The following is a 104111-nucleotide window of genomic DNA, read 5'->3' as shown; positions in this document are numbered from 1 at the left end:
TGCCTGAGGCAAAGGATCCAGTGTGGACTGAGACTCCTCTGGCTCCGAGTCTGAGCCCCAGTCCCAGGCCATCACAATCCAGACAAGGGGTGGTTTGGGCAGGAATCTGGATAGATTTGGAGAGGAGATATCTTTGGCAGTGGGGGGGTCTCTGTTTCTCTCCGCAAAGCAGATTCCTGGATCCTCTTTGCTGCTAAATGAGCAGCTCTGCCTAGGAGACCCTTTCCCACTTACATCCAAAACACCCATTGTGCTGCCTTCAGGCAAAACAGGGAACTAGGAATTGTCCCTCAGTTCCCACTACTGAAGGGTTTGGGTTTCTTGGGGGGGGGATCTGGATTGGGGTCAAAGGTGGCGGTGAAAAGCAACATAGAATAAATCTTCAAACTTTTTTTTTTTTTAAGATTAAAACAAATTTTGTTTATTGTAAAAATAAACACAGCTTTGTAATAACCCTGGCACATTCTGTTTTTACAAAGAGAGAGATTTACATAAAAAATGAGAATCACCCCGCCCACCCAATCCTTCAATCACAATTATATACAAAATGTTCATTAAGCAAAGTTTGCCTACTCCATAGCAACAATTGGCATCATTAACAAAGCAATGAACGGTGCTGATTGTATACAACTTTGTCTCCTTCCCCAGCCCTGCCGTTTGAACATGAGAAATTTTATTCTTAGGGTTTTTTTAAATTACCCTCTCCCTCTCCCTGGAAGGCCCATTAAAGTGCTTATGTAATGAAAGTCGGTTCAGTTCATTAAAAACTGTAAAGTTGTCTTGTTCTTGTGTAAAACAGAGATCGGTGTTTCTCTCCCCCTTGTAATATATATATCTTTTTACGAATGCTGTTTGGGAAATTCAGCCTAGCTCAGCCACTAGGAGCTGTCCGCTACTCATGTGGTGCTGAAAATCAGAAGCTCACCTCTGCTAAAATACAGATTTCTCTGACAACTCAGAAGCTGGCCTTTGGACCTGAACTCCTCTGCAAATGAGCATGGAATTCTTGCCCACATCCCACCAGACCCTTTTGGTCCCCTCCCTTCACATTCTTCCACCCGGACACCTCCAAAAAATGAATCAACAGGACAAGCCACAATGCTTGTGTCCAGCCACGTCTCTCGTTACTTTCAACTCTCTGCTGCACGAAGGAACCTTAACCTGAGTTTCCCAGAGCCCTTTCCAGAAAGAAAAAACCTCCCCACAAGGTCACAGCAGGATTTGCACCCACACCCCCAGGGTTTTACAGCATCCCGAAAGAAAGTCCCACGGAGTAGAAGCCCAGGCCTTTGAGCTTCTCCTCCGCCCGGGCTTTCTGCTTCAAGTGGACTTTGCTGTGCCTCTTCTTCTCGTCGCTCCTGGCAAACCGGCGCCCGCAGTCATCGCAGGAGAAGGGCTTCTCCCCCGTGTGCGTCCGGATGTGCGTGGTCAGGTGGTCGCTGCGGCTGAAGTTCCGCAGGCAGATGCGGCACTGGAAGGGCTTGTGGCCGGTGTGGATGCGCAGGTGGCGGTTGAGCTCGTCCGACCGCGCGAAACAACGGATGCAGTTCTCCACCGGGCAGGCGAAGGCTTTTTCATGGGGTTTGGGGCAGAAGCATTTGGAGGAGCACTTCCCCCTGCGAGGCTTCTTCTTTGGCTCTGGGACGGCTCCGGGGGTCCGGCTGGGGGCTAGGGGGTTGACCAAGGAGCCGGAGGAATGGGCCAGGAAGTCCGTCATGGGAGTTGATGGTGGGGTGTGGCTGGTGTGCAGCCTCTGGTCATTGGTGCTTGCCAGGTTTGGCATGACCTCAGCCTGGGGCAAAGAAGACTCAAAGTCTTGGATGAGCTGGGGCGGCAAATTGGGGATCTTGGCCTCTACAAAGTCGCTGGGGATCTGTGTGAGAGTGGAGAACCTTTCCGGCAGGCAAGTGAAGTCCAGATTGTGTCCGAAGGAACCCGACTGTTCGGGGAGTCCGTTGAGCTCTGACTGGCAGCTGACGGACAACACATTCTCAGTTTTTGATGCCAGTTGGGGGAACATTGTCTGGCTGGCCTCTGTGGGGCGGAATGTCTCTGAAGGAGTGTATTCTGCTGGTAGGTAATTCTGAGATTGGCTGAGAGGGTCCCAGTGGGAACAAGGAGATTTGAACTTCTCCAGGGATGGGGAGATGGCGGACAGCTTGATGTCCTGTTTGCTGTCCAACAGTTTTTCGCTAAAGAGGCATTGGGAAGAGGCCCCCACGTCGGAGGAAGGTTGGGCTTGCTGGATGGTGTCAGGGCTGGAGAACGTGGAATAGCTTTGCTCGGCTAACGACGGCCGCACAGAAATGTTCAGCTCGGGCTGGCAGGTGGAATAGAGGTCCAAATGGTTCTGAATGGCCTCTGGGACACTGTAGGCGGCATCCGGCTGCCTCTGGTGGGCCTCTGAAGACGAGAAGGGAGAAAGACCAAGGATGCCTGACATCAGGTTGAAGAGGGACTCCTGGTCTTGGCATTGCTCTGTCTTGATGAAAAAGCTGCCCGTATAGCTGACCGGTGGGGAGGGCTGTCTGGAGACGAAGTAGTAATCTGTGGTTTCAGGGTTCATTGTGGCTCCCATAAAGTCACCTGGAAAACAGAAACATGGGGTTTTCGTTACACATAGAATCATAGAACACCAGAGCTCCACAAGAAAAGGCAACAGAGGTTTCTGGGAAGGTGCGATGGCTCCTTAGGATGGTGGCACACATAGCTTTGCAAGCAGACGGCCCCGGCTTTAATCCTTCAGCCAAAAGAGTCCTGGCATCATGGAACTGTTGGAAGGTTTCCCAGGGGTCATCTGGTCTAACCCCTTGCAATGCAGCTAAACAGGTGGCCATCGGGTGGCAGGTGATGGGATGAGCCCCTTCCCTGACTGTGACATTGAAGATCAGGCACCAAATCAAGGACCCAGACCTGACCTAGGTGGACCAATAGCCTGAGCTGGTAGAATGTAGCTCCCCATGGCCCTGTTTCGTGCCCCAGATGCAATAGGGGTGAGGCATGTCCTCCTGTGGGGTGCCTGCAATGAGGCACTCGCTTGTTCAAGGTGGATTTGCAGCCTAATCCAGCAATTTGAGGTGGGTTATGATGCCCACGCGCACCTGACTCATTTGACCATCACAACACTTCTAGGAGGTGAGTTGGGCTCAAGGCTTCATGGACCCAGGGCTAGATCCCAGAGTTGGTCTCCATGGGCCAGGTCTTAATGGCTCCAGAGCATGTGAAATAAAGAAGGAAGGAAGAGTTCCTGAGCATGTGCAGAGTCTAAGCAGCTTTAACCAAGCCTCACGGGCTTGGGATCTGGGGGGTAAAAGCCTCCACCAGTTGCATTTCAACCTTGACCCATCCTTTGAGCAATTAACCATTGGTTAGACTGGGAGATAGCAAGTGGGTTGCCCTAGCGAAGAGACACGAGATGGGCTTGAGTCCATCTAGCTCAGAACTGTCTGCACTGACTGGCAGCAGCAATCCAAAGCTTCAGGCAGGTGTCCTTTTCAGCCCTACCTGGACATGTTACCTGCATGAAAGGTAGAGGGTCTACCACGGAGATAAGGACTTTCCCCTCTTGGACCCAAGCACAATTTTCAATCCAGTGCAGTGCATTTGCCAGAAAAGGGAGATTCTAAATGGGAAGAATCCAAATTTGGAGCAGTAGGGTGGTGTCAGCCTTTGCACGGGCTTCCTCAGCCACCAGGCCAGCCAATCTCTCGACCACCATTCCCTATCTGCGAAATGGGAATAATAATGTCCTTCTGTTCTGCAATTGGTTGAGCTACCTAGCAGGGAACTTGAAGAACCACCTCCTTTGTAAGTTTGGGGTTAAACGGTTCAACCAGCACCTGTCAAGAATGCTTTGAGCACATATAGAATCTGGTGGGCACAAAGCAGGGGTTGGATTGGATGGCCTCGTGGGAGCCCTTCTGGTTCTATTCTATGTTTCTTTCGTATTAACCTCCCCCCCTCACACACTTCTAGCCACGCAATTCTAATGAATGCCATCACAGTCGATTTTCAAACCACATTCCCCTACTAGCCCCCCCCCCATCGTTTTAAACAATTAACGGACTCTTAAATTTACCCTAACCATTATAACACCATCATTTTAGAGAAGGGCATTTGCCCGGGCCGCTGTGCGCTCACAAATCTGACGCCGGTCACCTGCCCCCCCGGCTTGCTTTCACGTGAAATAATCAGGTTACAAAATGCAGAGCAGGTCCATCCACCGCCCCGCCACCCCCCCCCCGACTTCCGAAGCTGAGATGGAGAAGGCTTCTCTTCCTTACCTGGGAGAAAATCAGAGGCTCCCTCCCTCGGCTGCTCCGTCAAAAGTTGGGACTCCTGGTCCTGCCCGGAGACGGAAGCGTCACCTGCTTTCAGCTGACGCTTGTCATACAGAGGGTCCTGGTGCGAGAAATCCATGGTGTTCAACATGTCCAAATTGAAGAAAATGAGATGGGGGGAGGGAATGGGGGGGCAAGGATGAGAGGAAAGCAGGAGGTGTGGAAGGGTGGAGAGAGCCCCCTCCCTGGCTGCTCAGAGGCCCCACCAAGCCAGAGGTCGCTTCAGCTCCAGGTGGGGTGAGTAAAGGAATCCTCCGACAGGTGGAAAGACGCCGGGATGCTGGTCCTCTGTAGCAGAGAGAGGAGGATGCTCTGAATTCCTAGGGAGCTGGGGGCTGTATCTGTATCCCAGGCCTCACCTGGGCTGAGCTCGGCAGGTGCGTCTCTCTCTCCCCTCTTCGGTGTTTGTAAGCAAAGAGCCGAGGAGACGCAGCCTGGGTTTATATATCTGCCTCTGATCTTCCGCTCTTCCATTTCTGGAGTTCCCCGAGCGAGGCTGCTGTGACATAAATGCCCATATATGGACTCAGGATGCAGGCGAGGGAGACCCAATAAGGAAATCTCTCCCTGTGACGTTTTAGCATCTTTTTTGGCGCCTGGGCTCTCGCCACCTCACTCCGCGCGCTCTCCCCTCCCCGCTCTCTGCTTTCCGAACAACAACAGTTCATATCTAGATGGTTAAGAAAAGGGGGGGGGGAGAGAAAATAAAACAAAATTGGCCGTCAGGAAGTTGGAAGCCTCCAGAAATCCTGCAAAATCCTGGAGGAGGGTGCCTAATCACCAGAACCACCCGGCGCCTGGTCCTCTCTGGGCTGCTACTGCCAGGCAATGCTTTGGCACGGACACCAAGGGGCGCTGTTGCGCAGTGGGACCAGATGGAAGCGGGCTTCCCCCTAGTCGAGGCGGCAGCTGCCAGTCTGAGGGTGCCCCAGGAGGGGAGATTTCTAGGTCACTGGCACAGGAAGATCAAGGTGAAAGAAGGCCAGGATCTCAGTGTTGGCAGAGCTCCACTTTTGGATGGAGAGGGACGGAGTCAGCTGAACGTTACCTCCTCATTTATAGAGTTATAGAGTTGGAAGGGGAACCCCAAGGTCATCCAGTCCAACCCCCTGCCATGCAGGAAGCCCAGCTAAAGAAATCCCTGACAGATGGCCATCCAAACTCTGCTTTGAGAACTCCAGCAACGGAGAGCCCATCGCCTACTGTTCCACCGGAACAAAGCAGTCTTACTTAACTGCTATGTTTTGTTGGTAATAATCCATTGCATTGAGAAAGCTCAGCAGTGGACAGACCTGGACATTTGAACCTCCTGGGGTTGCTCCCCCGTTTCATGGCCAGCCCTCCCCACCCTTCCCCAGAAAAAGGGGATGAGAAGAAGCGATACGCTATCTGGGCACATACTACATACGGTGCAAGGAAGACCACTGGCTCCAAACTTTTGCCAAAAGGCTGCAGCAGCCATCCCCCCAGTCAATTCTGCAAACTTCCCGCACTTCTGTTAATACAATCCTTACTGGCATGAGCCCCAAGCAGAGAGCAGGTGCAAAATAATAGGTGAACAGTGGCAGGTGGTTCAAGAAAGTGACCCACGCCACATGTGCAGGGGGAGAGGAGAGGGGCTTCCAGAGACCAAGCTGATCTGGGGTGAAATCACAGGAGCCCAGGAAGTCATCTTATATAGAGCCTGATCACTGGTCCACCAAGGGCAATACAGCCAGCACCGACTGACAGCAACTCCCAGGGCTACAACCAGGCTTCAGATTCCCAGGCGTACCAGGAGACGTTGAGGATTGAACCTGGAGCCTTCAGGGTGTCAACAATATGGATGAAAGATAGGATCATAATCAGAGTCATTTAAAAGCATTCCTTAATGATAAATCTGCCTTTGCTTTAGGGAAAATGTGTGGAGTAGGGGTTTATTCCAGCCCAACATATTTTCAGTTCCAGGGTTCGCTCCACTGTCAAGGATTAAAAAGCATCTGAACATGTGCAGAGTGCATTCTTCTATTCATTGAATTGGTGCAACCACCTGAGTAGGGGGAAGACTAGGTGTAGTGTTTACTTGCATGCCCACCAAACAGACAGGGAGTTAACATCTTCCATGGGCACAATGTTATTTATTATATCAACACATATCAACTATGGAACTCCCTGCCACAGGAAGCAGTGGTGGCCACCAAGCTGGATGGCCTCAAAAGAGGATGGGACAAATCCATGGAGGATGAAGCTATGGAGGAAGCAATGCTTCTGAATGCCAGTTGCTGGAAACCACAGGAGGGGAGAGTCTTGTGTTCGAATCCAGCTGCAGATTTCCCATTAGGGCATCTTGCTGGCCACTGGGAGAACAGGATGCTGGACTAGAAGTGGGCCACTGGCCTGATCCAGCAGGCTCTTCTCATCTTGTTATGCTATCGGTTGCATTATTATATGCTCTCCCTGCATACACTTCTTGCACCTGCATGTGATGTGTGTTATGCTCAGAGAGCTGAGCATGTATGCTATTAGAGAGACATGTTATCCAGACACACAGGAATGCATATGATTAATATATATCACCATTCCGGTCCACAAAAATCTTCGGCTGTAATAAATTGGCTAGTCACAAGACTCTTGGCTGTTTCCGTATGGAAACAGGAGCAGACAAACACACACACACTTGTGCACTTTATAAACATGTGTACACATGATGTGCCATGTATATATTTTACACACACACACACAGCATTTCACCAAGGCAGGAATGTGCCTCTTTAATTTTATTGTTGGTGTGGATTTATCTTACCTATGGAAGGAAATGCAGATGACACAACTTTGATGGCAGAAAGTGAGGAGGAATTAAAGAACCTTTTAATGAGGGTGAAAGAGAAGAGCGCAAAATATGGTCTGAAGCTCAACATCAAAAAACCAAGATCATGGCCACTGGTCCCATCACCTCCTGGTAAATAGAAGGGGAAGAAATGGAGGCAGTAAGAGATTTTACTTTCTTGGGCTCCATGATCACTGCAGATGGTGACAGCAGTCACAAAATTAAAAGACACCTGCTTCTTGGGAGAAAAGCAATGACAAACCTAGACAGCAGAGATAAAAAGCAGAGATATCACCTTGCTGACAAAGGTCCATATAGTTAAAGCTATGGTTTTCCCAGTAGTGAGGTATGGAAGTGAGAGCTGGACCATAAAGAAGGCTGATAGCCAAAGAATGGATGCTTTTGAATTATGGTGCTGGAGGAGACACTTGAGAGTCCCACGGACTGCAAGAAGATCAGACCAATCCATTCTGAAGGAAATCAGCCCTGAGTGCTCACTGGAAGGACAGATTGTGAAGATGAGGCTACCTCATGAGAAGAGAAGACTCCCTGGAAAAGACCCTGATGTTGGGAAAGATGGAGAGCACAAGGAGAAGGGGACGACAGAGGACGAGATGGTGGGACCGTGTTCTGGAAGCTACCAGCATGAGTTTGACCAAACCGCGGGAGGCAGTGGAAGACAGGAGTGCCTGGTGTGCTCTGGTCCAGGGGGTCACGAAGAGTCGGACACGACTAAACAACTAAACAACACATGGAAGGAAAAAGATAGACAGGTTCTGTTTGTGCAAACACTCAGCACAGAGACATTTGTATCTGTTGGATGCAGAGACAAATTAGGCAGTCATCTTCTCATGTTTGTACATGCAACACCACAGGTGTGTCTGTGGAAATTGTGCAATGTATAGATCGAGTAAAGTTTGTGCAGTGTATATATGTCCCTTGAACAGACGTATGGTTTATTCGCAAATATATACACTGGTACCTCGGTTTAAGAACAGTCTGGTTGAAGAACGATTCGGTTTACAAACTCCGCAAAACCGGAAATAGTGTCTTGGTTTGAGAACTTTACTTTAGTCTAAGAGCAGGAAAAGAACAGGAAAAGACCCTGATGTTGGGAAAGATGGTGGAGCCCTGAGAAGAAGGGGCCCAACCTCTTTAATGCAGGAATTTGTGGCTCTCCATCACGGGGAACGAACCTGCAACCTTGGCATCTTCAGCTCCCCACTCTAACCAGCTGAGCTATTCTAAAATGATACAAGAGGGACTCGTTGTTAAACAGCTCTGGGAAATGTATTTCCTTGAGGTGAACAGGGGTCTCCTAAGCACTACAGTTCCCAGGATGCTTTGGGGGAAGCCGTGGCTGGGGAATGCGCTTTGAATGCAAGCTGCATTATGTGGCCTCAGCCGTTGCTATTCATCTCACTTCGAATTGTAGAAAAGGCCGGCAGAAAACCTTCTCTGCTCAGGTGAACAAAGCCCAGTTAAGAAAGGTGCAGCTTATCATCTGACTGTGGATCTGGGTCGTCAGGAAAAGGCATCAGGACCAGCCTTCCCAAACAGCCTGCGCAGGATGCAAAGCGAAGCGTGGAAGGCTGAGCTTAAGGCAGAAAAGCAACAGGGAAAAAGCAAGGGGGAGGGAGGGGGGCGCAGAGCAGGAAGCGAATCAAACCAACACCTTCTGTGCTTCTAGAAGACGCTGGAGCGACGAGAGCCGCACTCAGGGCAAAAATAGCATAAGGTGAATGAGCGCCTGGGGAGATGTAAAGCTGCCTTGACAGCTTCCCTTAACAGGGTAGCTGCTTTTTGCCAAAGTCATTAAAGGCTGCTCCGTTGTGTAACCGCAGCTAAAGATGCCTTGCCACGGCCGGATCCTGTCAAGTGCTGATGATCTGTGCCCCTCCAGACATCAGCCGTATACACCTCAGTTGAAGAACAGTCCGGTTTAAGAACAATTCAGTTTACAAACTCTGTCTGCCTTCCCAATGACACAAATTCCCTGCACCCTGAGAGTCAGCCTCTCGGGGTGTGTGTGTGTGTGTGTGTGTGACGGAGCCCAAGTCCAAGTGGGGAGAAGACTGAGAGGTGATATTGTGACATGCCACAGCGGGGTGAGGTTCCAGGAGTGCTTACCTAGGGTTTATGTTTCCTTTTGGACAATGAAGCTCAGTAGAGACCGTGGTGAATGAACCACATCTGCCCCTTACTTTCCTCTACACCAGGGGTGTCCAAACTTTTTTCAAAGAGGGCCAGATTTGATGAAGTGAAGGGCCGTGAGGGCCAACCAAAGTTGTTGACTTTTTTTATAGGATCGAAGTTGTTGAGCCTTTTTTTACAATTTTACCCGAAGGTTGTTGAGCTTTATTTAGGATTGAAGTTGTTTTTTTCTGGATTTTTACCACAGGAAATAAACTGCCACATGAGCTGGATTAAACCGACCAGCGGGCCAGATTAGGCCCCTGAAATGGACTTTGGACATGCCTGCTCTACAGCATGCGCAGAAACCCCCTTCTTGACTGTTGAACCCACTACAGTGGTACCTCTGGATGTGAACGGGATCCATTCTGGAGCCCCATTCGCATCCAGAAGCGAACGCAACCCGCGTCCACACATCTGCGCATGTGCAGGTCATGATTCGCCGCTTCTGTGCATGTGCATGACGTCATTTTGACCACATGCGCATGCGGCGAAACCCGAAAGTAATGCGCTCCATTACTTCCAGGTCGCCACAGCGCGCAACCCGAAAATACTTATCCTGAAGCTACTTCAATCCGAGGAATGACTGTACTAGTCTCGTCTGCTCAACCTGCCGGATTTACTTAACTGACCAATCACGTCGGTTCTGCCCCCCAAAATTCTTGCCCCCCCAACCAGGTCCTGCCGCCTCAACAAAAATCCTGGCTACACCCATGTGCTGAAGCCCATGTGCCTATCTTTGCATGCAGGAGAAGTCCCTAACTTACAGAGGGTTTGAAACCCACTGGCTACCCTCACCTGTTTAGCTTGTGGGCAAGATAGGGGTGCCACATTCAGCAGCCAGTCCTGGGGTTCCCCACTGCTTGAGTTTAGTCTACTCAGCTTGCAAAAAGACTGAAGGTCTCCTGTGTTATTTCCCATGTGCAAAGGCTCCTCTCTCCCACCACTCAGGGAAATGAAGGGGGCGGGGACTCAGCAATCTATGGGATGCTGCACACCGGTCCAAGCAACCTGGAAGCAAGCAATGCTGAGCTTCCTCAAGAGGATGAGGATGCTGCGATGGTGGTACCCAGGCCCACCTGCTCTCTTGGAAGCTCCTCCGCAAAATGCATCCAAGACCTTGCTGTGCCAGCGATTTCTGAAAGGGATCCCATCTCCTCCCGAAGGTTGTCAGCTGAGCACCTGCTGACTTGCCCACCTGTCTGCCCACCTGGCCAAGATACCTGCCAGGAAGGAGTTCCCCTTTCAAGTCAGGTTTTTTTTTAAAGAAACAGCAGAGAAAAATCAATGGTGGATCTCAATGTTAGTGTAGCTTTGTTGACTTCTGCAAGGCATAATAATATTCATTTCTGCTTAGGTGTGTTTTTCAAAATGTCAGGGACTTAGTTATGGTCCACGTAGACTTCGAAGGACAGCTTTAAATGTGTCATGTGGGTGAAACCAGAGAGAGAGAAGGTGGCCAAGCCCTCCTTCCTCACCCACCACTGTAGAAAGAGAAAAGGTTGCCTGCCCCGGCTTAGGGGATGACCCATAGCTCCAGGGTGGAGAACCGTGGTGAGAAAACATGGAATGTTCAATGGAAATAATCTTAGGAAGCCGAAGCCTTGAAGAACTTCTGCTAGTCAGCACAATCAATATGTTACGAAAAAGGAGCAATGCAGAAGCGAGCTCCAGGTGGCTGGAATGGTAAACAGGAAGCTGATGTTTTGGGACTGTACCGTGGGAACCAGGGACGGTCTATTCAGTGCACTGAGCACCGGATGTTAGCTCAGAGTGTCACATGACCCTGTACTGGAAGTACATGGGTGGAGTTATTCTCTCTCTGCAGTTGGGATGAGAGGGTACAGACATGATTTCTCTGTACTGCTGGAAAGACAGGAATAAAAGTATGTAAATATATTTCTGTCTGTCTCTCCCCCCCCCCCTGGTGATGGGAGGGGGAGGAATGGTGTGTTCTTCTTCACGTTGGGAAGAATCGCCGATTGGAGACCTCCCCTGGTCTTGCCGGGAGTCGCAGACAGGAGGTCAACAAGGATTCAAGCCGGGCACCTGGAGGGTGGCCAAATTCCTCTGAACTTCGCTGGCTCTGCTGGCTTGAATTCAACACAATACTAGTGGGCTGGTTGGACCAATGATCTGGCTTTCCATTTTACAGGGAGGGCTGGCTGGTGCCCATTGGCAGGCAGAACCAACACTCGGGTTTCCCCCAATGCTCTTCCCAGCTGAGTCCTACAATGACAACACTGGTGCGAAGGAGGAGGTGGCGGCAGCCAGTGCTACTCCTTGGACAGGTGGTCAGTAAGGCAGGTGGGTGGGAGCAGGCTGAAAACAGGCTGAGAAACCTGGGGGCTTCACGCCATTTGCCCCAAAGAACCAACCAGAGCATATTTATATGACGTGGATGAATAGGCTTAGGATTTTATATAAGTTAAGTGATGAATCAATACGTATAATTTCAAAAGGTAAAGATGGAAAGATGTTAAAGCTAAAGGTAAATTTTATAAGAACTGTGATCTGGAAAACCGTTAAATGGATATGCATGGAAATTCAATCAAGGGGAAGCGAGGAAGTCACTTAACAATGTTAATGAGTATAATTTCTAATAGGATTATGATTTGTGTTTGTTTGTCTTGTTTGTTTATAATTTTGTGAAAATTAATTTAAAAAAATGGGGGGAAAGGACCATTTCTTTATATAAAACAAAAGGCTTGGGTGACTTGGAATCTCCTCTCCCCTTCCCAGAAGCATCAATGCATCTAGTCAAGCATCCTGTGGCCAAATTCACAGTGGTTTTCATAAAGTCCCTCGTGATAGTCTTGTGGAGAAGCTGGTAAAATGTGGGATGGATGAGGTAGCTGTTAGATGGATTGGTAGCTGGTTGACTGACCGAACCCAAAGAGTGTTCATTAATGGTTGCTCGTCATTCTGGAAAAATGTGACAAGTGGGATGCCACAGGGTTCTGTCCTGGGCCTGTTGTTGTTCAACATCTTTATTAATGACTTGGATGAAGGAATTGAGGGGATGCTCATCCAATTTGCAGATGACACCAAACTGGGAGAGGTAGCTAATGCCACAGAAGATAGAATCAGGATTGATGATTGGAGAATTGGGCTCAAACTAACAAAATGAAGTTCTTTAGGGACAAAGGTCAGGTTCTACACAGGAATAACAGCTGCACAAATCTCAGATGAGGGCCACTTGGCTTGCCAGTAGCAACATGTGAAAAGGCTCTGGGCGTCTTAGTGGACCACAAGCTTTACATGAGTCAATGGAAACTCCAGCAGGTGCAGAATGCCGCGGTGAGACTCCTTACAGGGTTCTCGCCACGGGATCACATTCACCCGGTGCTATACCAGCTGCACTGGCTCCCGGTGGAGTACAGGAACAGGTTTAAGGTGCTGGTTTTAACCTGTAAAGCCCTATACAGCCTAGAACCCTCATACCCATGGGACCGCATCTCCTGGTATGTCCCACGGAGGACCTTACGGTCAACAAACAAAAACATTTTGGAGGTCCCAGGCCACAGGGAGGTTAGGCTGGCCTCAACCAGAGCCAGGGCTTTTTTGGCCATGGCCCTGATCTGGTGGAACACTCTGTCACAAGAGACTAGGGCCCTGCGGGACTTGACATCTTTCTGCAAGGCCTGCAAAACAGAGCTGTTCCACCAAGCCTTTGGCCAAGGCACAGTCTGACCCCCTCCTTTGGTAATCCTCACAGAACTCTAGCCCAATGGTTGCCATGAATTTGATTTTGAATTGATTTTAAAATGAATTGATTTTAGAATGCTGTGTTACTTTTATTGTTGTTAACCGCTCTGAGCCTGGCTTTGTTTGGGGAGGGCGGGATATAAATAAATTATTATTATTATTATTATTATTATTATTATTATTATTATTAACTGTGTGATAGAGCAGCAAAACAGCTAATGATCTTCTAGGCTGCATCAACAGAAGTATAGTGTCCAGGTCAAGGAAAGTAATAGTTCAGCTCTATTTTGCCTTGATTATACCAAACCTGAAATACTATGTCCTGTTCTGGGTGCCACAAATTAAGAAGGATTTTGAAGAGCTGTAACATGTGCACAGGAGGGTGACCGGGATAATCAAGGGCCTGGAGACCAAGCCTTATGAGGAAAAGTTGAGAGAGTTTGGTTCCTTCCAACTCTTCAGTTCTGTGAAACATGCCTGTGCAAAACCTGCAAGAAAGATCTGAGCACAAAACCTCCCATGGTTTCCAGCAACTGGTATTCAGAGGGCAAAAAAAAAAAAGTTAATGGAATTCTAGGCTGCATCAACAGAAATATATTGTCCAGGCCAAGAGAAGGAAGAGTACCACTCTATTTGCAGATGGTGACAGCAGTCACAAAATTAAAAGACGCCTGCTTCTTGGGAGAAAAGCAATGACAAACCTAGACAGCATCTTAAAAAGCAGAGACATCACCTTGCCAACAAAGGTCTGTATAGTTAAACCTGTGGTTTTCCCAGTAGTGATGTATGGAAGTGAGAGCTGGACCATAAAGAAGGCTGATTGCCGAAGAATGGATGCTTTTGAATTATGGTGCTGGAGGAGATTCTTGAGAGTCTCATGGACTGCAGGATCAAACTTATCCATTCTTAAGGAAATCAGCCCTGAGGGCTCACTGGAAGGACAGATCGTGAAGCTGAGGCTCCAAGACTTTGGCTACCTCATGAGAAGAGAAGACTCCCTGAAAAAGACCTTGAGGTTGGGAAAGATGGAGGGCACAAGGAGAAGGGGATGACAGAGGACGAGATGGTTGGACAGTGTTCTCAAAGCTACCAGCATGAGTTTGACCAAACTGCGGGAGGCAGTGGAAGACAGGAGTGCCCGGCGTGCTCTGGTCCATGGGGTCACGAAGAGTCGGACACGACTAAACGACTAAACAACAACAACATTTTGCCTTGGTTAGACCACACCTGGAGTGCCGTGTCCAGATCTGGGTGCCACGGTCTAAGAAAACGCCCTCTCAATTTATCACAACTTAGCAAAAACATGACGTACATTCTTCTGATTTTTCTCCTTGCATAACTCTGAGGGCTAGAAACTCACCCCTTCCATTTTAAAAACGAAGACTCAGATTCTTGGAATTCCTGCTTACTTAGGCTGCACCAGAGGCCAAATTCCATGGTCTGTGATGCAAAAAACAGGCACAGGGCCCTATACGTCCCCTGATGGATATTCATTCTTCTAGTTAAGGAAACCAGTTGGCAGACTGGAGTCTCTGACCCCAGAAATGAGACCCCCATCTCACTGCCCGCTTCACTGTCCCCAAGACGTAGGACTGCAAATTTGGCAACTGGTCCCCCTAAGAAGCTCCCATTTCGGAACTGCCCTGCCCGCCCTCAACTCACCAGGACATCCTGAGATTTTGTGGTTTGGATCTGAGGGCCGCTTTGCCCCCTTTCCTACAACTGTCCAACCGACTCCTCCTCTCCTTTCAGGACAACTTCTAGAATGTGCATCTTGCAGGTTCCTATGGCAACCGGCACGTGGCCAGCCGGGAGCATCCTGGCACACGTCCCATCGCAGCTTTTCCACATCCCCGGCACAATCGTGATTTTCAGGGGGGAAACAAACGAGAAGGCAGAAGTAAACAGAGAAATGCATGACAAGGCCTCCCTTCTGACTGTTCGACACTTTACACCCTCTGTGTAAACAGTTGTCTCCCGCTGCGGATTCAGACCAGTGTAGGGAACATCCAAAGCAGTTTGCCGCAGGGAGCCTTGGAGTCCCATGGATAAGTTTCCAGGAGGATTTGGGGTTTGAGGAGGGAAGGATTTGTAAAGCGCTTGAATTCTTCTCTGCCTCGGGTCAAAACCTGAGCCAGAGAAGAATTTCTGAACCCCCCCCCCCACCTATAAGCCCTCACTGTTCCCCAAAGGGAGGCAAACCTGGGATTTGTTTTTATAAAAGAAGCCCTTGCTTGCAACTCGGAGATGTTGGCAGAAGAGCCATGGTACCAGGTGAGACCACCTGGGACAGGGCAGGGAGACTTTTCCAGTCCCATGACCACAATCTCATCCAGATCATCTTCCAGAAACTGGATGTCTGTGGTGGGCAGGGCCAGAGGCAAACAGAGGTGTAGCAGTAAATTTAAAGTTTACCTTTGTGATGCAGGGTTTTTTTATTGATTGGTGATGCAATGATATAATAATAATAATAATAATAATAATAATAATAATAATAATAATACCCTGCCCATCTGGCTGGGTTGCTCCAGTTACTCTGGAGCTGTGCTGGACTGTAAACAGGCATGGGACACACAACAATCATGTTTGTTCCTTTTAAGGTGGAATGGAATATCCTAACACTCACTCCCTGAAAAAGCCAAACTGAAGAATTTGTCAAAAATGTATGATCTGCTGCTGAAATGGAATACACAAGATGAAATGGTAAAATCAAGTATGATTAAATGGGCTCAGGACATTGGTCATAACATTATGTTCGCTGATTGGGAAAAGTTGTGGACCACCGGGTTGAAGTTTACGGCGTGTAACGCCTTAAGAGAAAATATAATGAAAATGATTTATAGGTGGTACATAACCCCAGTCAAGCTTGCAAAGATCTACCATTTGCCTGATAATAAATGTTGGAAATGTAAAGAAAAGGAAGGTACATTCTTTCACCTCTGGTGGACGTGCCCGAAGATTAAGGCATTCTGGGAAATGATTTATAATGAACTGAAAAAGGTATTTAAATATACTTTCCCCAAGAAACCAGAGGCCTTTCTCTTGGGTATTGTCGGCCAGGGGGTGTTAAAGACAGATACAATTTTTTTTATGTATGCTACAACAGCAGCTAGAATACTTATTGCAAAGTACTGGAAGACACAGGATCTACCCACACTGGAAGAATGGCAGATGAAGGTGATGGACTACATGGGTTTGGCAGAAATGACGAGCAGAATCCGAGACCAGGGAAGAGAAGCGGCGGAAGAGGAATGGAAGAAGTTTAAGGATTACTTAAAGAAATACTATAAAATTAATGACAGTTAGAATGATGTTGGGTTTAAAATAAATGGTTACTATTAGTAATGGTTAAGACAAAGAGAATAAGGATGATTAACATAAATTTATAGTAAAATAAGGGAAGATTCGCTGAATAATTGTAAGAACTTGGAATACAGAAACGGGAAGCAAGAGGAAGTCGAGGAAGTAAGGTTTAAGAAATTAGGATATGAAATGGTACTTGTCTTTTGTTTTGTTAATGTTTGTTGTTTGTTTTTGTATGCTTTGTTTGTGTTAATATAAAAATTGTTTAATAAAAAAATATTATAAAAAAAGAAAAGAAAAAGCCAAACTGGCTCCCTCCTAGTTGTCCTTCTGTTGACAAGTGAATACAGGGGTACCTCGGGATGCGAACGGGATCCATTCCAGAGCCCCATTCGCACCCTGAATAGAACGTAAGACGCGAATGCGTGTGTGCAGGTCGCGTTTTGCCGCTTCCACACATGCACGTGATGTCATTTTGAGCATCTGCGTATGCGCGAGCAGCGAAACCCGGAAGTAACACGCTCCGTTACTTCCGGGTTGCCACGGAGCGCAACCCGAAAGCGCTCAACCTGAAGCACATTCAACCCAAGGTATGACTGTACTTTCTTGTTCCAACAGGCTTTTGAGAACTGATTGCTTTTTAATGAAAGGGCTGGTTCCATGCTGTTTTTATTGTAATGGTTTATTATTTGCATGGTTTTAACCAATGTGCATATAGATTTGATTCTATCAATGTTTAATCTTTAACGATCGGTTTCTCTATATTTTTAGTAGTTCCCATTTTTGTTCTTCTCCCGCATTCTTTGACAGCCCCAGGAAGAATTCCCAGGGGATTATTTCCCATGTCCTATAAGATGCTGGCCAGGGCTCATGGGAGTTGCAGTCTGAAACATCTGGTGGGCACCAGGTTGGCAAAGGTTTCAAACGTTCTGCAGTAACGGAATGTTCACAAACACTCCACCTTCTGTGCGGTGAAAGATCCAACAGGACTGCAGAAAATCTCCTCCCTACCGGACAGGAGGAAGTGCGTGGTCTTGGGAGGGAAGGAGGGAGGAAACAGACAGGGAGGGCAGGACTCTGGGTTGGGGAATTAAGGGGTCCAAAAATGTTTTTTTAAAAAACTCTGTAGGCAGGTGCCTGAATCCCAAGCACATTTTTGAGTGCAGGTGCCTGATTAATACATGTTTCACTGGAATGCTGCATCAACTGCATGAGCGGTTCGGGTGGTGCATGGTTGCCATGGCAATGCCCGGCAGTGGAAGATGACAGGTGGAACAAAATTTGGCAGTGTGCAGCCTCATCGCACAAGCTGAGCACTCCCCTTCGGAGTTTCAGCCCATGAGTCATGCTCTCCTTCGGGATCCTGCAAGGCTCATCTAGTAGCTTCCAGATTGATTGATTGATTGATTGATTGATTACTTATTTGGAGCATGTTTGACTCTGCTCTGCTGCCAAAACAGCTCCCGGAGTGCCTTGCATACATTCAGTTAAAACAAGACAGTCGCTGCCCGCAGGCTTAGGATCTAACCCTCCACAACACGAAGGTAAAAGGGACAGGGGAGGAAGAGGAAAAACTTGGGCACCAATTATTCTTATAATGATCAGCTGGCACAGATCAGGGGCAGGAGGTACCTGATGGCTCTGAGCTTTTGGCAAAGCTGATGGAGTGAGCCGTCTGTTTCTTATATCTCCCCATTGGAGTGGAAGGCCTTTTTCATTTTTTGAAAACAACACAATGCCTCTTTTGTACTTCTGTAGATCTTAAGGTTCCCTGAGGCAAGCTGATGATATCACCCTGCATCTCAGTGGTCCCATCTCGACTCCTTTTCTGATGGCACTTAGTGTTAGGTTGTGGGTGAACATATCAGACGACACAGCGATTCTTCAAACAGCCCTTGTTTATTCACAGGCCAGAACAGAACTGAAGGGTTCAGTCAGCCTGCTTATATAGAGCTCCAGTACAACGTAACTGTAACAATTTTCTAAAACTATCCAATCATTGAACGTCACTTTCGATCCCATATTTGCATAACTATCTACAGTATCCCCCTGCTAGCTCAGGGTGAGAACTTCAGTACATAACACTTAGCATAGGGTTACCAGACGTCTCCGTTTCCCAGGGACAGTCCCTGGATTTGCAAATAAGTCCCCGGACAAATTCCATCCCTGGAATGTCCCCGGATTTCATCTAATGTCCCCGGGAAACGCAGCAGCGGCAGTCTCAGCAGCCCGGAGCAGTTGGCTCTGGCTGGCTTCAGGAGCTGCTCAGAAGTCCCCATCTGATGGTGGTGCAGGGGCTCTCAGACGCAGCTTCCGGGCTGCCTCCACCTTCCCTGACCCCAGCAACCAAGCTGCGAAGGGAGGCTTCATGCTGCCTATCGGAGCAGCCTCACAACTCCTACTTGCCTGCAAGCAGGAGGGGGCAGGTTCTCTCAGCTGGGAAGGGAGGCTTCACGCTGCCTATCAGAGCTTGCGTGCAAACAGGAGGGGACAGGGATCTCTCGGTTAGGCAATGAAGGCCTACCTTCCCAGCTGAGGGATCCTCGCCCCCTACTGCTTGCACGCAAGTAGGAATGGGATTGGGGCTGCTCCGATAGGAAGGGAGGCATCACGCTGCCCAAGCCTCACCGCCACTGCTCTCGGCCCTCCTTCTCCGCCTTCCATGCCTGACCCACTGCACACCGCTTCTCCACCACCACTGAAAAATGAACAACTCAGGGGCTGCCCAGACTCATGGAGAAAGGAGACAGAAGCCTCGGAGGAAGGGGAAACGTGGCGGTTGAGGTCAAGGCGACGGCTGCCTCTCAGCCACCGCCATCACTGCAGCATCAACGTCCCGAACGTGTAGCATTTATTTATTTATTTATTTATTTATTTATTTATTTATTTATTTAAAGTGTCCCCAGATTCATTGAAAAAAACCTGGTAACTTTAACTTAGCACCCACATTTGGTATTAGCGGGACTGATGCTGAATCCCACAGGGGCCTGAGCATTCCTGGCATATTCTGTGGGTATAGCAGAGACATCACCTTGCCAACAAAGGCCCGTATAGTTAAAGCTATGGTTTTCCCAGCAGTGATGTATGGAAGAGCTGGACCATAAAGAAGGCTGATTGCCAAAGAATTGATGCTTTTGAATTATGGTGCTGGAGGAGACTCTTGAGAGTCCCATGGACTGCAAGAAGATCAAACTTATCCATTCTGAAGGAAATCAGCCCTGAGTGCTCACTGGAAGGACAGATCCTGAAGCTGAGGCTCCAATACTGTGGCCACCTCATGAGAAGAGAAGACTCCCTGGAAAAGACCCTGATGTTGGGAAAGATGGATGGCACACAGAGAAGGGGACGACAGAGGACGAGATGGTTGGACAGCGTTCTCGAAGCTACCAGCATGAGTTTGACCAAACTGCGGGAGGCAGTGGAAGACAGGAGTGCCTGGCATGCTCTGGTCCATGGGGTCACGAAGAGTTGGACATGACTAAACGACTAAACAACAACAACATCTTGCTGAAGTGGCTTGGGTGGTTCTCTTTCAACAGATGAGCACTATAAATCCCACCCATCTGACTGGGCAGCCCCAGTAAAAACTTCCCTGCCTTCAGATGTCTTCCAAAAGTTGTGTAGTTACTTATCTCCTGGGCTCATGGGTCGTATAACTTCATCCCCTCCAACATTTCTCCGATGAAAGTAGGGACATCCTAAGGCAGCCTTTCTCAACCTTTGGGTCCCCAAATGTTGTTGAACTACAACTCCCATCACCCCTGGCTAGCAAGGCCAGAGCTCAGGGATGATGGGAGTTGTAGTCCAACAACATCTGGGGACCCACAGGTTAAGAACTACTGTGACCTAAGGGAAAGTGGGACATTCCAGGATAAAATCAGAAACGAGGATGGCTTCTGTGAATTGGGAACTGTCCCTTGAAAATAGGGGCACTTGGAGGGACTGCCAATTCAAAGCAAGTTTCCTTGGAGGATAATAATAATAATAATAATAATAATAATAATAATAATAATAATAATTCGTACCCCGCCCATCTGGCTGGGTTTCCCCAGCCACTCTGGGCAGCTCCCAACAGAATATAAAAAACACGATAAAACATCAAAAATTAAAAACTTCCCTAAACAGGGCTGCCTTCAATATGTCTTCTAAAAGTCAGATAGTTGTTTATTTTCTTTACATCTGATGGGAGGGCGTTCCACAGAGTGGGTGCCACTACCGAGAAGGCCCTCTGCCTGGTTCCCTGCAACCTCACTTCTCGCAGTGAGGGAACCGCCAGAAGGCCCTCGGAGCTCGCCCTCAGTGTCCGGACTGAACGATGGGGGCAGAAATGCTCCTTCAGATATACTGGGCATAGGCCGATTTTCTTCCAATGCAGATTTCATGCAAAGATGTTTTCAAGAGCCCCCTGATCCGACAGGAAACAGAGCCAGCCCTCCTGATTCTTGACACAACAGAAGACTTATTCCCTTTTCTCTTTCGATAGCAGCTTTGTTTGTTTTTTAAAAGGGGGGGGGGGAGAGACTCTGGTGATGCTTAAAGCACACAAAAACATTTCCCTGGAAACAGGAGCTTGTGGCATAATGTGGCAGAAACAAATGTGATGGAGGAAGAGAAGGATGCATATTGTTCTTCCAGGTGATCATTAGGCAAGGCCTGGAACACAATTTGCATCAGCAAGTGTTCTGTCTTTCCCACCCTGGTCCTCCTTCCTCATTATTGGTTTCTCACCGCTTCTGCCACATTCATTCTTACAAGATGATGATTCATCTTTTTTCGGGAGCAGTGGGAAAATAATAAAAAAAACCACACATACACACCTGAAAAATTAAGCAGCTAAGACCTGTCATCTTGCTGGATCTGAAAATGCTGAAAATGTTGGCAGTTGTTTTTTGAAGAAGAAGAAGGTGGATGTGCTAAATGCATCACAAATAATAATAATTTAATAATAATAATTTATTATTTATACCCCGCCCATCTGGCTGGGTTTCCCCAGCCACTCTGGGCAGCTTCCAACAAAATATGGAAAATACAACAAAACATCAGACATTAAAAGCTTCCCTAAACAGGGCTGCCTTCAGATGTCTTCTAAAAGCCAGGTAGTTGTTTATTTCCTTGACATCTGATGGGAGGAAATGCTTTTAAATAAAACACGAGGGTCATCATTGGCTGAAGCCTGCCTGGTGGGCTTTGGCAGTGGTGTTTACACATGCTGTGAATATCTGCTGCTTTTACACTGTTTTCTGATCTGCCTGTTTCCTCTTCCCCTCTAGACTGTGTACTCCTCTCCCCACCACAGCCCATCATTATTAAGGAATATAGGATGGATGGGTTAATTATAAATGGCCAATTCATTCTGCAAACGTCTGGTGCTTCATGAGTACTCAATGCTCAGCCACCCACACCTTTCAGGAAAATAGTGATAGCCAAAAATATTTTGAAAAGAGAGGAAAAGATGTCCATTTCATAACAGGAACAAAACAGAACACAAGAGATGCAGCATTTAATTGCATGACTAATGTGGTTAATAGCCATTGGCCAATAGCCAAGAAAACAAATCTGTGCTTTAGCGATCTATTAATGGTAGCTGATTACCGAATAAACATAACTAACGGCTACAGATGAGTCGTTTCTACATAATATTGTTGAGATCAGATCCTTGACTTCCTATATCGGGCTTCATTCGCTTGTAAGCCACCTTGGCTACCCTAGCTGAAAGATATCCTGGAAATACCTTTAGCAAAGGAATAAAGAAAGAAAGAAATGCAGGGTTTTTTTTCCTGTTTATTCAGTCTTCATCCCCATTTGCTACTACAAAGCCCATTGGGAGGTGAGACTGTATCTGGCCTTTAGTAAGCGTTGGTTCCGATTTGTTTACAGGGTGGCAATATGATGGTGAGCACTGATCCTGATGTGCAGGCAGGGTGTTTATATGTCTTCCCGTTAGTCATAGAATAATTGTAGAGAAATGTTGGAAGGTATGATTATGCATCTTAAAAAGCATCTAGACAGCATCTTAAAAAGCAGAGACATCACCTTGCCGACAAAGGTCTGTATAGTTAAAGCTATGGTTTTCCCAGTAGTGATGTATGGAAGTGAGAGCTGGACCATAAAGAAGGCTGATCGTCGAAGAATTGATGCTTTTGAGTTATGGTGCTGGAGGAGACTCTGGAGAGTCCCATGGACTGCAAGAAGATCAAACCTATCAATTCTGAAGGAAATCAGCCCTGAGTGCTCACTGGAAGGACAGATCCTGAAGCTGAGGCTCCAAGACTTTGGCCATCTCATGAGAAGAGAAGACTCCCTGGAAGAGACCCTGATGTTGGGAAAGATGGAGGGCACAAGGAGAAGGGGATGACAGAGGATGAGATGGTTGGACAGTGTTCTCTAAGCTACCAGCATGAGTTTGACCAAACTGCGGGAGGCAGTGGAAGACAGGAGTGCCTGGCGTGCTCTGGTCCATGGGGTCACGAAGAGTCGGACACGACTAAACAACAACAACAATTATTGTTATTAATAGTGTTATTGAATGGGATGTCCCTATTTTCATTGGAGAAATGTTGGAGGGTATGTTTTACTGGATCATGTGGTGATGAATGGGGAAGTAAGATCATAGAACCATAGAATGGTAGAGTTGGAAGGGACCTTCAGTACCATCTAGTCCACCCCCTTGCAATGCAGGAATATGCCGTTGTCCCATAAAGGGATCAAACCTACAACCTTGGCAATATCCGCATCACACTCTAACCAACTGAGCTGGCTGCTGTTTCCCCCTGTTGTTGGATATTCTTTCATTTCATCAGTCTTTTGTTGTACAGCTTTTATGTTTTGGTTTTAACGGCTGGCTCAGTCTCTTTGGTTGATTGGTTTCATATTGTTGTTTTTTATAGAATTGCAATTTTACGGTTTTGTAAGTCACCCTGAGCTGCGCTTTTGCACTAGAAAGGTGGGGTCGAAATGTTTCAATGCACAATTTAAAAATCCGTGTTTTCCCAGTCTCCAAGAACTTCTACCATCTCTGCAGATGATTTAAAACAACAACAACAAAATCACAGGTGGGCAACTTGAATCAATTCCCTTTCCATAGGGGGGAAGCTTGTTAAGTTGTGGGCGAACATAGCAGACGACACAGCGATTTCTCCAAAGCTGCTCTTTATTTTGTAAGCTGGCAGAACTGAACAGCAAACAGCTCAGCCAGCCTGCTTTTATAGGCAACCGGCTATCAACATTGTAGCAACAACAACCCAGGGTTTCCCGCCTAAAATAACTGACGTGGACCTGAGTGAAAACTATCTACAGTATCCCCCTGCTGACCCAGGGTGAGAACTTCAGTACATAACACCCCTCCCCACCGAGATAAGGCGTTAGTTACAATCGTAATGGTTTCCTTATATACAGCACTATACGTAATGGTTCAATTAGGCACAAAAGCATATCGGTTACATTTCCCATACTTAGACCAACAGTGATACCTGTCCAACAACATAGTCCTTTAAATAAGTTGGGTGCTTGGAAACTCTGCCAGACCGCCGGGGACTGGTAGCCAAGTCCGGGGGGGCCACACAATTCTTGCTGAGGCTGTGGTGCGACCCTAGGTGGCGTTGAAACCAAATCCCCTGGATCCGCTGCTGTGGGTGGAGCCTCCGCAAGTGGAGTGGTCTGTGGTAAGTCTGGCAGACCCTCTGAAGCGGCTTGGTTCGGCTCCACGCTGGCAGTTTGCGAGGGAGGTGTAGGTGGAGCCTCGCCATCTGTAAGTGTCTCTTCTGGAGCCACAAGCGCAGTTGGGGGCACCACGGTAGTGTCCAAGTCCCCAACCCTGCGCCTAAGCTGGTCTATGTGCTGGCGCCACAAGCGCCCGTCTTCGAATGCCACCTGGTACGAGCGAGGTCCAGTGACTCCAACTACTGTGGCTGCCACCCAAGGAATGTCCCCCACATAGTTCCGGGCAAAGACCTGGTTTCCTGGAACAAATGACCGTGGCGTGTTGGCACAGCCTGGGGGTTCGGCCACGGCAAAGTCCGGGTGCAGCCGGTCGAGCGGTGACCTGAGGCGGCGGCCCATAAGCATTTCAGCAGGACTCCGCCCTGTGGCCGCATGAAGGGTGATGTGTTGCACGAACAAGTATTTGGCAACCCGCTCGTGCCAGTCTCCCTGGTCCAGGCGCGCCAGTGCCTCTTTTGCCGAGCACACCATTCTCTCCGCTTGCCCGTTGCTGGATGGATGAAAGGGTGCCATTAGGGCATGGCGGATGCCCAGTCCCAAAAGATACCGCTCAAAAGTGCCTGACGTGAACTGCGGTCCGTTGTCGGAGACAAGGACATCAGGACACCCATGCGTCGCAAACAGGCCTCGCAGCACCCGGATGACGGCCTCGGTAGTGGTGGAGGGCATCAGGGCCACCTCCAGCCATTTGGAATAGGCGTCCACCACTACAATAAAGGTCCGGCCATGAAAGGGGCCAGCCAGATCGATGTGCACCCTCGACCAGGGTGTCTTTGGCGTCTCCCAGGTGTGTCCCTTACCTGCCGGTGGTGCAGGCCTCGACTCTTGGCACGCTTGACAGGCGGACACCCAGGCAGTGATGGCATCGTCCATGTTGGGCCACCAGACGTAACACCGAGCCAACGCCTTCATTTTGACAATTCCTGGGTGGCCAACGTGCAGAGCCTCCAGGACGCACTGACGGAGTCCCTGGGGAATCACGACGCGGTCTCCCCACAGCAGACAGCCGCGATGAGCCAAGAGTTCATGTTGTCTGGTTGCGAAGGGCTGGAACTCCGATGCAAAAGGCCCTTGTGGCCACCCCCTCCACACCCAGTTGAGCACCCGACTGATGGTGCGATCCTGGGCAGATGCGGAGGCCACAGTGGCAGCCGATACAGGCGCTGCCGGAAGATGCTCAATCAAGAGGAGCGATGAAGCTGGAGCCGGGTCTTCCACAAATGCTGGAAGAGGGCAACGGCTGAGGGCGTCGGCATGGCCCATCGATTTCCCCGGGCGATGGACGAGCCGGTAGTGGTAGGCAGCCAGGAAAACAGTCCATCGCAGCATGCGTGGCGAGAAGACCGGTGGAGTTGCACGATCACCGGCGAGGAGGCCCAGGAGCGGCTTTTGGTCAGTGATGAGGTCAAAAGTCCTGCCATAGAGGTATTCATGGAACCTCTTCACTCCAGCCACAAGTGTCAGTGCCTCCATCGATGGATGGAACACCGTGCTCTAGCCAGAACAGTCAGCTCTGAATTGGTTCTGCTCAGTGATTTCGCTCAGTGATTCAGCTCTGCTCAGAGGTGGCTGCATCTGGCTGTGCTCTGATGTCCATCTATCCCACCTTCGTCGCCAGTGTTAAGTTGTGGGCGAACATAGCAGACGACACAGCGATTTCTCCAAAGCAGCACTTTATTTTGTAAGCTGGCAGAACTGAACAGCAAACAGCTCAGCCAGCCTGCTTTTATAGGCAGCCGGCTGTCAACATTGTAGCAACAACAACCCAGGGTTTCCCGCCTAAAATAACTGACGTGGACCTGAGTGAAAACTATCTACAGTATCCCCCTGCTGGCCCAGGGTGAGAACTTCAGTACATAACAAAGCTGAACAGGAATGTTGCCCATCACTAATCTGTACTCGACATTCTCTCAACACATCAGTTGGCGTGTTAATGCCGTGAGCTCATGCATCTTATGCTCAGGTTGTATATATGTGTAAATAAAGCTGTACCAGAGTCCTTCATTCCCAAGGAAACCGAACCTGGGCAAGTGGTTGGAACCCCTGGAGTCTCTCACTGCTCAGAGATTGGGGTGGTGACAGCTGTCACGAAATTAAAGGACGCCTGCCTCTTGGGAGAAAAGCAATGACAAACCTAGACAGCATCTTAAAAAGCAGAGACATCACCTTGCCGACAAAGGTCCATCTAGTTAAAGCCATGGTTTTCCCAGTAGTGATGTATAGAAGTGAGAGCTGGACCATAAAGAAGGCTGGTCGCCGAAGAATGGATGCTTTTGAATTATGGCGCTGGAGGAGACTCTTGAGAGTCCCATGGACTGCAAGAAGATCCAACCTATCCATTCTTAAGGAAATCAGCCCTGAGTGCTCACTGGAAGGGCAGATCCTGAAGCTGAGGCTCCAAGACTTTGGCCATCTCATGAGAAGAGAAGACTCCCTGGAAAAGACCCTGATGTTGGGAAAGATGGAGGGCACAAGGAGAAGGGGACGACAGAGGACGAGATGGTTGGACCAGCATGAGTTTGACCAAACTGCGGGAGGCAGTGGAAGACAGGAGTGCCTGGCGTGCTCTGGTCCATGGGGTCACGAAGAGTCGGACACGACTAAACAACAACAACATGGCAATATTTTAAGGGGAAAGGAGAGGCTAAGTTCCCAGATCAGAGAAATCCCCTTTCAACAAATGCACTCCTACAACATGATTTTTGCAGCCTGAACAGCTTCCGGTCTCTCCTTCTTTTCCCGCACCCCCAGTGTCAGAGCAGCCTTGTCTTCTTCATTAAATGCACAATTCTCTTTTTTATTTTTAAACTAGCCCACCCCACAGAGTACAACCTGTTCCACCCTGAGTGGCAAGCTTAAAGCAGCCGCTTTTGTAACAATGGACTAGCCAGCGGAGAGTTTAGCTGCTGCAAAATGCTGCCTTTTAAAAGACCAATTTTGTTTCCAGGGAGGGGAGGGGGCTGGTGGAGAGGCAGAATACGAGGCCCCAGCAGGAAAATCCATAAGTGGCGCTATGTGTTTTCCTCAAAGAACCTCCATCAAGCCCATTTGAATCAAATCCAGAAGCTCTTTGTAAGTGCATCATCAGCGCCGAATCCGAACAGATCACATTCTCCCCCTCCATCTTTCTGGAGCATTAGAGACGTTGTCATGTGGGAAGATTTAAAATAGGCTGTTGCCAACATCCTGCCGGGAGCAACCAAAGCTTGCATAACAGGCGAGTGGAGGAATTATATCAGCACTGGATGGAGGAAAGCCTTTCAGGTAGGAGCACTGCACCAGTGCCCAAATGCTTTCACGCTTGCATTGTCAATTCCAGCCGCTCCCCACCCTCCAAATCCCACAGGGTTCTCTGATATATTTCACATTTACAAAGCCGGACTGCAGCCTGCTCCGGATTTATTTATCTGATCTGCGGCTGTGTTCTCACACAGGCCTGTTTACCGGGCAGGCGCCTGCATTTCCGGTGATCTAAACTGAACTTTAAAAAAGTCTGAGCTTTTGGTTGTGAGTGACCCTCCCATATCTTAACATAAGAAGGTCTTCTATCTAGTTTTGCTATGATTTATCTATTTACTCCTTGCACGGTTTTCTCCCCCTTCCTCATTTAATCTCCAACGACAATCCTATGAGGTAGGTTAGACAGATGTCCAACGCTCTAGTCCAGGCATCCCCAAACTCGACCCTCCAGATGCTTTAGGACTACAACTCCCATCATCCCTAGCTAACAGGACCAGTGGTCAGGGATGATGGGAATTGTAGTCCCAAAACATCTGGAGGGCCGAGTTTGGGCGTGCCTGCTCTAGTCTAACCACTACATCACACTGCCTCCTTTCATGTATCACTACTCTATTTTATACTGCTTTGTGTTAAGGGTTTGAAGTGGAAAACAAATACAAAACCTTTATAAATTTCTAAGAAAAGACCAGAGTGCCTTCAGACTGAGGCTCTGCTGTAAACAACTGTTACTAACAGGGGTCCCCCCCCCCCAGTATTGGATTTCCACTGAAACAGTAAATCTGGTTTAAGGAGGTGGGGAAATAGAAGTTGTTTTTTTGAGGCAAATAAGATTGTGCGGAGGCTGTGAAAAACCTGTATGCGTGAGGGGCACCAACCCCACAAAAAACACCTGCCTGAAAGCACCTTTGCACAAACCATCAGCAATAAGCCTTCAATAAACATGGCTTAGTTTCTCCCAGAGGGAATTGTTGTGGCATCCATCTGTCTCAAGAGATGTTGGGGTGTGCTGCCCAATGGGCACAGTATTTCACACTGGCAAAGTTTGTTAAGTTGTGGGTGAACAATATCAGACGACACAGCGATTCTTCAAACAGCTCTTGTTTATTCACAGGCCAGGACAGAACTGGGCTGAAGGGTTCAGCCAACCTGCTTATATAGAGCTCCACTACAAAGCAACAGTAACAACTTTCTGTAACTATTCAATCAGTGAACGTCACTTTCAATTCCTTATTTGCATATGTGGACCTGAGTGAAAACTATCTACAGTATCCCCCTGCCGGTCGAGGGTGAGAACTTCAGTACATAACAAAGTTACCTACCAATTTTCCTCCTGGACCATTATGTTAGTGGCAGCGCAATAACAGTGGCGGCTGGACAATTAGGGCGAATGGGACCCACCTATATAGCTGTGTCAGGCGGCAAGGCACTTTGAAACCCCCGACTGTCGGGACTTCAAAGCACAGCACGGGGCTGTTTAAAAGCCCTTTTGCACACAGGGGAACTGACATGTGCAGCTCATACAGAATCAGTCTCAGCCCCCTGCCAATCAGGTGACAGACATCACTCCCCCTGCCATTGAAGTGACGTCAGCTGATTGGCTGGGGGGGTGGCATTTAAAAATTGGCCTCGGTCAAATTTGACCCCCTAGCAGGACGAGACTGGCCACAGGCCAAAGGTTAACTACCCCTGATTTGGGTGAATGAGACACCGGCTCACTAAACTGGTTAAAATGACCTAATTCAAAAACGCGTTTCCTGAATCAACGTATCTGAATGTGTGCTTTATGGCTCACTGCTCTTACATCCTATTATTTTCTCTGCCTGCTGCTGTTTATTTTTGCCCTATTGCTCTCGATTTTGCTGTTTAGCTATTATTTTTAATAGTGCTTTATTGTCTAATGACCTGAGGATCTAGTCTGGATGGAAGGTGCAGTATGAAAATATCTGTAGAAGGAGACACATTTATTTTTGTCACTGCGCTGCAGAGTCTTTGGAAATCCGCAACCACTGTGGCCGGAGAAAGGCTCTGACTTTCCGGATTTTAACGTCTTGTCTGCTTTGATTTTTTTTGTGGTTCAGCCTCAGTGCTGGGTAATGAGCTATTTTAATTATTCATGCCTTCGTTGAATTAATATACGCATTGCAATTGCATAGATGTTTTGGAAAAAACCATGCCTAAGCTATTTTCAGGGCAGACAAATGAATGCCACCAATTTGTTCTCGAGGAAAAACAAACAAACCCAGAGCTCCCTGCTGCTGGAAAATCAATGCAGCCAACTGGAAAATAATATAACAATAATCAAGTTGAGCATAAAAGGCAGGGTCTGGTTTTTCTTTCAGACATCCTACACCTGACCCTTCTTTTTAAAGGCAAGTGTATGCAATGGGAGCAAAGGCGGTCAAACACCATTGCTTGTCTTGCTTGTCAATCAGAGCAGGGTCTGTGCATTAATTTGCCAGAACACTGGGAGGCGAGAGCAGGTCTGCTTCCTTACTGAATTGCACCTACTTCGTTTTTGCTTGCATCTCTGCAGACGAAAGGGTTAGAGTGACATTTTTTAAAAAGCTGCTTAGTTCAGGTTGACCAGCGGATTTGGTTCAATTTATTTAACACTTAATCACAACTATGGATACAGAAACATGGCAAAGCTAGCAAAGGTTATCGCCAGTTACTTCTGTTGGGAATGGGTCACTGTTCTTACGCGTTGGTGAAGACTTGACATTTTTATCCCCAAAAAAGTTTTTGATTGAGTTTCCACTGAAATGAGGCTGCATTTTAATGTTTTAATGTAATTTATTCTTGTTTTTTAAGCTGTATTTCAATCAATTGTTTTTATATTTTGTGTTAGCCGCCCTGAGCCTGGTCTTGGCTGGGGAGGGCGGGGTATAAATAAAATTTATTATTTTTATTAGCCTGTTATGTACTGAGCTGAATCCTAGAACAATAGAATCCAGAATGCAGCAGTCCGATTGGTCCACATGAGCCACCCAATCCATCTCCAGGTGGAAGTGAATCCGAAACCTGATTGGCCTATAGTAGCAGCCCGGAATTAGCCAATCATGCGGGGGCCATTGTGTAAATAATGTATATATAGCTAGACGTTTGGGGGAAAGTTTCATTCATTGCTACTACGAGCTGAATAAAGAGCATGAAATTCACATTTGAGTTGCAGTACAGTGGTACCTCGGGTTACATATGCTTCAGGTTACATACGCTTCAGGTTACACACTCTTCTAACCCAGAAATAGTGCTTCAGGTTAAGAACTTTGCTTCAGGATGAGAACAGAAATCGGGCTCTGGCGATGTAGCAGCAGCAGGAGGCCCCATTAGCTAAAGTGGTGCTTCAGGTTCAGAACAGCTTCAGGTTAAGAACAGATCTCCGGAACGAATTAAGTACTTAATTGAGGTACCACTGTATATTTCATAGCCCAACCTCCTGCATTGCAAGAATCTCAGCTAAAGCATCCATGATGGACAGCCAGCCAACATCTGCTTGTTGTTTAGTCGTGTCCGACTCTTCGTGACCCCATGGACCAGAGCACGCCAGGCACTTCTGTCTTCCACTGCCTCCCGCAGTTTGGTCAAACTCATGCTGGTAGCTTCGAGAACACTGTTCAACCATTTCGTCCTCTGTCGTCCCCTTCTCCTTGTGCCCTCCATCTTTCCCAACATCAGGGTCTTTTCCAGGGCGTCTTCTCTTCTCATGAGGTGGCCAAAGTCTTGGAGCCTCAGCTTCATGATCTGTCCTTCCAGTGAGCACTCAGGGCTGATTTCCTTCAGAATGGAGAGGTTTGATCTTCTTGCAGTCCATGGGACTCTCAAGAGTCTCCTCCAGCACCAGAATTCAAAAGCATCAATTCTTCGGCGACCAGCCTCCTTTTTGGTCCAGCTCTCACTTCCATACATCACTGCTGGGAAAACCATGGCTTTAACTATACGGACCTTTGTTGGCAAGGTGATGTCTCTGCTTTTTAAGATGCTGTCTAGGTTTGTCATCGCCTTTCTCCCAAGAAGCAGGTGTCTTTTAATTTCGTGACTGCTCTCACCATCTGCAGTAATCGTGGAGCCCAAGAAAGTAAAATCTCTCACTGCCTCCATTTCTTCCCCTTCTATTTGCCAGGAGGTGATGGGACCAGTGGCCATGATCTTCCTTTTTTTGATGTTGAGCTTCAGACCATATTTGGCGCTCTCCTCTTTCACCCTCATTAAAAGGTTCTTTAATTCCTCCTCACTTTCTGCCATCAAAGTTGTGTCATCTGCATATCTGAGGTTGTTGATGTTTCTTCCGGCAATCTTAATTCCGGCTTGGGATTCATCCAGCCCAGCCTTTCGCATGATGAATTCTGCGTATAACTATTTAAAACATTAAAAAATATTTTTTTTTAATCCCTCCTGTCATATGGACTAGATGACCTCTGGGGCGCCCTTTCAAATCTAGGACTATTGAGAAATTCATGGAGGAGGAAAAAATGTTATCCAGGATTATGAACTGTGAGGGCTGAGTGGAGCCTCCATGTTCAGGGGCAGTCAGCCCAATAGTAGGGAATGTTGTCATCCGGGTCTTTCAGAATCTCTCGCCCCCCCCCCACTTTCCCGCCTGAGAGCGCGCACAGCCACGCAGCCGGAGTCTCCGCCCTCTTTCGCGAAGCCCGTCGCCCAATGGGAGCGAGGCACGCTCGGAGCCGTCCAGCCCATTGGCTCCTGGACCTAGGACGGACGTTCAGCCTTTGTGCCCGCCCCGTCGCTTGCGCGCGCACCTTCGCTTCTCTCCAACGGCTCCCTCCTTCGCTCGCGCCGGCGTCGGGCGGGAGGAAGCCCCGCCCCTCCCCCTCCCGCCCTCCTTAGAGCGAGTCCCTAACAACGAGCGAGCGGGAAGAGAGCGGCCCCGCGGGCGCATGCGCATGCGCGCTTCTCCTCGACTCGGGAGGCTCGCTAAGGAGCGGGAGGGAGAAAAGAGGGCGGGGGGCGCTGAAGGGGGCGGAGCTTTGAGCCAACCCCCCCCCTGTTGCCGTTACTAGCGCCCCCGACTCCCATCAACTCCCCACAGCCATGGAGGGGCCTGAGAAGGAGGAGGGCCAAGTTCCCGTGAGTATAAGGGGGTGGGGGGCCTTAATTGGGGGGGTTTAACTGGAGGGTTGGGGGCTTTAATTGGGGTGGGGGGTTTAATTGGAGGGGTGGGGTTTTAATTGGAGGGGTGGGGGCTTTAATTGGGGGTGAGGGGATTTAATTGGGGTGGGGGCTTTAATTGGGAGTGAGGGGCTTTAATTGGGGGTGGGGGAATTTAATTGGGGTGAGGGGATTTAATTGGGGGGTGAGGGGATTTAATGTGACTGGGGAAACCCAGCCAGATGGGCGGGGCACAATAATAATAATAATAATAATAATAATAATAATAATAATAATAAAAAATTATTATTTATGGGGGTGAGGGAGCTTTAATGGGAGTTTTAATTGGGGGTGGGGCTTTAATTAGCGGGTGAGGGGTTTCAGTTGGGGGGCTTCTTTTAAGGGCACTTCACTGCCCCCCATTCATAATACTGTGGGGGGGGTTGTGCTTGCATGTGTGGAAATGCATCAGAAAGGGAAATCCTATCCCTCCCCCCATATTCAAACAAAAAGTTATAAATGATGTGTGTGTGTCTGCGCGCAATTTGAACTTGCAGGACCCCCCCCCATGTGTTTCCCATGGTGCTAGTCCACAGTGTGGAGCAGGGAGCAGCTTGTCTGCCTGTCCGCCCCCCTCAAATCTCTACCTCTCTTGGTTTATATCAGAGCTTTCCGAACTTTTCATGTCGGTGACACACTTTTTAGACACGTGTCATTTCGCGACACAGTAATTCAGTTTTACTAGCAAACTGGAGGTTAAGCTAACTCCTTATGAGAGCATTTGCGTGACACACCTAACCGTTGCAGCTGACACACTAAGGTGTCGCGACACACAGTTTGGAAAGCTCTGATTTATAAGGATGGTACGTTTTATCTTGGGTTTATAACCTTTTATGCAAACTGTCTGATACCTACAATAAGTTGGCTGCTGTTTTGTTGCACAGGTTTGTGACTTTAGATATGGCACATTTCCTTCACCTGGCATCCAGTGTAGGAGTTCTCATTAATACAGTGCATTTGCATTCCCTTTGTTAGATTTGTTAAAAGTTAAGTTTGCTTTTAATAAGTCTTTCCGCTTGTAACATCCAGTCACACCAAAATTATCTTATATCAGTGATAAATTAATCTTGGGATTTGTATTTAATCATTAAGAGTAGGTTCTTGTAGCTCTATAGGAATGTTGTTTTGCGTGACGAGTTCCTGCCTCCCCCCCCCCAGTAGGAATAAAGAGACAGGGCACAATTATTTAAGGTTAATGGGCTAAAATTGGCCACAACTTTATTGGTTACAGGTAAGAGCAGTATTGGCTTAGGCATTGGTCCTATCAGACTATCCTGCTTCAGCCTGCTTGCTTGAAAACCGGGAAGGGTTAACACCAGCAGGGGGAGCCCTGCTGATGTACATCAACTAGGTACTCCCCCAGGGTCACCGATCGGGGGCGCGCTTTAGGCCCTGGCCTCCATAGGCTTTGGACGAGGAAACGCCCCCCGGAATCCTTTACTGGACTACCCTTCAATATTTGGGGGAGGTGATGGCGCTCCCCCCCCAACACATCTACATAACAATACCCCTACCGATGCCTAACCGCCAAAACCAAGGAGTTGTGATGATTTGCTATGAGGTAGGCGAAAAACCAAATGGCCAGTGCCAATTTGCCAAGTGGAAAAAATTCCTACCAGGCCCCCTAAACGGTAACCAACCGAAGTCCATAGCAAGGTCAGAAGGGAAACCTTAAAGGGTGGGGGGGGGAAAACCACAACGGCTGCGCGGACCAAAGAGGGAGATCCCTGGGCGGCGAGGCCTGAGGATTCTCCGGATCGCGTGGGGCTGGAAACCAGCCTCCGTGCGCGTGTTGGGGGCGTGAACCCACAACCCCACCTCCTCCTGATGTTGGAAGTGGCTTAACAGAACAGGGGCAGCCAAACTGAAGGCCCTGCTTAGCGTTGCTGCGCCGTGGGCTTCTGATATTTTAGGGACTTAAGGGAGAATCTGTCCTGCGGAATTTAGTGATCTACCATGTATGAATAATAAGTTGGTCTCTGAAGTAATGTAGTCCTGAGCTGCATAGGGCCTTATATCTTCTTGCCAAAATCTCATCCTTGGCCTTGCAGCAGATTGGCGGCAATGCAAGGAGTTATGCTGCCTTCAGGCATCCTTGGTTTTGATCTCTGCACCAACGGCAGCCTGTTGACCATCCTCAAGGGCAGCCCCACATACAGCCCATTGCAGTAATCCGAATTAGCATTGTTGCTTTCATAATTGAAGGAAAGACACTAGGAGTTTAGCAGGGGATGTGGGATTTGCAAGTAAACTGCTTACAGTGTGCTCGAGTGAAGTTTATTTTATTATTTACTATAATTGTTCTCCAGTGAAAATTCCCAGGGCATTTTATAATGGAGAGGAGAACAGAAATGTAGGAAGGGAATCACTTGCCCTTTTTCAAAAGCAAGGTATGCCAGCTGTGATCTTCTTTTGAGGTCTTGCTGAGCAGATACATTCCTTGTAAATAAATATGTACTATTTTTATTATGCCATGAATTTTTAGTCCTGCATATGGGCCTATCTGTTTTCAAAAAATAATATGAAAATTAGTTTTATTTTACCCTGTCCACATTTGGAAGTAACAGTTCTCCCTTCCTGCCCAGCAGGGAGCAAACCATGGAGCAGCTGGCTTAGAATTGTACCTGTAGCTTTTTAGAAACAAACAAACCACAAGTTGCTGGTTTGGGTGTAATGCTAAGTTGGCCACTCCTTGGTTTGTCCTTATGCTAGGAGGAAGGAGGTGTGAAGTATCATCTGGAACCATGGTGATGGTGTAAAGTTTTCAGATCTGTTTGCCACTGCTCTGTGGATGCCTGTGACTTTTATTTTTGGAAGTAAAAATATGTATTTGTCTAGGCTAGGAGGATCCTCTAAACCAGGGTTTCCCAAACTTGGGTCTCCAGCTGTTTTTGAACTAACTACAATTCCCACCATCTCCAACCACAGCTCCTGCCAGCTGGGGATCATGGGAGTTGTAGTCCAGGAACATCTGGAGACCCAAGTTTGGGAAACCCTGTTCTAAACCATGGAGAACCATCGTGAACTAGTATTATGGATGTGTGAGCTCTCTTGTGGCATACAGTACTTTTAGTGGCATTCTAGTGGGAGGGTAGAGTGGATGCAGCCTTTTGCCCCATGTGTTTGTGGGGTAGCTGTGGATGGTTGTCACCTAACTTACTCATGCTTGAGCGAAAACATTGCTTCTACAGGCATCCTGGTTTGAGCATGTTTGTTCTGAAGCAAGTCCCTACTGAAGTCCAATTAGGCATGTTTATGTTTGGGGTGTAAATTAGTATCTTCAGCTGTCGATGTTCGCAGCCGTTCTTGATTTTTTTTATTAAGCATAACATGTAATTATCAGAGCCTAAGAGAGGCTTGATATTCACTGCCAGTTTTCAAGCACAGAAAATCAATTTGGACTCTAGTGAACCTAGGAATGAGTGATACATCCTTCAACTTGAAATAATACAAATTCCTGCTATTTGTACCTGAGGTGGGTTACTTCCTACCTGTGAGCCAAATCAAGACCCTTTTAAATTGCATCTTTTGCAGTTAATTCGTAGTTTTAAACAATTAAATAGTGTGATTTATATTTGACCCAACCCGTCTCTACTCTCTAGGGTGTGTCATTAGTTTTGTACTTCTGAGAGAGACTAGAAGGAGTTAGCTGTGGAGCAAGGCAGGGCTTCACATGAAATTAAACTCAGGATGTGTCTGTCTTCCTTCTACTTGCCTCTGTCTAGATCCTGTTGAACAAGCAGGATTGACCTGTGAGTGTTGCTGAAATAGTATGCAAGCTTTAATGCTATATAGAAGCAGTGGCGTAGCGTGGGTTGTCAGCACCCGGGGCAAGGCAAGTAATTTGCACCCCCTAACCTGTGGATTTTAGCACCCGAGTGCGAGTGCGCCCCCCCCCAGATGTTGCGCCCGGTGCGGCCGGCCCCCCCTGCACCCCCCACGCTACGCCACTATATAGAAGACTTCACTGGGCTGAAATAATTTTTTTATTCTCAGCTAATAAAATTGTTGGCAAGACAAGCAGGAGCTATGCCCACCATTTTACCTGCTTGAAATGAGATTTTGGGGTATTTTTTCCTTTAAAATATAAAGCGCTATAGAAATGAAATTAATAAAGATAATGAATGCCAAGGTGCTTAAACGTTCCATTGTGTCATTTGGCGATTAGCTTATATATCTGTTTCTAACACTGTGTTCTGCTGTGCTGGTACAACCCTCCCTTCAACGGCAGACAATGCAAGTACTGAGTTCTGGGAAACCTGAATAATTCCTGGCATACTACACAACTCCTTTGGTTAAGCAGCTAGAGCGAATACTTTATTTTTCTTGGCAACAAGGTTTTGTGACCTGTCAAAATATCCCAGTCAGGAACTGATCAGTGGAGGTGCTCATCGCACAGCAAGTGTCCGTTGCTGACTGTTTCCACTCCAATTAGGAGTTAGCTAATTCTGAGGGGACAGGTGGATTTTGCCACCCCAGTGGCACACTTTTTGAATTATGCCACAGATGATAAACTCTGCTGGTTGTATAGCATTGGCTGCATTCAGACCTGTTGTTTATTGTAATGGGAGCAAGGCTAGACACGCTGCAGGAATTCAGAAGCTTTTGCTTCCAATTACAGTTAGCTGCAGTTTAGTGTTGTTTCAAACCCTCTGTAAGATTGTTGGTTCTTCTGAATCTCCATGCATGAAAGTTCGCAGGTAGCTGCTGTGTTAAAACCCGCTTTTGGTTGTGTATGATGTCACGTTTAGAGCATCAAAGCCATTTCCCCCTCTGAAATTTAGTTTTGGGCTGTTCTCTAGGGCTGGGCAATGTCTGGTTTCCAACATTGCAATACTGTATAACACCAGCTAAACCGCTATATCACAATGTCTGTAGTAAGGGTGGAACTGTGTAGAGGCATAGGGACGCAGGTGGCGCTGTGGTCTAAACCGCTTCTGGTGAACCGGAGCAGTGCACGGAAACGCCGTTTACCTTCCTGCCGGAGCGGTACCTATTTATCTACTAGCACTTTGACGTGCTTTCGAACTGCTAGGTTGGCAGGAGCAGGGACCGAGCAACAGGAGCTCACCCCGTCGCAGGGATTTGAACCACCGACCTTCTGATCGGCAAGTTCTAGGCTTTGTGGTTTAACCCACAGCGCCACCCGCTGTGGCAGTAAAGGGGGTAGCTTTATCTTAATGTAGAGGCATTGGCTGGCTTTGTGGTTTTCCCTGCATTGTGATTTTGGCATAACACACACACACACCCACACACCCACACCATGGTTCACGATATTGCCAGATCAAACATTATGAAACCAATATCGTGATATGCACTTCAAACCAGGTTTGGATGATATATTGCCCAGCCCTATTGTTCACTCCTTGCCTGCTAATCTGCAGTACGGGCTTACCCAAAGTCTTCAAAAAGAACAAGGGGAGCGAACAAGCCAACAGGCACCTCTTCTTTCCCTAGCATGCATGCTTCCTTCCTTTATTCATGGCGTGGAATTTTCTGAATGTTTGTGGCTGTAAAACTATTGAGAATTTCTCATCCTCCTCTTGGTTGTCTCCTGTACAGTATAACGATTTCTACTTTTAATACTGAGCTGTTACATGCAAAAGGTCCCAGGACTGGGAAGGCTTCTTTTCCGAAACCTTGATAGTTGGTGTCAAGAATACTGAGCTAGATGGACCACTGGCTTGATCTGTATGAGACAGCTTCCTAGGTTCCTTATTTATTTTCTCTCAGCTCTGTGTTTACTGCTTGAATGATCCATTTCTTTAGGGACAGCATTTCTCTAGGGACAACATACATGGGTCTTAACATTTATTCCAGTTTAGGTTGATGGTTTCATATCTTCACTGTTTACAGTAGACTCTAGCCTGGTTATCTGTTATTTGCCTAGCCTGAAATCATTGGTTGTTCTTTTAGTTTTCTTAAATACAGCAGGTACTTGAGAGTTTTTCCGCCTTGCACATTGATCGACACAGCTGTGATGAAATGAGCTTAGTTCATAGCTGTCAGTGTCTCCCCCCCAAAAAAAATATATATTTTAGTGAAGAGAACTAATTTTTGCACTTTCAAAATCTGACAAGGTTTTCTTCCCTTAGCTTAATTACATGCACATCCCTGGAGAGGGATTATTCCAGTTTCATTAATTTGAAGTTATAAGTCTATTTGTTCCTGTTTGTTTTTCTGGCTGCTACCAAAGTAAATATTTTTTTTAGAGTTTCTGCACCCAATGGTGTAACTTCTTGGATATTTGTATTCCTTCTACATCGCTCTTTCATTTCCTCATCCCTCCCCACTCTCTTTGGCAACTAGTCATATGAATGTATTGCTGCTGTCAGCTTCTTCCAGTTACTAATGTGGCAGTTTTTGAGGCTCTAGTTAATTAACTTTCTTTTGAGATATGAAATATTCCATTTGGTGTTCAATACTGGCATCCATTCCTTCAGACACCTCCAAAGAATTATTGTTAATACTTAATCCGTGTGCTTGCAGTGTGTAACCATACAGATTTGAATTATAATATCTTCATTCATGATGGTAGCATATGCCTTGCGTATATATCGCTCCCCAGGGTTTTACTGTAGCTCTGTTCTAAATGTATTTTAGAAGCGCTTCTAACTATCTTATGTGTGTAGAAGGCAATTAATAAGTGAATTCTAGTAATAAAAGCAGCTTGAATGAGTAGGAGGCTCTTTGGGATCAACCAGCAACGTTTGTGTATTTGGTTCGGCATGGAGGCTTCCCCTCAGTCTGTATCAGGATAAAACGTGATGTGATAATTTGTGAAAGTTGTCAGGGTGAGGCAGACAATCGAATCTCACAAAGGTCTCAGTCTTTATGACAGCAGTATAGCTGAGGCTTAGACAGGGCTTGGCTCCCCCCACCTGGCAGTTGGGGGGTGGGGGGAGGCCTTGCCGTGTTGGTGCTTGCTGGGTCTTCATTCCTGTGCTGAGATATTTGAAATATCTCACTGCTCTTGTGTGCCCCAGGCCCCCTTCATTCTCCTGACAAGGACGGTTACAGCTACGGTAAGTCCTGAATTCTCTATATATTGCTTGGCTCTGAAGTAAAGGCACCCCCCGCCCAAAATGCTGTGGATCCTGTTGGGTGAGTTAAATTCATGTACAGTGGTACCTCGGGATGTGAACAGGATCTGTTCCGGAGCCCCGTTTGCATCCTGAACAGAACGTAAGACGTTACAGCGCATCTGCGCGTGCGCGGGTTGCGTTTTGCCACTTCCGCGCATACACGTGACGTCATTTTGACTGTCTGCACATGTGTGAGCGGCGAAACTCGGAAGTAATGCGCTCCGTTACTTCCGGGTCGCCGCGCAGCGCAACCTGAAAGCGCTCAACCTGAAGCGTATTTATCCCGAGGTATGACTGTAAAGTACTCAGCATTAGATGCTGGCGAAGGAAAGCCTAGGCTCCTGTTTCGGAATTTAGAAGGATCTCCTCTTCTATCTGGTTGCCAGATCTCCTTTATAGGGTTTCCAGTTTGCATCAATCAGTTTGGCATACGTTGCTCAAGGATATGATGGGATGCTGGTGCAAAGAAGTAGGAGGCAAAGCAGGCTGTGTGAGGAGCAAATATTGTAAAGGACCCTTCCAATCACAATTAGCAGATCCTTTCATAGAAACTGGATGTCCCATTTTTTAAACAGGTAGCAGTCCTTTCCAAACTGTCTGTCATGGTCTCCGTCCCTCCTGTTTCACCATTGCTGTCGCCATTTCTTAAACTCTCTTCCTTTTTGCGGTGCTGCCATAGTATCAAAAGAACTCTTTGCCATCACAGCGTGGTTGTCTAGTAATAGCTGGTAGACCGACAGGTGCTAGTTTGCTTGGTTTCCATGGCAGGCCTACATTGGACCGCAGACCAGAGGTTCCCCACCCCTGTCTTTTAGTACGGACAGGTAGGTACGGAGGCAAGGAATCTTTCAGGTTCCCTGGTCCCAAAGGAAAAAAGGGCGTGAAGGATTGAAACCAGCAATCTGAATTTAGCCTAGAACCGAACAGGTGGAATAATAATAATAATAATAATAATAATAATAATAATAATAATAAATTATTATTTATACCCTGCCCATCTGGCTGGGTTTCCCCAGCCACTCTGGGCAGCTTATTTTAGTAATACAATAACCTGTTAAACATTAAAAGCTTCCTTAAACAGGGCTGCCTTCAGATGTCTTCTAAAAGTCTGGTAGTTATTTTTCTCTTTGACATCTGGTGGGAGGGCGTTCCACAGGGCAGGTGCCACTACCGAGAAGTCCCTCTGCCTGGTTCCCTGTAACTTGACTTCTCGCAGCGAGGGAACCGCCAGAAGACCCTCGGCGCTGGACCTCAGTGTCTGGGCAGAACGATGGAGCCAAGTGCATTCATAAAGCAGAGTTGTGGTACGATCACAATGTCCAGGCTCAGTTCAGAATACAGCTATTACATTTGGTCCTTCTCCCTACTAGGAAAAAACCAAAGAAATGTGGCCCCCTCCCTCGTGGATTTACTCTTCTTCTGTTTTTGTCTCCATCTGCCCCCTGTGGACACCTTTGAAGGCAATGTCTGCTTTACTCATCTTGTTTGATTATCATTCAGAACACCCACATAATTACCTCTGCTTAACATATCTAAAATCAATATCTTTTGCGTTTTACCCAGTACTAATTGCCTTCATTGTTCGTGCTTCATCACACACCACTTTTGATTTGCCCAGGAGTGATGTATGCATCCTATTCAGTTCCTTCAATAAACTGGAATTAAGGTGGGAAGGTGGAGTGAGGGCCTTGTCTAGTGCACAGGATATGTCAGACCATTAACGTTTTTTCTTTTCCTTTTTTACAACAACAACACCCTCACTCTTAAAATAAAAGCTTGCTGGCTTAATTACCAAACTACATCAGCTTGTAGGCACAAAGGTAAAGGGGAAATTGTAACATCTGATAACAAGTGTGAGGGGGGGGCAGAAAGAAAATGGGATGCAGGTGGAAGGGCTGAGTTGGGTAGATGGACAGAGAAAGAGATCCTGCCAATGTTTTTATCTGTTTAGAATTTATCTGTAAATATTCAATAAACCATTTCTATTCTTTTATAAAAAAAAGTTTGTTATCTTGATTTCTTATTCTTCTGGTAAGTTTTTCCATTTCTGCATAGTCCATAAGTTTTTGTATCTATTCTTGTCTCATTGGGACTACCAGTTATTTCCATTTTTAGGCAAGTAACATTCCTGCAGCTGTAGTTGCATGCATAAATAAATTTCTATACTGTTGATAAGCATTTTGTATAAATGTATTGGACTGATCCTAACCTTTCTGAGACATAAGGAGATTAAGAAGCCAGAGAGGAACTGGAACTTTTCACAAGGCAGCCTCTTCAATAATATGTTTGTTAAACATCCATTGTTTCTTCATGCCTGGAAAATGCATATTTTTATAATATGTGGATGAATAGAATCATAGAGTTGAAAGGGATCCAAGGGTCATCTAGTCCAACCCCCTGTAATGCTAAAGCATCCATGACAGATAGCCATGCAGTATGGTTTTACTGAGTTTTGGATACTGAGAGATGTTTTGGATGCTCCTGCGACTATTCAGATAATTGGATTTTGCTGTTTAACTCATTGTTCCAACGTAGTATTCAACTCTTGCCTCACTGACTTAAGCAAGCAATATAAAATATTGCTGAATATCCGTAAAACTTTAGAAACTAATTGGTCCTGCAGGACAAAATGGGACAAAATACCAGTTTCTCCAGCCATCATTATTAAAAAGATCTGTTTGTTTCAGCCTATTGCAACAACGCCACCACGTCAAGGTCCGAAAGAAGAGCTATTAAGCCAAAGCAGCAGTGGAACTCAGGTTTCATATGTCAGTGGCATCTCCTTGGGAGAAGCAATCAGACATAGATCTACTGCTAATCAGGTAACTTTGCAATCTTTTCCATGTTTTTTCCCATCCAGTTAGAATGTTCACACAGTAGTGCATGTTATCACCATATCCCTGTGAATGAATGAATGAATGAATGAATGAATGAATGAATGAAGAGCTATTAAGCCAAAGCAGCAGTGGAACTCAGGTTTCATATGTCAGTGGCATCTCCTTGGGAGAAGCAATCAGACATAGATCTACTGCTAATCAGGTAACTTTGCAATCTTTTCCATGTTTTTTCCCATCCAGTTAGAATGTTCACACAGTAGTGCATGTTATCACCATATCCCTGTGGAATAAGTTAGGCTGGGTGACAGTGAGTACCCCAAGGTCACCCAGTGTTCTTCATGGCTGAGGGATGGAGACACTGGCTCTCAAAACCAACCAAAAGGACTGGCAAAAAACAAAGGTCCTAACAGAACTCCAGACAGAGGCAGAGAACTGGGCCAAGTGAAGTAGGGAGTCCTCAAATCTTTTCTTTCATATACAGTATTTTGATGCATAAGCAATCAGATATTTTACCCGGATCGTTCTACCAGGACCCTGAGGTCCAGAGCTGAGGGCCTTCTGGCGGTTCTCTCACTGCGAGAAGCCAAGTTACAGGGAACCAGGCAGAGAGCCTTCTCGGTAGTGGCACCCGCCCTGTGGAATGCCCTCCCACCAGATGTCGAAGAGAACAACTACCAGACATTTAGAAGACATCTGAAGGCAGCCCTGTTTAGGGAAGCTTTTAATGTTTGATGCATTACTGTATTTTAATATTTTGTTGGAAGCCGCCCAGAGTGGCTGGGGTATAAATAATAATCATAATAATTAATAATAATAATAATAATAATTTATTAATGCATATGCACTCTAAAAAATGTTGTTGGAGAAAATAATAGGTTCTTTAAAGCTTGCCTTGAAGAATCGTTTATTTTTCTGTCCCCCCCTCCTGTATTTTACTTTCAGGAAATGAAAACATGGTACCAGCCTCATGTAGAAATAGACACAAGCAACCTGCCAGCAGCCTTGGGAAGAAGGCTTAGTCAGAGCAGTGGGACCCGTGACTTGACAGAGTTCCCAAGCATGGAGGAAGGCTCAATTACTGTCGCCGAAGACTCCAGAACGCAGCAAGCACCCAATGTGACACACACACGGCTGTTGGGTATGTTCTGTATACAGTACAGTGGTACCTTGGTTTACGAACTTAATCCATTCCGGAAGTCCGTTCTTAAACCAAGGCGTGCTTTCTCATAGCAGCAGGGGACTCAGTTTACAAATGGAACACACTCAACAGGAAGCGAAACATGTTCTGCTTCCAAGGCAAAGTTCACAAACCAAAACACCTACTTCCGGGTTTGCAGCGTTCTTCATCCAAGTTGTTCATAAACTAAGCTGTTCTTAACCCAAGATACCACTGTACTCTTAAATATTTTCTTTTATAATTATTTTCATAAGCAATGACCTTTTTTAAAGTATGTACATATATATTTGTAGCGAAGTCACGATTCAGAGGAATTTCCAGGTGTTGATCCTGGCCATCTCGAGTTCTCTTGTTTTATATTGAGAGTTCACAGTTTGGAGAAGACAACAAGGGACTGAATGCAGGTGCTTTTTACTGTGGTTTCTCTGCTGAAATTCCAGTCTGCTTAAGTAGCAAGCATTTTTTTTTCTGGTATAAAATATGGTTGTTGTTGTTTAGTCGTTTAGTCGTGTCCGCCTCTTCGTGACCCCCTGGACCAGAGCACGCCAGGCACTCCTGTCTTCCACTGCCTCCCGCAGTTTGGTCAAACTCATGTTGGTAGCTTCGAGAACACTGTCCAACCATCTCTTCCCCTTCTCCTTGTGCCCTCCATCTTTCCCAACATCAGGGTCATTTTGCTGGTTACTGCCACAGGTACCCTGTCATGCTCTGCCTTGTGCTCCAGTCACATCTCAAACGTCATCACCATTTTTGTGGATTTGATGGTGCTAACAGGGACAGTACTGATGACAGCAACTCCTGGAAGTTTTGAAAGCCAAGGGAAAAAAGTGAACAGTTAATGTCACCCTTTCCCTCAAAAGTGAGGGAATTGACATATTGACAATACAGTATTTAATTTCTTATCAGATGTAAGCTTCCTATGCTATGGTAAGAAAATGAAACATTATATATAATTTAGGTAGTAGACTGTACTGTTAGAGATATTTGTGACCTTTAAAAAGTCAGATCTGTTCATTCATTAAAATGTTGCTTACAGATATACCTATTGTTAAGAGATAGGACAGTTCCCTTAGGTTCTTTTAAAAACCCCCACAATAAATGTATGACTCACGTGTAATAAACACCAGCAATATCAGCTAGTTTGTTATTTTTTAGAAAAAGGCATAAAGTTCTTAAGGCTACCTTAGTTGGGCAGTTGAAAAAATGGGGGGGGGGTTTAAACAAAATACAAATCATCATTATAGTATAGTAAGGAAAGTTTTATTATCTGCACTAGGAAATAGTGTGTAGAACTTGGTATTTATCATGTAGAAACAGGATAAATTATTTTATTTAAAGAATTACACTTGGACAAGAACCAATAATGTCTTTACAAGACCTCAGGTGGCATGACTTTAAAAAGATGATGATGATAATAAATAATTTTATTATTTATACCCTGCCCATCTGGCTGGGTTTCCCCAGCCACTGGGTGGCTCATAGCATATATAAGGTAAAGGTAAAGGTAAAGGTACCCCTGCCCGTACGGGCCAGTCTTGACAGACTCTAGGGTTGTGCGCCCATCTCACTCAAGAGGCTGGGGGCCAGCGCTGTCCGGAGACACTTCTGGGTCACGTGGCCAGCGTGACATCGCTGCTCTGGCGAGCCAGTGCAGCACATGGAAACGCCGTTTACCTTCCCGCTAGTAAGCGATCCCTATTTATCTACTTGCACCCGGGGGTGCTTTCGAACTGCTAGGTTGGCAGGCGCTGGGACCGAACAACGGGAGCGCACCCCGCCGCGGGGATTCGAACCGCCGACCTTTTGATTGGCAAGCCCTAGGCACTGAGGCTTTTACCCACAGCGCCACCCGCGTCCATAGCATATATAAGCACATACTAAATCATTAAACCTTAAAAACCTTGTATGGTTGTTTATTTCCTTGACATCTGATGGGAGGGTGTTCCACAGGGAGGGCACCACTACTGAGAAGGCCCTCTGCCTGGTTCCCTGTAACCTCGCTTCTCGCAGTGAGGGAACCAGCAGAAGACCCTCGGAGGAGGACCTCAGTGTCTGGGCTGGACGATGGGGGTGGAGACGCTCCTTCAGGTATACAGGGCTGAGGCCGTTTAGGGCTTTAAAGGTCAGCACCAACACTTTGAATTGTGCTCAGAAACGCACTGGGAGCCAATGAAGACCCTTTAGGACCGGTGTTATATGGTTCTGGCTGTCACTCCCAGTTGCCAGTCTAGCTGCCGCATTCTGGATTCTATCAAGAATGCTCACTTGGTGACAAGATCATACATCTACCTCCAGATCTTTGAGCCAGCTGGGCAAAGCACATAATGCCATTCATTTCAGCTGTCACCACACTTCTTCCTTATTAGCATTTCAGCTGATCATTCTAGAAAAGGAAGGTGAGCAGGCAGGATCCACCCACATGCTCTCTGTGTGCATGACAAACAGGATTCAAATGGAGGAAATTAAATATATAGCATACCCAGTTAGACTGAATTTGCAAGTTCCTAAAACGGACTCTGGGCACTCTTTGTGACACTGGTCCATGTTAGTCAGATTGTTTACACCCCTATTCCTGTTCTTTTAGATGGCATCTCTTGAAATTTATCAGAACCCTCCCTTGCCAGTAACTCTCTTTCTCTTGTGTTCCTCCATTTTCTACTGTTGAAACATATGGTAAGGCCAAATAATTTCTAGAGATTGTTGTCCTGGCTCCTGTCCCAAGGGCAGCGACAGAGGGGCTTACTTGTGTATAAGATGGAAGCTTTATTTAAGGCTTACAGCTATTCAGGTCAGACTACAGGTACAGATTGCCAGAGGCACGAATATCAGGGGTCCAAGACTGGACGAAATCTGTGATGTTGTCTCAACAAATAGCCACGCCCCTCCTGCCAGTTTTTAAAAGCAAGATATGGTGCACTCACTTGTGAAATTCTCTTGCCACTTGGCTGGTGGGCTTGGTAGTGCATGTTTCTCCAGATGGGGGACACGGATCTGCTTCCAACAGCAGAGGTGGTGCCAAGCTCTTGGCGATGGGACGGAGCTCAACCCCTCATAGCCCCTCCTTCAGTTGTTCAACCTCCCCCTTCCCAGCCTCTTTAGGGGAAAAGGAGGCGAGGCCCCACCCTCTCCTTCAGGCCCCTCCCCACTGACAGCATGGTCTGTCCTTTCCCTCCTCTTCATCTGACAGCAAATTGCACCTTGAACCCATCAGGATTGTGGGGTTCATGACAATTCTTCCTCCCCCGAGGTATCAAGAGGATGAAGTTTGTCGTGTGCCAGTTTGAGCTTGTACTCTCTCTCTTTTTACCTTTTCAATCAGTATTAGTTAGCTAGGTTTTATTGGGCAATGGATGCTTCTCTCATCTTCAGGATCACACAGAATTTTTTTTAAAAAATACTAGTTAATTTGCAAAGCTAAGCAGGGTCTGGCATGGTTTCAGATTGGACGGTTGACTGCGTGTTGAGATTCCTTCCTCGCAGGGGGTTGGACTAGATGATCCTCCGGGTCCCTTCCAACTCTACAATTCTTCTATGGTTCTACAAGTGACTTCCAAAGTGTGCAAGTGAGAGACAGACTACAGGAACCAGGCAGTAACTGGCACCACCCAGTTACCTTCCTCTCCATGAGGGGAATGCAAGTGGTCTGAGAAAATTCTGTATTTGTGATTGGATCTAGACATGCCTCTGTTCGCATGTAAAGAGCTCCCAAATGCATTGTGGTGGGGTGGCTGATCTCCCCTCATTTCCAATAGCAGCCCCATATACTTTAGGGCTTGGACGCGGGTGGCGCTGTGGTCCAAACCACAGAGCCTAGGACTTGCTGATCAGAAGGTTGGCGGTTCGAATCCCCGCGACGGGGTGAGCTCCCGTTGCTCGGTCCCAGCTCCTGCCAACCTAGCAGTTCGAAAGCACGTCAAAGTGCAAGTAGATAAATAGGCACCACTCTGGCAGGAAGGTAAACGGCGTTTCCGTGTGCTGCTCTGGTTTCGCCAGAAGCGGCTTAGTTATGCTGGCCACATGACCCGGAAAAACTGTGGACAAGCGCCGGCTCCCTCGGCCAGTAAAGCGAGATGAGCGCCGCAACCCCAGAGTCATTTGTGACTGGACTTAACTGTCAGGGGTCCTTTACCTTTTTATACTTTAGGGGATGCTTGTCTGGAGGGTCCCTAGTCTTCAGGGGGGTTGTGAGTGTGTGGGCTACTACAGAACAGAAAGGAGCTACGAAGCCACTGAGCGTATAGGGAAGATGGCATATACTGCTTTGGATCGGGGCCCTGTTCCTTATGTAACACCGTGCCTCAACTCAGCCAGGGTGGGTACCGGCAGAATTAAAATAGATATAACAGCCCTTTAGAACTGTAAATGCTAAAAATGAACACATATGCAAAATATGATTATAATATGACTAAGGGTGTTATATTTGGATTACATAGTACACTTTCTTTGTAGCAGTCAGACATTTTAGAAATTTTAAAAAGACATTGAGAACGATATGCCACCTACACTCTGATCTCTCCCTGCTGCTTCATATTCTGACTGCTGGTGGCAGCTCCTGCTCCCAGTTTAGCTTCAGCATTTAGTCATTGGCAGGCTTGAATTTCCAATTGTGACTGCTGGATGGTTGGGTGAATATTGCTCACAGAGTCGGAATCTGATAATGGGTAGTTAAGCATTTCAGTTGATTTGAACTGGAACATGGGGCATAATTCTCTTGCTGTGCTTGCAGAACTGTGATTATTTGTTAGTTCTTCCCTGGAGTCTCTACCTGATCTTCCTCTGTCTGCTCTAGTGACTAGCATTGCTGGCATCTAAACATGCGCGTAGCAGAGTGACTGACTATATGTGCACCAATAGTTTATTTTGTTAATATCCCAAATAGCTCAGGGCAGCATATATGGGCTCGTATTGTTTTAGCTGGCAAGAGAAACTGGTGCGTAGAGAAACTATGCAGCTGGGAATTGCATAAAGATGCTTATGTTGGAGCGGCTTAAGATGGGCTTTGTTTGTTTTGCATTATCTAGCACCTTGAGACTTCCCATGTAAAAGGGATGAGTACTCCTTTCCCCCACCCACTTCACGTATATTGAACTGTTTCTCTTATTCAATGCAGCTACCTCAGCCAGGGAACCTATTTGTTGGTGTGTGAGGCATCAGTTTCCACAGCTTTATATAATTCCTCTTAATGACTCCTTTTCTTTAATGCATTTGCAGTTTGATCTCCTGTCAAAACCTGTGAATCTGATCTGCAGTGAAATTGGAGTGGGGTAGATTGGTTGGTAAGGGCGATGCTTTCCTGGGGATTATTCTTTCCCCAGGTTCCTTGATCTTATTGTCCCTGAGCCTTTATGGCTTGCTGGGTGTGAGTCATCGTAAGAATCTTTCTTCTTTTCTTTTCCTTTCCCTTTCCTTTGCTGCATATATATTTTCCCTTCAGTCCCGGCTTTAAAAGGGTCTTGGCCATTTAAAACATTTTGACTAAGAGAGGGGAAAATTGGATGCACAGCTCTAAAGGTTGCACCCTGAGGGTAGCGGTTGCCGTAATGGAGGAATGGAAGTGGCAGGATTGAGAGTGGGGTGCGGAGAGCATAGAGGGGCCCATGGTGTCAGTGGAAGTAGAAAAACTAGTGGTGTAGTCTATGAGCAGTGTTACTCACTCAAGAGGAGTAGGCAAATGCCAAATCAGATGACTGGAGTGATGGTGATTCTGCATATTTAGCAAACTAAAGGTAAAGGTACCCCTGCCCGTATGGGCCAGTCGTGTCCGACTCTGGGGTTGCGTGCTCATCTCGCTTAAGAGGCCGGGAGCCAGCGCTGTCCGAAGACACTTCCAGGTCACGTGGCCAGCGTGACGAAGCTGCTCCGGCGAGCCAGCACCAGCGCAGCGCACGGAAACGCCGTTACCTTCCCGCTATAAAGCGGTCCCTATTTATCTACTTGCACTTGGGGGTGCTTTCGAACTGCTAGGTGGGCAGGAGCTGGGACCGAAAGACAGGAGCTCACCCCGCCGCGGGGATTCGAACCGCCGACCATGCGATCGGCAAGTCCTAGGCACTGAGGTTTTACCCACAGCGCCACCCGCGTCCCATTTAGCAAACTAGGTAGCAGGCAACTACTGATGAGTGAAAGGGACGCTTTTGCTCTGAAAGCCTCTCCTCCCACCCACCCAATAAAGATTCAGTTCATTTCCAGTTCATTTCCTCACTCCCAAGAGAATGTTACCCACTATCCATTCATTGGACTATACTTGTAGTAGTGAGTGTGTACACCACGTAAGACGGTTGAATCGCGTGTCGAAAGGTTGTAGGGGAGCGCCTTGCTGTATTGCATATGGAAATACTGGAATGTTTTTTTCCTTCTCTTTTTCCTAAATGTATTCAGTACATCATAACTGATCATGTACAGTCTTTTTGAAAAAGTATTTTCTAATGGTAATGCGTTAATTAATGTAGCGAATTGAAAACAATGGCTCTGCTCAGGTTTTGCCTCCATCTCTGAATGCTCAGCAAACAGCATTCTGATTTCTGGCTTTCACATTTGTCAGCAGCAGGATGTAAGATGATTCAGGATCAGGTTTGCTTGCTAGGTAAATTTAGCTATGAATGAGGGAGGCGACCTTCAGAATTGACAGTGGGAAGAAGAACTGCTCTTCTTTTGCTCCTGACACCCAAAGGTGGTGTGAACTGGTATCATTTGCTGCTCTGGGACCTAACAGGTCTCTCCACAGAACACTACTGTTAACGTTTCCCCAAAACCACCACAAGCAGCAAGAATTGAGATGATGATTTTGCAGTTCCCTAGAGAAAAGCAAAGCTCCATTAATTTTTCCAGCCAACATAAAATTTAATAGGTTTTCAGTGTAACTTGTGAATAACCTGATTTAGATTGTGTAATGGAATAGCTGATGGATTTTGTTTCTGAGATGACTAATATTGCTAGGTATTGTACATGGATTAGAAAGGCTTGTATCTGATTTGGGGTGGCTGAAAAGCCAATGCTTATGTGCTCCTCTTCCCATCCCTCACCCTGCTCCAAAGAAAGGGCTCTTGGGTACCATCCTGCCGAAATCCTGGGTAACTTTTAAACCAGGTTGTCAGAAGGAGGCATAACTGTGAATAATGGTGTACAAAGACCTTGGATCTCACTTCAAGATAGGTTGGAATAATAATAATAGTAGTAGTAGTAGTAGTAGTAGGAGTAGTAGTTTATTTATACCCCGCCCATCTGGCTGGGCTTCCCCAGCCACTCTGGGCGGCTTCCAACAAAATAGTAAAATACAGTAATGCATCAAACATTAAAAGCTTCCCTAAACTGGGCTGCCTCCAGATGTCTTCTAAAAGTCTGGTGGTTGTTGTTCTCTTTGACAGCTGGTGGGAGGGTGTTCCACAGGGCGGGTGCCACTACTGAGAAAGCCCTCTGCCTGGTTCCCTGTAACTTGGCTTCTTGCAGTGAGGGAACCGCCAGAAGGCCCTCTGCACTGGACCTCAGTGTCTGGGTAGAATGATGGGGTTGGAGACGCTCCTTCAGATATACTGGACCGAGGCCGTTTAGGGCTTTAAAGGTCAGCACCAGCACTTTGAACTGTGCTCGGAAATGTACTGGGAGCCAAGTGTTGGGCAAGTAACACAGTTTGAGGCCCACTATCTTCAAGGCTTACAGAGAAGAAAATGCATTAAGAAGCATGTGTTCAAACTTTGTGACATCTGAAAGGTTGAATTTGCAATTTTGAGGTATTAGGTCCTGCGACATCCACTACTGGTTGTCTGCCGCTGTGTCCAGGGAAGAAATACACAGTGCCTTCCAGCTGCAACTGGCAGCCAGCCATCTTTGCATGAGCTTTATGCAAAAAGCGGCCTAATGTGAAATCAGCTGCTGCCGTATTCCAGCTCATGAGATTTCCAGTGCTGTCTGAGATGCTGAAGAAATTGCCCATCTCTAGTTTGATTCACTGACCTTGTTTTGAAATGTGAGGTGGTGAAACTTGGCTGTGTTTCAAGCATCCTTTGCTTGGGAGTTTGATATTTTGGGGAAGGAGGAATTTCTTTGCCGGACATATGTCTGACTCTGCTCGGTTGTCCTCCTGAGTGGGTCTTCCCAGCCCCCTTAAGCTTTGTGCTTGGCATCAGTTAACTGATTTGAAAATATGGAAGTGTATTTTGGCCTAAGAAATGAGATTGGTCTGTGATAAGATTTGTAACATTCAGCGATGAAGCATATCCTAAGACTTGAGAACACAGGCTTACTTTGAGTTATTGCTGCAAGTGTTTCCTTGTCCTCCCTTAGCTGCCATTTTCTTAAAACTAAAAAGCCTTGAATGTTACAGTCTTTCCTCTCAGGGAAAGGTGCTTAAGCCTCATGATCATTTTGGTTGACATTTTCTGCATCTTTTCTACCTCTGTATAATACCCTTTTTGAGGTATTGTGACCTGAATTGTACACAGACCATGTCACAGATATTTGCATAAGGGCATTATGACACTGTACTGGGGTTTTTATTTTTGTTCCCTTTTCCGATAACCTGTGGTGCAGAATTTGCCCTTTTCATAGCTCCGTGAGAATGTGCTCTGCTTAGTCAGGGCCTGAAAAACTTCTTCCACATTAAGTGCATTAAGCTTAAAGACTTCTCAAGATTCTCTGTTGTGTTTTCTGTAGCATTTAAACAGGGAAGTTGTGAAGCACCTGCAACATTGAACAACTGTGTGAATCTTTATATTCAGCAATAACCTTTGTCCCTTATTTTTAATGACTCATTTTGTCATTGAGGGTATTAATATTTTGCTGGATGAATAGAGAATACCGAGTTGTATAAGGCACATTTTGTTCCTTTTAACAGTATAGTACACAAGGGGAAAGAGAAGGATGGAGAGGCAGAAAATGGACCTTTTGTTTTTGACGCTTTTTCTTACTTGCAACCTGGTTGCTGGGAAACTCACTACACAATACAAGGTTATATTAGCCTGTTGCAAGCTCTTGGAAACAGTGGCATATTCAAGGCATTGCTATTTCTGGCGTTTTGGTTATAGCCTATCTACCTTGGGTTGAATATTCAAATCCTGTATCAGGCCAAGAAATCCTCCATTTTGTAACAGGATGCATTCTGAAAATGAAGGAAACCTGCACAAACCTGCTTCTGTGCGATACGTTTTCAAAGCTCTTTTAAATGTTTTGGCAGGCTTGGCCGGCGGTCAGGAGGAGGTGGTGCACGCAGGGAGACTGAAATGGGCATAAGTTGCAGGAACTATTCCCCAAGGGTGAGGGACGATACCTTCCCAAAATATTGGAGCCCCATCACCAACACTGCCTCTCATATCCCATTCTCACCCCAGTCGTGGCTTCTGAGGTTCCTAGGCACTTCCATGTGTCTTGGTTTCTTTAGCCTTTCCTGATACATAAACATACATATAAAAATATAGCATTAAGATGCAGCCTCATTTCAGTAGAAACTCAAATCAAAAACTTTTTGGGGATGAAAACGTCAAATCTTCACCAAGGCCAACTATCCAGATTGGTCCTATGTGGGCCAGAAAAAAACCAGGGATGTCCCCAAATAGGAGCTCCGTCACAGAAGGAAAAAGGAAAGAGGGGAAGGGGATCAAGTTGATTCCAAGCAAAAGGCCAGGCGGAACAACTCTGTCTTAGAGTCCCCGCGGAAACAAATCAGATCCTGAATTCTGTGTTTGAAAGGTAAAATAGCAGATCTAGCCTCCAAAGCATTTTTTTTCCTGGCCCTCGATAGATCTACGAGATTTGGATCAAGGTGTAGGTTGTTAAAACAGACAGACAGACAGACAAACAAAACCTTTTTCCAAAAGCTGGCAGGTGAGACACTGCACTTGTGTTGTATCTTTTTGCTTCTTACAAAGTGCCCCAGCTTTGCCGTAGGCCAGGGGGTCAGCAACCTAAGGCCCATGGGCCACAAGTGGCCCACAGGGGTCGTTTTACTGGCCCCTGAGCCGCCCCTGAACCGAGCCCCCCGCTCAGTGAGTCCCCGCACGCTGCACTAAATCAGTGCAGCGTGGGGACTCGCTTTCACGGTGCTGGAAATCGCGTCTGGGCAGATGCAGACGCTGGAAATCGCAGGCGTGCGCTTGATCCGGCCCACAGAGGGGGCTCAACGGCAGTGAACCGGCCCAGGCAAGGTAAGCCTTGCTGATCCCTGCCGTAGGCTTTGCGTTCTCCAAAATCAAACATATTCTATGATCGCCAAGGACATGCTCTATGGGGAGCTGGCTTTAGGCACCGGGCCCATTGGCAGACCAACTCTGTGTCACAAAGATTTCTTCAAATGCAACACGAAGTCTGCCTTCGTCTGCTCCAGCTGCAACAAAACATGTCTCCCCCGTATCGTTCTCTACGGCCATAGTAGGCAATGCAACCTTCCAACAGTTTGACTTCACCCCCAAAAGCACACTTCCATTGTCTCTCGAGACAGATGGATGCCAAGCAACTCTGTGATCAAATTATTCTACAGGCTGGGGATAGACTGGGGGAGGGGGCTTCTACATCAACATTTTTATGATTATTGAAGCATTTTCTTGCTTACTTAAAAGTAACAGATAAGAAATCCATGTATTAAGACCTTATATGACAGAAAAAAGTCATTGATTTCTAATTTGCATTTCATTTGACCCATTATGCATTAGATCATCCTACTTGGTGAAGCTTGGGTTGTTTTTTTTCCATTAAAAGATTTAAAAGTCTTTTTGTACTGTTTAAAATAATCCTTCTTGCTGAGTTAATGGCAAAAATGAATTTTTTTAAGTAAGCTTGTTGCCTTCCTCCGAAGAGCGGAACAGCTAATAGGAACCACCAAAATTAGATTGGGCATATGTGCATGAGCTTCATTGAAATATGGGCAGGATTTCAGGTTATAGATGTTAACGTTGATTACCAGGTCTCAAAAGGGGATGTAAAGTTCATTAAGTTACATTTCTCTCAGAAATTTGAGGCTTTTTTCTAAGAGGAGGAAGGTCACACATTTCCCTAAAGCTGTACCATAAAATTTATTTTAAAGGTTTTTTTATGTTAGAAACGACTATACCATATGTGAAATCTGTGTTTTTCAGTCTGATTCATCTTTAGCCATTTAAAGTTGCCGTATTACACATTTTCAACCATATTTGGTTTTTAAAGCTCCTGCCAGTTGGCAGGGCGCTTGCATTAGTAAGGCTTTGATTAGCAAGCCATGACTTTTCAGTCTTGCCACATAACCATGGTGTTTGTAATGTTGACAGAAGCTGAGGACAGTCGCCTCTCTCCCAACCTCCCACTGATGACAACATACTCAACGCAAGGCCGAACATTCTTCAACGAGACCCTCTTTCAGCAAACCAGAACGGATTTTGCTCCTTTAAGGTGGGGTAAACCTACTGTTCTCTTGTACTCTGTTAGCTGTGTTGTTTAATGCACTGAGCACAAGATGGTGTGCATTCTTCTCCCCATTTTATCCTCCCAACAACCCGGTGAAGTAGGTTAGGCTGAGAGGCTGTCTGGCCCAAGGTCAGCCCAGTGAACTTCATGGCTGAGTGGGGATTTGAACCTGGCTCTCCCAGTTCCTAGTCCAGTGCTTTAACCGCTGCAGCACCACTGGCTTTTTGATTCTAATGCTGCTTCATCCAAAGAGGTCCACCTTCACCCCCCAAAAACCATTAGAAGGCCGGAAGCTCATCCTAACAAAATCATGCCTGTATGTTGTCAGAGGGGACGCGGGTAGTGCTGTGGTCTAAACCACTGAGCCTCTTGGGCTTGCTTATCAGAAGGTCGGCAGTTCGAATCCCCGCAATGGGGTGAGCTCCCGTTGCTCGGTCCCTGCTCCTGCCAACCTAGCAGTTCAAAAGCATGTCAAAGTGCAAGTAGATAAATAGGTATTGCTCCGGCGGGAAGGTAGATGGCGTTTCCGTGCGCTGCTCTGGTTCGCCAGAAGCAGCTTAGCCCTGCTGGCCACATGACCGGAAGCTGTATGCCGGCTCCCTCGGCCAGTAAAGCGAGATGAGCGCCACAACCCCAGAGTCGGCCATGACTGGACCTAATGATCAAGGGTCCCTTTACCTTTTTATGTTGTCAGAGACAGTGACTTATTAAAGTACCTTTTTGAAGGGGAATATTGTGCTGTGTTGGACCTGGAAATCTTTCCTCTCTGGGTACTGCTAGGCTGCAATGCAGGATTGTAATTCCAGCTCCCCACCCCCAATTCTCTTTCAGAGGGACTCCAGATGCTTCTAATGTTGCTTCCGAAGAGTCTTCAAGCCATTTGCGGATGAGTGAAGCTGTGCGGCTGGCAGCCACAGATGTCAGCTCAGACTCTTCTCTTCTCTCCGATTACTTTAAACTGTCTCAGCATCCCTTGGCTTTCAGCAGCATGGCACCTAGCAATACCAGCCTTGGCAGTTGTCTCTCCCAGCATCCCCTTTCTTTTTCTGGGCCCACTCCCAGGGAACAGGCTCATCATAGTGAGCAGCATACGCAACACCTTGATGCAAGGACTGAAACCTTGGGCTCCAGCGATGAGAATTTGGGAATCCCAGGTTCAAAGAAGCAGCTAAATCCTCAGTCGGCAACGTCTCTTCCTCCGAATGAGTCTTGGGGGCAGGATCTGTTCCTTTTGGACAGCCGTGTGCCAGCGCCTGTCCTCCTTGAAATTCTGGAGAAAGAGGTGGGGTTATCCAAGCATTCTGGCTTCTCATCTTCCGAGAGTTCGTCTGGCAAAAGTGTTTTGGGAAAGGATCCAGTTGAAAACGAAATGAGCCCCCTAATGGAAAATGTAGTTCATGGGGAAAGGGAGTTGGAAACCTTTGCAGAACCACCTGGGCAAGAAAGAAGAACTGTTCCTGAGTGTGATTCGTTGAACGTGCTCTCTTATTCGGAGGGAAAGCCCTTTAGAAATGCCGGTAATTCAGAACAATTATCTTCAGACATTTCAAATGTGTCCTTCAGGGGACAAAGGGTGGGTTTGGGTGATTCTTGCACCATCCCTGGGATATCTTCGAACCCTTTTCTGAGCAAGCAGGAGTTGCAGCATGTTTCTGAAGCTGCATTTGAGGAGCAAAAGAAGCTTGTTCCGGCTTTTGCTGACGCTAAACTTCATGTCCCTGCACCCCACCAGCCAGTCTTTGTAGCTGCAGAGCATGGCAATATCCGTAACATGGTAGAAATCCAGATGGGGGACAAAAGTGAATTAATGCATTCAGACTTCAGTATAGAGAGGGAACATAAAGATGTCGGAATTTCACCTTCCTTTAATGAGGGATCATTCATTTTACATCTGGCGCATCCCGTTCATCATTCTACTCCAGGAATTTTTACAACTAGAAGCTTGACTCGGGAAGTTCCTGCTATGACATACCCGGTCAAAGCTGTCCTTCAGTCCTCTCTCCCTTGCTTACATGAGGAGTTCTCAAATAACTCTTGTTCCAATACATTCCTTCCTTCCATGGAAGAGCCTCGCGTACCTTCTCTGGATGATACTTGCATACCGTCTGCGGGAGAGCCGCTTGCCCTTCAAAGTGGCCAAGCATCAAAAGATGAAAACAGTGGTAGTCTCCAGGTTCTATATCCTCTTAAAGGTAGGATTCAGTCTCTACCTTCTCTCAACTTCATGGAGAAGGTTGGGGCATGGAACATGAGTCATTCAGCTGAGAGGATGTCTGATGCCTTGGCTTTACATGGCTCAAGTGGCGCTTCTCCTAGGCAGAAGGCCTACAGTGCAATAGCAGATTCCTTGAACCGCATTTTGTTAAAGCAGCAGAGCCAGGCTGATCTTAAGGCAGGGCTGACAGCATCCTTTTATGGGCAAAGCTCCATGACCAACCTGCATGTTTATGATAAAAACCCGCCACAGGTGCTGCCACTTACCAGGTCTCAGTCTGAAAACTCTGTGGTCGCACTCAGCAGAGAGATGCCAAGGGCTGAAGTAGGTCATGAAACGTCCCACAGTGAAGATCTTCATCCAGTAGAAGATAAGGGTAGAGTTTCAGGAGCGTCTGGAGTCAAGCAGATTGATGCTAACATTGAGGGTGCACATTCCCAACATTATACAGCTGTTCTTGTCTCCACTGTCTCCAGCGATGAAGAAATTGGTGAAAGTGCCACTGGAGGAAATCCAGATAATTTTATTTCCAGTGAAAGAGTTGCTGAACTCCTCAGAGAAGACGCCAGCTTTCTTAGTGGTAGCCAAGAAAAGACAGATGGCTGTCAAGATAATACCAGAGAATTGCCGGGTTTTCTTCCTTGTACCAACCAGATCAGTTTGGGCCATTTTAGTGATGTTTCACCAGATAGCTTGAATCAAAGAACTAGTCCTGGGACAGGCAGCTGCGGTGACTTGAGACTTTCTTCAAGACAGTCTTCAAGACGCTCTTCAGTGCGATCTTCAGTTGTTTCTGGAAAGTTGCATGGCAGTTTGGAAGAAGTATTCAAAACTCCATATGACAGGGAGATAAACATCGAAGAAAGAATACCTGTAAGTTAATTTTGCCACAATATTTTAAAACGTCATTGTTTGCAGTTACAGTTGGTACATTTGCTCCACAGCCATCTTATCTTATGGTATACCTATAGTGCATACGCATGAATTCCTTGAGGGTCTTTCTACTCTGTTAACCGTTGGAGACAGGTATGCATGGTACTTTTTGCCAAATACTTCTCCTTCCATCGAAATAGATGTCCTCATCTCCACATGTACGGAAGGGACAGGAGTCTTGAACCAAGGAGGGGTGGGTAATTGGATCTTTCTAGTATTGGCATTAGCACTGAAACCAATGAGCCAGTGTCAACAGTAATGGAACATACAAACATAGAAAGGTCAATTACATAGGTAGCATTTATACCAGAATAGCAACTACAGTACAGTGGTACCTTGGGTTAAGTATTTAATTCGTTCTGGAGGTCTGTTCTTAACCTGAAACTGTTCTTAACCTGAAGCAATACTTTAGCTAATGGGGCCTCCCACTGCTGCCGCGCCGCTGGAGCATGATTTCTGTTCTCATCCTGAAGCAAAGTTCTTAACCCGAGGTAATATTTCTGGGTTAGCGGAGTCTGTAACCTGAAGCGTATGTAACCTGAAGCGTATGTAACCCGAGGTACCATTGTACTTAGTTAAATCTGTAGAAGGGACTGAAACTGGACTCTACCGTGGCAGAGTGGAAACATCCTTCGAACAGGAAGCATCCTGCATGTACAGAATTGAGCATGTCAGAGAGAATCTTCTATCCCAGACATTTTTGGATGTGCCCAGTGCCTTATGGTGCCTAAGGATATATATTTTATATATTTTGTCACTTTGAAAATAGGAAAAAATAAAACTGTAAATTGGAAACCATCACCATTGTGGTAAAAAAAAAGAGAAAAGGACAAAAAAGTAAAAAAAATATTATATAGACCTCAGCATTGTCATGGGAAACAGAAAAAAATATGCTTTGGCGTGGTAAAAAATTAATAACAAGTAATTAGTTCCTTTTACAAAGAAAATAACTTCATTAGCAGCTTCCTGATTTCCCCCCGTATCTGCCTACTAATAAGATCTGCTAATCCTTCCCCCTGCCCTTGTTCTTCTCAATGTGTCACATTTTGAAGTATTCCAAACAAAATGCCTGAAAATGGTCTTCCTTTGTGGCATAGTAAATTGTCCAATTTATATCAAGGGTGGATCGGAGGAAGGAGCTTTGGACAAATTATCATGTACATAAAACTGAGACCTTATGGTCTTTTGGTGAGGACGGTTGCGTAGATAGATAGATAAATAAACTATATTCTCATTAGCCAATGGCCATAGCAACAGTAAAACTTTACAGTATATGCAGAAAAGGAAATTTGATATAAAAGCACAATTTAAAGTCCTGGACTGTTGCATAAGAAGAATGCACAAGCCATTCCTTGTAAGATGGATCGTATAGGGCATATGCTGAGGTTGTTGGCCTGACAGAAGAAGTGAATCAGTGTCTTTGCAATGAGAAGAACAAGACAGGATAGCTAAGTGGTGAGGAGCTTAATGTTTTCTGACTATTGCATTGAAGAGCTGCCTGTGACCTTCCAGTCTCTTCCTTCTGGGCAGACATACTGAGATACTCCATGCCAGAAATCTACTCTGTGACACAAGCCCAGCTTTTAGTGGAGTCTAAGGGAGAAAATTATTCACACCCACATGTCTCTAACAACAGAAGAAGCTGGTACAACAAACTCCTGGCAAAGCACATTTCAGACCCTATAAATATTCTATTCTTTTCAAGTTATCTCTAGCACGAAAGCATGCAAACTGCTGACATGGAATGAATGCCCACCTGCCTTTTTAACAGCAGCTCCTGAAAATTGGTCTTTGGTAATAAAAGAATTACTTTGATGGTGGCTGCCTGTTAATATTTGCCCTTGTGGGTTCCTGGAATAAATACATGCTCATTTATGAATTGGTGAGTCTTTTGCAATAAGCAGTTTTCTCTCCCTGTTACCTTTTTTTTTTTGGTGCCAGATTGTCCTGCTGTACCAATTTGGTCTTTGGAATTAACATGAAGAAATGTAGCCCCACCCACCCCAAATGGCGCAAGAGGGGCAGGACAAAGATGAGGAAAGGTTTCCTCGTTTTATATTCCCTCCCCACCAATCTTCTTGCCAGGTCTAACAAGGGGAATCCGAGTGAGAAAGCAGTTTTCCATGTTCTTATCACTTGCTGGAGCGGGACCCACAGACATAAACGTGCATCTGCCTGTTTGTGGAAATGTGATCTCTTTACACTGCGCTGCTTGCAGTAGAATGTACACTTAGGATGGGGATACCTATCGCTCCTTTACTTGATCCAAAACCTGGTGTATTAGAGCAGATGGGCTGCATCAACTCTCCTATGGCTTAGAGAGGGGCAACTCCGCCCCCATTGCAGTTCAGAGGTCCCAGGGTGGGGGGAAGAAGAAGAAGAGGAAGAGTTTGGATTTGATATCCCGCTTTATCACTACCCGAAGGAGTCTCAAAGCGGCTAACATTCTCCTTTCCCTTCCTCCCCCACACAACAAACACTCTGTGAGGTGAGTGGGGCTGAGAGACTTCAGAGAAGTGTGACTGGCCCAAGGTCACCCAGCAGTTGCATGTGGAGGAGCAGGGAAGTGAACCCGGTTCACCAGATTACGAGACTACCGCTCTTAACCACTACACCACACTGGCTACACACACTGGTAGAGTTAGTCTCAGAGAAAGCAAGGCTATTCCCTCCTTCCCTTTCAAACCCATGCAGAAAGGAAACAAGTGGCTTGCTTCTTTTCAGCCTGACTCCCAGAACTCATGCCTGCATGCCTCCCCGTCCTGCCAGTGTTTGCAAATATAGTGCAATAACACACACATCGGCCTCACCTGCTCAGAAATAATTCCACACCTCTAAACATGGCAATTAGGGACGCAGGTGGCACTGTGTGTTAAACTACAGAGCCTAGAGCTTGCCGATCAGAAGGTTGGTGGTTCGAATCCCCGCGACGGGGTGAGCTCCTGCTGCTCGGTCCCAGCTCCTGCCAACCTAGCAGTTCGAAAGCGCGTCAAAGTGCAAGTAGATAAACAGGTACCGCTCCGGCGGGAAGGTAAACGGTGTTGCCGTGCGCTGCTCTGGTTTGCCAGAAGCGGCTTAGTCATGCTGGCCACATGACACGGAAACTGTACGCTGGCTCCCTCGGCCAATAAAGCGAGATGAGCGCCGCAAACCCAGAGTCGGCCACAACTGGACCTAATGGTCAGGGGTCCCTTTACCGTTTTAAACATGACAATTGGCATATGCAGACCCTTTCTAAGGGGAAATGTAATTTTGTGCATCTATGCCCTGGCCTGCTTTGGAGGGGGAACTGGAAGAATACATGTTCATAACTCCCCCTAACCCCCTAGTTTTGCACATTTTGTGGCCGTTGTTTCCCCCAGCCTGTTGCTACTTCAGGGCAGGGAAGAGCAGATGAGTCCCTGTTGCTGATGAAACTGAGCTAAGGCTCCCTTCAGATGTAATACCCATTTTGTTGGAAGTCATGCTGTTCAAAAGAGTAATAATCCTTGCATACCAGTGCCTAGACAAGGAAGTCTCTTCCCTTTTTGACACATATTGGCCTGGAAAAGGTGGCCTGGCACCTTTTCATTAAGAGGTGTAAGAAATACCTAAAGGTTGAGGGTTTATTTTACACCTGACAAAAATGTTCGTTGGATCCCTGTGGTTGGCACCTGAGATTCAGCCACCTTTCCTGCAGTCTTTGAGGGAATTTGTCTTGTAAATCAGTGCCAGGCCAGGACCGATTTATCAGAATAAACCATGCATTTAATATACACAGATGTGACAGATTTTCCCTTCCGTGATTTCACCTTCATTTCCAAATATAGTATAGGTATCAGGTAATGTCTTTCTGGCAAGGAAGAAACATGGTGTGCCTGCTGTGGAAGGGCTTTTAATTTTGCTGGGAAAGGCTGTGAGTGGTTACTTATTTGGGCTTTTAAAGGAATGTGGAGGGGTTTGTGTGCTTGCACATGTGTGCTTGCACCATATCCAGGTTTCTCAGAGTTTTATAGTACCTTTCTCTCCGGTGAAGGTACAGGTGTGGCCAACCTCTGGGAAATTAGCTCCTACTGAGCTGCCCAGAGTGGTTGGGGAAACCCAGTCAAATGGGTGGGGTATAAATAATAAAATTACTACTACTGGACTACAGTTCCCATCACCCCTTGCCATTTACCATGCTGGCTGGGGCTGATGCGAGTTGAAGTCCAACTGCGTCTGTAGGGGCACCAGTTCCCCACCCTGAAACAGAAGTTTTGTAGTGTTGGTGATTGAATGAACAGAATCCGAATGAACAGATTCCCATGCTGTGTGTTGTAGAGAGTTGCATGCCGAATTATTTCTGCCTTTCAGGTTTTGTGCGGTTTATGTGGGATGGTGGTAATTGGCAAAATTTTCATTTGTACATGGCAGTCCTTGACTGCTGCCCCAGATTAACTGTGTTTGCTTCTTGCATCAGGTCTACCTCCATAACCTGGGCATCGATCAGTCACCTTCGTCCATACTGACTCCATTTATGCCCCGAGGACCAGTCAGAGAAATAGAATTCTCTCCCACTGAGCTCAGAACGCTGAAGACATCCAATGATTTGCTAGCGCGACGCCTGAAGTTATCAGAAGGTAAGGGCGGGAAATGAATTAGCTTCATTCGTGGAAGATAGGTGGGTCTGTCAGCAGCTAATAGCCATCATTGCTAACGGTAGTTGTTGGGGAAGGTAGTTACCCTCACGCTGTGTTTGTGGACTTCCCAGCAGCTCCTCACTGGCCACAGGAAATCAAATGCTCAGCTAGATGGAGCCACCTCCTAAACCCCCCTCTCAAGGCAGCTTAAAAACACAAAAACAACACATACATTTGAAGTGAACACCCTAACAGATAAACACTCGTGGCAAAGATCCGCTTGCTCAACTGGGAAAGTCCGTGAGAATGGACTCTCAGTTTCAGGAAACTGCAGACAGTGGGTGCCTGTCCTATCTTGGCAGGAATGCTGCTCCACAGAACAGGGGCAGCCACACTAAAAGCCCTGTCCGTGTTACTCTGTGGGTCCTAGGGGTTTCTCCTACTCATGACACTGGTAAAGACTTTGATGTGAATCTTCTTTTTAGGTGCTCACACTTTATTTGCAGTGAAGCTACCTTTTTGGCTTCCAATTTCTGAAAGGCGATCAGACAAGAGTCCCTTGTTCATTAGGGTTTCCTAAATTTGGCAGCAATCCTCCAGTTTTCTTATATAAAATTTCGAGTAGCTCTTTACCTGTATTTGAGATTGTTCCCAACAGAAAACTGATAAACACTGCCAGTACTTTCAGTTATCTTTTAACCCTGGGTCATCAGACAGTCATTTTTTAGCACTATCTTCCTGCCCATTCCATATGAAAACAGACCAATAAGCAACTGGGAAGCTTTTAAATGGGGTATCTTGATGAACCTGACTCTGGTGGTTAAAGGTAAAGGTAAAGGGACCCCTGACCATTAGGTCCAGTCACGGATAACTCGGGGGTTGCGGTGCTCATCTCGCTTTACTGGCCGAGGAAGCCGGCGTACAGCTTCCGGGTTATGTGGCCAGCATAACTAAGACGCTTCTGGCGAACTAGAGCAGGGCATGGAAACGCTGTTTACCTTCCCGCCGGAGCGGTACCTATTTATCTACTTGCACTTTGACATGCTTTCGAACTGCTAGGTTGGCAGGAGCAGGGACCGAGCAACGGGAGCTCACCCCGTCACAGGGATTCGAACCACTAACCTTCTGATCGGCAAGCTCTAGGCTCTGTAGTTTAACCCACAGTGCCACCTGCGTCCCTCAACTCTGGTGATTATTATGCTCCAAATATTTTACTTTTCCGGTATAATTACCTACACCATGTTATTTCGGTTCGTGACAAGGACTTATGGTTATTGAACATTGGCAAGGGATACTTGGAGTTCTGACCATTCTTCTTTTCCTTCTAGGAGACTCGGCCTCTGTGATAGATGCTATACAGTCAAGCTTTGACTCTTCCATTCATAGTGTGCATGCCCCAGCTGGGTCAGATCCTGGTACTGATCTTCCACTGCCTACAGAGTTCTCCCACCAGGCTTCCAGAGACTGTTTCAATCAGGGCAGCATTGTCTGCCCTCAGTTGGAACTACGTACTCCGACTCCAGAGCCAAGAGAAGGCACTTTTGAGTCTTCAGCTCCTCCTAAGACAGCAGAGCAGAGTCACGTAACCCCAGAATGGCCGTCCAACATCCATTCTGGTGAGGGGAGATCTCCAAAATGTGTACAGAGACTGATGGACAGATTTGATTCAAAGGAACTTGGTGTAAGTCAAGACCAACTCTCGCCTAGCTCTTTAGCTCATGGAAAAGGTGAAGAAAGCATAAGTCAAAAAATCAGTTCTTCAGCTGTCCTTCTTGGAGGAGAAAAAGAATGTTTCTTTATAGGATCTGAAACATTAAAAGAGATCCAGAAAATTCTGGCAGAGGCAGAAACTAGGAGCCCAAGCCGAAACTTTAAATCCGCCTCATCCATCTCCTCCACAGACCTGGACAGTTCATTAAAGCAAAGAAAAAAGATGGATGGCTCCGGAGATTCTGGATTGTTCAAGGGGAGCAGCCCAGGAATTCAGAGAATGTGGTCATGGGATGAGACGCTGGCTAGGCAAAGTGTTCACAGCTACAATGTGCTCTCCAAAACAGCTAGCTTCACTGGTAGCTTAAAATGTGATGGTCAGCCAGCTGCAGATGTCCTCAGCAATGATCAAATTCTGCCAGAAGAGACAATGCCACCCTCCCAAGTAACGGTTGAAGAACATAGGACCGTGAAGCCTGTTAGGCGATCAGAACCTGAAGGCTGTAATAGTGCCACAGTAAATAAAAGCTTGCCCGTCTTTGTAGACAGTGCTGCAGACAGCAAGTTGTTTACCCCCAAAGATGTCAAAGAATTAGCAGCTACGTCTAGCGCAGGGTCCTTAGACAGCGCCTCTAATATTTGGGAGGAAGGTCAGCAAGTCTTGCAGAAAACCAGGAAAGAAATGGGTGGCAGTCATGGGAGTGGAAACAGCAGCAGTGTGGACTCGCTGGGTATCAAAGTGAAGAATCTTCTGCGGTGTGAACGTCCCGTTTTACACACAACACAGTGGGGGGAGGGGGAGAAGCACAACGAACATAGTCAGAAACAAGTCTCAGCTGGAGCCCGTGTAGCCTGTAGCAAAGGGGATCTTGCGTCCCAAGAGAGTGAGAACGGCAGTAGCTTGGACTCTTTGGCTGCTCGTGTCAAAACGCTTCTGGAAGACGAACGCCCTGTAATGCATGCAGCCCAGATACTTCAGAGTGCTGAGGAGGAAGAAGAAAAAGCACATGGTAAGTAGTTGAACCTCAGGAGTTCCATGAGGCACAATTGCTGTTTGTTTAAGTGTAATAGAAGTCGAAGTATTTCTCCAAGAATCAGTGAAAAGATCAGTCTAATCAGAAATTAATCCTGCAAAATTTTAGCAGAACATACGTTAATGTTGCTGTCTTTCAAACTCCCTGTTTAATTACCATTCTTGGTTTGTGTGTCCATAGCAGTTACCTTAATAGAACATGGACCACCTACCAACGCATCAGACTGAATTAGCAACTTCTACTCTCATTTTCTGTGATCTCTCTGGCAGCCTGGGTGAAACTGAAGCTGACTCTTCAACCTGCAGACGCCGAGGCTGATTTAAATGAGGAAGACCGGCGGATGATAGAAGAGATCAAGAGAATGCAGATTTTGAGTGCCAGGAAAGCTGGAAATTTTAAGGTAAGAAGGAACCAGGGGAAACCAGGAGGCAGATTTAGGAAGCATAGTAGGGTTAGGACAGAATCGCAAGCTTTTGCTAAGAAAAAAAGTGTTGCACTAATTGGAACAATAATGTGGAAGCGATACTTTTTTCCCAGTGGTGTGGTTTTACCATGTGCACAGTGCTGGTGACCTTTTAATAGCATCTCCACATAGCTTGGGATTTTTGGAAACTGGATGACTGGTTAAAACATTTATAATATGCATATTATGGAGGTCACCTTTTCCAGTATGTGTCCCGTATTCGGAAGACAAGGGACTAGCTCTTCTTGACTGCAGTGCAAGTCAGAATGTCTGTTTTGAGAAGTCTGGTCTTTCCTGGCTCTGTCTGGATGATACTTCGCATGCAAAACATGCACTCTGCCACCGAACTATAGCGCTTCTGGTGTGAGCTGAATGTGCAGCTTGGTTGTGCCATAGCTAGCACAGCTTCAGCTGTTAGTGTTATGGGCAGTGTGCACACATACATTCTGAACCATGGTTTAATGTTGTGAGGGTGAGACCAAGCTACATGGAAGAATATGGCCAGGAGGAAGACTTGGGTAGAGTTTAGTCTCACTTTTACAGACTCCCAGCTTAGCATTATGTTTGAAGCAGGGAACCTAGTTTAAGCTAATAAGATTCATAACAAGGATGGTTATTCTGTTCTTTCGCTGACTGTGCTATTTTAATGATGGAATTCTTCTAATGTATTCATGGTTGTTTTTTTAAAAAAAGATCTATATCTGCAGTATTTTATTGCATTTAATTTGTTTCTGTTTTGCTTGAAATATTTGTGAACCGCTTAGAGGTTTTTCTGAGATGTGAAGCTGTATACAAGTTCCCTAAATAAAACAGATAACAAGCCAAGTTCAAGCCAGGTGTGAAGTTGTCTTGTTATGAAACTTAACAGAGCTTGTTCTAAATTGGGACTCCTGGTTCAAACATAATGCTAGGCAGGGATTCTGCTAGAGTGAAACTAAACTTTGCTAAAGTTGTCATGCTGGCCACATGGTAGAAGGAGGGGAAGAACACAAGCTTGATGTTTGGCATGGACTCATCCACGTAGCACTAAAACGTAACTCAGTATTACAAGCAAATTTGGCTTATGTCTATTTATTAGCAGCAGATCATTAGTGTTTGTGTGACACATATACAAACTTTCTATCTGCAAGGACTCCTGTCAGATCTCTGTCGGTGAGGATCTAGTGTTTTATCTTTATCTCGGCAGTGAAACTGACATTAGGCTTGTTGTATGTATGTATGTGCGCAGACACATTTTTAGTTTTATGTTGTAATTAGTACATCTTACATTGCGGTTTAGGGACGCGGGTGGCGCTGTGGGTTAAACCACATAGCCTAGGACTTGCCAATCAGAAGGTCGGCGGTTCGAATCCCCGCGACGGGGTGAGCTCCCGTTGCTCAGTCCCTGCTCCTGCCAGCCTAGCAGTTCAAAAGCACATCAAAGTGCAAGTAGATAAATAGGTACCGCTCTGGCGGGAAGGCAAATGGCATTTCCGTGCGCTGCTCTGGTTCGCCAGAAGCGGCTTAGTCATTCTTGCCACATGACCTGGAAGCTGTACGCCGGCTCCCTTGGCCAGTAAAGCGAGATGAGCGCTGCAACCCCAGAGTCAGGCACGACTGGACCTAACGGTCAGGGGTCCCTTTACCTTTTTACATTGCAGTTTTATTGTAGTTAGTTACGAAAACCAAACAATAGATTGTATGTTGTCAGTTGAAAAGCATAAACAGGAAATAAGTGAGGCTTGCGTAGCTGAATACTTGTTTTCCTTAATATACTCAAAATCCAAAGGAGCCGTAGTAATCTGCCCCACCTTTTGAGGGCAACTTCACACAGCTGGTGTCATAGTCACCACTGATCATTTCCTCTTTCCATCCCAGCTTGGCTTCCGTTATGGGGTATTGCCAGAATTGATAAGACATTGATTCTGGTGAATCGCCATATATAATGCCAGATGCCAGTAACCATTCACTTTCACACTGCCAGTTGATAATAAAAAATACAATTAAAGTTTTAACCCATTCTTAGTTTTATTGTATTAAGTCTTCTGTACACTGCCTGGAGATGACTAATTAAGCGGCTTACAAATTGTTGAAATGACATAAAAAAAAAATCCTTCCCTGTCTTGCTGCAATGTCATCAGAGGACCTATGCAGAAGACCTGATTTTGAACACCTTCATGTCACACTGATTTTACTCTTCCCACCCAGCATGCAGCATTGGGGATGAAAACTGGGCCACTGGCGGATCTCGGGGTCTCAAATGTCCGTGGCGCCTTGTGTGCCGCAAAAATTCAGCGCCCCTCTGCTTCTCGCACTCCATTCTAAATTTTAGCTGCGGCATCTATGGCGGCGCACCCAAGGCTCTGCGCCCGGTACATGCTCCCCTAAATCGGCCTTTGACTGGGCCTCCTTCTTCTCAGCTGATGCTCACCAATGAGCTAAGGAGCAGAGAGGGGCCTCCTTATTGCCATGTTGGGGATAAAAATATCCCTCCCCCAGCCAATCTGCATGAATTAGCTTTGTGTGTGTTTGTGATGTGTTTTGTGTAGCTCTGTGTATGTATAGCTTTTGTGTGTGTTTATAGGTTTTGCCCCACCCACCACTGGGAAACAGCTCCTGACCACGACCCCCCAGGAAATTCAGCCCCATCCCTACCTTTTGGAATGCCAGTTTGCCTGCTTATGAAACTTCTGCCACTATGGAATATTTATTGTCAGGCAGGACAGCCTTGACCTTATTCCCAGGTGTTGGCACAGAATCATAGAATTGTAGTTAGAAGGGACCCCATGAGTCATCTAGTCCAACCCCCTGCAATGCAGGAATCTCCTTCAGAAGAAATGGAATGAGCCTCAAGTGGCTGCCTAGGGCATATCCCACCTCCATACATGCTTTCAGGATTACTCATACAGCTTGCTCTCAAACAATAACCTTACAGATTTCCTGGCCCTCCATATACCCAAAGGAGCATCTCCATCTCCATTGTCCAGCCCGGACACTGAGGTCCTCCTCGGAGGGTCTTCTGCTGATTCCCTCACTGAGAAATGTGAAGTTACAGGGAACCAGGCAGAGGGCCTTCTCAGTAGTGGCACCCACCCCATGGAACACCCTCCCTTCACATGTCAAGGAAATAAACAACTGCAGTCGTACCTGTCAGAACTCCGTACGACTGAGCTGCTCCTCCGGTCGAGCCTTCGGAATCTCCGACGGTGATTAATGACCTAAGCCTTTGATGAGGCTCCAGGCACTTTCCCATTCTGCAGAGTATACAAATAGCAGCAGAAGGATGAGAAATATGAGCTACATCTCTATGTTTTATTTCTAACTACGCAGGACAGAAAAGAATATACATCTGCTCTCTGTGAGGCAGAGAACCAACTGCACAAAGAAACAGGAAACCAGTAACATCAACATCCGTCTCCCGTGAGACTTCCAACAGTCTGGAATGTAAACAGAGTCTTACGACTCCGAAAACTGCACAGTGGTATAAGCAGAAACCTAACAGTACCTTGGATTCCAAATGCCTTGGGACTCAGACATTTTGGCTCCCAAACGTCGCAACCCCGGAAGTGATTGTTCCGGTTTGGGAACGTTCTTTTGGGACCTGAAAATCTGACGGGGCTTCCGTGGCTTCCAATCAGAAGCCACACTTTAGTTTCCGAACATTTTGGAAGTTAAACGGACTTCTGGAACAGATTCTGTTTGCCTTCCAACGTACAACTGTATCTGACTTTTAGAAGACCTCTGAAGGCAGCCCTTTGAAGGGAAGTTTTTAATGTTTGATGTTTTATTGTGTTTTAACTATTCTGCTGGGAGCCACCCAGAGTGGCTGGGGAAACCCAGTCAGGTGGGCTGGTTAATAACAGTGGTAATAATAATAATAATAATAATAATAATAATAATAATAATAATAATAATAATTCATCTCAGGGATGCTTCTGCTGGCTTGTTTCTTGAATATTTTCTAGAAAGCCCATTTGAGGCCTGTATCTCATTTTTCAAAAGTTCAAACACTCACCTTATCCAGTCATTTTCAATCCTGCCCATGTCTTTGATAGACATGTATGGCAAAGTAATGTGAGAAGCTACTGTGCTTCTTGACGTTAGGGGTGCAGCAGTGGTGGTAAGCAGGGAGACCTTTTGTATTAAAGAACTCCGTAATGCAGGCAGCATCTTGGTTTTACGTTCTTGAATAACTCATAGATTTAAATGCCTGTTGATTTTTGTACCTGTTTGTCTTGTCTGTTCCCAGCATAAGAGAACAATGCCTCTGCCTCTGGTGCTGACGTGGGGGTGAGGTGAGGCTTTGCAGCATGTTTTGAAGCGTTGAGTAATGCACCTGAATACTATCCGTTTTTCTCTAATTGCTTCCAAGAAACAATTTTCACTCCAGGAAGCTGGAGTTGCTGAATTTTCTGCATGCATCTGAAAAAGGTTCCTTGTTTGTTTGTTTGACTGACAGTTTGCTGTGTGATCTTTGCTCTGAAAAGACGTGTTTTGTTTCAGCCTTCTTTACTGAAGCAGGCTGGTGTTTCTTGTTCTTTGTTTTTTACTAGTGCCGAATAAGTTGTTTTTACTACATCAGGTAAACAAGAGGATATCTCTTTGCATTTATTGTATCGCTGCCTCCAAAGGAATAATGGCAGCTTTTATAATTTCTCTCTCTGGCTCACAAAAGACTTGACGTTAACTGCAGGAAAGATGAGAATTTTTATTCTATTTTAATGGGCAATCTTCATCCGTAGCATGCCCAAAAGTGTGCTTCGTTTCAGTAAAGCTGCAAACCTCACATGCCAGGGGTTTTCTTTATTCCTTTTTAGGAAGAGAGCCTAGTGGAGTTCAAAGCTTACACCGTTCTCTTTTGCCCATGCATTATTTAGATTGGCATTTCAGTAAACAGATTAAACTGGGTGACACCGGAGCTGTTGGAAATAGTCTTCAAATCTAGATTAGAAATTGCCTGCCTCTGTGAAGCCATCCACAGGTGCCTCTACAAATAAACCACCTATCAGTAAAGTGTAGAATTAAATGTTGCCTTTAACTGACGTTTAATAAAACCTTTACATTTTTATTGTGCTGATTACAAGAACGTAGACCTGCTTTGTGCATCAGGCAGATCAGTCTTTTCATAAATGCCATTCTGCTGAGAACAATACACATTTGGGTGGTGATACTGCAGTTGTGCAATTTTCTCCCTAGGGAAATCCACCAAGCCGCCACATTTTTAGATAGACTCTGAAAGTGGGAGGGGTGGGTGGGACTACAGTAAGCTTCAACTTGTGTGCATTCAGCATGACGCACATGGCAAATTAAAAAAGGTAAAATTAAAAAAAAAAGGAGGGGAGGAAAGTAGTTCTAGGAAGAATGACTTTGGCAATCCCACCTGCCATTGAATCTAATGGGTTTTGACTATATGCAACTTTTGGCTTTAGGCACAATTCCCAGAACATTATCCAACAACAACAACAAAAAACAAACAAAAACAACAACATTGCCCTTCAACACAAGATCTCAGAATAAAATTGTTGAAGGCTAACTTGTAGGCTAACTGTATTATTATTCCAAAAGGTTCCTAATGACAAACTTCCCTGTTCTTTTGATTTGTTAGATTTTTCTACTGATGTCTATTAATTGCTTGTTCTTTGATCTTGATGGGTTTATAATGTTTGGACTTTGCAAGCAGCCTTGAAAATGCTTTTATTTTTAAATGCAGGATCTAAGTGATAGAAATTTCTTAGAAGTGTCAGAAGGAAGTGGTGGGATAGCATTGGTGCCTTCACAACTTTTGCCTGTGTAGTCATATTTTTCTGATTTGGGTTGTTAAACTCCATCCCTAGTTTATATGTGCCACTAAATCGGGGCTCACTTTGACTCTCTCTGTTCATGGTGACATCTTGGCATGTTTGGAGGCAGTCTGACGCCGTTGGGACTTGGAGGCAAGAGATTTGGTTCACTTCCTTTTCTATTCTTTAAAGTTAAAGATTCCTTTTCTATTCTTTAAAGTTAAAGATTTGTTGAGGTTTAGATTAGGAAGCCTTCTTTAAGACAAAGTCCTCTGATCTTCTTAATTTGGCAGTTGTTTGTACATGCAGGATTCATTGGTTTTATCTCTGCCCCATTGATTGTGACAGATCAAATATAAAAATATTTACATTAATTTGTTGAACTGATTTTGCTGTTGTGGATCTGTACTATTAAAGTATGTACTTTCTGTTTGTCTTGGATTCTTGACAGGATGGGCTGCGGGGAAACAGCTATGAAAGAATTTCTAGCTGCAGTTCTATTCTGAAGACAGACACTGAACTCTCAAAAACTTCAAGTGACAGTGAGCTGCAAAAGGACATTCGGATACAAGACTCCCAACTAGCTGAATGCCCTGTATTAAGTGCAGCCCAGCCTAGGGTGGTATGTGGAACTGACCGTGCCCTTCCGGATGACTCCGAGATTACGTCTTTGACCAGTGACCAAAGTCATGTCAGCGACCAGCCGCGGGCACACTCAGAAAATCTCTCAGACTCCAGCCACAATGTACACACTCCCTTGTCTATCGCCACAGACCCAAGTCTGAAGGGGCTGACAGGTGCCACCAAGGAAGCCACAGGAAAAGAAGCGAGTGCCTCAGCACAGGCAAAATTGGCGGACACCTCTTCTACAGAATCTGCCAAACAAATCACATCCATTACTTTTGCATCCCGTAAAAGGACATCATCTTCCCGTGTGCCCTGTGCCAGCACTCCTGAAGCCAGTCCTTTGGAAACCCAGTCAATTAGCAATGAACAGCTGGAGTCTAGTAAGCTGCATGTGGGAACTCCTCAACCCTGTGCTTCTGCGAGCATGACAGCCGTTCATGCGCCAGATAAGAGTGTTGAATTTCGTCCGGGTGGAGACGGCCATCGTCATGTGCCCATGGTTGTCAGCAAGGAGGCATATCTTCAGGAAAAGAGTTCTGCCTCTGTGGAGAATTCCCAGCCGATTTGCACTGATCAAAAGGTCCACTCAGTTGCAGAGAATCGGGAAGAAACCCAGGTTGCTTACCAAGGCTCTGCTGGGCTAAAAAGATACGACAGGCCTTCAGTTAACGTTTCTGATAACAAATCTAACCCAGGAGAAACTGTGGCCGATCCTCTCCGTCCCTTCAACTCACCTCAACAAAAGGCAGAGGATGTCTCGAGAAGTTTTGCTGGTATTCCTCAGCCACACTTTCCTCCAGGCAGGGAAAGTACATTGACAAAAGAGAGCAAATCTGCCTCTGATCAATATTTATGCAGGGCTGAAGCCATGGACACCGGAAGCAGCGGCCTGTTACCCGCTTCCTCCCCAGATCACATTTCGACGACCATTCCAGTCTCTCCTTCATCACCAACCCGGAAAGCCCTGTCTGGTGTCCACATGACCCTCTCTCAAAAGCATGTGGATTTGCCTCTTCCTAGTTTAATAGATGCTGACGCTGAAAAGAGACGAGTTGGTGGATTTAAAAGCGACCCTCATCCAGCAACTCTAAATGATCCAAGTCATTCGTTAGAAGCGACCTCTAATTTGAAACCCCCAGAACATTTCACAAGCACTCAGGATTCTGCATACTTTCCAAGGTCACCTACACCTGAGTCCCACTTTAAGCATTCCCATGTTCCAGTTGTAGCAAAACCAGCCCCAAGTCAGGAGCCACTGGAGATCAGGCAGATTTTCCCAGTTACAGACCGAGGAAGCACAAGAGTACTGGGTTCGTTTTGGCAGAGTCCCGAAGAGAACTTAAAAACCACGGCCTCTTCCCAAACAGAAAGGATGTCGTCGGATGCCATCACTCAAATAACAACAGAAAGCCCTGAGAGGGCAACCTATTCTGCAGAGATATTTGTCAGCAATGACAGCGGTGACGTGGAAGTTCTGAGACCTTCTCATCGAAAGAGTCATGAAATGCTGAATACTGCAGCTGCTCCCATGAGCCACATCTCAGTTTTGAACAGGCAGGCTGGTGAGAAGTTTAATTTACTGTCCTTTGATCTGAAGAGCTATGCCTAATGAGCAAGGCAGCCTTGTTCATATTATATATTATCCCCTCTCAGTTGTGAGACCTACTTTCTCCTTGAGGGATATGTGAGTAAATCTACCGGTTTAGCTTGTGAATCCACTGCCAACAGTTTCTGTGGGATGGAAAAGTCATACAAGGCAGGTGAGAGCCTTGTTCCTTGCAGGCCTTTACATGGACCGAAGTGTATACATTTAGGATCCTAGCTATGCCAACAGATTATAAGGTTAAAGTAGTATCGCATTTGGTGCTAAGTTTGCGTCCTTGTCTTGTCCACCTTGCTTCCCATGCCTGCAGGTACGCCAAGGTTGCTGCCATATAAACCACCTGGGAGCTCAGAGATGTACTACGTTCCCTGTCCTAAGGAAACCCTCAGACTCTCACGGGTCCGATCAGAGACTACCATGGAGAGCTCCCACTCAGGTATTTCCTGCTGCTCCAAACTTTTATCTAAGCTGCTCAGTACCATGGCTGTTCTCAGCAGAGCCAAGGAACCGACTTTGCATAAAATGCAAGAAGATAAGCAGTTTGTTCTGCTGTGTTTAAATGTGTTGAATAGAGTTGAGCTGCAATAGTCTAGATTTACAATAGTTGTAAAGCAGAAACAGAACTCGTATGCGTGCTTCATTTAAGCTTTGCCTTTTGGTGTGAAATGGCTTTTTAGATTTGAATGACAGGGGGAACAATTTAGTAGCTAGAAAGGCAGCATGATTTCTTTCTACCAGTGTTGGTGGACCCTAGACGTTTTTAATTTTCCTGGTTCTGCTTCGAAAGCTGCTTCATTCCAGTTCTTTCTCTCCCTCCAGCAATGTTTCCCTCTTTTGTTCCAGTTTTCTATGCGTTTTTACCTTTAGGTAAGGTATCAGTGAAGTATTCTGGGAAGCAGTGCAATGTTCAGTTTAAACAAAGACCCATTGCCTGTATTTGTACAAGAGCTTAGTTAACCTGTACTCTGTACATAATCAGAGGCATGCTTGCCTTTATTACTACTTGACCTGTAAAGTAGTTCTGAATAATGCTGATTCCTGCCACTGAATGGGAAACCGATTCCTTCTCATTTGGACCATCTTTCTAAGGTGTTGGACGGTGCTTCTTATTTGTTAAGTTCAATCACAAGACTGGCATGAATTTATTAGTCTTTCTTCCTCAAAGCAGGAAATAGCTTTGAGCTTCTCCCTGATGGAAAAGATGACCTGATCAAAATTGGACCTCACGTGCTTTTAGGTTCTGTTGTTTGTCTATCGTGTTTGGTTGGAACCGGAACCAAGAAGACATAGCTAGTGGTTGGAACTCTGTGAACGTAGTTCTGTAATGTTCAGTTTGTAAGTTTATTGTTCTAGCTGAAGGTCATGACAAAACTCTACCAAATAATACAGAACATTAATCCATAGTATAAGCCAACATCCATGAAGTATGAGAGAGAAGATACCAGAGACACTATCTAGCTTGATTTCAGATTAAACCTCCGAATCACCACAACTTGAAGTGATTCCATCTAACTCATTTTTCCTGTGTGTTATGAAGCTATTATTTTCACTCAAAAGAAACCCAACCGTTTCTGCCAGGGTGTACCTGTTTGCTTGTGTGAACAGAGGTTTCAAAAAGCAATCTCTTGGATCTCTAAATAAGAGGCAGGCTAACAGATAATGAAAAAGGGATGTGGGTGGCGCTGTGGGTTAAACCACAGAGCCTAGGACTTGCTGATCAGAAGGTCGGCAGTTCGAATCCCCGCGACGGGGTGAGCTCCCGTTGCTCGGTCCCTGCACCTGCCAATCTAGCAGTTCGAAAGCACGTCAAAGTGCAAGTAGATAAATAGGTACCGCTCCGGTGGGAAGGTAAACGGCGTTTCTGTGCGCTGCTCTGGTCCATCCAGGACCGCAGTGGAGTTCAGTAATGAGGATTCTCGTAATCCAAGAAAGCATAGATCCATTTTTAAAAAGAACTAAATTAACTGATAGAGTTGGGATATGTCTCGTTTAATTGGGAAAATGTTAGGTGACCAAGTGCTGTTGACCCAGAATATAAATCAGCTTCCGTTGTAGACTTTAGAACTGTTACAACACAGAAACATGCTGCTGCAGGATGTTTATTTTTTCTGTGTCTTTTTTTTTAATGTACTTTTACTTTCCCAGTCCTCTTTCATATATATACATATATATTGGTCTCCCTACTCTCTGTCTCCTAACAGGATCAAACGATGCTACCCCTCCAAAATTTCCAGCACAGGCACTTGGCTCAGGGGATGAGATTCCACCAAGTCCTGTAGCTATCAAGCACAGAGAGGGCATCTATAGTAAAAGGGCTATTCCTAAGGAGGCTTGGACAGGAGAAGATGCAGGAGTACAGGAAGGTGTCAAAGGTGACTATTCTTCTATATCTCTGAAGGTGGAACAAGAGCTGCTTTTGTGGCATCTGAATATTTATTACAGTTTGGAAGCCTCTTATGTATTGTGCTAGCTCCGGAGTCTCCCAAGAATGATTGTTTTGCTATGGGAGTTGAAATAACTTGTTGCTGTTGCTATAATCTGCCCTTCACCAAATGCTTCCAGGGGGAGCCAGAAAAATATCTTGGTTGAAAACAAAAACACACTACAGTGGTACCTCGGTTCTTGAACGGCTTGGCTCCCGAACAAATCGGCTCCCGAACACCGCAAACCGGGAAGTAAGTGTTCCGGTTTGCGAACGTTTTTTGGAAGCCGAACGTCTGATGTGGCTTCCGCATGAGTGCAGGAAGTTCCTGCAGCCAATCGGAAGCCACGCCTTGGTTTTCAAATGGTTTCGGGGGTCGAAAGGACTCCCGGAACGGATTAAGTTCGAGAGCCAAGGTACCACTGTATCATTAAAATATTAAACTAAAATTACAAAATCACACAATCACAAAAGTAACAGAACAGCAGTTCAGAGCAGCAGTACCGGAGGATAGTTTTAGGATGCCATGAAAAGGATGCTCTTTTTTATTCATCAGCAAAAGATTGTGGGTGAAGATGATTTCTGAAAACGAAGGGCAAAATGATTAGATGCTGTGATCCCTGGAAAAACACCTTGAGCCACAAGTAGTCTTCTTAATGGGGGGCGGGCAGTGAACTTCTTAAGGGCAGCTGGGGAGTAAATGGTTAACCCTTCCTTCTTCCAACTGTAACCTCCAGGAAGATTGTACACACCTCTGACCCAGAAATCAGACTTAGAAAAAGTTACAAACTGTTTTTATATATGTGAGTGTGGTGCTTGCTGTTCCCATTTGTGGCCATGGATCTCCTACTTTTGAAATTTTCGATATCTCTATGGTAGTTTTTGTTATGTGAATGGTGCCACAGACCCGGCGGGTGTGTTAGGCAGACTCCCTGGGGTCCATGGACCACCAGTTGGGAACCACTGCCTTAAACCAATGCTTCTGTTCTGGACCCACTGCTTGGCTCAATAACTGAACCCAGAAACCTGGGTCTTCCCTTTGTGCTCTTTCACTCAGTATTCTCTGGCAGTGCAGAACAAGCCAGCTAAAGTTTCTCTCACTGCCAAAGGAAGGAAAGGTGTTAAACAGAATCTGCAAATGCCAAAAGAATTAGAGCAGAACAGTGCAATATTTTAGGGAGAGCGTGGACAGAATATATGAGCTTTTCCATGCAAGCTTTATAGGTTCGTAACTGGCTGCGTTTCCACGTAAAAAAATCTCAGTGCGGCAGCGTGCTCAGAAGCAGAAGGAGAATTCTTGCCTTTGTGCCTTTGATCAGCTCTTGCCATGGAGTGACATACACAACTCTTGAAATGTTAGTATTAGAAGGAAGGGAGGACAGAAGAATGTTGGGGAGATGAGCACATTAAAAAATGTTCATGCCTCAGGCGAGGGTGTGTGTGGAGAGCTGTGTGTTCTGCCAGAGGGGGAAAAAACTCCTTAGCCTATAACTAGATAATCTAAATTCAATAGCCCGAATAAATGCGGGCAGCCGTCCATTTTGCACAGCCTTATTTTCAGCTTGAGGAAAGAGTTTGTGCTACCGTTTTATTTTCCTGACAAGATTCCACAAGTCTAGGCCAGCATAAGCAATTATTTTTGTTGTTAGTCTAGCAGAGGAGTAGACAACTGCTTGCACAGAGAAACTAGTCTTCTCTGAGTTCCTTTATACAACTCCATTTATTGCTGCTGTTATTGCTCTGGCCCATAAACGAACTTGGAAGTGCATTGAAATGGATTTTAACCCTTGTGCTTATTAATTTTATTTGTTTCACTTCCCTTGTGTTTATGTTTCTCATTTTGTATTGTTGCTTTTTCATTATATTTATCTTTTTTGGGGGTATAATTATTATTGTTGGCCGCCTTAAGCACAGTTGTCTTGTTTTTAAAGTTACTTTTTTCAAGGTATGGTTTGACACATTCTTCTAATTGTATGTCACCTTGGGAGAGCCCTGTTTTGAAAAGCAACATATACAAATCCCCAAATTAATGGATGAAAAGAAAATAAACTAAACATGTAAGGAGACTGTGCCTAGTGTTGATGAATAGCACTATCAATTTAGAATGAGAACCATCATGTATTGTAGCTGTTTCTTTCCAGCCAAACTTCAATATTTCATTATCTTTTCCTTTCCCCCTTTAGAAAGTCCCAAAGTCCCAAATCCCTTGGAATCTGTGGCAGCTACCCATTCAGTGTTCAGATCTGCTCAGTTTTACCTGCATCACCCAGTGCCTCTGCAGCATGAAATTGACTTCCTTGCTGGGAATGATGCCTTGGGACAGTATGCAGTGCAAGAGCGCCCAGCCCTTCCTTCAAAAGACATCTTCCAGTACAACGGAACATCCAGAAGAGGTCAGGCAGTTTTCTCTCCGCACCAGCCAACAAGAGAGGAGAGGTTTTCCCCACCGAATTTTGAGCCAGATTACAGTGTGCTGGAGGAATTGAGGTTCAATGAGACTTTGGAGAGAGGCTCTCCGAGTAAGGAACTAAAACAGCCTGATGGGAGGAAAAGTGGCCACAAATTGTCCAAAGACCAGCTTCTTCCAAGCAGCCAAAGGAGCAGCTTCAAAGAGAAGCGGGTAGCTGATCTCCCAACGATGCAAAGTGCTCCTTTCACAGGCAGTTTAGATGAACTCTGGGCTAAATACTTGGAGCGTCAGAAGCAGCATCAGCAACGTAGTCCGAGTGGCAGCAGCAGAAGTGAGCTGTCTCTGGTAGAGCGACTTGATAGATTAGCCAGGCTTCTGCAGAACCCGGTTAGGCACACCCTGGTGCCTGTCAAGGATGAAGATGTCCGTGTCCAAGTGGAACCAAAGGGAAAAGAGTCAAAGAAGATCAGTTCCCAAGGAAATAAGGCGTACAAAGGTAGAGTTGCAATCCATAGCCCCAGAGGAAAGGCGGAGGAGAGCCCAGAGGCTACCAGCAATACAAAATCTAGGCATTGTAAAGTTGGCAGCGCCACAGCTCTTTACCACATGGATCGAAATTTGGAGCAGCGTCGGAATTCGGCTATTCTGAGCGACACCTCTTCTGAAATGAGGCCTGTGAAAGATTCCAGCGTGTTAACCGACATCACCTCCGATTCAGAAGTGACTCAGCCCGAGACGGACACTGCGTCCCGGACGGAGGCAAGTGTTTCCGTTTCCACGATCGACACAGAGAGGCTTATCCGGGCCTTTGGGCATGACAGAGTGCAGGTGTCCCCCAAACTGTCTCAGCTCTACAGCGCCATCCGACACCAGAAGACGCGCTCAGAGAAGTACGCCAAGGGCAGCAGGAAAGACAGGGCAGCAGACTACCAAAGAACGGCTCATGCTGAGCCAAAAAGAAAAGAGACCCAGGTAAGTATAATAAATAATAATAATAAATTTTTATTTATACCCCGCCCTTCCTGGTTCAAAAACTGGGCTCAGGGTGGCTAACATCAAATTTAAAACACTTAATTGTAAAAGCAGCATCAAATACAGTATAAAAACATGAATAACAAAATTCAAAGTTCAGAAATCAATTTAGGGGAAATCCATCTAATAAGCATTAGATAGTCACCAGGGCTAGCTGGCTGAATTGGTCCTACTTGGGCCAGCAAGGAGGCCAGGGGAGAATTAGCTGTGGGGTCTCAGAGCGGGTGATCTTCATAAAAGGGAAGGGGGAGGGAAGAGAAGAGAAGGGAAATAAAAGATCAGGCTGAATTCAAATTAAAGGCCAGGCGGAATAGCTTTGTCTTACAGGCCTGACAGAAAGAGGTTAAATCCTGAAGGGCCCTGGTGGAGGATAATCTGACTTCCTTAGGGCCCAGGACCTCTAAACTATGGTTATTCATGGACCTTAAGGTCCTCTGCGGGGCATACCAGGAGAGGCAGTCCCGTAAACATGAGGGCCCTAAGCCCAGGTATGTGGCATAGGAACCTGTAAGGTAATCCACAGCAAAAAAATACTGTGATCTATTATCTGCATAAAACAGGTGAAAGGAAAGAGTGACAACTAGCCTTTAATTTGAAGATCAGCTAAGCTAGGTGGGCAGAGGCAGGCTAATCTTCATTGGGGTCTCTCTGTCTTTCTCCTCCTATGCATCAGCTGAGCTCAGGCCTCTGCATTTAAGAGTATGAAAAGGTCAGCCTTGTTGTCCTTTAGCTTTTGTAAGCAGCAGGTGAAATGGTCTTTAGCTGTGCCTTCATTGTGCATCTTTAGACACTGGGCGAAAACGTTCCTCTTCAACCAGGTCTTTGGCTGATTAACAGCCCACGTCCTTTTAAATGTTTTTGTGGGAATGGGCTTTTTTGTTTTGTTTTGTTTTTGTTCTTGTTTTTGTTATGTACTTTGTGGTTTTATTCTGTGATTCATCGTGATATCTCAGAACAAAGGGTGGCATACAAATTTTAGTAGTAGCAGCAGCAGCAGTAGTAGTAGTAATAATAATAATAATAGTAATTGTAATAATAATAATAATCCTGTCCTACTTCATAATCTAGATGGGGACGTGGCATAATAAAGGGGGTGCATCATGCCCACAGTTATTGCTAATTTATATGCCAAAGTGGCGACCAGGAACTTTCCTTCCGTACTTCCCCACCAAGCAACTTACATTCATCCAAGCTGGAAGCCATGAACGGGGGGGATAATTGCCCCATCCCCATGACCACAGAAGTGACGATTTTTGAAGGAAGTGGATGTGGACATTGTGTTCTAAAAAGCTAGCTAGCTTGTTTTTCAGAGCCAAGGTGGTACTCTTTGTGTGCGTGTGAGAGGGATTGGCTGATTTGATTCTTTTCCCAACACCAACAAATGCACTTACAGTCCTCTGAGACCTTCATGCATCTGCCTGATTCTTTCCTTTAGGCAACGGACTCTTTCATTTCTTCGGATTCCGTTTCTACCCTCAGCAGTTCCCTTGGACCAAGCCCTGCTCTCAGTAGCAAGCGGAGCAGGCGGATGTTGAACAAGGCTGTCCAGGCAGGTGAGCAGCTCTCATTCCGACTTTTGCCTTCATGTCTGCGCTCCTGCCTTTTTGTTGTGATCCTCTTCAGAGTCCCTCGCTCTTACTTCAGTCAGCCAGGTGTGCTTGCAGAGCTTTCTCCGCCTGCACATCTCTGCAGCTCAGATCCTTTCAAAAAATGGATAACAAGTTGAACTCCGGTGAAACGGCACTCCCCTTCCCTCCACTGGCTTCTTTGATGCCAGCAGGTAATTCCTTTGTTCATACTCTGGGCTTTCTTGACTCTGGCCTCGCAATAAATCTTGGGTCAGAAAACTGACTTGTTCTGTGTGGTTTTTTCCCCACTTGCAAGCACAGTCGTAAACTTTCTCACTACTGCAAATAAATGTCAGTTCTCTTGCTGACACGGTTGGAGCTTCACTCCTTATTTGATGATGTGAATCTTGCTCTTATCTGTTGTGTGATTTCTGTTCTGGGACAATACTTACCTAAAAACGGAGGCCAGTTATATACAACCGTGTACTATCCTCACCCGCTATTGAAACAGGAGCCATGCACAACCTCCAGTTTTCTGCAGGTCTATACATTATTGGCAGAATGAAGAGTTTTCGAGTTGGAGGGGACCTAAGAGGACATGTGCTCCAGCCCTCCTTCTCTGAGGCAGGGAGAGGGATGCAGGAATTCCACATTGCATAAGGCAGGCATGATTCTTGGTGTGTTTTGTTTGGTTAAATCATGGGTAGGCAAACCAAAGCCTGGGGGCCAGATCCGGCCCAATCGCCTTCTAAATCCAGTCCGCGGACGGTCCTGGAATCAGTGTGTTTTTACATGAGTAGAATGTGTCCTTTTATTTAATATGCATCTCTGGGTTATTTGTGGGGCATAGGAATTTGTTCATTTCTCCCCCTCCAAAATATAATCCGGCCCCCCACAAGGTCTGAGGGACAGTGGACCGGCGCCCTGCTGAAAAAGTTTGCTAACCCCTGGGTTAAATCAGGGTTCTCCCTGTTAAGATATGGAGTCCTCTGCTGCATCAGGCCAGAGTTCCACCTAGTCTAGCATTCTGTTCTCGTGCCCGTGAAGGTTGAAAAATGAGTTAGAAGGGTCTTCTGAAATTTCTGATTCCATTGTGTGGTTTCAGCAACATGTTCAGTGATTGGACCCAGGCTCTGTGCAGGGCTTCTTGTTCTACAGACTAATGTATATTGGGGGGGGGAAGCAAGTGTGTATATTCAGAAAATGAACATGGAAGCACACGTGACAAAATCAATACATGGAAGTAATAAATCCTGTAGCTAGGCTACTATAGCTGATGATTTTGCTGTGTGTATGTGTCATTCTTCATTCTGCATAGCTCTTTGCACTCTTCATTGATGCTTGAGCATCCTTCAAAATCTCAGGGAAGGAGATGTTGCTGTCATCCTCTCCCTTTCTGCAAGTCCTGGACATTCCAGTTTCTGTCCAAAAATACTGTATATTTCTCATATTTTCAAAGACTCATATTTTTAAAGACTCAGAAACCAAGAGGAAAGTAAAACAAAGAAGTCAGGATCTTTGCTTTTCATATCTTGTTTCTGTTTTAATAACTTTGAGCAGGTTTCACATGTGGATCTAATTCCAGAATATATAAAAAAGCAGAGTTAAGATTCAGTCTGTATGCCAGCTGTGACTTGGCATCCATCCATTCATGTAAGCAAGTTTCAAATTCGGCTAATTACTAATAACAAAAATGTGCATATTTGTTAATGTGTCTAGAGCAGACCGTGTCAAGCCTAGCTCATAATCAGTTTGCAACGCGTGGCTCTCTCTGGTATACATAGAAAAATCAATCGTTAAAATACAGTTAAAACACCAATAGAATTAAAGCTATATATACATACATAAAACCTGTTTAGAACATACCAATATCAAATCCCTTTCTTTTGAACCCCAGGAGACTTTGAGATTGTGAACAGCGCCACAAAGAAGCATACCCGAGACGTCGGCCTGACTTTCCCCACTCCGACGCCCAGCCAGGCGAGGCTGCGGGAAGATCCCGAGAGTGGGACGGAGGGCGAATTTGCTCAGCTGGATGGGTTCCTTCTGGAAAGCAAGGGCAAGCAGAGAAGGCAGCATGGCAGGCTTCTTGCAGAGAAAAAGCCGAGGAGGAGCAAGCCACGGTGGCGGCAAGGTCTCTGACAAGCGCTGCATCTTTTGTGGATGAGGAAGGGCTCGCGTGGTCCTCCAGACTTTTGTCTGTTGTTGCTGCGGTGCCATAAAAACCAGCAGTTAGCTGCACGTAGAAGAGAGAGCACACACATCACAACAAATCAAAGGTGGCTATAAAATGCACCATTGTGCCCACACACCAATAGATAGGGAGTTACATGTGCTACTGTTTCTCCTGTAGCCGATTTCCCTGTCCTGCCCCTGTTGATAGGCTCCTTCACAGCTATCCGTGGAATGAATCTTTGGTTCCACTAGGGATGGGGAGTTAGACAATGCTGACAAAGAGCCTCAGGGCAAGACGAAGGCAGGCAAGTCTGCATCAGCCTGCCTCTAGGATGTGGCCATAAGCAAAAAATAAATGAGAATTCCAGGTTATCTTGCGCAAATACAGTCATACCTCGTGTTGAAGTAGCTTCGGGTTGAGCATTTTCGGGTTGCGCTGCACGGCGACCTGGAAGTAACGGAGCGCGTTACTTCCGGGTTTCGCCGCATGCGCAGACGCTCAAAATGACGTCATGCGCAGAAGCGGCGAATCGCGACCGGCGCACACAGCTTGCGTTTGCTTCAGGATGCGAACGGGGCTCCAGAACGGATCCCGTTCGCATCCAGAGGTACCACTGTAAGTAAATACAATATGAGGTGTGGGGGATCCTAGTTCATATGTTCATCTCCAAAACTCTTGGTCTCAAAACTACCCGAAAGCAGGTAGATTGCATTGCTTAATCCAGGGGCAAGGAATCTGTGGCCTGCCAGATGATGTTGTGTTGCAGTTTGCACAATCCCGGGGAGCGGGGGATTGGAGGGCCCCTGCCTTGCTTAATCCAGGAAGTGCAGCTCAGCTTCAAATTCCAAGAGATTCTGAGGCTCACTTCCCCAGAGGCATCTCTTGGGAGTACCCACCCCAACCCCAGATCTCCTGCTTGGTTTTCTTGTGCAGTCACGCTGACCCTGCAGATGCTGCTACTACCACTGTCTTAAACTTGTTTAGCGCAACACAACATGCTAGGCACAGGCCAGGAAGAAAAAGGGTTCTATATTACACCGCCACAGGCTGCTCTTATTTTCTTTTGTTTATGCAATAATAATTCACACCCCACATCTTTGAAAGGGCTGTCAGCGCTGCAGGCAAAACCTGGAAACATCATATCGTATTAGAACAATGAAGAATAAAACAGAAAATAATTCAGCAGCAAAACCACTTATTTAACCTACAAAAATAAAATCATGGAGAGAGTGCAGCCCTCGAAAGTTGGTTTAAATGGTTGCCAAAATACCCCCTGCCAAACCAGCTGGGCCAGGGAATTCCACAGCCTGCATGCTTCCATGGAGGAGGCCCAATCCTGTGCCCTTGTCCTCTACACCTTCAAAGGCAGGACATGCAGCAGGTCCTCACCTGGTGGCTGCTGTATGCCAGTACAGAAGACAGGCCTTCAGACACCCCAAACAATTTAAGGCTTCAAACGTGTTAATAAATTGGGAGCAGAAGCAAACAGATTTCGTTTCATCATCTGGAGATCTGGGGATTTTCTGCTATCTGTCTCCTAAAGCTATGAAATAGCAGACAGATTAAAACCATACAGAGCAAGATGTTTTAAACAAACACAGCATGAGGGGAAAATATTTGTTCCTCAGCTTTGACCGCACGCTGACAGTAAATCCAATACCCTTTGTATTTACTTTTCCATACCTTGTTGGTTTTTTTTTTTATTTCTTATTACTTCTGGTTTTAGGCAATGCAAATCACAGCCCAGTCCTTGTTTTTGGTGGTATAAAGAAGGGAGGGGAAGATTCTCAAATGCAAGAGGAAAGAATGACTATATGGTACTTCAAAAACCAGCATGCACATCAGGCGTCTCTGTCACTGTGGCTTCTAGGGAGAGAGATGGCAGGGGGGGGGTCATCACTGTGGGGGCGTACTAGTGGGGGCACTGGGTTTCCTCTGCCATAGTGTCTGCACAGTGACAACCCCAACCCCCTTTCCCTTCCAGTAAGCTGCCGTGACCCAAGAGCCAGAAGCCCAAGGATTCACCGCTGCTTCTCTCTTTTTTTTTTTAATAAGATATTTATTAAAATTTTCAATTTTTTCTGCAAACAAAAAACAAACAAAAAGATTAAAAAAGACAAATAGTTCATAATACAAACTTTTCAATAACAAATTTCTCTGACCTCCTCATACCTCCCCTTCTTGTATTCCATTTCAAATTATTTGTTCAGCAAATCCTTAACTTAAAGCATTACAGCTTATAATATCACATTATTTTCTATCCAAACCCTTTTTTTCATCCATGTTCCTTTATATCATTACAGCTAGAAACCACTCAATTTCAATCCAACATCATTCAACATTCCTTAATTTTACAGTATTTCTGTAAGTAGTCCTTAATTTTTTTCCAATCTTCTTCTGCCGACTCTTCTCCCTGGACACGGATTCTGCCAGTCATTTCTGCCAATCCCATACAGTCAATCAGTTTCATCTGCCATTCTTCCAGAGTGGGTAAATCTTGCGTCTTCCAATACTTTGCAATGAGTATTCTTGCTGCTGTTGTAGCATACATAAAAAAAGTTCTGTCCTTCTTTGGCACCAATTGGCCGACCATGCCCAAGAGAAAGGCCTCTGGTTTCTTCAAGAAGGTATATTTAAATACCTTTTTCAATTCATTATATATCATTTCCCAGAAAGCCTTAATCCTAGGGCACGTTCACCGCTGCTTCTCTTTGCCATCTCCACTTCCCCAAGGATTCTTTCAACAAAGAAAACAAATGCTGAACCCCGAAGCAAAATAAGATCTGTTGATAATAATCCACAATTAATAATGATTTGCTATACTTTTCCATCTCTTTTTAAATCCCATCAACCAACATTTTTGCAAAGGCCTGGCAAGAGTGCAGAGCATTTAATGTACAGTGGTTACAGATGCTTTGGGTTACAAACTCTGCTAACCAGGAAGTGGTTGCTCCAGGATAATAATGGAAATCGCGCACCAGCGGCAACAGGAGGCCCCGTTAGCAAAAGCATGCCTCAGGTTAAGAACCTTTTCAGGTTAAGAATGGACCTCTGGAACAAATTAAGTTCTTAACCTGAGGTGCCACTGTACTAAAACGTTGACTTCCTCTCCTGGATTGTTTGCTGCTTCCATGCTTCTTCACTCTTTGTTCTGTGCCATTTTATCTTTGCTAAATCCCTAAATTTGGGGAGTGGCATACATTATATATGCAACTGTGATGTGCCTATGTCTGCTCTGAGCATCGTCCTGGACCTTTTACAGTTGCAGAGGACAGCCCAGAGCAAAAGGGGGCAATGGCGGAGGCAGCCCCCTGTTTTTGTGCCTTCCTTTCTTTTATAAGTGAACTGCAGCCAGGATGAACAGTTTGCACCACGTTCCTTTTTTAAAAGCGTTTTTCTCTCCCCTGCCCCAGGAGTTTCCTGGTTTGTTTCAGCAAAGGATTTGAAACCTGACTTCAAAAAGGGAAGTGGATCCAGCTACGTTTCTGATCCCGGTCCCTCGTGGTTTGAAGCCGTGCCCGACCCAAAGCCCTGGCGAGAGCCCCTCCGGGAGAAAAACTGGCAGGAGGACCACAGCGAGCTGCAGGTGCGTCTGATGGCTCCACCGAGAGACGTTGAGAATAAGCCGCCCCCACCTTTTGTGAAAATGACACTGCAGGTAAAATCCAGGCTCTGCCTCGGACCGCTTGCCTGGCTTCGGCTGTCCCGTTTGCGAGTGCTTTGGTTGTCAGATGAACTGAGCCACCCATCAGTTTAACAGATGCAGCATGTGTGCCTCTTTTGTGTATCTGTGTGTCTGTCTCGTCCCCTTCCCTCTTTAAAATATGTAAGGGCTGGGCAGGAATAGAATAGAACAGCCTTTCTCAACCTGTGGCTCCCTAGATGTTGTTGGACTACAACTCCCATCATCCCTAGCTAGCAAGGCCAGAGCTCAGGGATGATGGGAGTTGTAGTCCAACAACATCTGGGGACCCACAGGTTGAGAACCGCTGGAATAGAACCTCCTTTGCCTTCCGTTCTACCCTTATTCTAACTCTAATGGCTCCGAGGGCCGGCCTTTTCTGCTGGATGGGGGCCATCCTTCTTTAGCATAAACATGGCATGTGCCAGCGGGGAAAAGATGATGCTAGCAACTGTTGGGCAGGTGGGGTTTGCACAGCCCCCACTGGTTCAGATGATGGCATAGGGGAAATGTAAAGCTGTTTGTCTGCATTCACCAGCTTATCCCTGCCTTCAAATTCCAGTCCAAATCAAACAGTTCTCACGCTTCCTGCGCTTGACATTACGCTTCTGATGGCAAGGGGGTTGTGAGGATGGGGGAAGCGCTCTCATCCTGCTTCCATTGCGCTTTGGCAGATCTGGCAGCCAGCAGGCTCTTGTGAAGCCCCCTCCCCAAGACTAATATTGAACCGTGTTAATTTCCCCATGTATCCATTTCATTTACAGTCACCGAGAGGCCTCCCTCATTGCACGGAGACTTCTTTTTGTCCCATGTGCACACTCCAACCAGCTTGTTTAAGCTTAAGTACTTATCCCTTTTACAAAAATGTAGCTACGCTTATTCCCAGCCTGGTATCTTTCCAATTGGTTGTCCAAGATCAAAGCATTTGTTAACAAGACCCACAGAGAGATCCCTTCGCCTTTTGTAGATGCAATATTCTGTACATTGCGTGCATAATTCTCTTCTTCCGAGGCATGCTTTCAGTGCTTTGTTAATGGGGTTAGCTATTTTTGACATTTCCTCAGCCTTAAGTGGAGCTTCTGAAGCAGCTCTTATTTTTGTTTTCCAACTTAGGAGTCTCTTGCACTGCACCGTCCTGATTTCATCTCCAGCTCCGGGGAGCGCGTGAAGCGCCTCAAGCTAATAATGGAAGAAAGGAAACTGCAGAGCATGCTCCAGGGCGAGAGAGAAGAATTATTTAATGCTCGTGAAGAGAGAAGAAGTTTCCATCTTCCTAACAGAGGTGCCTTCCTTATTACAGACATGGGTCGCATTCCAAAGGAGGGGTGTTGTGTGTCTGGGAAAAGCTGGGCAAGGCCATTGCGGCTGAAGAGGCAAGCCATTGCCAAAGAGGCAAGCAGTTTGTCTCTCTAAGCTCCCTATGCATTCCACTTGTTGGGAATCACAAGTGGAGAGAGGGCTGTGGCCTTCCCATTGCGGCATCTGGTTCGCCACTGTGATAATAATAATAATAATAATAATAATAATAATAATAATAATAATAATAATTTTTATTTATACCCTGCCCTCCCCAGCCAATGTCGGGCTCAGGGCGGCTAACAAGCAATAATAAAAACAAGTTGAATGAATATAATTTAAAAGCAAGATTAAAATACTACATTAAAATATTGAAACATTAAAATATTAAAATGCCTCATTAAAATGCCTCATAGCAGGAGGAGAAGGAAAAGAAAAAAGAAAGAGAGGGAGGGAATCAAATTGGCTGCAAGCCAAAGGCCAGGCGGAACAACTCCGTCTTACAGGCCCTGCGGAAAGAAATCAGATCCTGCAGGGCCCTGGTCTCATGAGGCAGAGCGTTCCACCAGGCCGGAGCCAGAGTTGAAAAGGCCCTGGCTCTGGTTGAAGCCAATCTAACTTCCTTAGGGCCTGGGACCACTAGGGTGTTGCTATTTATAACAGGATGCTAGACTAGATGGGCCACTGGCCTCATCCAGCAAGACTTTTCTGACATCCTTACATTTGGCAGTGGAAACTGCCATACCAGAAACAGCAAGCAGCCAGACTCTGTGTGCGCTGCTCGCTCCTGCACAGTTATATCACATCTTTGGATCAAGGCTGTCATATATTTCCCTAGCAGCAATGATGGACACATGTCGTGTGTCTCTGTAGGGCATGGCATGGCGTAAATAGCCAGTTTTATATTCAGAAAAGGCTTATGGGCAGTGTGCTGTAGGCTTGCAGAGCTGCCCTGTTTTAACCCCAAACAACTAAAAATAGATTCAACCTGTGACTGAACATTGCATGGCCATTTTTCTGCAGAGTGGCTGTTCATAGACTGATTGTTGCCATGGATTTTTCTTTCTTTCGCAAGTCACATTCTTGCGGTGGTAAAGGGTGTTAGAAAAGCAGCAAAGCTAGAGCAAGTGCCATTTTTGCTCCACTTGCCCATGGTATGCTAATTTTACTTAGTTGCAAAATTGTGAGAGGTGTGTGTGTATGTATTTGTATTATAGTAGTAGTTTTTTTAAAAAAAAACCCAAACACAACAAACCACCAAGTACTTCCTCCAAGTTTATCAGAAATAATGGCAGGTTATTTTCCTGAGAGATTGCCCACTCAACAAGCAAATCTTCATTTTCAGTGTGCAGAACTTGGAGGGAGTGTATTGGGTGCATTCTAAAGTTGGCATTGAGCAACCCAGTGTGCTTGTTATACTATATGACCTGAGAATGCACCATAAAACATGCTTGAGAACCCTTTGCGAGGTGTAGAAAATAGGGACTCCTTGGAAGAAAAATCAGTATAGAAGAAAGCTTGAAAGCCATCTCACTCTATGGACTGCGTTTTCCTTTTAGATCATCCCTATTTGTTCAGGAATGTTTCTAGCTGTTGCACAGAGAGAGGCTGGCAGCTACATGTAAAAGTAAAGCCAGTAGCTGATGGGTAAAATATCAGGTGTATGCACAGGTATCCAAGGTTTCCCCACCCACTCTAGGCTGCAACACACATTATCATTTTGGACTTGGAACAAGGGCAACTAAGAGTTGGAGTGGTATAGAATAGTGGCTAAAATGTGAAGTGCACTCTCAGCTCTGGGCACTATGGGAATAATAATACTGGCCTATATTGCAAGATTGTTGATAGGATTAGTGAGGTGGTATAGTGGCCCAGAATCCAGAATTCCTTTCTTTTCCTTTTCTGCTTATATACATAAAAATGTAAGGCTGTCGTCACGCTGGAGTTGACCAACCTCATCATGACGGCAGAAAGGCAGGCAATCAAGCAGTGTGGGTGGCCGGGGGGGGGTCAGGAGTGCTGTTCAATTGAGGGGGGGGTGCTTCAAGGATTGGTTTGCCAAACTGCTCTCTGAAGTGCCTCCTCCCTCGGTTAAATCTCACTGCAGCAATGGTCAAAGGAGCGTAGGGGGAGGTGCTTCAGAGAGCAGTTTGGGAATCTGCATTCTGAAGCACCTTCCAGGGCCATTTAAAAGGGGTTTGGAGACAGCTGTGAGAGTAGTGGGGTTGGGGCAAGCTTTGGGAGGAAAGGCAAAATGGTGGGTGAGGTGTAAAGGGAGGAGGGGACACCCAGGTATGTAGGACGGGGGCTTGGCAGGTAGACGGGTTTGCTGAGAAGGAGTGGCAGCCCCTCCTTTTAAAGAATTGTGTTGAACCTATACAGTGGTACCTCGGGTTACAAGCACTTCGGGTTACAGACTCTGTTAACCCGGAAGTAGTACCTCCAGTTAAGAACTTTACCTCAGGATGAGAACAGAAATTGCACGGCAGTTGGAGGCCCCATTAGCGAAAGTGGTACCTTGGGTTAAGAACAGTTTCAGGTTAAGAACGGACCTCTGGAACGAATTAAGTTCGTAACCAGAGGTACCATTGTAACAGTTCCCATGTTATAGTCTCTATGCAACATGCTGCTGCAGCTAAACTGTGGCCCTTCCTTTGAGAAGCTTATTGTCCCATTGCTCCTTCCCATCTTTCTGCCATGGCCTGCTAAGCTTTGTATTGGCCTCTACGGCTTCTGTGGTCCAAAAGGGGTCAGGAGGGAGGAGCCCCCATCTCCTGGTCAGATTAGCACAATGGTCTTTACATCAGAGGATGAAGCACAAGACCATGGGTCGGCTACTTGTCTCCCATGGGCCACAAGCAGCCCATGGCGGGTCGTTTAAATGGCCCATAAGCCACCCCCCAAACCGAGCTGCCCACACAGCACAGAGCGGGGACTCGCTACCGCGGCGCTGGAAATCGTGTCTGCGCAGATGCAATCCAGCCCATGGAGCGATCTCTGCAGGAGTGAACCAGCCCAGGCGAGGTAAACCTTGCTGACCCCTCCACAAGACCTTGTTTCTGAGGACTGATGTCTCTCCCATGGCCCACTCTTAGCATCACCAGATCTTACGAGCTTCTATCTTGGCACAGCATCTTGTAGGATGAGAACATCAGTTGTCTGGCGCATTAACGTTTTGAATTGTGCTGTACTCATCATTTTTCCTACTTTGTTTAGACTACAGGGCTATGCAGAAGAGAAGAGCAATTTCCAAGAATGAAATGGTTCAGAGATCAAAACGGTAAGGCTGCTTTTGATTGGAGGACAACCCTGTTATATTTTTGCATATGGAAAAAATATGGATAAATCTCATATATTTATTTTCTAACGCAAGTTAGAAAATGAACAAGGCACAAGATTGGCCATAGATATTGGGGCCTGAAAATCCAAAGCACATAATTTCTCCACTCCTAATTTACGTGGGGCACAACCCAGCAGAAATGTCGTTCCCTGGAGGTGAAAGTGGCTGGCCTGGAGAAGTTAAAAGAGGCAGAGAGGTTGATGGATACGGCCTTCAGGTTCATGAAAGCTACAACCCATTCCCAGGATGACAGCTCCCTCGCTGTGATGGAAAAGGAGGGTCTTGGGGAAGTGTTATGGGTAAGCGGTATAGTAGACATGAGTTTGACCAAACTGCGGGAGGCAGTGGAAGACAGGAGTGCCTGGCGTGCTCTGGTCCATGGGGTCACGAAGAGTCGGACACGACTAAACGACTAAACAACAACAACAGTATAGTAGACAAATTTGCTGATTGATACCAAAGGACAGTTAATAATAATAGAATCTGAGGGCATCCAATGAAGCTGATTGTTGGAAGATTCACGGCAGACGAAAGGAGTGAATCATTCACACAGCACATTGTTAAAGTGGGGAACTCCCTCCCTCAAGAATTATCAATGGCCACCAACTTGGATGGATTAGATAAATTAATGGACAGTAAGACTGACAATGGCTGCTAGCCACCGTGGCCGCGGTTTAACTCAGCCATAGGCAAACTCAGCCCTCCAGATGTTTTGAGACTACAGTTCCTATCATCCCCGACCACTGGTCCTGTTAGCTAGGGATGATGGGAATTGTAGTCCCCAAATATCTGGAGGGCCGAGTTTCCCTTTGCCTGGTTTAGCTCCACTGCTGGAGGCAGGGTGCTTCTGAATACCAGTTGCTAGAAATCGCATGTGGGGAAAGTGCTGCTGTACTGGGGTCCTGTTTGTGGGGTTCCCAGAGGCATTTGTTTGCCCACTGGCCTAGATGGGCCTTTGGCTTAGTCAATTAGAGCTGCTCACAGGCTATCTTGAAATAATCAAGAGATGTGTAAAACACCTTTCTGCCTGATTGTGCACCATGGGTAAGACTAGTAAAGGTAAAGGGACTCCTGACCATTAGGTCTAGTCGTGACCGACTCTGGGGTTGCGGCGCTCATCTCGCTTTATTGGCCAAGGGAGCCGGCGTACAGCTTCCGGGTCAGGTGGCCAGCACGACTAAGCCGCTTCTGGCAAAACCAGAGGACCGAACAACGGGAGCTCACCCCGTTGCGGGGATTCAAACCGCTGACCTTCTGATCGGCAAGCCAAAGAGGCTCTGTGGTTTAACCCACAGCGCCACCCGTGTCCCTTGGGTAAGACTAGTGATGTTAAATTCTTGAGAATAATCTTTTGGAGAATATTCTCGATTAATGAGAATATTAGCGAATTTTCATTTAAATTAAAAGAATATTCATTTTAATGCATTGAAAATGATATAATTAGTTAATATACATGTTTATTCATAGGTCCTGACAGTAAACTTGTTCAGATGGCAATCAAAAACTGTACAGATACTTTTATTCAGTGGGGCAATGCAGCAAATTCACATTCTTCGATTTTTTGCACCAAACTTGAAATTGAAAATTCAATGTGAATGACTCAGGTTAATAACTAAGCCTGCCACTAACCCGTATAATTACCATCAACTTTGAATTCTAATTATGTTGTGTATGTATGAAATGTAGCTTTTAAAATAAAAGGAATATTAAAAGAACACCTCAGGTCCGCTACATGAGTAACGTTCTTTTAATAAGCATATCTACGTGGTACAGTATTTTCAGTGCAATACTAATAAAATCAATATAAAGTTTGAAACAAAGGCTATTATTTCCAGAAAATAAAACACAAATAATCAGTAATGACAAGTTTTATAACATCAGAAATGCAAAGTACTATCTGCTTAGACAAGTAAAGCAACACACAATGTATTTATAACTGATAAATTGTCACAAGAAAGAAATTTATTTTTAAAAAATAGGCTTTAAGTAACAAGTCTCAAATTTTTATAAATTTATATTGACTCCTCAAACATTATTCATTTCTTACCCTGGCAATATTGCAGCTTGACTTATTTACTAGATTTTTTAAAATGTGGCTTGTAAAACTGGTTCTTACATTAGAATTTACAGTTTGTGGAGAATTCTCTCCGGAGAATTTTCTAGCAGAGAATATTCTCATTCTTGAGAATATTTTCCGGAGAATATTCTCACCTCCTCACTAGGTAAGACCTGTCTCTTAAACTTTAATGGCACCCTAAATTATCTCCCTGGGGCACACACCTTCCTTGTTCTGCAGTTAGGCCAGCTGTGGATAATCTCTCCTGTGGGAACAAGAGTTACAGGAACAGAAATCTTTCCAGCTTTGGCTATATATACATTTTTAGCCAGGGTATTTTAATGCCTAAAGAATAGGGATTTGTTTATGGTATGTTGTAAAGCCTGATCTTCTGTTCCGCAGTAAACTGGCTTTGACTTCGTTTGTTTATTAATGGCAGTTTCCCAAATATGTATTATGTGCATAGCAGGGATCGGGTTACTGGATTGTGGGGACCGATGAAGTGGTGAGAACGTAATCACCAAGGGACACATCCTGTCTTTATTCCAAATGAGCTGTTTGTTTTACTCTTCTCTGCAATATTTATCAGAACCCCCCCAGGGAATGTTCAAGCAGGCAACTCTTCTTTCTTTCTAACAAGCTCATTCCTTTAACTGCTAAAGGGGATTTGATAGATACTTCATTTTTGGAGCTGGGAATCGGGGGGTGTATTTTAAGGAACGCGCTGGGAGTGATTCACAGCCGTTCTCCTGCGTAAGCGTAATTACTCTTTATTCTGCTTTTGCAACCGTTCAACCATCATTTTGCTTTTCCTGCAATCTTTACCAAGTTCTTTGCCGTCACTTCTTTCTCTTGGGCAGGGGGCCTTGGGAGATGTCACAGCTTGAAGCACAGCTCTCTCTGCACATCTGTCCCGTGCGATGAGCCACCAGAGCTCTCTCTGACTTAGAGCATCGTCTCACTAGGACAAACTATAAAAGCTTTCTGGGAAAGGCTGGGAATTTGTCTGGGCAACAGTAAGCCTTTCCTAGCTTTGAGTCTTTGGCTTGTCCTCCCAGGTCTGCCTTCCACCTTGACTGCTGACTCCTGGCTCCCACTGGACAGCTGCTAACAGCTCTCCTCTAACAGCTGGGATCCTGGCTGTTGCTAGAGACCCGTGAAGCAACCGTAGCTGTCAGCTGTCTTTACGGGGCCCTGTCAGGATATAGTTCTGTTCCACCTTAAAAGGAACAGGCATGCCTGTTGTGTGTCACATGCCTGTTTACTTCCAGCACGAGTCTGCTGGGAACTTCCGTTTGTATATTGCCTTTGCCTCTACTGCTGTTTTGCTGGACACGAAGGGAAGCAGACATGTTTTTCCTTTGTTCCTGAACTATGCTGAATAGGGACACAGGTGGCACTGTGGGTTAAACAACTGAGCCTAGGACTTGCCGATCAGAAGGTCAGCGGTTCTAATCCCCGCGGTGGGGTGAGCTCTCGTTGCTCAGTCCCTGCTCCTGCCAACCTAGCAGTTTGAAAGCATGTCAAAGTGCAAGAAGATAAATAGGTACCGCTCCGGTGGGGAGGTAAATGGTGTTTCCGTGCACTACTCTGGTTCGCCGGAAGCGGCTTAGTCATGCTGGCCACATGACCTGGAAGCTGTACGCCGACCCCCTCGGTCAATAAAGCCAGATGAGCGCTGCAACCCCAGAGTTGGCCATGACTGGACCTAATGGTCAGGGGTCCCTTTACCTTTATGCTGAATAAATGCCTATAAATAATGCTTACACATGTCTCTGTCCGCCACTTCTGTAGTGAAGATTTATTCACTCTGCTGATATGTTCAGAAGCTGAGCATGCTCTTATCAGAGGTTCGAGTCGCTGATTGATGCTGTTCCGGGAACCAGAGTTCACCCAGCTGCCGGCCGGTAGCTGGAGACAGCTGGGGGCCTGCCAAATGCCCCTGTCTCCCCGGACGCATCCCAACAGGTCCATGGGCTTAGAAACCTTGCCCATCCTGATTAAAAACCAACACTCTTTGAAATGTTCAGCTTTTGTGGGTGGAGGATGGCAGTTCAGGTCCAGTCCCCGGCTACAAATCCTGTAAATCCAGGTTTCAGTCCTGTTACAGGCCTGATTTCTGGTGCTTATTTTACAGAAAATGAGCCAAATAAGGAGTTCTGTAGAATGGTCTGGGGCTATTTCTCAGAGCAAGACAACCCTTGCCACTCTTCTTTGTCATACACTTGGTGTCTTGTTTCTGTGAGGCCTAGCAAGCCTGATCAGTTGGAGAGGTCAGTTGGAGAGGTCAGTTGTTGCAATTTGAGCCTACAGCAGATCCTGAATCTGGGATTTGTCAGGAAAGCTTTCAGCCTGGTGCTGGCCAAAGGGAGTAACTGAAAGAAGAGCAGTCAGGCTCAAAAGAGTATTTTCATCAATTTTAGGCTTCAGCAGATCACCTGAGATCCAGCAGGTCAGGCCTGTGTTTTGGCCCGGAGTACCAAAGAGATCACCTTGGCTCTTTTAAGCTCCCTCTTTCTTCTCCATATAACCCTGCACTCAGCAAGGCAATGGCTGATTCATTTAGGAGCGATTTCTTTAGAGTAATCCCTTCATTTTATTTTTGCTCTCTTAGCATCTATGAGCAGCTGCCTGAGGTGCGAAAAAGACGGGAAGAAGAAAAGAGAAAATCCGACTATTCTACAAATCGTTTGAAGGCTCAGCTTTATAAAATGGTAGGTGCTTTGATTTGGTTTAATACTTGTACTGCTTTTCCAACAGCTAATGTCGAGCTCAAAGCGGCACGCAATAATCACGGTAGAATTAAAACAACAATCAAACGCAGTAGCATATGAATAAAGCAAACAACAGCTGCAAGACAATTAATACAATTCCGTAAAGTCATAGTAACTCATTGTACTGCTGAGATACTTTCTCCCAGCCCCCATTTGCTTCCACAACAGCCCAGTCTTCTCTGAGTGTCCTTTGGAGAGTGAGAGAGTTGAGGAAGTTCATTGCATTGGGATAAACAGAATTTCCCCAGTGGTCAGATGGTCACAATGAAATGTTTCCTGCAGTTTCCATCTAAAGTACTGTATTTTTTTGCTCTATAAGACTCACTTTTTCCCTCCCCAAAAAGTAGGGGAAATGTGTGTGCGTCTTATGGAGCGAATACAGGCTGCGCAGATATCCCAGAAGCCAGAACAGCAAGAGGGATAGCTGCGCAGCGATCCCTCTTGCTGTTCTGGCTTCTGAGATTCAGAATATTTTTTTTTCTTGTTTTCTTCCTCCAAAAACTAGGTGCGTCTTACGGTCTGGTGAGTCTTATAGAGTGAAAAATACGGGACTTGACTTGCTGCCCAGATTAGCTACATGCATCAAATATGACGACCTTCCCCCTGCCCCAGTCCGTAAAACCTGTAGAGACGCCAAAAGCAGCCACAGCAAATTTGTTGGGAAGAAGAGTGCTTGTTCTGGGGGCCACTGTGAGATCCAGATGGGCCACAGGCTCTTCTTATGTTCAAACTTCACCTGATTCAGTTTTTCAGTGGGGAAACGGGAGTTTTGGCAGACAAGAGGCTCTCTTGCAATGCCCTGATTTATCCCCGGCAACCACACTTTCCAACCCTCCATATACCACCCGGGTCAACAAAACAAGCACTCATTTAAAAGGTGATGTTGTCTCGGAGGGGCAGAGGGAGGGAAACTGCCCAGGTACGCTGCTGCCATGCGCCAATGCAATCAGGAACGCCTGGCTTCTACACATGAACGTGTGCAGTTGCCTCCTCCTGAGCTGAACCGGTTGTCAGTGCCATCTGCATAAAGGAACGCGGGTGATGCTGTGGTCTAAACCACTGAGCCTCTTGGGCTTGCCGATCAGAAGGTCGGCGGTTCGAATCCCCGCGACGGGGTGAGCTCCCATTGCTCTGTCCCTGCTCCTGCCAACCTGGCAGTTCGAAAGCACGCCAGTGCAAATAGATAAATAGGTACCACTCTGGCGGGAAGGTAAACGGCGTTTCCGTGAGCTCTGGTTTCCGTCATGGTGTTCCATAGCACCAGAAGCGGTTTAGTCCTGCTGGCCACATGACCCGGAAAGCTGTCTGTGGACAAACGCCTGCTCCCTCGACCTGAAAGCAAGATGAGCACCCCAACCTCATAGTCGCTTTTCACTGGACTTAACCATCCAGGGGTCCTTTACCTTTTACCTTTACCAGTGCCATCTACTCTGACCGGCAACAGCTCTCTTTAAGATCCCCAGCTGAAGCCTTTTCTGACTCTCCTACCTAAAACCCTTTGAACGATTCTGGGATTGAACCTGGTTCTTATAACATGTGCTCTACCACTGAACGACATCTTTCCCTTTAAACATTTGAAGCTGCAGTACAAGGAATGTGGACATTGGTCCACCTAGTCCACTCTTCTCTGGCAAGTAGTGGCTCTGCTAAGGGTTTGGGGGCAGAGGTCCCCACCCCCCAGTCCTACTGCCTTTTAACTGAAGTCATCAGAGATTGAACTGGAGACCTTCAGCATGCTAATCCTGCAGCCTTTCCAGGCTTTAAATAGAAAATATTAAATATTATTATTATTATTATTATTATTATTATTATTATTATTATTATTAATATTTATACCCCGCCCTCCCCAGCCAAAACCAGGCTCAGGGCAGCTAACACCAAATATAAAAACAATTGATTGAAATACAGCTTAAAAAACAAGATTAAAATACAACATAAAAACATTAAATTGCAGCCTCATTTCAGTGGAAACTCAAATCAAAAACTTTTTGGGGGGTGAAAACGTCAAGTCTTCACCAAGGCTAACTATCCAGACTGGTCCTACACGGGCCAGAAAAAAGCCAGGGAAGTTAGAATATTTATTTTAAAAATAAAAAAGGAGGGGCAGGGTTGGGATCTCTTATATCAGGGGGTGTCAAGCTTGTGGGGCTCCCAGTTGTCATTAGATTACAGCTTCCTTCATCCCTGTCCATTGGCCATGCTGGCTGCTGGGCCAAAGGGAATTGGAGCACAACAACATCCAGAGATCCCCCACAGAAACCTGCCCTATAGGTTTGCATTGACAGCATTTGATACCCCATTTTCTCCACCCAAGTAGATTCCTGAATTAGCTCGGAGGGTAAGAAGCCATAACGGATCTTGTAGGGACAAGGTTCCTGGAGGAAGCTTTTCTCACGGCCCGGGATTTAATGATGCGTTCAGCAAAGCGGCTGCATGTTAACTGTTCCCGTACATAAAATGCAATTTGCAACGCAGAAAAGGTCCATAAATGCTCATCGTAAGCATCTCGGTAGCTGGCAATCCCTCGCTTTTATGATATCGCGTTATGGGCCCCCATAAATGCAAGTTTTGCACTGCGATTTAATACAAACAAAATAAAAACGGCATTGTTGACCTTCTTGCCTCTGCTGCTGGCACAGGGAGTAGACTGGGAAGAATGTCAAAGCAGAACCGATTGAACTTTCCTTGCTGTTTGCTTGTGTGTGTGTGTGTGTGTTTAGTTTTGGGAGGGAGAATTGAGGTCGTTACGTAAGAGTGCTGTGAATATTTATTTACTTATTAATTTATAAATTTCGGTGCCGCCCTTTGTGCAGTGATTACAAGGCAGTTTACAGTATAATCACAGGGCGGTTTGCAATATAACATTAGGGAAAGCCCATGGGCTTCTTCCCATTGCATGTGAAGTCCTCCCACAAGCCAACATGCGTTTAAATTAAAGTGTCATCAGAACGTCTCAATAAGAACCGACATTTGCAAGGAATCAGTCTTTTAATGTGGCAGGTGACTCCCTGCATGTGAACATCAAGCAGGCGTTTTTGCAGCACTGTTTTTTTTTGACACCACCAAAAAAAGATTCTGTTTCAGCAAGCCATGGTAAACCACCAAAGTTGGAAAAACAGGGGGGAAATATAATTGTGAATTTGACTTTTCGCCACAGGGGGGCACTGCAGTAAACATAATGAAATGGCCACAGATGCAAAGGCTGCAGCCTCCCTCCGTGGCAATGAGGGCCAGCAATTCATAGCTTTAAAAAAACCAAATTTTTCTAGGGCAGCACAAGCCAAAACGGCTTTTTGGACCCTGGCCTTTTTTGCTTACTGTGTTTTAACCGCTTTGATAATTTCTCCAAAAGCTGGCTGTCCATGCTGCCGGAGGCAATATGCTTCTGAATACAATTTGTTGGGAATTGTGCTGGTCCCGTGGGTTACCCAAGAGGCGAGGTCCAAGTCCGGTCCGTGGTCAAAGGTGCAACGAAGAGGCAGTCCGTAGTAGCTGAAGCTGGGTGCAGGGCAGGGAGTCGGGTGAAGTCAGGAACAGGCTTGCAAGCAGGGAGCCAGGGCAGGTCAGGAGCTCCGGCAGGAAAGCAGGACAGGGTCCAGGCAGGAACTGGCAACCAACAATGTTCCTCCTGCAACTTGGGACCGGGGCTGGCCGGCTTTTATCTGCCCTGAGGCATAGGGCAGCCCCGATCCTCTGATGACTCACCTTTCCTGGCCTGGAGGCAAGCACTCCTCCTGCGGAACTTAGTTCCCTCCGCCTCTCTGCCCTGAGCCTCTGCAGCTCAGGAGAGGCTGGAGGGTTACCGGACCCAGAGGCAACCTCAGCTTCCTCTGACGGGGCACCTGCAGGCAATGGGTCCTCCATCCCCTCAGGAGCCAGAACAGACTCAGCTGGTGCCTGCACCTGAGGATCCAGCACAGGTGAGGACCCTTCAGGCTCAGGCCCCAGCCCTGGCTCAGCTGGTTCTGGAGGCGGGGAATCCTGTGCAGGCTGGGATCCCTCAGGTTCAGCATCTGAGTCCGAATCCCAGGCCATCACAGCAATCACAATTGGGAGAGTGTTGTTGCTTGCAGGTCCTACTTGCAGGCCTTCCCATAGACATCTAGTTAGCCGCTGTGAGAGCAGGATTCTGGGCTAGAAGGGCTTTTGGACTGAACTGGAAGCCAGGCTCTTGTCACCACGTCTACCAACTCCACCTGGTACGCAGGCTGAGACCCTACCTGCCCGCAGACTGTCTCGCCAGAGTGGTGCATGCTCTAGTTATCTCCCTCTTGGACTACTGCAATGCTCTCTACGTGGGGCTACCTTTGAAGGTGACCCGGAAACTACAACTAATCCAGAATGCGGCAGCTAGACTGGTGACTGGGGGCGGCTGCCGAGACCACATAACACCGGTCTTGAAAGACCTACATTGGCTCCCAGGACGTTTCCAAGCACAATTCAAAGTGTTGGTGCTGACCTTTAAAGCCCTAAATGGCCTCGGTCCTGTATACCTGAAGGAGCGTCTCCACCCCCATCATTCTGCCTGGACGCTGAGGTCCAGCGCCGAGGGCCTTCTGGCGGTTCCCTCATTGAGAGAAGCAAAGCTACAGGGAACCAGGCAGAGGGCCTTCTCGGTAGTGGTGCCCGCCCTGTGGAACACCCTCCCATCAGATGTCAAGGAGATAAACAACTACCTGACATTCAGAAGACATCTTAAGGCATCCCTGTTCAGGGAAGTTTTTAACGTGTGATATTTTCATGTATTTTTGGTCTCTGTGGAAGCCACCCAGAGTGGCTGGGGAAACCCAGCCGGATGGGCAGAGTACAAATAATAAATCATTATTATTATTATTATAATTTTCTGTGCTACACCTTTTTTCGGCCTTCTCCCGTCCTCTCAAGGCTTCCGTTTCCACGGCACAGGATGGGTGGGCAGAGGAAGGATGCTTGATGACAGTAGGAGGTTTGCCCTCAGCCTGGGTATCATTATGGCATCGCAGTGATGATAAGGCTAACAGATTTCTCGTTTTCTTTCTCTGCAGAAAGTCACCAACCATATTTTGGGAAGAAAAGTACCTTGGAAGTGATGTCGAAAACAAGCAAGCAACCTTTTATTTCAATAAAACCTATCACACCTACTGAATATTTCACCACCTTCCCTTTTTGAGATGAAAAGTGTGTGAACAGATTACTCGGGTGGTTTTCCAATTATGCAAAATAGGTTTCATTAATGTTAATTAGTATTTTGAGGTGTCCTTCCCAGCATAATCTGACTGCTTCTACATATTTTGAATCTCACGAGGATTAAAAACAGGTTTCCGATAAATAATTGACTTTTAGTAGCGTGCATTTACTCTCCGAGATCATAGTAGCTTAGAATCAATTTATCAGAACAATGCAATCAGTGGGTTTTGTTTGTTTGTATATGTGTGTGTGTAGTTGTTTGTTAATTTATTTGATACTTGAATTTTGGGGTGTTTTGTACTTTTTTATAGTTGAGTTGCTCCCCTGTATCTTTGTTTTTCTACTACTGAAAAAATTAAATATCTGAAGACTCTGACTTCCAGTACTTCTACTTCTCGTTTTCTTTTGGCGTTGCTCCATGTGAAGGTATACAGGGTGTTAGGAGAGGGGTAGTACTTCTGGCTGGGGACCTGTCGTGCTCCTTCTGGGGTAGTTTGTTGACCTTTCGTCCCCACTCTGCACTCAGCTCTCACCTGTGGCTCCTAGAAACTGCCAGCAGGCGGCAGCAGCCACACCTAGGGAACGGCTTCGACTGGCCGGCTAAAGCAGGTGATGGGAGCTGATGGGTCTCAAACCCTCTGTGAGTCAGGGGCTTTCCCTGTATGAAGACAGGCTTCTGTAGTTTGAGCAGACGAGATTAATAGTGGGTCCCATGGTTAAGAAGGGAGTTTCTGCCCATGTTGTAGAGGGAAGCGTGGGGCAGATGAGGCTTGTCAGCCTGGGAAGGGAGCCCATCTAGGAGAAGGAAGACTCTGAACCTAAACCTCTGCTGCCTTGCGGGATATCTTTGGAAGGAGAAAATATTAAGGGCTAAGGGACGTGGGTGGTGCTGTGGGTTAAACCACAGGGCCCAGGACTTGCCGATCAGAAGGTCAGCGGTTCGAATCCCTGCAACGGGGTGAGCTCCCGTTGCTCGGTCCCTGCTCCTGCCAACCTAGCAGTTTGAAAGGATGTCAAAGTGCAAGTAGATAAAGTACTGCTCCGGCGGGAAGGCGAACGGCGTTTCCGTGCGCTGCTCTGGTTCGCCAGAAGCGGCTTGGTTATGCTGGCCACATGACCCGGAAGCTGTACACCGGCTCCCTCGGCCAGTAAAGCGAGATGAGCGCCGCAACCCCAGAGTCGGCCACGACTGGACCTAATGGTCAGGGGTCCTTTTTTTTTTTTTTTAAGTCCTACATAAGTGGGGTCCCTGAGATGGTTGGATGGTGCCTGGTACACCTCCTTCCAGCAACTCCTACAGCCAGGCTGGTGCCAGGTGTTTTCCTCTGCTTTCCTGTGGACCCCATCGAGAGAGAGGTCTTGTCAGCTGGGCAGCCCAGGACCTCCAGGCTTGCACCTCAGAAGGTCACTTTGGTGCTGCTAACAGTGGTTTGACTTCACCCCCGAAAGCACACTCCATTGTCTCTTGATGCAGGTGGATGCCAGCCAACCAGCTCCATGTGGGAGGCAGGGGAAAGAGATTTCTGGTTTCCAGGGTTTCTGCAGCTAGGCTTAGTGCTTCCTTAAAGTCACGCTCATTCATCTTTATCCTGGCTTTTGGTACTTGAGATATCTATTTTCAGGAACCACCTTATTTCTGTGATTGTGTTTTAAACTGTGATAAGGATACAGTGGTACCTCGGGTTAAGAACTTAATTCGTTCCGGAGGTCCATTCTTAACCTGAAACTGTTCTTAACCTGAAGCACCACTTTAGCTAATGGGGCCTCCTGCTGCTGCTGCGCCACCGGAGCCCGATTTCTGTTCTCATCCTGAAGCAAAGTTCTTATCCCGAGGTACTATTTCTGGGTTAGCGGAATCTGTAACCTGAAATGCTTGTAACCCGAGGTACCACTCTAATAATGTTGAATATACCCATGCAAAAAACTTTGTTTCACTGCTCCTTACTAAGGATATGTTTGTGGTTCCTCACAGCCGCTTTCCTTTTCTTCTTGATTGCATCTTACACTTCCTTCCCTCCGAACTGCGTGGGCTCTCCTTTGGGCAAAGTATCCTCTTTTTTTATAGGGTTGAATCCTGGCCAAAGGCAGCTGTGCATCGTTCCGTGAGTTGCCTGTGCGCACACCGAGGACATTGCGAAAAGCGGGGGGGGGGGAGATTGGAAGTAGCTGGAGCTATGCAGGGTCAACAGAAAAATGGGCCCTTTTGGGACTGGTTTGAAGAAGGGAAAACAAATTTCCATGGCAGATTGAAGAGAGGGCCACTACGGCAGGTCTGTGCTAGTACACATCAGATTCAATTACCCGGA

At 46.2% G+C, this 104111-nt stretch overlaps 2 protein-coding genes across 3 annotated transcripts; one reads left to right on the top strand and one right to left on the bottom strand.

Moving 5' to 3' along the window:
• Window positions 1-867: 867 nt before the first annotated feature.
• EGR4 (early growth response 4) lies at window positions 868-14794 on the bottom strand. Of its 2 annotated transcripts, none has more exons than XM_053402126.1 (3): window positions 14710-14794; window positions 4284-5010; window positions 868-2586 (listed from the first exon to the last, which is right to left on the bottom strand). In XM_053402126.1, exons 2-3 carry the CDS (start codon window positions 4429-4431, stop codon window positions 1244-1246), a joined length of 1491 nt encoding a protein of 496 aa, XP_053258101.1. In that variant the 5' UTR covers window positions 4432-5010; window positions 14710-14794; the 3' UTR covers window positions 868-1243. The 2 variants fall into 2 exon arrangements, with proteins under 2 accessions (XP_053258101.1, XP_053258102.1); XM_053402127.1 differs by having other exon boundaries at window positions 4284-4401; window positions 14710-14788.
• Window positions 14795-42502: 27708 nt separating this feature from the next.
• Window positions 42503-102181, top strand: ALMS1 (ALMS1 centrosome and basal body associated protein). The gene is made up of 18 exons (XM_053402132.1): window positions 42503-42599; window positions 43340-43535; window positions 54806-54926; window positions 55773-58029; window positions 62528-62687; window positions 64016-65407; window positions 65701-65831; window positions 72105-73842; window positions 74194-74319; window positions 76085-76255; window positions 78489-79687; window positions 81183-81300; window positions 83213-83449; window positions 86905-87149; window positions 88287-88455; window positions 91686-91749; window positions 96480-96579; window positions 101664-102181. The coding sequence occupies exons 2-18, from the start codon at window positions 43343-43345 to the stop codon at window positions 101706-101708; spliced, it is 8466 nt and encodes a 2821-aa protein (XP_053258107.1). The 5' UTR covers window positions 42503-42599; window positions 43340-43342; the 3' UTR covers window positions 101709-102181.
• The last annotated feature ends 1930 nt before the right edge of the window (window positions 102182-104111 follow it).

This window comes from Podarcis raffonei, chromosome 9, assembly GCF_027172205.1.
Source record: "Podarcis raffonei isolate rPodRaf1 chromosome 9, rPodRaf1.pri, whole genome shotgun sequence".
NCBI classification, from domain to species: Eukaryota; Metazoa; Chordata; class Lepidosauria; order Squamata; family Lacertidae; genus Podarcis; species Podarcis raffonei.
The sequence above is the reverse complement of the archived record's forward strand: the minus strand, read 5'-3'. Positions and strand labels throughout refer to the sequence as shown.

Excerpts from the sequence above, each read along its gene's own strand:
- EGR4 (XM_053402126.1), bottom strand. The coding sequence starts at position 4,431 with ATGTTGAACACCATGGATTTCTCGCACCAGGACCCTCTGTATGACAAG. Across the intron at positions 2,587-4,283 it reads AGCCTCTGATTTTCTCCCAG|GTGACTTTATGGGAGCCACA; the intron begins GTAAGGAAGAGA and ends TCTGTTTTCCAG.
- ALMS1 (XM_053402132.1), top strand. The coding sequence starts at position 43,343 with ATGAAAACATGGTACCAGCCTCATGTAGAAATAGACACAAGCAACCTG. Across the intron at positions 65,408-65,700 it reads GGAAGAAGAAAAAGCACATG|CCTGGGTGAAACTGAAGCTG; the intron begins GTAAGTAGTTGA and ends TCTCTCTGGCAG. Across the intron at positions 87,150-88,286 it reads TTGTGAAAATGACACTGCAG|GAGTCTCTTGCACTGCACCG; the intron begins GTAAAATCCAGG and ends TTTCCAACTTAG.